Source organism: Herpailurus yagouaroundi, unplaced genomic scaffold (assembly GCF_014898765.1).
Source record: "Herpailurus yagouaroundi ecotype Mexico unplaced genomic scaffold, PumYag 29, whole genome shotgun sequence".
NCBI classification, from domain to species: Eukaryota; Metazoa; Chordata; class Mammalia; order Carnivora; family Felidae; genus Herpailurus; species Herpailurus yagouaroundi.
Genome location: NW_024412377.1, coordinates 118,266,305 through 118,392,073, shown reverse-complemented (window position 1 = coordinate 118,392,073; position 125,769 = coordinate 118,266,305). Strand labels below are relative to the sequence as shown.

The window sequence follows — 125,769 nt, the reverse complement described above, 5'->3', positions numbered from 1 at the left end:
CCCTCCAGTAACCCTCAGTTTGTTCTCCATATTTATGAATCTGTTCTGTTTTGTCCCCCTCCCTGTTTTTATATTATTTTTGTTTCCCTTCCCTTATGTTCATCTGTTTTGTCTCTTAAAGTCCTCATATGAGTGAAGTCATATGATTTTTGTCTTTCTCTGACTGACTAATTTCACTTAGCATAATACCCTCCAGTTCCATCCATGCAGTTGCAAATGGCAAGATTTCATTCTTTTTGATTGCCAAGTAATACTCCAGTTTGTGTGTGTGTGTGTGTGTGTGTGTGTGTGTGTGTGTGTATACATACCACATCTTCTTTATCCATACATCCATCGATGGACATTTGGGCTCTTTCCATTCTTTGGCTATTGCTGATAGTGCTGCTATAAACATGGGGGTGCATGTGTCCCTTCAAAACAGCACACCTGTATCCCTTGGATAAATGCCTAGTAGTGCAATTGCAGAGTCATAGGGTGACTTCTATTTTTAGTTTTTTGAGGAACCTCCATACTGTTTTCCAGAGTGGCTGCACCAGCTTGCATTCCCATACACTTGTTTATTTTGAAGTTAATCCCAGTCATTACGTTATTTAATCTGAAAGTCTTCAGTTGGTATTATAACTTTTTTTGTGAGTCAATTAGAAATGATCATCAATTAATCAGTTTGCTCATTGACTGAGTTATTGACTGGCACTGAGCTACATTCAAGAGAAATGAACTGAAAAAACATGAATTCATTCCCTGGTGTCTTGGAATCTAGATTCAATTGGACATTGAAGTTACTCTCTGAGCCAGCTTAGTTACTTCCTTTCTTAGTTACTTAACTTCCCTTTGTCCCAGTTTCTTGATATGTACAAGGGGATAGTAATGATACCTTACTTAGACGATTGTTGGGGCGCGTGGGTGGCTCAGTCATTTGTGTCTCCAACTCCTGATTGCAGCTCAGGTCATGATCTCAGTGTTCATGGGATTGAGGCCCTACTGTCAGTGCAGAGCCTACTTGGGATTCTCTCCTTCCCTCTCCCTCTGCTGCTCCCCGCTCACACACACACTCTCTCTCTGTCTCTCTCTCTCTCTCTTTCACTCTCTCTCAACGTAAATAAATAAATAAACTTAAAAAAAAGAAGATTGTTGTGAAGAACAAATGGATAATCTATGGAAATTTGAGCATCAAAAATTATTATTGATTTTACTTAATTGAAAGGGAATGAATCTATTGACAACCCATGAGTCTATGTTAAACTTAAAGAAAGGAATTCGAAAAACACCCAAATTGTCTCTAGTTGAGTCGGCTATCAAAACACCTTTTTATTTTGAAAGTTCACAAATAAAGGGAAAGAATCACACATTTATCTACTTTTAAAAATACACACTGAATTTTTGGGTAAGTAAATAGCTCCTCTTGTTCAGGGAAATCTCCAATTTGCAGAATTGTTAGGTAGTAAACATAGACGGTAACATATAATTAGAAACTCGTTATTTTGCCACCCCGAGGAAATATTGATTCAGGGAAAGATAAAACCATTAAACCGTTTAAATTAATGGTTGAGGGGCGCCTGGGTGGCGCAGTCGGTTAAGCGTCCGACTTCAGCCAGGTCACGATCTCGCAGTCCGTGAGTTCGAGCCCCGCGTCGGGCTCTGGGCTGATGGCTCAGAGCCTGGAGCCTGTTTCCGATTCTGTGTCTCCCTCTCTCTCTGCCCCTCGCCCGTTCATGCTCTGTCTCTCTCTGTCCCAAAAGTAAATAAACGTTGAAAAAAAAAATAAAAAAAAAATAAATTAATGGTTGATAGGTAGGATTACCGTTCATCCAATTTTGCCCAAAACAGTCCTGGTTTCTGACCAGAGTCCAGATGTAACTATTAATAGTGCAGATAGTACACTGGTTATGGTGGAAGGATAGAGCTGTCACTGCTGTAACCCACTGTCACTCTCAGCATCATTAAGGGTGGGATAATCAGATATGCCTGTATTTCTGGGTGTGTTATAACTGAAATAAACAGCACTACTTATGAAGTTCTTTTCATAAAAATGTTCAACTTATATCTAACCAAGTCTTCGGATCTAAGTTCCAGCTTCCAGAAATACAAGGGTTAGAGGAAACAATCAGAGAGATCCAGAGGGTGGAACTGGCCTGGTATCTTCAGCAAGTCAGTGTCCTGATAAAAGGAACTCTTGTAGGTTAAAAGTGACCTAAGCAACATAGCAACCAGATGCATTGCATGATTCTGAATTGGATCTTGCTTTGGCCAAACCAGCTAAAAATGACATCTTAGAGACAGCTGGGGAAATGTGAATATAGACTTGGCATTACCCTTAATTTTGTTAGGCGTGAAAATGTTATATTTGATACATAGAAAACTATGTATTTTTTTAAGAGATACATACTGATGTATTTAGTGGTAGAATGTTACGATGTTTATAATTTAAAGTACTTCAGTGTTAAAAACAAAAAAAGTTGACAGGAAAAGAAATAAGACAATATATGTAAAACATATCATATACACACTGCTCATTGTTACAATATGTAGTAACAAGTGATTGGAATGTTACAGAGACATGAGGGGTGTTACAGGAAAAGAATCTAAGAGGGGAAATAGCAGGAAGTCAGGTTTTCTCTCTGAACACTGCTTTCTGGAGAAGTAAGGTGGAAGTTGAGAGCTAAAAGATGACCCCTGGCGATGCATTCAACTCTTGGGTAATCTCCTCCCCTTGAGCGTGAGCTGGACTTACCAATTTGCTTCTAGTGAACAGAATATGGGCAGCAGTGATGGAATTTCACTGCCAACATTAAGTTACAAAAAATCTGTCGCTTCTGTCTTGGGCATTCTGTCTCTTTCTCTTTTAGATTGCTTATGGTAGGAGAGGCAAATTGCCATGTTGTCATCAGCCCCATGGAGACATCCATGGGGGTGTCCTCAGTTTTTAAGAACCTGCAAGGAAGTGACACATGCCAACAACCAGATGAGAGCACTTAGAAGCAGATCCTTGAACTTCAGGTGAATCTTCCCCCTTGGCTGACAACCTGATTGCCGCCTCACAAGAGACCTCCAGCTAGAGGCTGAGCTTGGATTCCTGACCCATGGAAACTGTGAAATAATAAATTTTGTTGCTCTAAGCTGTTAAATTCGGGGGCAACTTGTTGCCCAGATATAGACAACTAGACACAGATAAGAAAGAAAGCAGGGGTAAGCTACTATTCTTATTTGCTGCTCTGACCCACATGTTGATTTAGTATGATGTTTACTCTTCATAGAGTAATATTGTTCTAGTTTCTTGGCTGATAGCTCAATGTCTTCGTGTAGACATGTGCAAGAAGCTGAAAATTATCTTGATTTTAACCATTTAGGTAAAGCATCACCTAGCAAAATGCCCCAAAGCAACTCAGTTAACAAATATTACTTATTGAGGCCTGTTCGTTGCTGCCTAGGCCATGGTAAATGGTCACTTATGAAACTTCATGGCAGCTCTTTTATTTTCCAAATAGAGAAGCTGAAGCTATGGAAAGTCAAGTAATTTGCCTAGGATTATGCTGCCAGTAATTCACAGAGCCAGGACTAGAATCCTGATCTCATTTCATCAATCAGCTATCCATATTGCCTCTTAGGTAGCCAGCAGGTGTATCTCCATTACTGAGTCTCTTCCAATGTTTCAAAGACCATTATTTCCCCCAACGAGGAATAATATAGCTGCACAGCCCAGTAGACAACACTGGCCTCTCGGGTGAATGAACATTCTGCTAGATGTTGGGGATTCAGTGAAGAAAAGAGTCCTTTCAAAGTATTTCAGTCTAGAGGGAAGAGGCAGAAATGGTCTGTTAACTATGCTATCTTTCTGGTTTGGGTGGGATTTAGCAGTCCCCAGTTGGCTTTGGTGTGAGATACATCTGTGCTTGAAACCCTAGCTTCACTTTTTATTGGCTGTGTGAATGTCACTTTGCACAAGCTATGAAATCTCCGTGAGCCTTCGTTTCTCCACATATAAACTGGTGACAATACGTCTGCCTGCAGGGCTGCTGAGGGGATTAACCATAGTGCATGCAAAGTACCTACGATAGGTTTAAGATAGGTGTTCAGAAATGCCTGATTCTGCATTGGAACCACGTTTCAAGAGTCACTTCTGCAGGATGACTTCATAGCCAAAACTTAAAGCCCTGATGATATTAACTAGTCTTAAACAAACACTGTCTCTTTACCTCACTTTGACAGACTAAGTTTCAGGCTCTGTAATTCAATTGTTGCCAATTTGGCAACGTAGTATTTGTTGTTCTGTTCTGTGCAGCTATGCACGTTTTCAGTAACCTGAGTTATCATGCTTTGGCCACAGGGAACTGCATTTGGTCTCTTGCAAGATGCACTGAGCCCCTTTATATTTTCACATTGATTCAATAAAATGGCTCACTGTAGATGCAGCTCAGATGAGATATTTGCTGTATATTTTGTGTAACTGTTGAGTGCAAAATATGCAAATTTCAAGCTCATGTTTATGTGAATAAGCTATGGCAATGAAACAATGAAATACTTAAACATAAAATCATATACATATGATACATATATATATAGGTATGCCTGCTCTACATATCTAAAAAAAAAAGATGATAAAATTAGATATAAATATCTTAATGTCTCTCTCTCTATAGATAGATATAAGTAATAAAACTATCAAATGATAAAACTTGCATTACAACTGCAGAGTGTTTCTTCCATTCATTCAAACTGACAGTTTGTTTTCATCTTTTATACATGCCACTGATTGGCTTTCTATAAGGTATCTATTTTGGGATGCTTTATTTCCCCTCAGCACTGGGGAATAGTTTGTCATGAGCCATCTATATCAGTATTATTCTCAGAATAGTTTGGCATGATTTGGGGATGTATGCTGCTACTGAAAAAGGGATCTGACTCCCACTCTTAGGCTCCAGTTTGTTTGAATGTCATATAGTTAGTGAAATTTTAAGCATTCTTTTCTTTAAAAAAATTTTTCTTTTAATGTTTATTTATTTCTGAGAGAGAGAGAGAGAGAGAGAGAGAGAGAGAACAAGTGGGGGAGGGGCAAAGATAGGAGGAGACAGAATCAGCAGGCTCCAGGCTCCAAGCTGTCAGCACAGGGCCCAATGCGGGCCTCAAACTCACAAACGGAGAGATCATGACCTGAGCTGAAGTTAGACGCTCAACCGACTGAGCCGCCCAGGCGCTCTGCGTTCTTTTCCTTCACCAGTTGAAGCTGTGTTTAGCTCTTACTACATTAAAAAACATTTTTAATGTTTATTTTTGAGAGAGAGACACACAGAGAGAGAGACAGAGAGAGAGAGAGAGAGAGAGAGAGAGAGAGAGAGAGAGAAAGAGGAGAGAGAGAGCCCTTATTACGCTCTGCCATTTGCGAGTTTGTGAAGTTACCTAAGTTCTCTGTATCTCAGTTTCATGTATAAACTGTAGCTATTCACAGTACCCACCTCTCGGTGTTTATGAGACTTAAAAGAGCTAGTACATGGAGAGTACTCAGGACAGTGCCTCGTACATGTGGTTAGGTCTGACTAAAAATTATGTATTATTATTTTAATATTTTGAATTCCTTCATGATAGATAGGGCTCATCATCTTTATGCCTTTAATACCCTAGAGCCTACAGCTTTATTTAAAAATTTTCCATTTATTTATTTATTTACATTTTCCCTTTAATAAAAAGAGCAATAAACAGACTTCCTTCTGGGTACCAGGGTGTGCTGAATTCAGAGAGGCATGAAGGGCAGATGCTTTCTACTGTAAATTGCGCAGAGGTTTGCCATCTCCCATTTGTCTTTTTTTTTTTTTTAATTTTTTTTCAACGTTTTTTATTTATTTTTTGGGACAGAGAGAGACAGAGCATGAACAGGGGAGGGGCAGAGAGAGAGAGGGAGACACAGAATCGGAAACAGGCTCCAGGCTCTGAGCCATCAGCCCAGAGCCTGACGCGGGGCTCGAACTCACGTACTGAGAGATCGTGACCTGGCTGAAGTCGGACGCTTAACCGACTGCGCCACCCAGGCGCCCCTCCCACTTGTCTTAATACGGCAACTTATAACACTCATCAGATGACGATACACTTTAGGAGACACTTTGGTAGTTAGTAATCTTTTATTAACAACGTGGCTATCAACGGGTGGTCGCTTAACATACGATTCTGAAAAGCTGGGAAATAGCTGATTTCCACAGCAACTCTGTGATTGGCTTAGGTCCAATTCAGGTCGATTTTTGATTGGCTCTCGCAATGGAAAGGGTCTCTGCCTGAGCCACTATTACCCATAAGCGGCCAACATGGCTCCACAATTGGCTTTCCTGGAAGCCGGCAGACACGTGGCTACCGCAGGCCCGGCAGTACGTGGGAGGACCTAATTTTGCTTACCGCGAGAGGGCGCCGGCGGCTTCTCGTTGCTCTAGTCTCATTTCCCATAAAGCCTCCGAGTAACCAATCACCTGGCTGTCTGGATACCGCTTTCAAAGTCGGCGGGCCATTTCGCCAATCGCAAGGCAGATACCTCCCTCAGCCTGAAGATTGATGGAAAGCTTCACCAATCATTTCATTGATCTCTGCGATCTCCCCCGCCCTCGCACGGGATTGACGATCCGACCGGCCAATCGGGGACGCTCAGTCGGCGGGTGGATGAACGCGGCCCTCTGTAATGGCGGAGCGTGGCGGGGACGGGGGGGACGGTGAGCGATTCAACCCGGGGGAGCTCAGGTAAGGGGCGCTGTCCTCCCTTACATTTCAGCACAGTGGGGCCCCAGGGGCTAGGCCTGCCGCGCGGAGATCCGCGGTCGGGGGGTGGGCGGAGGAGCCGCAGCGGCTCGGGGCCAGGACCGCATGGGGTTGGCGAAGGGGGAAGGGGAAGGTGGCTTGAATGAGAGAGCCGAGCCGGGGCTGGGCCGCGGCCTCCTGTGCCCTCTCCGGGCGCGCCCTGCGGTTTTCCCTGGGCCCCAGCGCCCCTCGCGGCCTGCGGCCTGCGGGCCGGGTCCGGCGTTCCCGCCTTGGGGCCCCGCCTCAGCCTCGTGCCGCCTCCGCCTCGGCCCACCTCAACCTTCCTGCCGGCTCAGCTCCGCCGAGGGCCAGGCTTTCCCCCATCGACCCCTTCCACTCGCACTTAACTCCTCGGGATCCCTCGCCACTTCTGGCTCAGCCTTCCCCACGCCCTTCGCGGCCCTCGGGGGTCCCCACGTCTGTCCTGTTCCTTCTTCGCCTCATCGCTTCTTTTTCTGAACTTCCTGTATGTTTTTTTCCTTTCTCTCTCATCCGTTTATGCCTCATGCCGCATTTGTGAATAACAGCAATAGCGACAGCCGTTTGGTACGTGTTTTTGTGTGCCTTTGGGGTAGTTGGCTATTGTCATTTTTGCAGGCCACAGACCAGAGCCCTCTTCAGTTAAGTTACTGGCCCATCGTACAGGTGAGGAAACTGAACCTCGTAGAGGTGGAGGAAGTAGGACAAGGTCGCATTGATGGAATTGTGGCTCCAGGAAGTGGCTTGAACCTAGGCAGTCAGGCTCCAGAGCCAGCGGTCTGGATCGCTGTTCCATTCTCGTGCTTACGCCATTGCCCTAAAGAGTGCAGTGACCTTTCTTCCTTTGGCATCTTAGTGCCTATGGGATTTGTAATTAAGATCTGGTACAGTAAAAGTGTCTTGATAAAGTAAAATTCTTTAGTTTTAGTGGTTTTTGAGGAAAAGAGATACTGAGCTTTATGTATGTTTGGTACTTTTTTTTTTCTGGATAAGGGAAAATGTCATTTCAGATGTTCAGCTCTCATTCTGAATTGTGCCATTGTCAGCATTTGAAAATGAAAAAGAGCAGTGTAGGTTATGAGGACTCTTTAGTATTGTCTGGAGCTCAAGATGAAATTGTAGAAAGAACTGGGTATTGTTACTCAAGTGTTCAGGAAAAAATTGTCTTCTCAATTCTGAATTGTCACACAGAGAAATCCTTACTTGACAGGAGTAAAATCTTGTTTTCTTTCAGGGGCGAATTTCATATCATTTAAACCCCATATGTACGTTAGTAATGAGTGATCAAAGTGCATTGTCAGGGTGGTTCAGTATTAGTGATGGAAAGTTTATTACTGATTGTGATCCCAAGGGAATAGTTACTTACCTCGTTATTGGGAACATTACTTTGCATTTTAGTACTTTACAGAGTAGCCTTTTAGACTTTGTTACTAGTAGCCTAGACATTGTTGTAAAAGTGATTTGAATAGGGTGCTAAATTAGGTGTTCTCTTGCAAATATTTTAGATCTTAGCCTCCTGGGTTGGAAATTGCTTCCAGAGCATATTGTAAAAACTTTTACTTATATAAAATAACTGATTATAGCATTTCTCATGGTGTAAGAGAAATTACCTGTTTATGTGGCTTCTTTAATGGTACAAATTGAGGCTTATTTTTGTATTTGTATTCTTAATGTGTGTCATGTTGTGTCTGCCATAGTGCCTGGCAAGGGAGGTGTTGGATGGATATATGGTAAATAAAAGAATATAGGAGATTACAGATGGTTTACTTATGGACCTACATTTAGTGTGTGCTTTGTGACAGTCACTGACCTAGGTACCTGCTGGCAGGGGAGCCTTGAACCAGACCAAACACTTTTGTCCTCAAGGAGCTTCCATGCTAATTAAGATTGATCTAAATTCTAAACTGAACTAACCTCATATCAAATGAGATCAACCTCCCAAGTGTGAAGAGACTTATTCAAGGTCACTGAGTAATTGGTAGGGTCTAGGTCTCCTCACAGTCTTACCACATAATTTGACTCCCATATATCATGATGTAGCATCTCTCTATTTTTGTCCTTCCTATTAAAGTATTTGCAGCATTGTCTTCACCACTGGGGAGATTGTATATCCTAGGGAGATACATTTGTTCTTGTAAAAAAAAAAAAAAAAGAGTATTCTATTCTTGTAAGGAGCCTTCTGTTTTCCAAAAAGGTTAGAAGTGGTAGGGATGCAAATAACCTACAGTAGACAAAATTTATTTAGAGGTCCAAATGCCACCCGTCCCTTAATGGTTGAAGACCATTAAGAACGCTTTTGTAGAGTCGTATTTGTCTAGATCTTTTATCCAAGGCCTTTGTTTACCTGTTAATACTTTGTCTGATGACAAGGTACTTGGGAGTCTCAATTTCCTCAACTGTAAAATGGGAATAAGAATACACTGGTGCTACCACTAGCCAGCTGCCTTAAACAAGGTATTTTTCTGTGCCATAGTTTCCTTTGTAAAAACGGTGCCAAACTTACCTAACTGGTAAGTTTATGAGGATTGTGAGGACTACAAGAATTAGTACAAACACCATCCATGTAACCGTGCTTGGTATATAGGAAGTACCCAGTTTACATGACCATTGCAAGAGTAATGCTTGAACAGTTACCATCCTGGGCCCTGGGATGCAGCGGTATGCCAAAGAGGATCTTATATACTAGCGGGTGGAGAGAACACAGAAGTAAACAAGTGAAAGATTTCTTTGTAACATGTATCATAATTGAAAACGCAAATTGGGTTCCGAGCCAGAGAGGGACTGGGTTTGGGGTGAGAAAAGAGTTTGAGGTAACATCTGAAGTGAGGCCAAATGAGGAGCCAGTTATGTAGACATCTGGGGTAAAGCATGCCAGGCCGAGGGAACAAGTGCACAGGCTTCAAGGTAATGAACTTTTATTTAAAGTATTTGATCAAAAAATAGGTCGGTAGAGGTCAGGTTATATAGATTCTAATAATAGTAATTATAGTAATGTAGCTAACACTACAGTATAGCTAGCTTTCTCACATTAATACCATTTAACACTTACTGCTGTTACACTAATGTTACGGCCACAGTAATAATAGCTCCTGCTTACAGGGGGCTTAAGTGTTAGGTGCTCTTCCAAGTACTTTATTAGTTCATTTACTCCAACTTGAAGTTTCTGGTGAGGTTGTTGGGATGCAACTGCGTGTACAGAGAGCTCAACACGTGTGCTATACATATCTGACATCAGAAGGTGGCACCTTTAGCCTGTTGATGGAGGAAATTCTGTGAATTTTGTCACCATTTTTAGTGGCAGACTTGAAAGTTAAGCTGTCTAGTCAAATTCACATTGCTTTTTGAAGTTGAGCACTGTGCTAGGTAATGATAATTTACTGGGTAGCATATGCTATCCTAAATGCTTCACAGGGATTATCTCACTGAACAGTGAGATAGGAGATAGGTCTTATTTCTCTGTCCCTGCTAATTTACATTAGTATACTAATACTGAGTATACCCAGGCTCAAAAATTATGTAACTAGCCTAACAACAAAAGGCAGAGTCCTGATTTGACTTTTTTGTGATTCAAAAGCCTCACCGCTTAACTTCAGCCTGTAACTAGGAAGTGAAAATCTAAAGAAAGAATTACTGTAAATTTTTCTGAAAAGGGAGAGGCAGATGCAAAGGAAATCAGAAGATTAAGGTACATTATTAACTTCACACTGAAACACAGTATCTTTCCTTGGTGGTTCACTTTTTTTCCTGCCCAGGGGTTAAGACTTTCCTGTCTGTCTTTAGGGAGTGTGTATAATATGAAGACTGATTATTTTGATCCCATCCTTACTTCTTTTTGCCGTCACCATTATTACCTCATACTTTGCAATCCCGAGTGCAGGATAATTTGCAAATTTGGTTAAATACTCTTGGAATAGTAGCTCTTGGATGTGTTTACAATCCTAGTGTTCTCATGGAAGTCATACTGGTTCTTAGGATTTTTTTGTGACAGAATTGAACTACAGTGGAAAATTTAGAGAAAGTTCAAAGGATAATCTTAAGCAGAGGGTTGAAGGATGTAGGAAAGTTGGAAGAGCCTGGTGAGAAGAGAGTATGAAAATGATTATTTTCAGATATACATAAGGAATGTAACTATTAATCTCATGGGCACAAAAATGTAAATTTCATATATAAAGAGAGTTATAGTAGCTTTTGAGAAGAATAAGGAAATTATATTAAAAATAATTTTTATAACGTGTATACCCTACTTGTAAGGTAACTTAGGTACAATAGTGCCTAAATATTGGCTTATTCAATGAATATTGAGACCTACTATGTGCTGGGAATATACAGGAGAGCAAGACAGAATTCCTGCTCTAGAGAGGCTTACATAAACAGCATGGTGTAGTGTTTAAGAACTGTTTGCCTGTGTTCAAATCCTGGTTTTACTGCTGAACCAGCTGTGAGGTCTTGGGCAAGTGATACTTCTCTGTGCCTTAGTGTCCTCATCTTTAAAATGAAGTTGATAATGCAGTTGACCCTTGAACAATGTGGAGGTTAGGGATGCTGTCCCACCCCCCACAATTTGAGAATTGAAATATAGCTTTTGACTTCCCAAGACTTAACTATTAATAGCTTACTCTTGTCTGGGACCCCTTACCCATAACATAAGCAATTGATTAACATGTATTTTGTATGTTAAATGTATTATATACTGTATTCTTACAATAAAATAAGCTAGAGAAAAAATGTTAAATCACAAGGAAGAGAACATAATTTAGTACTGTACTGAATTTATTGAAAAAAATTCGCCTGTAAGTGGGCCCGTGCAGCTCAAACCTGTTTTGTTCAAGGGTCACCTGTAGCATCCATCTCATGGCGTTAAGATGGTTAAATGAGGGGCACCTGGGTGGCTCAGTCGGTTAAGCGTACGACTTTGGCTCAGGTCATGATCTCGCGGTCCGTGAGTTCGAGCCCTGCGTCGGGCTCTGTGCTGACAGCTCAGAGCCTGGAGCCTGTTTCAGATTCTGTGTCTCCCTCTCTCTGACCCTCCCCCGTTCATACTCTGTGTCTCTCTCTGTCTCAAAAATCAATAAACGTTAAAAAAAAAAAATTTAAAAAAAAAGATGGTTAAATGACTTAAAAAGAGCTTAGAGCACTGCCTGATACATGGTAGCATAAAATATTTTTAAAAATTTTGCTTTTTAAAAAAAGCACTTGTGAGAGGAGATAGGCAATACCATTTATGTGATACTTCCTATCTGTTTAAATGCCATGGGAAAAATAAACCAGGGTGATGACCTAGAGGTTGAAGGATGGGATGGGGTTCAGCGTAGCGAAGGGCTTTTCCTTTAGTTAAAGAATAATCATGATCTCTTAAGCTGCTACCCCCCAGCCCCTGTAAAAACTTTGTACTTGGAAGTAATTTCCAAAAGTTGCAAAAATGAAGTTAATACACTTAGGGTTAATATTTTACCTCTCTGCCTTATTATTTGCACGTATGCATGTTCTCTTTTACTCTGAACCATTTGAGGGTAAGATATAGTTAAGTGTCTGTTTTCTAAGAATGGACATACTCTCCTCTCTAATGATAAGTTATCAACTTCATAAATTTACACATATAACAGTACTTACTCTCCATATCCCAGCGTTGCCCATTACTTCACTATATCCTATTAGCATGTCTTCTCTCTAGTACCGAATCCAGTCTAGAGTTAGTATTGTGTTGTCATCTCTTTAGCGTCATTTAAAATCTACGACATTTCCACAGCCTTCCTTTGTCTTTTATGTATAACATTGACATTTGTGAAGAATACAGCCCTCATTCTCCCTTTTTAATGGAACATTCCTCATTTTGCATTTGTCTAATATTTCCTCATTATTAGATTGAGGTGCTCGGAATAGGTGATTGTGTATCCCTCTCAGTCACTTGGTGTCCATTTGTCCATTTACCTATCTATTTATTTATGAGAGAGAGATAGTGAGAGAGCGAGAGTGTGCTCGCATGAGCCAGGAGGGCAGAGGGAGAGGAAGAGAGAACCTGCAGGCTCCACATCCTGCGAGGAGGTGGACGTGGGGCTCCATCTCACTACCTTGAGATCATGACCTGAGCCAAAATCCAGAGTCCAAAGCTCAACTGACTGAGCCAGCTAGGTGCGCCCCCATTTATTCTTTTTAGGTGATAAAAATTTTGATCACTTGGTCAGGGTGTTGCCCAGTTTCCCTAATATGTAGTTGATGTTTCTTCATCCTGCCCTGCAACTGAAAATAGCATGTGGGGAGACATTTTAAGACCATCAGCTATCATCCTTACCCAGATTTCCTCCTGGATTTGGTGACCACTGATCATTCTTACTGATGCACTTTTTACCACGATGTTTGTGAAATGATGACTTTCCAGCTCCACTTGATCTTAAGGGCCTCTTTAGTTTGATTTTAATTAGAGATGAATAGCTATATTTTATATGCTTGAGAAGGAAAAATTTATACATTGCTTTCCCCCACAGGATGGCTCAACAGCAGGCCTTGAGGTTCCGAGGCCCGGCTCCCCCACCAAATGCAGTGATGCGAGGCCCACCACCTCTCATGCGACCTCCTCCCCCTTTTGGTATGATGCGAGGCCCTCCACCACCACCTCGGCCCCCCTTTGGACGTCCTCCTTTTGATCCCAATATGCCGCCAATGCCTCCTCCAGGAGGGATTCCTCCACCAATGGGCCCTCCACACCTCCAGGTAAAGAATGTAGAAGTTGTCATTTGTTTGTCAGTGTCAGTATTGATATTGTGTATGAGTTTTGCTTAAAAACTTGTTCTTAGTTTCATTTATAGGAAAATGGGAACTAAAGAGAACATCCATATGTAAATGTGTTGCTCCAAAAGCAGTAGTAACAACATAATTAGTATAGAAATTCTGAACGGGAATTTATTAGATGGTGAAAAACCATAGAAAAACATACATATAAAACTAGGAATCAGTAGGGTAGTTCTTACCTGTCTTATATCTTGAGAATTGTCTCTAGTAATCTGTCTTTATGGGAAACGAAGTTTGAAATATTAATACATAGAGTAGGGGATAATAATGTTTTCAATGATAAATGTTGCCAGTAAGTATTTAAATATTATGAAGTATTTGTATTTCTGAGCAGTTCTCCCAGGAAAATGATGCCTAGGATAGAATTTAGATTTTGTCTCCCTGGGGGAAAAGTAGGGTTATCTTACAATTTTAGAAATAGAATTATTGTGGGATTTCCTTAAATAAAAACTTTTCTGGTATTTTAACCTGAAGCATAATATTCTACTCTAGTTTATGTAGACTCAGTTATCTGTCTGAAATGATGTCATGAAGGTATCAAGTCTCAAATGTCTACTTTTGAGAATGTATTCTTTTTGTTTGAGTATATATCTTTGTTTTCTTACTTTATCCAGTCTGCACACCCCTGAAACCAAATAAATACAGTGCTGTCATCTGCCCTCCATTTGCTTGGATAATCAAGAATGAACTTACTAAAAATAGAAAAGGGTAATGATGTAGCATTTAAACGATGTTAACTCAGTGTAGATAGGGTTATATTTATGGAAGAGACACAAAATTTTAATATTTTGCTTAATAATTGTATTGCCTTCCAAGTAATGAATAGTTCCTACCCCCACCCTTAAACAAAATGTTAAATGCTTTTATATTTCCTTGAAGATTAGAAGAAATCACTTTTTGACCTACTGACTGTGGTATAACTTATTATAGGTGGATTTTTTCTTATTTGTGCTTTCAAGAGTTAAATCTACTTGTAGAATATTGTAAAATGTAATGGACTGATGTAACCCTCTAATGGAAATAAATCAGAAGTTGTAATGCGATACTTTCTAATGTTGTGAAGCTTTTCTTGTTCTCCGTGGATAATTGTGTGGTTTTACTTTAAATCCAAATGATTTCCAGCTCACGGTGCATGAGACCTATTTGGGGTGGTTATTTCAGAGAACATGGGTCTGTGTGCTGATGCTGGAAAGACATGAAACTGAATCCAGAAAAACCTGGAGTATGGAAACGAAGACATTTTTAGGAAAAGGAAATGCATTTTCACATTATTATAGTGTCCATTGCATGGCACAGAATAAGATGCTTTGAATAATTGAATTTTAATGTTACTCATAAATTATAGAGGAAATCTTTTTAGTTCCTTTTCAGAATCTGTTTTTAAATGTCAGGCCACTTTTCTGCTAAGATATAGCAGTTTCAGTTAAATTGTTTGGTTGAGGGTCTTGTGTCTGCAGTCATTGAAGAATGACAGTGAAGGAATTATCAGAGATAGGATTGGATCAGTAATGGCTCCAGGATTTTTTTTAATTATAATGTTATGTCATTTAAATTCTTATTTTCCACTAAAAGTAAAATGGGTAACTATTTGATTGTGTCTTTTAAAGTTACTGATGTTTATGTGTTTGAGCTACATTATTAGTATTGCTTCAAAAAATAGAAAATGACGAATATTTTCCTAGCTTATAGTTGCTTCTTACGGGAAAAGAGAATAAAAGGGTTAGGTAGAGCCGATTTTTCTTTTCTTAGAAAATTATTTATAAAATAATGTTTCTGTTATGGTTGGTTCCTGCGATAGGTGACCTATGGAGGCATTGGTGTGCCTAGTGTTAAACAAGATCTGTGACTCATTTTTTTCCTTTTGAAAAGTAGCCAGTGCCCACTGTATGAAATATGCAGTTAAAGTGTAAAGAATAAAGCAAGATTCACCCATAATGCTATTCACCCTGTTAGTATTTTCATATATTTCCTTCTAGTGTGTTTAGTAGTCATCTTTGTTAAAGAGTAACTTCTATAACCTTGATGAATATATTTGCATGGACTAGTTTTTACTACTAGAGTGAAACTAGTTTCTCTTATAGTACTTGATGTTTGGGTAGAATTTACTAATTTGAAGGTAAAAAAGAGAAGTACAAATGACCATTATTATTGTTGTTAATTAACAGAGACCACCTTTTATGCCTCCACCCATGGGAACCATGCCTCCTCCTCCGGGTATGATGTTTCCACCAGGAATGCCTCCTGTGACTGCTCCTGGTACTCCAGCACTGCCTCCTACTGAGGAGATATGGGTTGAAAATAAAACTCCAGATGGGAAGGTAAATTATAAAGTATATTTAGGTTGTGATCTTGGTGACAAGAGTAAAAGTTAAGAGTTCTGGCAGGTGGAGATCAACGACAGTATCCTTGCCAATTAAAATGAGTCTCAGATAAGCACTGGATAGGGTAGAACTCAAGAAAGGCTCACTGGATTAGACTTCTGCACAGACATAAGGTTGTCTGGAGTGCTTGTGTATGTTCATCTGTGATTCTGAGTCCCCAAAGTAACTCTGAGGTTTAGTGTTTGCCAGGAGGACTTCTGGAACTCAGCATATAAGAGTACTCACAGCTAAGACTAATTACAGTGAAAGGATCCAAAGCAAAACCAGCAAAGGAAAAAAGGTACATGGGGCAAAGACTGGAGGAGACCAAGCATAAGCTTCTAAGAATCCTGTCAGTGGAATTACATAGGACATGTTTAATTCCTCCAGCATGGAATGGTTACAACATGTGTGAAGTGTTGTCTACCAAGGAAGCTCACCTGAGCCAAGGTGGTTGTGGGTTTTCAGGGAATGATGGGAACCCTCTTAAAATTCAGGTTTCCAAATGCCAGTCACATGCCAGCTTTGCAAGCAGGGCTTTCTGAAGAGAGCATTCTAAGGCCTGCTTTTAACTTTCCGCATAAAATAGAACCTCAATTTTCCTTTTTGTGTTAAAAATATAGTGTGCTCATTATAGAAAATTAGGGGAAGGGGGAGAAGGGGGAAATTACTTAATAGTTTCATACCTATCATTACCTATGGTTTCAACAGCCAGTTTCTCTTCTCTAAGCTTTTTTTCCCTCTTTTCTAAGTTTTTTTTTTTTTTTCTTTTAATGCTTCTTAAGAGAAGGTATAGTTGCATTAGTGTTTTTTAATGATAGTTGACAGATTCTGGGATACCAATGATTTTGCTTCCTCTGCAGGTTTATTATTATAATGCTCGGACACGTGAATCTGCATGGACCAAACCAGATGGAGTTAAGGTTATTCAGCAGTCAGAACTGACACCTATGCTTGCAGCCCAGGCTCAGGTTCAGGCCCAAGCCCAGGCGCAGGCCCAGGCGCAGGCCCAGGCTCAAGCGCAGGCTCAGGCGCAGGCACAAGCACAAGCTCAAGCGCAGGCGCAGGCCCAGGCCCAGGCCCAGGCTCAGGCCCAGGCCCAGGCCCAGGCTCAGGCGCAGGCACAAGCACAGGCTCAGGCGCAGGCGCAGGCACAGGTGCAGGCGCAAGTACAAGCACAAGCAGTAGGAGCTTCCACCCCTACAACCAGTAGCCCAGCACCTGCAGTGTCCACTTCAACATCATCATCCACCCCATCCTCTACCACTTCTACCACAACAACTGCCTCTTCGGTTTCGCAGACAGTATCAAGTGAGTACCAGCCAGCATGTATTTTCATTTAGGGGTTAGAGAAATGGACAGGTAGGGACTGCATTGCAAAATGATCCTAGTGTTTCAGGTATTATCCTTCATGTTACTTAAAATACATTTTTGACATTAAGCCTTTTGGGTTAAAAAAGAACAGAAATTTCCATTAGTAGAAGAAATTATTTGTCCTGTTGGAATTCACAGAGCTAAACTAGGAAGTGCAGAGTAGCTATCCATCTTGACCAAGTAATAACGCTGGGTGCTGTGGGGTTTGTAACATAAGTAGAAGTCTTGGTTCCTGTCTCACAGGGCTTCCAGTTTTTCTAATTGAGGCAAGAATAATGCATGTGAAACAATTAGAGAGTAGTGTGCACAGCTATACGGTGAAAATAGAAGATGCAGGAATTTAAGAAAAGGGAGAGACAAGTAAGTGGGTGGACTGTGGGTATTGAGGTTGATCGTGAAGGATGTGCAGTAGGATTTGAGTGGATTTGAAAGTAAAGACCAGTCTTTCAGGTAAGGGGAACATCATAAACAAAGGTCAGGAGATGAGGATAAATGCAGTTTATTGGATTGTTAAGAAGCTCTTCTGAGGTGGGGAGGGGGAGTTATATTGGTTAACAGATTAAGAGTGAGACCAGGTTACAGAGAGTTTTAAGAACCAGGCAAATGGGTGAGGTGAGCAGGTTCCAGGGTCTAGCATAAGTGTTCTGGAAGATTTTTCTGGTGTTCTTTTTTTTGGGTGAGGGGTAGTATTGAAATAAGGGGAAGTTAGTAGGAACTTTTCAGTAATCTCATTTAGAGGTAGGTAGGTTTTAGAATGGGATACGGGCAGATGAATGAGGAGTGGAGATAGAAGCAGTCAGAAAGGTAAGAGAATTTTCAGGTATAATGTCACAGAGGCCTCAAGGTTAGACTTTTTCTAAAAAGATGAGAGGGATTAATAGATTTTAGGAATGGGGAGAGAAGATTTTATTTGTTTGAAACCATTGTCATTAATATGTATACTATTAGCTTTGGGAGATTTGTTTATATATATGTTTTATATATTTTTATGTATCTTTTTAATTTATAGGGTGAGATTGAAGTCCAAAATATTTAAATAATGATTTTATTGATATGATTATTTGTTATGATACTGGTATGAAGATGCATAGTTATTCCTATAGGTGATTAGAAGTTGGATTATCTTGCTACCTCGATAATAGATGAGAATAAGAAAAGTGCCCTAGCTTCAGGGACTTGGGAACTATTAGTGTATTTTATCCTGAAAGAAATTTGTAAATGAGAGAGATTCATAGTAGATTCAAATTTTATCGCATTTGATTGATAGAAAAAGTAACTGAGGAAGTAAGGTATACCTAATATGGAGACAATTAAAAAAAATTTTTTTTTTTGATCTTTATTTATTCTTGAGAGAGAGACAGGATGTGAGCAGGAGAGGAGCATAGAGAGAGGGAGACACAGAATCTGAAGCAGGCTCCAGGCTCTGAGCTGTCAGCACAGAGCCTGACACGGGGTTCGAACTCACAAACCGCGAGATCATGACCTGAGCCGAAGTTGGATGCTCAACTGATTGAGCCACCCAGGCGCCCCTGGAGACAGTTTTTTAATGGCTGCACTTGATATTTTTTTAACAGCTTGGGGGAAAATGCACTTAGTAGGGAGATATAAATAATGCTTTATAAGTCTTTTCTTTCTTAGCTAAGGTGAATTCTGATAGAGAAGTGTAACGGTGACCATAGCCAGCTGACTGAGGGGCTTTGCCATTTTAGAGGCTAGTGCTTCTAAAAACCTGTGTGGTAAGGCAGGAAACTGCCAGTTTTTATGGAGTACCTGTTGTGGTAATGGCAGAAAGGGATTAATAAAAGCGTTGCAGTTCTATGTGGAGGCTCTGTGTTGTTTATGCTTTGTTCCCTTTCTTCTTAGGAAGGAGAAATAGTAGTACTTTTTTTTTTTTTTTTAACGTTTATTTATTTTTGAGACAGAGACAGAGCATGAACGGGGGAGGGTCAGAGAGAGAGGGAGACACAGAATCGGAAGCAGGCTCCAGGTTCTGAGCCATCAGCCCAGAGCCCGACGCGGGGCTCGAACTCACGGACCGTGAGATCGTGACCTGAGCCGAAGTCGGACGCTCAACCGACTGAGCCACCCAGGCGCCCCAGTAGTACTTTGTTTTAAGGAAGGTTGGAGGTGAAATAATTTAACTGTCCTATATTCCATTTCTGTGTTGGAATGGTCTGTCCATATAGGCCCATAGCTGTCTTGCTGTTATGAGCTGTTCTATTCAGAACTCCTTTTTGTCCTTTTTTGCACTGCACTTCAGTGATTGGGAGGCCTTTATTCTAAGAACAGAATAGCAAAAGGGTGTTCTTTTTACTGCCTTTAAACATTAATTTTGATGTTCTGAGTATTCCTGACGTCTGTTTTTATTTCACTTGGTTCAGTATCCTGAAGTGTTGTCCTACTACAATCTTAGTATTTCTCCATCTGTTGCACTCGCTTGTCTTTTTTCATTAAGATCTGAGGCTGGATAAGTAGTATATTTTGAGGCCTAGCATTTTACTAGTTATTTTAGCAAAAGGAGTTGGTAGGAATTTTTCTGAGCATTAAGTCCTAGCTACCATTCTCCTAGTTTCCCATTGAATTCTTTCATTGCCTTTATCTCTGTCCTTTCATGACTCATGGCCACTAATCAAATTTAGAAAATCCTGTGTCAGCAGGAGGAATGGGTTGAGTGAATAAATTTTTGCCATCTCCATTGGTGTTCTTTTCTGCTTGAAATTTGATGCTTTTGTAACTCCTGTTCTTTCCTGACTACAGTATTTTTTTATCTTACCTCTGGTAAGATTACCTCTAGTAATTATATCTAAATATTATTACCATAACATAAAAAAAAAAATGTAACTGTATGAACTGCAGTATAGACCTGTGGGTAAATGAAAATAAAAATGAAGAAATTTATATTTTAGCCCCAGTTGAGCATAAACTCATTTTATCCGGTGCAAGTTTGTGAAAAATGCTGATGAAATCCTGCTTCTCAGGGAAGTTGGGAAGAATAACTAGATATATTTTCAGCCATTACAGTAGATTACAAATGCTAAGTGGTATATTTATGGGACTGGGCAAATGTTGCATGTAATTTGTATTTTTCACACTGTTATAAAATTATATTAATATGATACTGTACCCTAAGGCTAGGTCTATGCTAGACCAACAATTCATTCCTGGGCCCCTGAAGATACTTGTTTGGCCCTGCTGTCTATTTAGCCAAGGTGAGTCCCTCATTAACAAGTATGAAATTGCTCACATCTTCCCAGCCTAAGTGAGTTTTTCATTATTAGGAGCTGAAAAAAGATACAAATTTTGTCAGTTGGAGTATTGGGTGGCTTGTATTAAACAGTGCGCTTTCCCTTAGGATAAAATTGGCATACAGATTGGGAATGCACTGTTTTATTTTATTTGATTTGATAAATTCATTCTTAGTCCAGTACAGGTAGTTTGAAATTTTTCTCTACATCAAAAACAAAACAAAACAAAACAAAAACCCATGACATATTTGTTACCAATGAATTACCAAAAATGAGTTTTGTGTTAGAACTAAATGGGTTATAAAATTACAAAACTGTTTTATAATATTTGAGTACTGTAACTTCTGAAGTATAAAATACATATTTTTTGGTCACAGTTTGATTTTAAATGTGATAACTAAAGATGAAATGTTTTATTTTTGATACTTAAAAAGAACATATTGGAAATAAATTATCCCAAATTTCACATTCTCCTGGTCTCTCACACTGGAAACCTGAGTTGTTATTATTATTATTATTTTTTTTTTTTTTTACCTTCTTATTTTGAAATAACTGTAGAGAAACCCAACTTGTTTTTTACTCCATTTGTTCATAGTCAGCCATTAGTCACTGCATATCTTTTTCTCTCTGTTCTTCCTTGTTTGGACAATTCCAGATAGGTTGAAATTGATTTTCCCACCTCTGTTCTTGCTTTCCTTCCTGTTCATCTGCCAGGTTAATTCATCAAATGAACACTGATTAATTCTCTTCCATACAGAAACCTTCATTTTGCCTCCCCTGCACCCCTTTTACATTCATGAAGTCGCACAAATAACACATGAATGCATTCTTATAAAAAAATTAAACTCTAATGAAGGATATGTAGCAAAATGTGAAAGGCATGCACAGATGTAATGAGTACATACATGTTGGTGTGCATTCTTCTAGGTCATTTCTTTACATTTACATAATTTCTTCCTTTCCTTACCCAGTAAAGTGCAGACTCCTTAGCCTTCTGTCAAAGCCTTCTCCTTTATGCCTCTGGTCTGCTTTCCAGCCATAACTCACTGGTTCTTTTGGTATGCCTATTGTTTTACTAGTTGACTGCTTGCCTTGTATTTTCTAAACAGTTCCCTTTTGCTACCTCCTCTTGGCTTTTTACGCACTTTTCCCACCACTTACTTATTTTCTCCTTCCACTCTGTCATTGTCCTTGTTGAAATCCTAATCTTTCAAGGCCTATCATCACACTATATAATTTTTTCTGTACCCTCTCACAGTTAGAAATGGTCTTTGCGTCTTGATTTATACTCCTATACATTTATCGCATTTCACTTTGTATTTTAGTTAATTTTTATATTTCATTTAACTTCAAGCTTCTTGAAGACAGAGACCTTTTTACAAATTTCTTGCAGTGCATGGAATGGGCTCTTAAATACTTAACTGAATGAGTGAATGATGAATGAATATAGTGAAATGGTTTATGAAGGAATGATACATATTTTTGTTTTATCTTTTATCAGCACCCACAACACAAGATCAGACCCCAAGTTCTGCTGTTTCAGTTGCCACGCCTACAGTTAGTGTTTCAACTCCTGCTCCTACAGCCACACCTGTGCAAACTGTTCCCCAGCCGCACCCCCAGACGTTACCTCCTGCTGTTCCTCACTCAGTACCTCAGCCAGCAGCAGCAATACCTGCTTTTCCACCAGTCATGGTACCTCCGTTTCGTGTTCCCCTTCCTGGCATGCCAATTCCGCTTCCAGGTAAATGAATGGGTGAGAATAGTCCTTCTAGCTATGTTTTCATATTGTCAGTTAGTTTGTTCTCATGTGTCTGTTGCATTTGAAATTTGCCTTGAATCTCACCTGTTTGAAATGTTTTTAAAAGATTCATGGCTAACGGCAATATTTTCTCTTCAGTTTTGGTAAATGTCCTTTTTTTGTTGTTGTTTACATGTCTTAAAATTAGAGCCACATTTGAAGCTACACTCATTTTTGGATAATGGCCTCAATGAATTTAAAATGATCATCTTTTCCTGTAACTCTGTTCAAATGCAATTTTTTTTAAAGGACTGAGTCTGTAAAATTGAGAAATTACAAGTTATTAATAGCTGATACTAAGTGATTTTCTATACTGTGCCCTGTTCTAAGCACTTTACATGTGATAACTCAGTTTAATTTTTGCAATTATCCTAGGAGGTAGGTACATAGACAGGCTAAATTACTTGCCCTTGATGCATAGCTAATGAGTGATGGTCTTGGGATTTGAGCTGGGTGCTCCAGACCCAAATACCATGCTCTTAATAACTGTTTTACTGGGAGGAAAGTGTTAGTCACCTAACTATAAGAAATTGATCTAAAGCAAAGCCAGAACTTAACCCTTGTAACAGTTGTGAAGGGAAGTATAACCTGCACCGTGTAAACATTTAAGCAATTCTAGTGAGATTGTGGAGTAGAATTTTCCCTGTAGGGATTAAACAGTGACAGTGTTGGGCATCCTAATTTGAATGCATTTGTTGTTGACAATCACGTTTATCCCTTAATCCATGTCTGTTCTCCTAGTATTACAACTGGAAGCTTTTGACGTATAGACCTCGTGTTCACAGTTTTTGCTGTGAAGTTTGTGGCAGAGATGAATAGAATGTAGGCCTCTTGTCTCCCGTTTTCACATTCCTCCCACTATTATTGCCACTTTATTGTACTAGTTTTTATGTAAGAAGAGAGTTGTACTACATCCGTTTCTTAGATTTGCACATATTTTAATTATAACTGCTTTTCTAATTGTCTTTTTCCTTGTGCCTGCTTGGAAAAGAGGCAGTCACTTAGATTTTATACCTTAGCAAGAAAGAAAAACCAAAATTCTAAGAATTAGTGGTGTTTTTTTTTCCCTATAGGAAAACCTTTTGCACATTGTTAATGTAGTGTCAGGTAATGCCCAATATGTGATGTTTTAAGAAACTCATATCACTTGAAAGAAAGTAAGAGGGAACCCAGAAAGTTTCCTCATACTAGGGATTACCCTTTTTCTAAATTAAATTTAAGACAAGCTTTTGGGTACCCTTTGGATATACTTTTTGTAGAAAACTAAGTGATACATGGAGAATAGCTTGACATTGGTCACAGCCTCTCACAGTCTTGGTCAGGGATAGTATTCAGACCAGATACTGGATTCTGAATGATCTCAAGGAGCATGGGGTTGTTAATTCTGTAGAGAGGAGATTGAGAGGTAGCATAGTAATGTTGCTGAAGTAATTGAGAGGCTTACTAAAAGGACTTTGTTTTGCTTTGAAGTTTCTCAACAGGACCAGTGGGTGAAAGGTCAGAGTAGCAAAAATTCATTTCTATAGAATGTTGAATTTTGTTACAATAAAATCCCTTCACTTATATCTCTGTTTTGATGTCATGGTCTTCTCTGACCCTTACCCCCACTTTAAAGTTTAGAACAGATGGTGGTGACCATTTGAGCAGATGAGGTGGTACCTATGAAGTTTGGCAGTAACAGGCATTTAGTTAATGGCAGCCACTAATGTCATTTTGTAGGTCATTTGGAAGAGACCTTGAGTTAGATAATCTGTAAAATTTTGTCCAGGTTGCCAAAGATTCTTTAAAGAGAGTTAATGTCTTCTAGAAAGTAATCATAATATTTGTTTATATAGTAAGTCATCTTTGATACTAATGTTCATTTTCTCATTCTCCCTTTTTTTTTTTAAGATTTTATTTTTATTTTTAAGTAATCTCTACACCCAATGTGAGGTTTGAACTCACACCCCAAGATCAAGAGTCGTACGCTGTACTGACAGAGCCAGCCAGGTGCCTCTCCTATTCCCTTTTAATTCGGTTCTCCAAGGTGCTTTAGTGAAAAAGAAAGAAAGAGAATACTTGTTTTTTTTTTCCTTCCCAAATCTTTCATATATGATGGGATTGATCTCTTTTTCTATCATTTTTTTTTTCTTTTTATCAATTTGGCAGTAAGGTGACAGGAAAGATTTAGATATAATTTATCTTGGAGTTTTAAGTTCTACCTGTAATAGCAATGTATGGCTCTACTGAGAATGATTAAGGAAGGGATCGTCAAACAAGATAAAGGAAAGGAGTGGAAGAATTGTAGGTGAAGTACAGGAATAAGATTTGGAATTGGGGATAGTAAATTGGATTAGAATTCTAGCACGTCTTCTAAGACTATAAAATCTTAATTTGGAATTTAAGAAACTTACTGTCAGTGACATCAGAACTATTCAAAATGCTAAATGGAATATTCTAATTTCCTAGTAGAACACAGTTTGAGGATAAAGTTACAGGAAAATTGAACAGATGTTCCCTTGAAATAGAAGGTTAAACATTTAGATATGTGGTAATTTTGTGACTCTTTTGTATGTAATCACCCTCAAAGAAAACGTGAAGTTTATCTTATGTTTTTAGCATGAGAAGAAACATAATATGACCTTTCAGTATGGTTTATGTGTTGTTAGTCAAATACAGGAGTTTTGTGTTGGCCCAATTTATGTTTAACAATGGCGGTTAGGCCTAAATATGAATAGATTTGGTGTTCTTCTGTTTAAGTTGAATAGTTAAAATTACTTTTGGGGGGATGGTTTTGGAGAACATTTTTTGAGAATAAAGTTCATATAGTCTAAGAATTAAATTTCCAGTGCTTGCTTAATAGTTTCAGTGGTCCTGCAGATGGCAGTATTTATACTAATTTAAACTTAATATGTGCTGTAACTTCCTTAACCAAATGAATTTTTCCATTGCTTTCTTACAACATCAGGGAAAACAAAATTATACATATAACTTAACTTAGCATGCTTTTATGATCCAGTGCTTTTGTTTTCATTTCAGAGTTAATAGAAAGTTTAGCTTTAATATTCTTTATTTAAAATAGTAATTAAGAAATTAAAGACATTTTTCGAAAACTGGCAGTATTTTTGTGTGTGTGTGCGTGAACTTAGGTGCATTATTTACAAACCCAGGGGTTTAATTTCAATTTTCACCTCTAAGTTAAGAGAAATTTCTTTTCCTGTACTTTAGTGGGGCAAATAGTATATTATTTTGAATTTTTATTGGTACCAAACTAGGTTTAGTTTTTTCAGCCAAAACAAATAGAAATTATAATTCAATCCCTGAACCCCCTTTCCTCCTGCCTTTGGCCTTTTCTTTTAAAAAATTTTTTAAATTCACACTTCATTTTGGATTTCTTCAATTAATCAGTCTTAGTTTTCCAGCTTTCCCTTTCATTCCCTTTTTATCACCATTGTAATGCATCATGATGAGTCTTCATTCTTCTAAGAACTGTACGTAATTTCCATTCTTTAATACAAGTGCTACTCCTTTAGTTGGCTTAAATAATAGAGGTTTCTGAAGCAATCAGCCCATGTAGTCATTAATGATACTAAAGGGGCTCTCTTTATGTTTACATTTAGCCTGCTTCAACATTGTTTCAAGCCTGTGACGTTCCCCAGAGCAGGCAGTAAACATGGATATTTTGTCATTAGCTGAATGCTACCCTTCTCTTCATCTATGCCCATTTATTTAAAATGTTATTTGCAGTGGAATATTTGAATCCATCTCATACCTTACTGTCTTCCTTTCTCTCGCACCCCTCTTTGTCCTATCTTACTCTTGTTCTACTTCTGCATGGTTACGCTCCGTGCCTCAGCTTCTGCATGTAGTTCCCACTTAGCAGCACAGAGAAAGTGTCTTGTCAGTGTCATGCTGCATCTGCCTTTCACTGGTATCTAAGCAACAGCAGCATGGGTTTGATGTCCTGTGGGGGAATGTCCCACGTGAGAACTTGTTACGTCTGTATAATGAAGGGGCTTCCTTCATTGAATTTAAACTCTTGAGACTCCTTCAAATATTGTCAGAGCTGGTTTGATAAAAAGGTAATTGATGCTATAATTTAGAATTAGTTATCCTTAGATTTGGCACTACTTCCCATAAAATGTCACACACAAAGAAATTTTACTCCATTCTTGGTCTTTTTCATTGGAAATAGCATCCTAAATTGTAGTGGTCAATTATTTCCCTGAATCCCAGTGGTAGCCGACATACCATGGCAGCTTTCCAACGTATGCTTGCTTATCCATTTTACAGGTGTAGCAATGATGCAAATAGTCAGCTGCCCGTATGTAAAGACAGTCGCTACCACCAAGACCGGTAATTTTTAAAACCATCTTAGTTTGTTTTGTCTGTAAGTTGGCATGGTAGTGAATGTTGTTGTTTATCCTTTTTATTTATTTACTTTTGCCCAAGTGAGTGGATTTTTTTATATTTTTCTTTTTAATGAGCAGTATAAATGCAGTTGTCATATTTGGCCAACACTTAATTTTCCCGATTGCCTGTAGTATTAGCTTCTTTGGTTCACAAAAGCAAATAAGGTCAGATCACTTTATATCTTAATTTTTGTAATAAGTGTAAACAACTTCATTCTCATACTCATAACATTTAATTTTGTTATTTTGATCTGTGTTTTTAAGTTAAATATAAAAAAATCATTTCCATGTGTAAAGTGATGTGATTATGCTTGCATGCTAGTGAGTATATGTGTGTGAATATTTGTGTGTGTAGTATAAATTTACATTGTAAAGTTATTGAAGATAGCTGCCTGGAACTTAAATCCTAGAAGAGGCTTTGAGGGTTTTTGTTCATTTTGGATTCATATATCCTTAATTATTTGTGTACTATCAGCTTGTTTAGCTGTATTGTAAAAGAATATTAACCTTGGCTTATCTTTTAACTTTTTTTTTTTTTTTTTTTTTTTTATTTTTATTTTTGGGACAGAGAGAGACAGAGCATGAGCGGGGGAGGGGCAGAGAGAGAGGGAGACACAGAATTGGAAACAGGCTCCAGGCTCTGAGCCATCAGCCCAGAGCCCGACGCGGGGCTCGAACTCACGGACCGCGAGATCGTGACCTGGCTGAAGTCGGACGCTTAACCGACTGCGCCACCCAGGCGCCCCATTGGCTTATCTTTTAAAAAAAATAGAAGAAATGACCTTTTTTAAGGAAAAGACTAAACTGACAAAACACTTAAAAAGGACATTGGACTTAATCACTTATCTGTTGAAGTAGATTTGATAATGAACTCAGTCTTTTACTTTAAAACTGAGAATTTTATTCGTACCCTTCTAGGTACCTTAGAACTAGGAAATAATTTTGCTTCAGGAAATATGCTCAGGAGATATGCTTGTTACCTTGATTTCATTACAATTTGAGAAATCCTTTATAAAAATACATTTCTAGTCACATGTAGAGAATGTGTCATGATTTTTATAGTTTATGGTTAAGACTTCATCTTAAATGTGACCCGAATTTTTGACTGTTCTTAAGTTACTTCTTGAGTTGATTTTCTGAATCTAACTGAATTTAGACTTTAGAACTGAACAGGGAAATAGCATTAAGTGATTCACGTTTTATATGATTTGTTTTTGTTCCAGCTTGCTCATTCATTTATTAATATTTAATAGAAAGATTTAGCTCGTATCTTAGAGTTTTATTTTGTATTGCAGTTTGATGCTTGGACCTAACTGCTGCTGCTTCTTCTTTTAGGTGTATTGCCAGGAATGGCCCCTCCTATCGTACCTATGATCCATCCCCAGGTTGCTATTGCGGCTTCACCTGCTACCTTAGCTGGAGCAACAGCAGTTTCTGAGTGGACTGAATATAAAACAGCCGATGGAAAGACATACTATTATAATAATAGAACATTAGAATCAACCTGGGAAAAACCCCAAGAACTAAAGGAAAAAGGTATAGTTTTCATGACTTGTTGAGACGTAGTAAAAACTGGGATGCTATTAATAGAGTGCTGTTTGAAATTCTGAGTTACTTCCTTTTTAGCACATTTGCAGGATTTGCTAATTCTGTAGTTGTTGGATTCTTTATTTTTACCGAATTCATAAGCATGTATTTATTTAAAAAGCCAGTTCCACTTCCATGTTTGTGATTTTTCCATCCATCTTAAATTACACATACATACACACACATAGATTTTTTTTTTCTGTTGTCAGGAATTACATAATTATTCCGTTGTGTAATTACTGACATTGGTAGTATATTGAAATATGTATATTGTATGTGTCCTGAAGAAAACAGGAGGCCCTTGAAGTCTTGGATGAAGAAGACTCAAAATTTTCTTACCACCAGTTCCTGTTTCTAAGTATCTTAGTATCTCATCCCTTTCAACAGAGTGACTCATTGCTACAAATGATACGTGAATGACTTGAAAGACTTCATATCTCTCTGAAATGAGTGGTTCTTTTTGAGTGACAGTTTTCTCATGGTATAGTGAGGAGTTTGAAGTTTACCAGTGCTTTAGGTTGAAATTGATGATGATACAGAGAAGAACATTTCATCTTTGTGGTTAATAACTTCTAGTTCTGAATATCCTTTTTTTTTTTAAATTTTTTTAACATTTTATATTTATTTTTGAGAGAGAGAGAGAGAGAGAGACAAGAACACAAGTGGGGGAGGGGCAGAGAGAGGGAGACACAGAATCCGAAGCAGGCTCCAGGCTCTGAGCTGTCAGCACAGAGCCCGATGTGGGGCTCGAACCCACAAATCGTGAGATCATGACCTGAGATGAAGTCAGTTGCTTAACCGACTGAGCCACCCAGGTGCCCCTAGTTCTGAATATCTTACCTGCTTAGTCTCTGAAAGTTCTTGGAAAGTTACACCAAAAACCAACAAGTGACATTGTCTTAACTTTGTAATAGAAAAATTAGAGGAGAAGATTAAAGAGCCAATTAAAGAACCTTCTGAAGAACCTCTGCCAATGGAGACGGAGGAGGAAGACCCTAAGGAAGAGCCAATAAAGGAGATAAAGGAGGTAAAGGGCCACGACCCGTTAACCTGGGAGCCAGAATTAATTGTTGGGTGCAATTTACTTGTAATTTGAAAACGTATCTGATACAGTTTCACTTAATTGTTATAATCTTATTTCTGAAATTTTAGGGTTCTTTGAAGTTTGTCATATAGTTTTTCCTTTGAAAATTGTGTTAAATTACTTCTTATAATAAACCATGGCCCCTAGAAAGAAAGGGCCTTGGACCAGAGCATGGACCCAGTCTCTAGCCTCCTGATTATTTATAGACTGGTACATGGTAAAATTATAAGTACAGTTTTACATTTGGGGAATGTTCTATTTTATCTGTCTTCTGGCATGGAATGATCTCTATACAGTACTGAAAGAGCTCTGCTTTTTCAAAGCTTCCTATATTCGGTCAGGGACCAGAGGTAGTCATGTTTATTAGTAAGGAAGTTAGGAGAAGAAAGACATAACCTTAAATGAAGAGGTCTTCTCTAATTTTCTATACTATGTTCTCCATTTCTGCTCCTAAGCAGATGGTCAGTGAGTTTGTAAGATAGAACCATCTGCTGTTGCTGGCATCTGCTGTTGTAGAATGCGCTCTGTCTAGGGAGCAAGGAGTTAGAACTTTCTTAGAAATTCTTACTCAGAGTCTGTACTCCATGTGCTACTAACCAATTTTATGTTGGTTGCACTTTGAGGTGTTTGCAGTGTTACTTGTATTGTGTAGTAATTCAGTATAGTTTCGTGATACTAAATAAATGGGAGTAACATCATTTCCTATAGGAGCCCAAAGAAGAGGAGATGACCGAAGAAGAAAAGGCTGCCCAGAAGGCAAAGCCAGTAGCTACTACCCCTATTCCTGGTACTCCGTGGTATGTACTTGGCTTACTTTAGTAAGTTACTTTATTTAATTATTTTTTCTTTCTTTCTTTTTTTTTTATTAATTAAAAAAAAATTTTTTTTAACGTTTATTTATTATTGAGAGAGAGAGAGACAGACAGACAGACAGACAGCATGAGCAGGGGAGCGGCAGAGAGAGGGGGAGACACAGAATCCAAAGCAGGCTCCAGGCTCCGAGCTGTCAGCACAGAGTCTGACGCGGGCTCAGACTCACAAACTGTGAGATCATGACCTGAGCAGAAGTCAGTCGCTTAACCAACTAAGTCACCCAGGCACCCCATTTAATTATTTTTTTCTTAATTACCATATTTGATTGTTACATACTTTATCATCTAGAAAGAAAAGATGCTTTAAAAAACAAACATGTCAAGTAGATGTTTTTATCTAATGAATATTTTGGTGTTCAAACCTAAAACTCATTTGCTACATTGTCTTCCTCCTTTCATGGTACTGTTCATTAATGTTTATCATACATAGTTACAGACTTGAGCCACTGTGAGATTCTGAATCTACTTCTTATTGTTTAAAATACTTGTAAATTGATTTTGTGTGTATACCCACATACATGATTACATTTATAGAACTGTATAAAGTTGACTTCTAATTGAAGAGTTGAATGGTAGACTTTTTCTTTCCTTCTTTTGTTTGGTTTGCCCTTCTTCTACCTGCATCAATGCTCTCTCTCCTGTTCCTGCTCCAGCCTATGTAATCCATATACAGTCCACATGTTGTAGTGAATTGTTTCTTAAGTCTTGTAATCTATAGGTTCCCCTCCATTGTATCTTCATTGCTTTTTCTTTCTCATTTTTGTCATTTAAAAGATAAATATATTTGTTATATGGAGACTCACAGTCTGGATTTTATTGTTGCATCCCGATGGTACTCTTTGAGTCTTCTGTTCCTGATTTTCCTGCAAACTATCAAGTAGATACAGAAGAAACGATCAGATTCAGATTTGATCTTTTTGGCAAGAATAGTTCATAAGGGGATGTTTGGCAGTGTCTGGGGATGTTTTTTGGTTGTCATGACTTGGGAGGTGTTAATAGTGTATAGCATCTAGTCGTTAGAGGGCAGGGATGTGATACTCCTAAATGTCCTACCATGTGCAGGACAGCTCCCTACAAGAGTTAATTATTTGGCCCCAAATGTCAATAGTGCTGAAGTTTTCAGAATAATGAGTTGGTTTGAGTATTGTAAATTCATACATTTAAATATATATATATTTTTAAAGGTTATTTTGAGAGAGAGGCGTGTGCTTGGGAGGGGCAGAGAGAGGGAGAGAGAGAGAGAATCACAAACAGGCTCTGCATTGTCAGTGCAGAGCCTGATGTGGGGCTTGATCTCACAAGCTGTGAGATCATGACCCAAGCTGAAACCAAGAGTCAGATACTTAACTGACTGAGACACCCAGGTGCCCCTCAATATATTTTATATGCTTCTATCCATTACAGTTAATATCCTTATTGAAGTTCAGTTGTTTCATCTTTGGCTGGGTGAAACCTCTTAAGGTTGACCCCAGGGTTTTTTGTTACAACCCTGTTTTTGATACCTTCCTTACTTTGTGTTTGGCAAATATGTTCCTGGCTTTCCTCATGTATTTCCTGTCTCAGACCTAGATTCGGCCATTTTGCGGTGGAGCCTGGTTTCCTTTTGTGGGAAGTGGCATTTATAGGATCTAGGGATAGGTGTTATTACTGAATAAGTCATTATTAAGTCTCTTTGGGAGACACAGACTGAACATGCACACATTTAAAGATACATCATTAGTTCATATCATTACTTGCAGTTCAGGTTTAGTACAAGATTTTTACTGAATGTCATCATCTGTTTTAATTCAGTATCCCTTTTTCTGTTGAAGATCCTGTTTCTGAGTAATAGTGACATAATTTACTTCTTTTCTTTTTGTTGTTTTGTTTGTTTTGAATATTTATGTATTTTGAAAGAGAAAGAGAGGGAGCTTGTGGGCCTCAGTGAGCGGGGAAGGGGCAGGGAAAGGAGGAGACAAAGAATCCCAAGCAGGCTCCGTGCTGTCCAGCCAGAGCCCAGCATGGGGCTTGATCTCAGGATCCCTAAGATCATGACCTGAGCTGAAATCAAGAGTCAGATGCTTAACTGACTCAGCCACCCAGGTGCCCCTCATTTGCTTTGCTCACACAACAGGTCACACAATAACAGTACCTACACTGTCATTAACAGTGCGATACTGAAGATCGTTCAGGCTTTTTTTTCTCCCCGTTATTTTTATGTTCAGGATATGTCCCTCCAGGGATGTGTAGTCAAATCACTGTGTTTTAAAGGCATTTGGAATAATTGTTTTCTGTATATTTCACTTTACCAATGTGATACACACCCTCATTTTTAAAAATAATTATGCAAAATATCTGCCATGGATCCATAATCAAAGTTATGGAAAGAGTATTCAACGAATATATTCCTAGGTTGTGGTTTCTGAGTTTGAGTATTGTACATGAAAAGCTAACCAACTTCAAACCGCACCAGGCTGAAGCTTTGTGGGCCTCATCAGTTTTCAAGTTTGGGTTTCTCTCCAGATGAGTAAAATTGTCTTTTGGAGTTTGTTTCATTATTGCTTCTTTTTTTTTTTTTTTTCAACGTTTTTATTTATTTTTGGGACAGAGAGAGACAGAGCATGAATGGGGGAGGGGCAGAGAGAGAGGGAGACACAGAATCGGAAACAGGCTCCAGGCTCCGAGCCATCAGCCCAGAGCCTGACGCGGGGCTCGAACTCACGGACCGCGAGATCGTGACCTGGCTGAAGTCGGACGCTTAACCGACTGCGCCACCCAGGCGCCCCCATTATTGCTTCTTTTTACCTGTTTTTTTCCTTTTCTGGAACATGTTATCTGCATGTCAGGTCTCTTGTATTTATTATCCTCTAAACCTCTTTTTCTCTGTTTTATATCTATAATTTTTGTGTCCTGCTTTGAGTAATTTTCTCGTCAGTCTCATATATTAGAAAAGAATATGTGAATCTGTAAAAACATACAATATGAACGAATTACAGGAAGTAAAAAATTACAGAATTCCACCTTCACCAAGCCTTCTCATTAATAAAAATTTGATTTCATACAATTTCTGGACCCTTTGCTATGTTGTTTGTATACATGTGTATAGAGATTTATGTGTGGTGTGCATGCATATTATAGTGTCTTAAAAACAATATATTTTCCATGTTTTTTTTTTACTAAATATGTCCCAGAAATTTTGCTGTTTTTGTACAAATATATTTGTGATAGCATAATTTTCCATAAATGTATAATTTTTTTTATAAATGGGTGATTAGTTTGTCTTCCCTCCCCCACCCCTCCAGCATTACAAAAATTGACATTCAGGATATCCTTACACATATCTCTTTGTGAACACCTGCAAGTATTTCTGTTGGGATTGATTTCTAGAAGTGAAGTTGCTGAATCAAGTGATACTCCTCTTTAATAGTTTGGTAGATACTGCTAAGTTGACCTCAGAAAGGCTTTTTGGGGGGACAGGCTGGACTGTGCCAGTTAATATTCCCTGCAATAGCCTACCAGTGTTCTCTCCCTCACACCAGTGTAGGGATAGTCTATTTAATCTTTGGTAACCTTTTAAGAAAAGGAGTCCTATTGGATGTTTCCAGAATACATGGTGTAATTGAGTTTATTTCATGTTCATTGGTTGTCGATAGCTTCTTCACAGTTTTCCTCCTCTTTTTTGTGGATTTGTCTTTTTCTTAATGATAGGAGAGAGCTTCTTATGTATGCTCTTAACGCCTTTGACTTTTACATACATTACAGCTTCTCCCTATTCATTTTTGTTTTGCTGTCTTCTCATACATAAATTTTATATTTTGATGAAATGAAATTTATTGATCTTCTGTTTACAGCTTCTAGGTCTTTCTTAGGAAGTCCACCTCCCCATATGCAGCTATGTGTTCCTAGTGCTTTTATAGTCTCTATCTGAATACATGAAGGATACCTGCTTGTCCAGATGATTTTCCAAGTTTTGTCAGTGAAAGAATGTATTGTCAGTAGAACTTTAATTCCTTAATTAATTATTTTCTATTTCTTATCAAATGGGTAAGTGCTAACTTTAAGCAAAACAAATTACTCACGGGGTGCCTGGCTGGCTCAGTTGGTCTGTGATCTTAGGTTGTAAGTTCAAGCCCCAGGCTGGGTCTAGAGAACACTTAAAAATTTAAAAATCTTAAAAAAAGAAAAAACAAATTACTCAGCTGAGCAGAGTATGCCACTTCATTTGGATAATCAAATTTACCTATCTCTTGGTATCTTCAGATGTTGCTCTTCGAAGAACTGTTTTTTAGAGTTAAGCTAAATGTAAAACATGAAGTTTCATATTTCCCTTACTTATGTTGGGATTTTTTTCCCCTGGTATTTCTCAGCATTAGTTTATTTCTTTTAAAGTAAGAGAGGTCAAATTTAGTATTTTGTATTCCTTAGGATCAGTAAATTTTAGTTTCTGGTTCTAAGAGAATTTTTAATGTTTCAACAAAAGTTTTTAAAGGTCATGGACTAACTGTAATTTTTTCCATTGCTTACTAAGATTGCATCATACAGATTTAACTTGCAGTTATTTTTACAGTGTCCCACAAAGTACAGAGTGAGGGCTGCCTGTATTTGCCATGCTTTATCTGTGTTGTAGTGCATGTTGCGTTTTAACTTAGGAAAATTTATCTTTTAATTTTTACTCTCTTCTGCATATACTGAGAGTGGCACAGGTCTACTAATTAATTAGCTTGCTGTTGTGTTTCTGTAAGTTTTTTGTTGTTGCTGTTTCCAGAGCTTTTTTTACGGTGGGATTTTATTATGAAAAAGTTGAAACAGAGAGAAACATTGAATGTTTCTAGAACAGCGAGCACCAAATATTGACCACCTGACTTTTACAGCTAACATTTTATCGTATCTGCTTCATCGCTCAATGCATCTCCAACCATTCTTATTTTTTTCATGGGTTAAAAGTTGCAGATAGTAGTATACTTCACCCTTAAACATTTTATCTTTCATATTGTTAGCACAGGGCAGTTTTTTGACACAATTCTTTGTCCATTATTTCCCCTGTTAATTCTGAAACGTCACTGCACATTTACCGCTAGTACTGTTGGAGCTATATTGGAGCTATATTGGCACACTTTGGTATTTTGAAACCAACATCAATTAGTAAAATAGAATCTCTGTCTTAAAGTAGTTACTACTGTTTATATTAGTTAAATAGTGTTTTAGAAACTGGCATAGAAAATTTAGGATAGGTTTTTTTCCCCAGTAAAGTTAAACATCTAACAAGATGGCTTAAGTATCTCAGGATTATTCTTTAAAAAAAATTATTTTTTAAAGATTTTATTTTTAAATAATGTCTACACCCATCACAGGACCTGAACTCACAACCCTGAGAATCAGGAGTCACAAACTCCCCCTACAGAGCCAGCCAGGTGCCCCTTTCAGGGTTAGTCTAATGGAACATAATAACACTTATCTTCCCCTATGCTTTTAAAATTAATTGTAGGGGCGCCTGGGTGGCTCAGTCGGTTGAACGGCCGACTTCGGCTCAGGTCATGAGCTCACGGTCTGTGAGTTCAAGCCCCGCGTCGGGCTCTGTGCTGACAGCTCGGAGCCTGAAGGCTGTTTCAGATTCTGTGTCTCCCTCTCTCTGACCCTCCCCCGTTCATGCTCTGTCTCTCTCTGTCTCAAAAATAAATAAACATTAAAAAAAAATAAAATAAAAATAAAATTAATTGTAAGGAGAGATCAGAAGTGGAAGCATTTTGTATTCCCTAGGATCAGTGAGCCTTACTTTTTTTGTTGGATTCCATGACAAAACGTATCTAGTCCATTTCCACAAAAGATTTTGGTTTGGTAGTACATTACACATTTTGTCAGTTTTTTAAAAAAGATTTTATTTTTAAGTAATCTCTTTACACAACATGGGACTCAAACCCCAAAATCAAAAGTTACATTTCTCATTTTTATGTGTGTTAAGTACAATCGTCGAAGTACGATGAGCTGAAATAGTTCAAGTTCATTCCCACAATCAAAATAAACATTTCTAGTAATCCCGAAAGTTTCCTTGTATCCCTTTGTAGTCCATCCCTCCCTCTAATCCCATCCTTAAGTGTCCCTCTGCTTTCTGTTATTTTAGATTACTTTGTATTTTATAGAATATCGTGTCGAGAATCCTGTAGCATATACTTTTTTTGTCTAGCTATTTCTTAAAAATATAACTATATTGAGATAAATCACATCCCTCATTTAAAGTGCACAACTCATTGATTTTAAATATATTCACAGAATTGTGCATCCATCACCATATTCAATTTAGAACATTTTCATTATCCCCCCCCCCCAAAAAAAAGCCCCCGGGGGGGTGGGGGGGGGGGGGGGGGGGGAGTCTCTTATTTTTTATTCATCTGGGAATATCTTATCTTGCCCTTGTTCCCAAAGGATGTTTATGTTGTATAGGGAATTCTGGGTTGGCAGTGTTTTTTCCCTCCACCCCAGCACTTTAAGGATGTTGTTTTACTGTATTCTTGTCTCTAGGATATCTGGTAAGAAATCCATGGTCATTGGACTTGTTCCCCTGTTTGTAGTGTGCCATAGTTTTTCTTAGCTACTAGCAACTAGCAAGGATTTTTCTTTATTTTTGATTTTCACCAGGTTGATTATGTTGTTTCTAAGTATGGTTTTCATGAAGTTTATCCTGCTTGGGGTTCGCTGAGCTTCTTTAATATTTGTATCTTTTACCAAATTTGGACTTTTTGGGGGGGGGCATTGTGTCTTCAAAATTTTTTTCTACCCCAATATCCTTTCCTCCTGGGATCCCAGTGACGTTTACGTAAGGCATTTTGACATAGTCACTTTAGTTCCTGAATCTCTGTTGATTCTTTTTACTGCCTTTGTTCTTCTGGTGGGATAATTACTGATCTACTTTCTAGTTCACTGATTATTTCCTCTCATCTCTATGCTAGAGAAATTGAATTTCAATTGTGTATTTTTCTTTTTTTCATTTTCGTTTTATTTTAATTCCAGTATAGTTAGCCTGCAGTGTTCTATTAGTTTTAGGTGTACAAAGTAGTGGCTTCAGCACTCGTATACCACACCAGTGCTCATCACAGGTGCACTCCTTTATCTCTATCTCCTGTTTCATCTTTCTCCCCACCCACCGTGTCCCTGGTAACCAGCAGTTTGTTCTCTGTGGTATAAGACTAAGTTTCTTGGCTTGTCTTTTTCCTTTGCTTCATTTCTGTATTTTCTGTCTCTATAATTTTTGGGTTTTTTTTTTTTTTTTTTTTTTTTACAGTTTCTGTTTCAGTAATGAGAACCATGTTTTCATTCAGGTTTTTTCTTCATCTCATGAACTCCAGTTATAATTGCTTCTTGAAAGTCTTTCATTATTTCAGCAATAGAGGTTTTGTCTGATAATTTCAACATCTGGATTAACTTGGCTTGGCAGCTGTTGATGAACTTTTAATTATCTGACCATAGAGACCTGGTTTCTACTGGAAGTTTTGCTGTCTTTGCCGCTCTGACCACGCTACTGTGTGACTCGGGGCTCTCGGGGCAGAGATTTCAGGGAGGAAAAGTGGGAAATTTACACCCTTGCAGTTGCTGCTGTAAACATTGACTCTCTTCCAAACTTAAATATTTATTTTTTAAAAACTGTACAGAGCCCTTATGTTCTTATTTTTTCTATTTTGTCTGAATTTCTTGTTATAATAGGAACAGTGAACTGTAGTGGGCTATGGTGTCATAGTGCAGTCAGTACTTATTTTTTGTGTTAGATATAATGAGATATTAAAGATTTCATAGCAGGTTGCATTTGAGTATGTAAAATTCTGATTTGGTAAGAAATATATAGAAGAACTATGTAATAGATACTGTGCTGTGGTCTGTTCTTTAGCTTTAGAACTGCTTGATAGCATTCTTGTTTGTTGCCATTGAACTCATCTTTTGTGGTAGGTAAAAATGCAGCACTCTCAGATTGAGTGAGCCAGACCAAGTTACTAATTATATGAATTACTTTGCTTTTCCTGGTTTTATCCACTTGTGTGTTGAGCTGCTGTTCTTAACCTTTGCCAATCAGCTCTCTCCTTTAAAAGTCATGTTTGGCTAAGTCCTGCTGTCTGGAGGTGTCCCCACCACCACCACCACCTCTCCTTTAGCAGGATGACAGTAAGAGACCTATCTGTCAAATATGTTCCATAACCTGAGAAACTGATATTTGAATCAATTCGTAGGTGTGTTGTTTGGACTGGTGATGAGCGGGTCTTCTTTTATAATCCTACCACCCGTCTCTCTATGTGGGACCGACCTGATGATCTGATTGGAAGGGCGGATGTTGACAAAATTATTCAGGAGCCACCTCATAAAAAAGGAATGGAAGAAGTAAAGAAACTAAGTAAGTTTTCAATTAGGAATTTGTCTTCTAATTTTAACATTCTTTTAATATTTTTATAGAAAATATGAGGCCATTTAGGAAAGCTTGCTGTTTTCAAGGAATATAACAAATTTGAGAAATGGGAAATAGTCCACGATCCTAGTTTGAGTTCAATAACAGAGTTATTTAAAAAAAAATAGAGAATTTGGACAGTTTTTTTTGTAAGATAATTTATATGTGTGTTTTTTTAATTGCCTCATCATGATTTTTAGTCCAAGATAATGTTGGCTTTGCTAAGGTTTGCTATTTGCTTATTAATAATACTAAAACATTTCTCAGTGTTCTTTTAGCACCTTTTGTAACTAGTAATATTTTTTGAAATAAAATTGTACAGCGTATTTTTAAAATACTGGTTATTAAACATTTGTAAAGTACAAGATTTGGTAAACTATGAAAGCTTAGTCTTTTGTTTATTTGTTTACTTATTTGGAGAGAGAGCAAGCGAACAGGGTCAGGGTAGAGGTAGAGGGAGAGAAAATCTTAAGCAGGTCGACGTGGTGCTCCATATTGGCCAAGAGATCAGGACTGAGCTGAGATCAAGAGTCAGACGCTTAACGGACTTAAACCACCCAGGCACCCCAAAGTTTAGTCTTTTAAAGTAATTGAAACTTAGGGGAGGCAAGCCTTATTTCTGACAATATAAAGACAAACCTTTTTAAGAGATTATCTTTTAAGGTACCTCATGTCAGGCAGCATTTCAATGTATATAATGAACACCAATATTTATACATAATTTTGATTGCATATTTTTTATTGGTAATTTGCCTTCATTTTGATAGGATTGTTTTTATAGAGCCCCCCCTTCATCACATATAGAAGCATAAATGAATCACTAATAACTTCCAATGAAATAAATTCTCATCCATGTCATTTACAATAATTGAGAAGTCTTCATGGATTGTGTATATTTGGTGCTACATTTTTTGCTTAGGAGTCACTTTCAAATCAGTGAAACTTTCCCTGTCTGTTGCTAGAGACACTAGGCATTAGTTTTTCCCATGTGTCATGAATAAACATTTCAAAGTGAATTAGAAATTTAATATAAAGGGAAGATTAATTTAAGAAGTATAGAATTGTGTTTTGTTTAATGTTTTATAGAGGAGAGAATATTATGGGATGGATACGTTATGGAAACGGTGACTTTTTAAAAGAAAAGATTATGTAATATGTGCATGTAACTTCATAATAATAACTGATACGTTTTTGCCAGGGCACCCGACCCCGACAATGCTGTCCATCCAAAAATGGCAATTCTCTATGAGTGCAAGTGAGTGAACTATAAATTGTACCTACTTTTTCATACTATTAAAGCAAGTGTTCTGGTAGTGGGTAGCAGAAGGATGAGTACTTAAGTATTTCAATTGTTGCTTGCTTATTTTTATATTCTGACAAGGTTTAATTAAATTTGATCTTACAGTTAAAGAAGAACAGGAATTAATGGAAGAACTTAATGAAGATGAACCTGTTAAAGCCAAAAAACGGAAGTAAGTAATACTTAGAGTTTATGTAATTCAGGCAGATTATAGCTATTAATTAAGTCACAGTCAGTTTGTGGATGTGACAACTAATATGTATGTTGTTAGGAGACCGAAGTCATGATTGCTCTCTAAGGCCTGATATTAGAAAGCTTTGCTTTAGAGTGTAGAAATGGTGTCCTTACTGTTGCTAGATTTGCAGAATATTTGATTATTTAAGTGTATATTATGAAGCCAAGTGACGTTTTAGGAATTAGTTGATAAATTATTTTCAGATATTCATTAAGCTGGAATTTTATAAAAAATGAACTTCCTCCTTTAGTGTAGACCCTAACAGACACCATTTCAGAAAGTTCATAGTTCTAGATACACAGACTTACCTCTTTTTTTTATATACTTGTCACCTAGCTCTTCCTTGAGTCTGTGGTTATTAATACCTGGTGTAGAGGGAACCTGTGAGCTTAGAACGAGCTTTGAGAGAAAGAGACTGCCATAAGTGGGAGCATTAGATTGGCCAGTGCTCTGTAGTTGGGTGAAATAGGAATGTTACTAATTAAGGGGGATCATAGGTGGGGGGTAGATGGTATTTGGCTGTGGCGGGAGGAGGGGGAGGAATGGGACCATTATTTAGCAGCAAAACGGAAAGTTTGAAGACATTATTAGGAACTGGATGATCCATAGTCCTTATCTGAAAAGGACAGATTGAATGCAGCCAAATTATGGCAAGGAAATCAGTGAGACAAACCCTCGGAAGGGTGGTTCTTTTTAAAAAATCATTAGTGACAATATTAAAGACATTAAGATGTTAAAGAGAGTCACTCATAATCAACCAAAGTAACACAGCTATTTTCATTTTTGCAGTTGACTTTTTAGTTCTTGACCAAATATGTAAATACTTTTATTAGTTGTAATCAACTGACTTTGTGTGCTTTAAAAAAAAAAAATTAGAATAAGACATTTGTTTTCTTAATTATTATAAATGACTGTATTCATTCTGTTTATGTAACCATAATTTTGGATGTTCCTACAATGTTAAACTTTTAGGTTGTTTTTAATTGTTTGTTCTTATAGACAACTCTGTAAGGTTTTTAACTGCTTTTATCAGGAGAATGTCAAAGAAGTCCTTTATGTGGATTGCCCGAGCTTCTCTATTTAGGTACAAAGTTAAAAGCCTATTTTTCCTGGCTTAGTTTTTCTTTCTTTCTTTTATTGAGATAGATAGTGATAGTTTGTATTGTGACATTTTTATTTAGTATAATTCTGTAAAGGTTATTTGTTTTCATTAGTTATATTTCTTGGATGTCTTTTAATTCTTTATTTAAATAGTTCTTAAATAAATTATTATAAGAGGGTATATTGTTTGGCAAATTACTTTTACCTGTTTGTTTTGTGCATATCTTAGGTCACAGACTATCTCGCTAAGTTCCTGCAGGTCACGGACTATGTCTTCTATTTCTTTTGATTCATTCCCTAAATTGCTAATTACCTCTCACTTAACCATATTTGCGGGTTAGCCATTTAAGTCTCTTGGGCTACCTTCACTTCCCTATATAGCATGCTTTTGAAATTTGTGATGTTTTGTTTTTCCCAATTCCCTTAAGTTTGTGTAGGGAGTATGAACCAATTTTATTTTGATACTTAGCAGATCATATTTAAGGAGGAAGATCTGCTCAGACACACCCAAATATTATTGAATTACTTTCTCTTTTGGATTATTCATATGAATGGGCCTTCTTCATAGTGCAGATGTTTGAGAGGTGACTCAATTTCATGTTTACAATCTCACTTGAGTACCATACAGCAACAGGGTTGTCCTTAGCCCTGAGGTGCATTTTTGGAGGAAAAAGAAGTAGTTTAGTCATTGATGAACAGTTCTAATTCCATCTAACTACTCCTGGGCCTATGTTGCTCTCTGGGACCTGTCCTTCAACTTAAATCTCAAGTTACCACCCAGAAAGTGAGTAAAAAAGATGTCAGGTAGGTAAGGTATATATCTCACATAACCACTTGGCCAAGTTTGCAGATATTTGCATTTTATTTTCAAAATAAATATTTGAGATTACTAAGACTTATACCAGTTTTTATTAGATAAAAATATTTTACGGATCTATAATGTAAAACATTCTGGAAAATACTATTTTTCCTATATCATTTCAAGAACTAAAAATTATGTTTTGTGCTGCTTGTTTCTAACACATAGAGTTTTATTGCAATGTTAGTTTTTCTTTTGTTTGTTTTTGAAAGTAAGGTAGTTCATTTTGTGTATCAGACAGAGAGACAGCACAATATAGCCATTGTAACATCATTAGAAGCTCATGTAACTTTATTATAATGAAAGTTGCCTATCCCTTAGAGTTCATTTGAAACCCTCAATATAATTTTTTTTTGCCAAAAATATGCTGCTCAGTAGTGAGTCTTGAATATTCCATTGATTTAAAGATTTTAGTAAGATTCCTTGTTAATATTTTGTCAGTTGATGCCTTATATTTTATTTTTTATAGGAGAGACGATAATAAAGACATTGATTCAGAGAAAGAAGCTGCCATGGAAGCTGAAATTAAAGCTGCCCGAGAAAGGGCCATTGTCCCTCTGGAGGCCCGAATGAAGCAGTTCAAGGACATGCTGCTAGAGAGAGGGGTCAGAAAACAATCTTTGGGGGAGATATTTCTGTTTTGTATAAGTAATATAAATATGTCTTGCTAAAAGGTCAAATCTAAGGTTAGTGCTCATGTTTGGGGGGGGAGGTAAGGGAAGCCTATCAAATTACTGTACTCTCTCAAGCAGCCTTTTTCTTGGCTCATCATATCTTGTTTGACTAAATGCCTTTTTACTGTCCTTTTAAATACAAATAACATTTAATGTTATTTGTTGGGTCAAATGTTGACCCAACATTTGTTGGGTCATTAAATTTTGGTGAGTAATATAAGATGAGTATTAACAGAGTATTAACATTACAGAGTGGTGGACGACATGGGATAGGTAAGGTATATGTAATTTTTCTTTTAATACTTCCAGAATGGCTTTTGGTTAAAGGAGAACTGGTACTTTATGATATTATTAATAGAGCTTAATTGAGGGGGTTTTGACGTTTTGGTTATGTTCACAGATTCATTTGAATAAGTTTAACTGTTCAATTTAAAATTGCAACATTGTTCACAAGATTGGAGCAAGCATGGGAAATCAAAATGCAAATCTTCAAGGCTTTTTCTGATGTACTGATTTTTAAAATGTCACACAGTAGTGGTTATTTTAATGAGTAATTAGGTGTGTGTTATTTCTATATAATACAGAAATGTTCAGAGCCAATTAGTGTGGAAATTTGCCGTTGCTAGCCTCCCACTGCTTGTCATTTATTAGTGATGGAAACTTCAGTATGGTTTTTATTATGCCTCCTTTTTAAGCAGATGTCCTGTAGATTTCAAGGAAAATTATATGACCTTTATGTTTTTAGAGCCAACTTAATTATGAGGCAATACATTTTTATTTTAAAGGTGTCTGCTTTTTCAACGTGGGAGAAGGAGTTGCACAAGATAGTTTTTGATCCTCGGTACTTACTTCTCAATCCTAAAGAGAGAAAACAGGTAAAAGGAAAATAACATTATTTTAAAAATGTATATCCCTTAACAGCATAATTTAAAAACGAAAGGAATAAAATGCCATCCTTTCCCCCCCCCCCCCCCACACAGTACTCAAAACGCATAGTCTCATATCTTAGAACACATTTACCCTCTCTGTGGGCATTTCTGCCTCAGAAATACTTGAATATTTTTGCCTTTATTATGGACGTGGGTATTGCTTCATGAGTATCCTGTCCTTGTGCCTCATAATATGCTGATGTGTATCAGGGAGTTTTCAAAATCATTTTAAATGCGTTTATTAATTTACTTTTTACTGGGCAAATGTTGCAGATTTATAGTAGAAAAATAGCAATATACAGATGAGTAGAAAGGCAGAAGAAACACCTACAATCCTACCCGACTGATTGGACCATGACTGGACCCTGGTCTTGTAGCCTTCCTGTTTGTGCCAGTATATATGCATGAGTGTGTGTGGTAGGTAGACAACACTCAGAGACCCGTTTACGTGTAAGCACACAAGTCTACATCTAAGCACCATCTATTAGAATGTCTTTTTTTTTTTTTTTAATTTTTTTTTTTTTCAACGTTTATTTATTTTTGGGACAGAGAGAGACAGAGCATGAACGGGGGAGGGGCAGAGAGAGAGGGAGACACAGAATCGGAAACAGGCTCCAGGCTCTGAGCCATCCGCCCAGAGCCTGACGCGGGGCTCGAACTCACGGACCGCGAGATCGTGACCTGGCTGAAGTCGGACGCTTAACCGACTGCGACACCCAGGCGCCCCTAGAATGTCTTTTCATCATAAGCTTAAAGAATTGATGGACACTTGAGGGTCTCTGCTCATTTAGTGTCAACATGATTTAGACTTGCCATGTTATTGAGTGCCATTATTCCTGTGATGATTCAGCAATACATATCCTCTCACAGTGATCGCTTTGTCCTCTAAATCCTTGCACACTTCCAACTTACATAGTTTCTGAATTACCTGGACCACCCTGACACTGAGCTGTAGAATGGTGAGTATGTTGAACTACTTGCTAGAGGGCTATTGAGCTACAACAAGATTTCATTTGGTAGTCTATTCTTGATTTGTAATTTAATAGTTGGCGTAATTCTCTGCACTGTTTGTGCCATTATGCATGTAGGTCTCATCACAAACTTTTTATAAAGAGAGGAAATTTACACTGTGCCAGACATGTATTTTAGTCTGTGTAATAGAAAAGCATGACTTTCCAAAGATACTTGCATCTGCATTTCAAACACAGTAGGGGTGTGTGTGGGTGTGTGTGTGTGTGTTTTAAACTGTGTGTAATGGTCTCTATCAAAAAGTATAAATCATTCCTTGATTCCTTACTTCTCCCCTCTGTGCATTTCAAGTCTGTCAGCAAAATCTACCTCCAAAAGCTTGTAAATGCAACTTACTCACCATTTCCCCCACTAACACTGTAGTTCAGGGCACCGTTACCATTTCTCAGCATCTGTGTAGCCCCTGACTGACCTCTTTGCTTCCTTCCGTTCTTGCTTTTTGGAGTCACGTTCTTTTTCCACATAGCAGCCAGACTAATTTTACATTTAAGAGGCAAATTAAGGCACTGTTACTGTTCCCTTGCTCAAAAAATGTACATTGCTTACCATTTCATTTAGGATAAAACTGGAATTCTTTATCATGGCTTGTAAGATTATACTTACACTCTTAACTGCATAGTTCTTGAAGGTCTTGTCTTAGATTCATTCATTCTGGCCACAGTTCCTTTGTTGTGCTTTGAACAAGCTGGGTACATTCCGATACTTGGCTCTTCCTCTGTGTGGAGTGTTCTTCCCCTAGGTGTTTGCATATGCCCCATGATTTTATTCAGGTGCTTGTCCAAGTGTCTTCTGAGCCATGTGTCTCTGCTTTCTTTCCTTTATAGCACTCACAGCTCTAATTATCTAAAATTATCTACTGTTTTCTCCGGCTGCAGAATATAAATTCTGAGGGCTGGAACTTTGTTCATTGCTATATGTGTAACGCCTGCAGCAGTGCTTAACCTAAATATCCCTGAAGGGTTACTTTAAAACCTTAGTGACGTGACTCTTCATGCTGCTGAGTGTTATAGTTTCTGAGTTAAATTACAAGTGCATATTGAGAGCTAAAATTCTTTCCCAATTTTACAGGCATTTTGTAAGCTGATGGTGTTACCTCTTATTAAGAGTAATACTTAAAAAGATGAAAAATATCAAGCATTTTTCCATTTAAATAAAGACTACTTAAAGGTTCTCATCCTTTTTGAGTAAAATTCTTAAAACTGGAGTGTAAGAAATGAAAGGAAAAGCAAACATTTGGAATTAATATGTGTACTTTTTTAGTACTTCGTTTTATTTGCATGAGAGTGTAAAATCAGGGAGAAACCAGTTAAGTTACATATTTAAGTTAAATTTAAGTTTAAGTTACATATTAAGTATCTAGATCGTGTATTTGCACTTTGTAACTCCATTTCTGAAATTTGTATTTTGATTTAAAACAACAATTTTATTGAAAATGTCTCAGTCTGCAAGTGCATCTCTTTTACTTTTCTAGCTATCTGTAGATTTACGTATATCTGTACATTTATGTATATTTTACATCGTTCTAGAAGTATTTTATATAATTGTAACTATAAGTTTTAACTTAAGATTTTCTTTATTTAATCTTGTTTTTGATAAAAGATCACTTGAGTCAGAAATAGTTTTGTTTTGTTTTTTGTTTTGACAGTTTTTTTTTTTAACGTTTATTTTTGAGAGAGATAGAGTGGGGTAGGGGCAGAGAGAGAGGGAGACAGAGAATCTGAAGTGGGCTGTGCTGACAGCAGGGAGTCCACTTCGGGGCTTGAATTCACGAACTGTGAGATCATAACCTGAGTTGAAGTTGGATGCCTAACCAACGAAGCTACTGAGGTGCCCCTGTTTTGACAAAGTTTTAAACTGAATAACATTTTTAAACAGAAGCAGACCATTTCCATGCAGGATATTAGACTCTGAGGTAGAGACTAGTTATGCTAACACTTAAAATTGGGGGCACCTGGGTGGCTCCATCGGTTAAACATCCGACTTTTGATCTCAGGGTTGTGAGTTCAATCCCTGTGTTGGGCTCAGTGGTGGGCATGAAGCCTCCTTAAAAAAAAAAAAAAAAGGTAGCTTATTTCAAAAATAAGCATTTTAATGTAGTATGTGTTATTGAGAGCTTTTTAAGGTTGATGTATTACAAATAGTAATACATTACCAATATAGTTACTCATTGTCAACTGGCCGTCTTGGCCACTCTTTACTGGATCAGTATCAAAGTATAAATTGAATTAAATTGAAATGAGAATGAAATGAAATAATAGAGGCGTCTTGAAAAACTCTGTTCCTCTATACATTGAATACTTGGACGTCAAATGTGTAGGGATTTTTCTCTATCAGTCAGTTCTCTGATACCAGCTGGTGTCCTACCATTGAATTGAATTCTGACACTACACGGAATTAGAATCATATCCCATAGATTAAAGGCTTAGACCCACAAGACCTTCCCTCTCTTCAAATGCTTATCACAAGTAGTACCTTCTACACACTTCAGTTTAGCTACAACTCAGGGATTCCCCTGTTCTCCTCCTCAGCTTTAATAATTTGCTATAATGGCTCACAGAACTCTGGGAAGCACTTATGTTTATTGGTTTATAATATAATAAAGGATATGGTAAGGGGTACAGTTGAATGGCAGATGATGAGACATGTGGGACGAGGTCTGGAAGTGTCCTGAGTCCCTGAACTTCTGTCCCTGTGAAGTTGGAGTGTGCCATTCTCCTGGTACATGGATATGTTCACCAAGCTCGCAGTTCTCTGAACGCTTTTGGCTGTGATTTTTATGGGGACAGCTTACATAGGCATGGTTGATTAAATCATTTACCATTGGTGATTGGACTCAGTCACCAGCCATTGAAAGTTCCAGTGTTCTAATCACATGGTTGATTCCACTGGCAACTATCTGCCATCCTGTGGTTTTCTAGAGAGACTTTCCAGAAATCACCTCCTGGCACTAACTTTGATGTAGTTGAAAGGGGCTTGGTATGAATAATATAAACTTGCTCTTTTCTTCTTTATCTGATTCAGCGACAGGACAAAAGCCAGGTACAACAGTAGAGGCTCCTGTCTCTCCTATCACTTAGGAAATTAAAAGGGTTTTAGGAGCTCTTGCCAGGAGCCAGGACAGAGACACTATATATATATATATATTTTTTTTTTTTTCTTCTTCTTCTTTTCTTTTTAATTTAAATTCCACTTCACATATATTGTAATATTAGTTCCAGGTATACCCGGTGCTCATCACAAGTGCACTCCTTAATCCCTGTCACGTATTTAATCCACCTCCCCACCCACCTACCCTCTGGTAACCATCCATTTGTTCTTTGTACTTAAGAGTCTGTTTCTTGGTTTGCTTCTCTCTTTTCCCTTTGCCATTGCGTTTTCCCTTTGCCATTTGTTGTGTTTCTTAAATTCCACACATGAGTGAAATCATACGATATTTGTCTTTTTCTGATTTATTTTGCTTAGCATAATACTCTAGCTCCATCCATGTTGGAAATGGCAAATATATATATATTTTCTTAAAACACAGTATCACACCCATACTTTTCACAAACTTCTGTGTTGAAGAAAAATATACATACATTAAAATCTAAACATCATAAATTTCACAAAGTGAGCATACTGTGTAATTATGTAGATTAAGAAATGGAAATGGTTATGCAGGATGGCTAAGTCCTGAAGGTCTGTACAGCATAGTGCCTATAGCTAGCAGTACTATATCGTATACTGAAATTTTTGCTAGGATGATAGATCTTATGTTAAGGGTTTTTAATATCACTTAAAAATAAGAATAAATTAAAAGGGCTCGAGGAACCTTTTGGAGGTGGATATGTTTACGTCATAGACTGTGGTGGTTTCCTAGATGTATATTTATCTCCAAACTCACAAGTTGTATACATTAAATATGAACACCTTTTTGTACATCAATTATACCTCAATAAAGTTGTTTAAAACCGAAAAGAAGGGGCTCCTGGGTGGCTCAGTTGGTTGAGCATCCGACTTTGGCTCAGGTCATGATCTCGCAGTACATGGTTTCAAGCCCTGCATCAGACTCTGTGCTGACAGCTCAGAGCCTGGAGCCTGCTTTGGATTCTGTGTCTCCTTCTCTCTCTGCCCCTCTCCTGCTCGCCCTCTGTCCCCCTCTGTCTCTGTCAAACATACATAAACATCAAAAAAATTTGTTTGAAAAAATAATAAAAACGAAAAGAAATGGAATATAGCACCCTAGAAGCTACATTGGCTTAGACAATGTAGCTCTTTAATATGGATGTTTTGATTACATCTGTAGAAGTCTACTAGAAATTTTTTATAAAAACAACTTTTGTGGTGTTTATTGTAACATTCACAAGTTGATGTTTTAAGAAAATAACCGCTTAAAATAGGGGACCTAAAAAGCTCAAGTGTATTGGGAAGCATGACACAAATAATTAGGAGAAGCTTGGAAGCATACCAGAACTCCTAATTTTCTTTGAGAAGGTGATCTCAGCTAGCGATTCCTAACTTTGGTGTGGGATATCCCAGAGGAAGGGTTGTGAAGTTTTCTCCAGCCTCTGAAAAGAAAGTTAATATAAATTCATTGGGTTTATTTGTAGTTCACTACTTTTACAAATAAGAAAGTATATACCAAAAAGGGAGAGAGGGCTTGAGAAGAACCCTCTTTCCCACATGGGTCAGCCTGCACATGCTTTCAGGATTTATTGCAGTGCTGTATTGGGATGGTGCTGAAAATGGCCAACGTGCCTGGCGGGAGATGGTGAGATAGTTGTAGGTATCTCTATATAGCTATTAAAGATTGGTAGACAGACATGGCCTGACCTGGAATAAAGTTTTCAGTTTTGTAAAGAACATTTTTTGTTTGACTTTTGTAAAGATGTACATGCACACCTTTAAAGAGACAAATATTTCTGTAAAATATGCTAGGAAGAGTAATAGAGTGCTGCCCAGTTTTATCTTTCTCAAGACATTTCTTCCAGAGCATGTGACTTGCTTCATTTTGGACTGGTTACCCTCTACACCTGACATACAGCTGTTATTTTTGAACGTGACCAGTCTTTACCATCATCCTGAGATTTCCCTCATCTCTCTTGTTTTTGGGGGTAGAGACTTCACCTGTTTCCTTCATCATAAGTCTTTTTCTTTCTTGGTTTACTCCCTTTGACCCATTCCATCCCTGTAATAGCTTCTTGAGAGAACATGCATGGGAGATAAACTTTGGAGCCTTGCGTGTTTGCAAACATTCATTGTACCCTTAATTTGAAATTGTTTGGTTGTTTAAGATATTTGAAATTGGAAATCTTTCTCTTTCAGGATTTTGAAGACGTTGCTCTTTTTCTAGTTTTCAGTGTTGTGTTTGAAGCCATCAGTTTATGGGCCTTTGTTTATGGGCCTGTTTATTTTTCCTTTGTGGATGTGTAGGATCTCCTCTTAGTGTATATAGCGTTCTGAAATCTCACCGTGATTGTGTACCTTGGTGGAAGGGGCCCATTATGCTGGGTGCTTCGTGGTCCTTTTAGTATGTAAACTCCTGTCTTTCAGTTCTGGGAGATTTTCTTACGTTGCTTTTTTGAATTTGTTTCTAACCTGTTTATTTTTTCATTCTGGGACAGAGAATTTGCCCTTTTGGTCTAGTCCTTAAATTTTCTTTTCACCTGTTTAATTTTTCTTTTTTTAATGTTTATTTTTGAGAGAGAGAGAGAGAGAGACAGCATGCGAGAGGGGAAGGGCCAGAGAGAGAGGGAGACATAGAATCTGAAGCAGGCTCCAGGCTCTGAGCTATCAGCCCAGATCCTGATGCGGGGCTCGAACTCACGGACTGCAAGATCATGACCTGAGCCGAAGTCAGACAGTTAACCTACTGAGCCACCCAGGCACCCTCTTTTCACCTATTTTCTACCTCTGCCCTTTTCTTTTGGATGACTTTCTCAACTTTATTGTCAAATCCTTTAATTTGAGTTTTTCTTTTTTCTGTCCTTTAATTTGTAGGATTTCTTTTTGTTCTTTAAGTTTTTCTTGTTTTATGATTACAGTATATTTTCTTAGTTTTATTAGAAAATAAAACTTACTTTAGTATGTTAAATTAGGTATGCCCCCCCCCCTTTACCTTGAGAGATACTGCTTTACCTTTTAGAGCAAGAATTAGCAAGATTTTAAAATAAAGGGTCAGACAATAAATATTTTAGCTTTGGGGGCCATTTGGTCTCTGTCATAGTAGTGTAGTTCTGCTACTGTAACGAAGGAGCACCCACAGGTAGATAGATGTGAAGGAATGAGCCTGACTATTCCAATAAAGTTTTACTTGTGGACACTAAAATTTGGATTCATTTAATTGTCACATGTCATGAAATGTTACAAAATTCTCTATTCCCTAACTATTTAAAAAATGTTAAAACTCTTTCTGGGCTGTACAAAAATAGGCAGCAGGCCAAGTTTGGCCAGCAGGTTGTGAATTGCCCACCCTGGTTCTAGAGAATAATCACTTGCCTTTTACTGAGGCTCAGGAGTGGCAGAGCCCCCAGGTACATGCTGTTGGCAAGGGAGATTTTCTGATGGACTCCTTCTTAAACAGCCTTATTGTAGCTGTACTCTGCCCTCACTTCCATGGATATCTGGTGCTGTCACTTCTGGAACTGTTTGAGGATTCTCTAATAAAAAAAGAATTGGTTTCTTTTCTTGACCGCTGAATTTGGGTCAGCTCTCTCATTTTTGCCAGTCCTTTACTGCTTATCCTTGTGCTTTTCATCTTCAAGACTTGCTCTTTCTTTTTCCCATTTGCCTGGTCTTGTTGGTTTGTGACTTAAAAAGGGAAATCCTCTCGTCATTGTATTGGCATTGGAAGAAAGGAAATAGACGTGCATGTTCAGTTTATTATCTTGTCTGTACATGATTAGGTGGGGGAAAATATTATGGGATAGATGTAAAGCATTACATTTTGGTAGAGATAATTATGTCTTAAAAAGAAGCACAGAGGGGCGCCTGGGTGGCGCAGTCGGTTAAGCGTCCGACTTCAGCCAGGTCACGATCTCGCGGTCCGTGAGTTCGAGCCCCGCGTCAGGCTCTGGGCTGATGGCTCAGAGCCTGGAGCCTGTTTCCGATTCTGTGTCTCCCTCTCTCTCTGCCCCTCCCCCGTTCATGCTCTGTTTCTCTCTCTGTCCCAAAAATAAATAAACGTTGAAAAAAAAAATTAAAAAAAAAAAAAAGCACAGAAATAAATGTAAATTATCTGTTCCATACTCTTAACGTTTTTTTTCTAGAAGAGATTTGGAAGGATTGTAATTTACATATTTTATATCCCCTGAAAATTTTTTAATATGCGTGTATTCAATTTGTAATCAGGGACAATGAAAATTAAAGGGGCTTTTAACTTTGTTCTGGAAGTCTCAGCAGAGGGCTTGTGTGCTTCTGTAACACTGTCAACTGAAGTTTTAAAGTGAGACTTGCTACAGATAATCTGCATACAATTGAGATATCTAATTCATTTTTTTCTATTATAGTTTGGACAAAGACATTGACTCAGTATTTTCTTACAGATTCCATAGTTTGGTAATTAAATTATTCCTATGGAAGACTAACTTGCCCAATTGGTTTATTTTTGTGATAGGTATTTGATCAATATGTAAAGACGAGGGCAGAGGAAGAACGCAGGGAAAAGAAAAACAAAATAATGCAAGCCAAGGAAGATTTCAAAAAAATGATGGAAGAAGCAAAATTTAATCCAAGGTACATGGTTCATTACTGTAACATTTCAAAATATGTATGTGCTTTCTTCTAAGATCAGCTAAGAGAATATGTATCTTTTGGATAATTGGACATGAAAAGTTTATTTCATTATTGGTTATGCATTTCTAATCTTTATTCTTAATATATTTCCTTTAAAGGAACCTCTTGTGCTCTGTGAGAGGCAGTGTCTAGATATGTTTTTGTCTGATATTTTCAGTTGATTGTTGATTCAGTTGATTGTTAATGAGTATGTGTAATGGGGTGTAGAAGAGGAGACATTTAAAACTTACGTGACTAGCATCATAAAAACAATAATATTTGGCATCATTTAGCGGATATCTTATGTGCACTTAAAAAGTTGTATGTACAAACTTATACATACATACATACATGCACTTGAAGCACATACACGTATACACACGTTATCTCATTATCTTACTCAGTCTTCTAAAACAGCCAGTATAGATTTATATGCTTGTCTCATACCTTACCCAAGTGAATGTAGGATTTCAACTGGATTCCAGTGTTAATACAGAATAGTCTAGGCAAGAGAAAATTACTTTTTATTTATGGTTTAGTTTTGGCAACAGTGTTGGTTACTTGGTTGCTGTGAATACCTCATAATGTGGATAATTTTTAAAACTGTAGGGTAGAATTATGGAGTGTCTTGTTTAAATGGCACTTTTTATAAAGTTCATCTTGTTGAAACGGTTACTTTTGTCATTGGAAGTAGACGAGAGAATGTTGTTTGAGAAAGTATATTTAATATTATAATTTTATATTTGAAACATGAAGAGAAACCTAGGGCATTAATATACATCTCAGATAATAAAGTTAATAGAGTATTTGGAGCTCTGAAGAACGTAACATTTGTCAGGGGAGAGTAGAGTTTCAGACTCTCCGAGGGGTCTTGGTCCTTTCTTTTTGGTTAATCAAAACATTGAGTTCATGGGTCAGTACTTGTGACTCAGTTATAAAAGACATTTGGGGAGGCAGTTGAGAAGATTTGAGCATGGATGCATTGGTATTACATGGTATTAGAGAATTCACAATTTTCTTGGGTACGGTGGTTATAGAGGAAAAAGGATTTGCTCTGAGGAAATGCATGCTAAAATAGTTATAGATGAAGTCTCATGATGTCTGCAGCTTATTTTCAAATGATTCAGCAAAATACATTTATTTATTAAAACCCTTATGGATCTGACAATAACTGAGACTCTGAAGAGATTTCCATTTTGTGGATTTGACAAATTTAAGTTACTGCTCTGTCCCAGTACCCAGGCAGGTGCTCTTTTGGGACTGACAAAATTGGTGGAACAAGCTGTACCTTGCAGGTTACTTCAGAAAATAAAGCCTTGAGACACATAACTAGAAGTCTTAGCACTTGGGACATTGTGCTGTATTGCTACATTGATGCATTTAACGTGACCCTAGAGATTAGGACCAAATTTAGTAAGTAGCAGAAAATGAGGAGGAAAAACTTAAAATTGAGAAAATATGTCCGCTAACTTAAATTCTCTTTGAAATGGGAAGAGACTATATATTATAACTAGATTTTGTAGATAAGAAACATTGGAGTTTATTCTGAAGGAAAAAATGACCGGGGAGAATTTAGTGCCTATTTCTATGTCTTTTTTCTTTTTGGATTGAAAGAAATTTCAAGGCATATCTCCTTGGGTCAGTTCCTGGTCACTTCCCAGTCTCCTACCACTATTATCCACCCTCACCTCTCCCTGAGAGAAAAGAGTGACTGTCTGTTTACCAAGCAGCACTTTCTGGAGTTGAGAGATGAGTCCTATAAAAATCTCTATCACAGTCTAATGCTAAAATTTCATTTTAGTCTTTTCTAGTGAAAAATAATTATTTTACCCATTTTATTACAAATGATATAAATATGTGTAAAATAATTCTCACTTTTAGAAATTTATTTTATATTTTATTTGTAGTTTTTTAATGTTTTTATTAAAGAAATTATTTTTTAGTGTTTATTTTTGAGAGAGAGAGTGAGAGACAGTGCGAGCAGGGAGGGGGAGAAAGAGAGGGAGACACAGAATCCAAAGCAGGCTGTAGTCTCTGAGCTGTCAGCACAGAGCTGACATGGGGCTCCAACCCACAAACCGTGAGATCACAACCTGAGCCGAAGCCAAGATGCTTAACTGACTGAGCCACCTAGGCACCCCTTTAATGTATATTTTTGAGAGAAAGAGATTGAGAATGAGCACAAGCAGGCAAGGGGCAGAGAGAGAGGAGACACAGATTCCGAAGCAGGCTCCAGGCTCTGAGCTGTCAGTGCAGATCCCAACGTGGGGCTCCAACCCATGAACTGTGAGATCATGACCTGAGCCGAAGTTGGATGCTTAACTGACTGAGCCACCCAGGTGCCCCGATTTTACATTTAAAAACAGGTTTATTCCTTAATCATAGTAGTAATTCTCTCTTAAAATTATAATGCAAGGTGCTTAGTTTATCATGAAAACAAAACAGATTTAGTGGACTTACGTGTATGTCATCCTGTTCCTGGGATACACGTTTTTATTTTATTTAAACTTTTATTGAGTTTACCTATCCATTATTCAAACCAGGTTTGCACTGTATCCTGTTGTTAAAAAGTGTTGAATTAATGAAATTAGGTATTGTGAGTAATGATAGTTATATGTAAAAGATTATTAGAATCCGGGTTTGGTTAGCAAAGCTTCAAAATAGCAAATGTTAGCTGTGCATGGTACTCGTAATCTTCAGTTGATGTTTTAAATACTAAATTCTGAAGTTAACCAGTTTATTTACAATTAAAGTTGTAATATAATCTTTGCTTTAACACCTAAGAAGATGTGTTCTATATTTGTATTGAAATAAACAGTTTTTAAAGGGAGAGAGTAAGATTTAGCTTTCCCTTCTAAAAAAAACTTGCTAAATATGGGAGTATTTATTATAAGACAAATTATTATGTGAGGTGAAAGCTTCAAATATTGAAATACATCCAAATGTATGAATTATAAATGCTTTTTATTTGTGGAGAAAGTTTTTTTTTATACTGAGCCTCATTATCCCTCGTAGGCCTCATTTTTTTATGTAGCCTTCTTGGCAGCTTGCTTTTCTTTTTGGATCTATGCATTGATGTTTTCATCAAATTTGGAAAATTTTTGATCAGCATTTTTTCTGTTCTGATTGATTCTTTTCTCTTTTAGAATTCTAATTATCTGACAAATCCCTGAGACTATTCCCCTCCTCCCCCAATTTTTTTTTTTGTGTGTATTCTTTTGATTAGATAACTGTTACTGATCTAATTTGGAGTCAGTAGCTCTTTATTTTAGGTCTTACTCTTTTGTTAAGCCCACCCAATGAATTTTTCCTTTCAGTTTTAGGTTCTTTTTTCCTATTTTCTGTGTCTTTACTAAAACTCCCTTTTATTCATTCATTAAGGCCATGTTTTTAGTTCTTTGAATCTATTTTTCTTAAATTCTTTCAATATAATTACAATATTTTTAAAGGATTTGTCTCTTCCAGAACAGCGTCTGAGCATTTTCAGTTCAGTTTCTGTGGATTGAAAAATTTTTTTGATTTGGGTTATACATTCTTTGTATGTTTAATGTTGTCTGATTGAATATTGAAAGTAGTGGATTATAGAGACTCTGAAAGTCTGTTCCCTTACTCTGAAGAGTGGATTTTTGTTTTCACAGGCAGTTTAGTTACAGGCTGATCACCTGAATATAGCTTTGATTTAAGGCTTTGTTAGTGTGGGTCTCAGAAGTTGGAAGTTTCTCAACAGTCCAGCTTTGTCTCCATTGTGCAGCTTTTGTGGACTTTAGTGTCCTAATGCTGTTCTTTTTCTGCACTACTCAGTTTCTAACATTTGTTTTTTGCTCTTAACCAGGTAGCACTTTGGCAGGGGATGCGTTTTTTCCCTGCTATTGTACCCTTCAGCCTTGGCCATCTATTCATGGGGAATCGCCTTGTGGTATATTTACTGGGTACTATCTTTCTAGAGCTTCTTCCCTTGCCATTTTAACACCCAGACTCTGATCTTTACTACTTGTAGCTATTGGGACTGCTGTACTCTGCTTGGACTGTAGCTCTCTGTACCTTGGGAAATTGTCCTGCGGCATAGGGCAGTGGGCCTTTCCTCACTCTTACTACTACCCTACCTATTATGCACTGTTTTGGAATCATTTGCCTCATACATTTGTCTTCTTTCACAGTTGTTTCTGGAAGGAGATCTAATTCGGTAGTTAACTCCACCATGGCTAGAAGCGAGACTCAGCCTCTTCCTAGTGTGGAAATAGATGAGCTCTTAAGTCTCTTGAAGCACATACATTTTTTGTTCTCTGATGTGTTATCCCCCAGTGTCATGCTTGACAGCGTACAAATCACCAACCACATTTTCACTCTTTAGCCCTCTTGTACTCCTTTCTGTAGCTCATTGTTTACTCTTTAGGCAAATGTTGGGACTTAGTGAGTCTTTGGCACATATTCTGGCTGGAAAAATGGTATCTTCTTCTATACCTTTCTATAAGCAGAAATAGCTCTACCAAAGTTAGCACACTTGCCATTTTGTTACAGAGCTACTTTTAGTGAATTTGCAGCCAAGCATGCTAAAGATTCAAGATTCAAAGCAATTGAAAAGATGAAAGATCGAGAAGCCTTGTTTAATGAATTTGTGGCAGCTGCAAGGAAGAAAGAGAAAGAAGATTCGAAGACCAGAGGTGAGAAGGTAAGATGAGGTGATTGACAGGAGCGTGAATGGGAAGAGACTAAGCTGGGGCCATGTTTTTCTGATCTCATTCATGGGCATAGATCACAGGACCCCCAGACTGGTTAGCTTTGTAAGTTCACTTTTACAGTTGTTTACGTGTGTGTATTCAGTCACTTTACTTCCATAATGCTCATTTTAATAAATTTACTAAAGTACATAGATTTGCTTTAAATTTTATTAATACTGAGTTTGCCCAGTACACCCGGAACTGACTGTTAGATCTTTCTACTCACTGGTGCCTGCTAAAATTCAAGATTCCTAATAAGCGGTAACCTTTAAATTTTAAAAAGCTTTTTTATCTTTTTTGCCTTCTAACAGATAGCATTTTAGTGACTTTCTAATCTTTTAGTAAACATATCTTACATATAAATTATTGCTTATCAGAAATAAAGGTCAGCTATGAAAGATTAATGAATTCCAAATGTCACTTGGTAGTGGTGTCAGGAGCGGAGAGGAGCTCACCACTGGGGAGGCAGGCGGGTGGAGACTGCACCGGAGGTGCACGGGCCATCAGAACACGCAGCCACTCTCCTTAGTCCCCCTGTGTGCTTTGTGGATGGAGATGAAGAACCTCTGAAGCCTAATCATTTTTGACATTTAAAATGGGCTCTCATTCCAGAAAGTTAAAACATCACAAATTCTATTAAGGAATGTCATGAGGGAAGTAATACCATTCTTAATGGGCTCAAGCCTCCTGCACTGTAAATAGCAACAGTATTGGGTGAAATAACTTTTGTCAGAAATATCTGAAATTTCCTGATTATCTGGTTTCTTGGGCTTCAGTGGAGATTCTTCCAGAATTATTATTTCACCATTAACTTTTTTTTTTCCGCAAATGATTATGCTTCTCAGGAAATGTGCAGAATTGAGTTCTGTGTAAACATTGTGTATGCTGAATTAGAATCATGTTAATGTATTGTTTGCTACTTTTGACTTTTGGTAATACCTTATGATTAAAGAATACCAAGTAAAATAAATAGTTGATACTGTGTGATTGCTTTTATACAAATTGAATGTTTTTCTCTTTGCATTTATAACCAATGTTCTTTTTCTAAACACTCTTTTTGTAACTATTTTGTGTATTCTGTTTTATAACAAGTGGATAGACTTTACAGTTTTGTGCTGTGCGGCCTGTCAATCAGTTCAGTCTGACAGCTGTCAATCACTGATACGCAAAGTATTATGGGATTCCCTAGTGAGGAAAGAATTGGTATCTCTGTGTGGTGACTTTAGCCTCCCGCAGTTCCGGTACTTTACATTTTTTTAGTCTTTTTTCCTTATGAAGTGATGAGAGTTGTGCCCAAAATGTGTTAAAGTAAATTAAATAGATACTGCATCTAAATAAACCTACTGTATTCAGCTTAACTTTCTTTTGATTGTAAAATAATTCTCTAAGTTATAGGTTTGGCTTTGTACCTTTACTAAATTTTTAAAAAAGAGGCAGGAAATAAGTGAAACTTTCTCAGCCAATTTAAAGAATGCAAAATTACTTACTAACTAGGCCCTGGGAACAAATCTTTAAGAGTTTAAATACAGTGTATTTTATATTCATGGTCTGAGAAGTAGCTGGTTAATGAAGTTTTATTACTTTCTTCATGACTTTTAATGATTATCCCTATGAAGTATATTGTCTATACTGTTTTTTTTAAAACCCCATTTTAGCTGTATGTAATTGAATAGTAAGATTAGTGCTTATAGCATGGTGCTAGTTTATTGGAGTTTGCTTTCTTTATTCTTATGATTCTCTAATTGCTGTTTGTAGTATTGAGGTAATGCAGTTAACAGCCAGATAATAAAAGTTTTTTGCTAAGTCAGAAACCTGTAAAGGACACTGACTTTTGGTGAAGTAGCCCCCACCTTTGGTAGACATTTTCAAGCTAAAGAGAAAAATCATTTGCAGGTAGCTTTCACTGGTAATTTTCCATTTTATAAAAAATGCCCCTAAAATTCTGCTTACTTCTGCTAGACTGTTTTGTCTGCCAAAGTAGCTACCTTCAAGGTTTTTTAAATTTTATTATACTGTATAACCCATTTTTATAAAACTGTGGTTCAAATAAGATACCTTTTGGAACAACACATTTGAAGTTGCACACAATAGAGTTAATCCTCTCATGAAGTGCATTTTTCTCTCTTTCCTCACTTAAATTTTCTTCTGAACAAGTTAAGTATGTTACAGTACATTAGGCTTAGGAGACTGTTTTTCCCTGTTAAAGTGAACAGCCTAGATGGTAAGGTACTTTGATTTGGGGAGAGAAGAAAATTGGGAATGTGGAGTCTTGGATTGCTGCTAATGGGTAACTTAAATTTTTTGACATTTATGCAGTTGTTGATAGTTCTCATACAAATGGCAGCTTTGGTAAGCCATGTATAGCCTGTAATGGTAATATCCACAGTGAGAGGAAGTTAAAATTTAATTTTTTTTAAAAATTCACTGTTTATACATCACACATTTTTAAAACTGTAAGATAATCATTTGTAGGCTTTGTGTCTAATATTTGAAAATTGTCTTAAGTCAATATAAATTGACTTGGAAATTGGCTTGGAAAGATTCCTGTTTAAAGTAGCTTGCATGTTTTATTTAGCATAAATTTTGTAAATTTTGCTTTCTAGTTTTCACAGGTATCTAGGAATTTGGTGTTCATCATGTCAGATACAAAGTAGACAAGATGAACAGAAAAATTGTTACATCACTATATCAAGTAGTTGCTTTTTCATTGTGTGAAAATACTGGATTTATGAGTATTTCTTATTACTACAAAGTCAAGAGCCAAGTTCAGTAGTAAAAGAAATCCACAGCTGATTAGCTCTTGGTTTTTAAAAAATTCTCTAATAAGAAAGAAACTCTTTTCTTATAATCTTACTAGTGTTTTCCAGAAACGACATTATCCTCTCTTAATTCTCTGTTAGGGGAAATGAGACTTTGGAATAGGCAGAAAGAATGTGATTCCATTTCTAATTTCTGATTCCTTTGGTCACGTGGGAAGCCAGCATGTTTAATTCCTACAGGGAAGAGAGATTCTTGACATGGTCTGACTTCTCTATTGAATTGACTGGCTGCCTCTGGTGTCTCCCCTCATAGGAGTACAAGATAACTTGAATGATACTGAACTTTAAAACAGGTCCTCAAAGTTATGTAAAAGTAAACGCTTTCTTTATTTCTTTATCCCCTATTTAAAAAAATAATAATTACAGTTTGGGAGAAGGATTCTAAGTATTGTACATGTTGCTACCAAAGGATTAGTATCTTTTAATAACCTTGGTGTAATTTTACTGAGTTGGTACTTGATTGGCTCAGAATGTTAATTTATTAACAGATTTGAGTTCTAAAGGTATACATGTTTAATGCTAAAAAATACCAAAAATCTGAATATAGTTTTTAAAGTAATGATTAATTATGATCATAGAAATCCTATAATTTATATATAAGGGTACAGGCATTGATTTTTTATTAATTAAAATACAAAAATTTACTCTGCTTTTTACTTGCTTTTAGACATTTGGCAGTACCGTTCCAAGTTTCTAATGAATGAGACTTATTATTTGTGCTCATCTATTTCTAAATTCCCCTATTGTAACAAACAAAAATTATATTAATCTACTTTTTAAAATAAGTCATTATTATTAACTTGATATTAAAATGTAGTTTACTGTCAGTTCATAAGCCTGATTATTATCTAAAAATAAATATAAATTCTTCTCTCTTATAAAAACGTGGCATTGCTGAAATGAAAAAGTTAACAACCTAAAAAAATTTTTTTTCTGTATTTGAATAATTTGGAGAAAATGATTTATCTTGAGTTTGGTAGATTTTAAATGAGAGTTTATGTCTGTTGGTTTTTATATTTATCATGAAAGAGCAATTCTAATACTCTTTTTGACTAAAATTTATTCCACTATAAATAAATGAATTTAAAAAGTTATTATTCTCATCTTTAAGGTAAGTGAACAATTTTTTCTGGTTGTAAACATTTGCATATGAGGAATTTCTCATGGTGGATTCCCCCCACCCCCCATTCCCTGATATGTTTTGAAATACAGATTAAATCGGATTTCTTTGAACTGTTATCTAATCATCACTTGGACAGTCAGTCCCGATGGAGCAAAGTAAAAGACAAAGTAGAAAGTGATCCACGTTACAAGGCAGTGGATAGTTCTTCAATGAGAGAAGACCTTTTCAAACAGTACATTGAAAAAATAGCCAAGGTAACTATTGTGTTTATTTATACTATAAATATGGAATAAGAAAATTCTTAATTGCATCATAAAGGTATTAGCTGCTGTTTGGGATTTGGAATTTTTCCTGTCAGTATAATTAATATAAGGATCTCTAGCACATGTAGGTGATTTGGAAACGAGGTACAGTGTTAATGTATATTCTTGGTAAAACCCAGGTTTGAAATTCTGTATTTGGCAAGCCACTTACTCTGGAAACATATCTTGATAATGTAATTTTACTTTATAGAATTTGGACTCAGAAAAAGAAAAGGAGCTTGAAAGGCAAGCCCGCATTGAGGCAAGCCTTCGAGAACGAGAAAGAGAGGTTCAAAAGGCACGTTCAGAACAAACAAAAGAAATAGATCGAGAGAGAGAGCAACACAAACGAGAAGAAGCTATCCAGAATTTCAAGGCTCTTTTATCTGACATGGTATATATTCCTCTCACTCCCTGCTCCTCCCCCCCAGCCCTGTCCCTTAAGTACTGGATATTAGAGATCTATTAGGTTGTCTTGTTAGTGCAAATTTTAATATTCTTTAAATGGAATCTGAGAGATATAATTTGGTAAGTTTCATAAAGTGTTTTAAAATAGTATTAGCACCCACTAGAATAAGAAAACCATTGTTATTTAACATTTTCAGAAGTTTCTTTGTACATATAAAGATGTATAATCTTTTAGTGTCAAAGATAACTTTTTATTCTTGATGGAAGTCATCTTAAATTATCACACACTTACATGCCATAATAATAAACAAAATGTGCTGAATAGAATTAAACCTTTTGCTTGGTGATTTAGGGTCACCACTGTGGTGATGAATGATTGTACGTGTAAATGGTATGAGATCTAGACTGGAGGTGTACTGACCCCAGGAGATAGATACTCTGGAATTTTCTTGCCAGCGCTTCTGCACATCACCCAGGGTTGCTGAGGTGTATAGGGTTTTGTCTGTAGAGCCAGTGCACCGAGGCCACTCTGCTGTTCCACATGTTTTGTCCCCTCTGTGTCACCATCTCTCCTACTATTTCTTTTCTCTCTTTCATAAGGACTCTTGTTGTTACTACTACTGTCAGTTCTTTGGATTTCTTCCCTTGCTTCTGCTGGTATGTTTTGAGTTTCCTCTTTCTGTTCTCTGGCTAGTTACAGTCATTCACTGATTTCTTTCCCTGCGTTTACTTTTCCCCACATTCATTCTCTTTATCGCAGTCACAGAAATCATCCTAAAAACCAAATCTGATTTTGTCACTCTCCCTGTTGCTTTCACAGAGAGAAGCTTCTCTACTCTTAGTGGTTGCAAACATTTAAAATTCAGTTGTCTTAGCATAATATATGACTTCATTCCTTAACTCCCCCACCACCTTCATGTTATGTTACCCTCTTTGGTTTTCTCTCTTGCCCCTTTAAGCTCTAGCCTTTCTGCACTTAGTTCTAATGAACCATATTTACACCTAATGAATTCTGGCATTAGTCATGCTAATCCCTCCACCTAGAATACTTCGAGTGCGCTTGAAAACTCATTTTTCAAGAGCACACCCAAATATCTCTTCTGTAAGACTGATCTTGACCCATCTAAGGCAGATTTGTTTTCACTGTTCCCTTTGCCTGCCCTGTGGGCAGCATATACCTCACAGCACTTATTATGTGCTTTTGCCGTTACTTGCTTACTTGCCTCTCTTCTCTTAAAAAAGTTGAGTCCTTTGAAGGAAGGGGTAGTGTCTTACTTTGTTTTTCCAGTACCAAGCTCCGTGTTTAGCTGACTCATTTTTCGGTGCTTGATAAATGTTGATTAAATAAATGTTTTTATATTTTTCTTCTTTCTCACCTTTCTGTCTTTTTAGCCTCCCATATTTCTTAGCATTGGCAGTGGTGTAACTAGCAGTAACTTGTATTGCCATTACCAGCAGTGAAGCATAGCCTTGTGCTGGTTGTTGAACCAGCCTGATCTGTCACGTCTTCTCTTACCATGTTAATTCTTGCTTATGCTTTGAAATGTCACTTCCAGTATGTAGTTGATAAGTACAAATTTGAGCTCAAGATCTGTTGGTGGGTTTTTTTTCCTGTCACCTCTTTAGTCCTGTAGCAAGATATTTCCTGTTTTATTTCTATCCATTTCTCCTACTGAAGGTTGGTAAGATGTTAAATAGAGTGCCTAAGTACGATTAAAGTAATTCTCTTCATCTTTCTACACCTCTGAATCCATACTTGATAGCTTGCTTGGGTGAGCTCTGAGAGGTGGGATTTCTGGTTTAAAGAAGCAGATTTTTAGTGACTGTTTAAGGTGGAGTCACCAGAAGCTTCCGTTATTAATTGTATCATTCCTAAACTAGATAAATAAGCCTTTTATTGTTGAAATGTGAAAAAAGAGATCTTTGATAGAATTTGTTGGTACGTTTTTAGGTACGTTCTTCAGATGTGTCATGGTCTGATACTCGGAGGACTCTCCGAAAAGATCACCGTTGGGAATCTGGATCCTTGTTGGAAAGAGAGGAGAAAGAGAAACTTTTTAATGAACACATTGAAGCACTTACCAAAAAGAAGAGGGAGCACTTTAGGCAACTTCTGGATGAAACTTCTGCAGTAAGTCTCTTATTTTCCTTGTTTTGATCTAGATGGGTCTTTAAGAATAATTCCAGGGGCGCCTGGGTGGCGCCGTCGGTTAAGCGTCCGACTTCAGCCAGGTCACGATCTCGCGGTCCATGAGTTCGAGCCCCGCGTCGGGCTCTGGGCTGATGGCTCAGAGCCTGGAGCCTGTTTCCAATTCTGTGTCTACCTCTCTCTCTGCCCCTCCCCCGTTCATGCTCTGTCTCTCTCTGTCCCAAAAATAAATAAACGTTGAAAAAAAAAAATTAAAAAAAAAAAAAAAAGAATAATTCCAAAAACATCGTAGTGTCGTGGTCTTTAGATCTCTTACTGGAATGCATGGGTTTTATACACTTTCTTTTCTGTTTTTTTTTTTTCTTTTCTTTTTTAAGTAAAATGTTAATGGCATTCTTAACTATTTAGAAATTACTTCCTGCCGCAGTTTTCACATTCCTGGTGATTGATATTGGGCTTTGTTGTGTGATCATTGATCCCTCCTAATGATAGAATGATAGACTGAGTGGATTGCATCTTTTGCTCCATTTTCAGTTTGGTCCCATGGTCCCTTTCTTCCCTCCGTCGTTCACGTTTTCTTTTGATACCTGATCTCCTTTTGGTGGTGGTTTCTTCAGAAGTTACAGTGTTGCCTATGGGGATTCAGGGTTTGCAGGTGATTGTCTTAGGCCACCTTGAAATAGGACTATGAATATAACTCTTGTGGCCAACAACAAAAAGAAATTGTATTAAAGCTGCTTCCTGTCTCTAGCTAGTCCAATTACATTTGGGCATTATTACAGGAGATTGTAGGCCAGCGTGCAATACTGTGTACCGTATGTGCTGCCGCCATTTGATCTTTGCGATGAAAGTGAGTTGTATTTGTGTTTTTTATTCCTTGCCTTTCAAAGATTACCTTAACATCCACATGGAAAGAAGTAAAAAAAATCATTAAGGAAGATCCTCGGTGCATTAAGTTCTCCTCCAGTGACAGGGTAAGAGGATTTTGTCTGAGATTTACTGTCAGTTGATAAATATTAAATGTGGGCTTAATCAGCACCACCAGTATGTATTTTGATTAAACTGACATTGATGGTTTTAAGTGAATAAGTTAAGAGTATGAGAAGTAAATCTGAATTTTAAGGTCATATTTTTTTATCTTGCACTATACATTAATAAGACAGCAAAGTAGAAACTGTAAAAATGTCATCCTTGGGGTTAAGCCTGTGTTCTGGAATGTTAGAGCTTTACTGAAGCTGTAGTTTTTGTTTCTGGTATAGTCAGGTCCCACTACATAGACATTTTCAACCTGGCCATGGATACCAGGCTGTCAGAGCACCAGAGCCATGTTAGCAGAATGCCATAATGTGATCTTTTGTTGTTACATGCCCGGAGACTGGAGTAAAGGAACTGCAGATGGGGGAAGTTTATAGAAGCTGAGCCCTGTTCTGGGACGCTCTCACTCCTGTGTGGAAAATGAGCTCCCCTGGGTTCTGAAATAGTGAATGATGCCAAGGATAGGGTAGCTGACCGCAGTCTTATTTTATCCCTTGGCCTTTCATTTGTTCCTTCTCCCCATCATTCTCCTTTCCCAGCTGGTTTCTCTAGGTCTAGGGTGCACAACCCCATAGAGCTATTATTCTTCCCCCTGTTTCCTTAAGATGGATTGTAGATGTGTGGACCACAAAGTACACATGGTTGGGAAAGAGTGGTGGACCGATAGCTGACAGGTCTAGTCTTAGTTTCTAACTTTTCTGATTGTTTAAATTGACAATAATACTTTTTAATATTATTATTATTGTCATTATTAATATTAGCCCAAAGAGTTTATACCCATTATGCCTGTTCCTTACTAGAAAAGCTAAATGCTCAGGATCAGTTAGTACTAAGTTATGAATGTTATTTGGGGTTCTCCATAAGTTATACCACATTATTGTCTTGGTGTTAGAAGATAGAAGTACAGTCTACAGGAAATACCCCCTTAATTTCTTTATTTTCAAGAGTGTCTACCACTTGAGGTTGTTAGGAACACAAAAGGAGATATCCTGATAAAACCCTCAGCACAGTGTAGCACATTGCAAGCCCTCAGGCTTTAGCTACTGCTAATATATTGAGTGGTTCCTTGTTCTTGGCTTCTTTTTGCCTTAAAAATGTACATTGCATATTTTGCAGTTTAATGAATGCTGCGTGAACAAAAATGTACTTTCTAGCCTTTTTCTTTGGAATTATTTATGATGTGACTTATAAATTACCAGTTTAATAAATAATTGATAGTAATTTTGGAATTTGTGACTTTTTTTTTTTTTTAAATCTTACTGTCCTTTTGCAGAAAAAACAAAGAGAGTTTGAAGAATACATCAGAGACAAGTACATCACAGCCAAAGCTGACTTCAGGACGCTTTTGAAAGAGACCAAATTTATAACATATAGGTGTGTGCAATGAAATGTTTCATATCCGCAGTCATTGTCTTTACTAGTCCTTACTCTAATGGCCAGAGCATTCTATGCATTCACACACATGTTGACATTATTAATTTTTAGGAATAAGAAGAAGCCAATTTTATTAAAGGCCAAATACAGCCCATGTCTACCTTACTTTTTTTTTTTTTTTTTTTTTTAAAGAAAGGGCCCAGATGTCAATTCTTATTTTGTGTTACCCACCCATCCAGTTTTTTAAACACACTTTTGTTTTTACTTCACTGCTTTTTTAGGAGTACCCCCCGCTTGATAAGAGTTGTATTTGTGAAGAGATTTCTTAAACAGTCCTTCACTGTCCATTGTCTCTGCCTCCTGTGAAGACTATTCAGTGTTGTGGAACATTTCTTAAGCTTGAAATCCTCTTAAGCTCAGCAAAACCTTTTTTTTTCCAGATGATAGCAGTTTGCTGGATACTTTTAAATACAAATTTTAAACGATAAAAATCAGTTTCTAGACAAGATTTCTCTGTAACGTGCCCAGTAGTTCCACATTCCCAACCGTTTTACCATCAGGAAAACAAGTTTACAATGCTCAATGCTTAGCAGTCAGTGCACAGGAAAGCAGTTTTGTTTCATGCTCCAGCTTTTCTTCCTTTAAGAGAAAAATTGGAAACATCTTAATGAAGGGTATGTGCACGGGAGGATAGATAGTGCTGAGGGTGTGGTTTTTAGGTATTTTGTCATTGGATTTTTTGGTCAGGATCCTTAATGTTTTGCATCAGCTTGGGCTTTTAAATTAGATGTGAAGTAAGACTTCTTTCTACATTTTTATAGTTAATTTAGTGAAAGATGTGAAAGTGAAAGCTTGTGAAAGATGCTGGGATTGGCAGCCCCGCAGACTGAAGTCCTCTGTTCATCCACAGAACAGGTACAGCACGGGCAAGATTTACCCACCCACCCTCAGCCCTGATCTGGAGGGACCACCAGTAGGGGTGGGAGGGTAATTCAGCTTCTGAGGCCCTTTCACTCCTTGGAGTCTTTGCTGAGGCGATTTACAAAGGTGACCACTGCAGTGAAATTTTTCTTAAAAAAAAAAAAAAAAAAAAAATGGAAACACAATTAGGAACTAGATGGACATTTCCAGCTCATTTCTGAAAGACCTGTGAACAGCAGTCAGTAATTCTTGGACTTGTTTTCTTATTTCAGATCCAAAAAGCTAATCCAGGAATCTGATCAGCACCTGAAAGATGTAGAAAAAATTTTGCAGAACGACAAACGGTATCTAGTACTAGACTGTGTGCCAGAAGAGAGGCGTAAACTGATTGTGGCCTATGTGGATGACCTGGATCGCCGGGGTCCACCCCCACCTCCCACAGCGTCAGAGCCCACGAGACGATCAACAAAATAATTCTCAGTACTCTTCCACAGGGGTATCTTAATTCAAAAACGCTTGCATGAGCCAATTTCCAGGTTTTTACATGTATGTGCATTAGTCAGACTATTGGAGAACCATCTGACGAACAGAAGGAGAAGCATTCGTGAACAGTTTCTGAACAGAGAACACTTTGGAAATAATTTATGCTTTTCTTTGTGTGGCATGACTGACATACATACTCAAATATAGGCTGTCTCTAGTAAATCTAAAATCTTGAAGCTAAAAATCATCCTTTTATGAGGTGTGGAAGTCAGTGACTTTTGGTGACGTTCTTTCTAGCAGTGTTAAACATGCAAGACGTAAGAGCATTTGTGGTTTGAACTTGCAAGATGCAAATACCACAGACTCCAAGAAAACCTAAGTTAGGGTTTGTTTTGTTTTGATTTTGTTTTTTAAAGCGGGTAAAAGAGAAAACACTGAAAATTGAATTCTTATCTTCCAGAGGCTAAGATTATTATAATGGACATACTTTTACCTTTGTCTCTAAAGAACACTTTAGTTTTGTTTGTTCACTTATGTGCTTTGATTACCCCCTCTGAATTCTAGGCCAAGTCTTGTTTAGCCTAAGAGAAGATTTATTTAGTAATTTCTTCTCAGGTATGGAACCACGGTCATAACTAACATGTTGGCCAGAATAGGACTGATGGTTAAACACGTTTTATTTACCATTAAGTGATCTTTATCAAATATTCTGGATTAGACAACAAATTATCTTTCTTGGGTGTTCCCTGTAAACTATACTCCAGTTTGAATGTTAAACTTTTGTTTCTAAAGTTTAATTTTAAGATGTTTGAATGTTCAGTTTATGTATTTGAACTACAATAAACCAACCCTTTTTATATGTGTGGATTGTATATGATTATTGTTGTGGAACCTATAACAAAGACATCTTTTAAACCTGTTCATTAAAGCAGTAGCAACTGTAATTTGGCACAGAGAAAGTTGACTTCCAATCCTATATATCACATAGTTTTTAAAGGCTTGAATATAATAAATTATTTGCAGTATAAAAGGGAAGGAATTTGTAAAGAACCATTTTGGTGCTCAGTCTCTTAGCAATATCCTACTGCCTCATAGCAAGAAGATGCTGGTTTTTGTTTGTGTGTTTTCTTGTTTTTGTCTCTATGTTAACACAATTGATGGTGAAGCCTTCTTGGCACCCTTTCAGTGTGCCCTGCACATCATACCGTGGAACGTACCTTTGACCTCCACTCGCTCTTTCTAGCTGTACCTCCCCACTTTAAAGATTCCTGTCTCATTCCTTCATAGATTTCTCATTTCAGAGTACCACATCCATGTTTAAGAAAAATGGGTTAATTGGATAACTTATCTTCCCTTTTCTCTCCCATCTCCTGTGATTGCAGCAAAACCTAAAATGAGGAAATACCAGTAGATTGTATGTTCTGTGCACACAGACAGATCACATGCATACAGACTCATTCACACTTAACATTACTTAGTACTTAGCTTAAATATATTAATTGTTACAGAAATCATGTATGTGAGAAACTGGAATTAACTGACTAAGGTCCTAACCTGTACAATTTGATAATGAACAAGATAGTTTTTCCCCTTCCCCCCCCCCCCTTTCTTGAAGGTAATTTGTATAAACCCATTGAGTGATTTTTAAGTTCTGTGAGGCATGAAACTGAAGTGTTTGCCAAAAGGAGCACAGCTGTTGTAGGAATATCACTGGCCAGCAGAAGTGAAAGCTCTTAGAATGCTTTATTTTGTTCTGAATTCCACGTAGTGGTGTTTGCCCACTCACTGTTTTGTTTCTCACAGTTGAAAAGTGTGAAGAAAAAAAAAAAAACAACAAAAAAAACCAACGGTTTGGTGATACCTATCCGAATTTCCTACTTCTGTTGTAAAGTATTTGGGATTGACTGTTCATTTAAGGTGCAAATCAAGCTTTACTATGCAGATTTCTTTAAAAGACCAAGTCAGGACTCTGTATATTAGGTTTTTAATGAAAAGGTCATCATAATTACACTGTTTCAGTATCTGCATCTTGACTTGGCGCTTACTGTCAAACTCCTTAAAGATATGTGATACAGTTTACCCTGAGACCTATGTCAATACTAAGGTCTGACCTCCCCATAAAGCCCCATTGTGCCAAGTGATGATTTTGAAAGGCGCATTCAAGACAAAGACAGCTCTAAGTCTCCAAAACTATCTGAAGTAAAGCAATTGTTTTTATTTGTTTACAAGTTAAAATGTCAAAACAGTGGAAGCTCACATCCAGCATTTACTATATTATATAGTGAACAATCGAATTCAACTAGTTCACCACAGTTTTCAAGGTAATCCCTTTGTATAACTGTCTCACAAAACAGTATTTGGGTATTTGGGTTAAATTGTACTTTGTGATCTTGTGAGCCTTAAAATAAAAATTTGTAATGAACCAGATAAAATGAAATCAGCCCTATCTTCTGTGTTGAAAGCAAACCACGACCATTTGTAAAGACAAAAAAACATACCCTAAAACCCATAGACTGGACATTTTTTAAAAAATACAAATTCCATCCACAGCATATTTTTGTATTTTAACTTCCCCATGGCTTGGCAAAATGGCAGTTTTTTTTCTGAGGGAACCCCACAATGAAAATACCCCAGAGTTCCATTATAAAGTAATCAAGAATCATGGATAAATGTCCTTATGTTTAATAGGGAAAGAAATGTATCATAATGATTGTTTTATTGGGTATGATTTACCTTGTTGTAAAATGAAGTTGTTGCCTTTTACTTGAATTATATTGGTAAAGTGTTTGGGAACACAAAATTTAGTAGTATTGCTTTTCTTTCTCCCTCGCCTTTGTGCTGTTTGTTTTCTATTCTTAGCCAAATTCTGTCCTGTATCCATGGAATTTTTTCTTTTCCTATTATTTTTTTTTTTCCTTGTTACTCTTGATCATCTTTGTAACAAAGACCCTGAGGTATTTTAAAACTTGGGCAGGGTTCAGTGAGTTCAGTGTTCAGGGGACATTTAGTACCATTTAACAAAAGGAAGATCACCATCTCCGTTCCTTCTTTATACTTGAGGATTGCCTTCAGAAATTAATACTTTTGTCATTAACTACAGTTTATATTTATCTCGACAGAAAGGAGGTATCGGGAGGAACAGATTGATAGCAGCTTGTAGAAGAGTACTTTGCTCCTGCATCTTGGAAGCGTAGGTAATTGGGAAGAGAAAGGGCAGTTTTTAAAGTTCTTTCTCCATATCAGAATTTAGAATGTCATGCTAATTAAGCTGCAAAAATCCTCTGATTTAGCAAAGGAAGACTCACGGAGACCTCTTTACAAAGACTAGCGAAGCAGGTTTTAGTGTAAGGCGAAGCTTAGCCAAAATAAGCCACGGTTTGAAATCAGCCCACAATGAAGTGGTGATCCTTATTCTGGCAACCTTCAGGCGTGGAAAATCTACGTGGATTTTCATAAAGTAAATTTTGAGCTTAAGTGAAATAAAGTTTGCTAAGTGAAGTTAAGGCTAGCAGGTTCAGGAAGAAAGTAGAAGTAAAGGAGTCCAGCCTTTGACAAAGATAAGCTCTGCTCCAGCCAGTACAGGGTAGTCCTAAGGAGTACCCAGTAAGAGAGCAGTTGTGAACAAGGGACAGAGAGTGTCTGGGATTTCTATTCACGTGTGACCGAAGCATCTTCACGCAACACTGAAGTTAATTCTTTGGATAGCCAGGATATAATTCTGAAACATCACCATGACTCCTAACACGGTGTTCTACTTACCAGGTGGCACATTTTGAGAATGCATACTGTGAAGCATTTTTGTAATTCCTAGAGTTAGTAATTGGACCACGGTTTATGTCATAAAGTGCAGTATCGACAAGCAGCAGTGCAAGTAAATACATTAATCACAATTTGTTTTGCTTGGAAAATTAATCTATTTATCACAGTCTCCCGTCTCTTGATCGTCATGTTCCCAGGGGGTAGGGTCATTGTCTTGTACACAAGGGACTGTGTCCCTCTCATGCCAAAACTGCTCTACATCAGGAAGGATGGGGATCTGTGCCTTCTCCGTTCTGTCTACACTGGAGGAGGGAGAGCCAGGCTTCTCTCTCTCTGGTATGGGTGCTGGGGACTCTGGAGATGGGACATTGTCGGGAGGGACATTTGAGTTACCAGCTGGTGTTTTCTGAGACTCTGAGGCAGTTGGTGGTGTTTTGGTTATCATCCATTTCCACAAGCCTTTCAGGCCTTCCTTGAACTCTTCTGACATCACTAGGAAAATGAGAGGATTTGCCGAAGAGATGGAAAACATAAGGACTTGAGACAGGGCTATGAAACCTTGTGGTGGGGCTGGGCCTCCAGCCTTCAGATGCCAGATCCACAGCCACGCTATGCAGTCAGGGAGCCACAGCACAGCAGAGGTGACAGCGATACTCAGCAACATCACTGTGAGCTGTCTGGAGCGCATCTGGTTTCTCAGATTTTGAGTCTTAGTGCCTCGTTTCTTACACTGACCATAAGCTCTCCAGAAATAAAAACTGGCAGAGAGTAATGGAAGACAAAAGGCCAGGAGAGGGTAGAGCTTACCAAACATTGCCATGAACCTTTCGGCCACTGGGGGGACGTCCATGAGGCACATTTGCACACCTGCATGAAGCCTGGTGGTGCTAAAGAAACATTCTGGCAGGGGGAGCAGGCTAGCTACAGCCCAGATGGCCACCAGCACTGCCCAGATGGTGCAGTTGTGGATACTTACTTGCTTGGCTGGGTCCCTCGCATGCATGAAGCATGCTTTGGCCACGGCAACGATCGTCAGGCTCTTGGCTGCCATGCACATGTGGATGAACCAGTCAGAGGACTTGCAGACAAACCAGCCTAGGTCCCAAACCCCTTTGAAGTATGCTGTCGCTCGGACGGGTGCAGAAAACAGCAGGAGAGAGAGATCAGCCAGGCTTAGATTCAGAATCAGGGAGTGGATCATGGATGGCTTCCCTTTCCAAGCGCTACGAAGGAGGACGCCAATCACGCAAAGGTTCCCCATGAAGCCCACCAGGCAGACGGCCACCAAGAGAGCTGGGACGATGGTCCTCCAGTCCTTGGAGTCAGAGGGCAGGTACCCTCCGGCAAAGTGGAGGTGAGCAGACGACACGTTCATGGTGCTGGAGTTGGAGTCTGTGGAGGCAGCTGCCAGCATCCCCTCTTCCACGCGGCTCGTCCTCACAGAAGTCAGCTTCTTTCTGTCTTCCTGCCCCGGCTCTTTTGCCTAGGAAATAAATAGGCTGTCATCCGTGTCAGATGACACCTCTGGACCCTCCCCTTGCTTGTTTCCTGAGAGCAGAGTGTGGAAGAACGTGGACCCGACGCTGCCTTATGTGACGCGTCTCCGCTGCACCGAATGGTGAGCAGCAGGGCTGCTCGGGTGCCTCTCATTAGCAAGCCTCATGTCAGATCGGCAGCCCTGTGGGGTCAAAGCCCCAGAGACTCATAAATGATAAATGAGGACAACATACATGTAAGTGGGCTCTGTTCCTGGGGTGGGGGGGGGAGGGGTGTCACGCGCCAGTCAGGCCATCGTTTTCAGCCAGCTGTTTCTAAAATCTTGACTGCCGTCTGTAACTAGTGAAGCCCGCATCTGAGCACGTCGGTCTTTTGCACAGAAACCTGGACCAGAATCACCCGCTTACTTGATGCAGCAGGTCTGGAGCAGGGCCCAAGAATGTGCATTTCTAACAAGTCCCCAGGGGATGTGGATGTCAGGGGTTGATCTGAAGCAAGGACCGATGCTGCTTTTCCCCCTGCGGAGATGGGCTGCTGCCTTCACCCATCCTACCCCACTGGCAGCCGGCTGAGAGCAAACACGCAGAGGAGGAAGGAAAACAAAAACTGCAAAGAAGTCCTACGGAAAAATCAAATTACAAATGACTCCAAATTTAGTCGCACGGTTGCAAGTTTCTTTAGAAGTGATGATAGTTAGACTCTGAGCTAGGACGCATTGAATACCATTTCAGCAACTGATGACGATGATGAAGGCAACCAAATGATGAATCAGGCTGCTCTGCAGACAGAACTCCCAGAGGAGTTACCTAGACGGGAGGAATAAAGGAAAAATAAACAATTTCTGTGGGGAAGGCGCCTTAGGCATTTTAAAGGAAGTTACGTGTTAAAGTAGAAAAAAAAAAATTCACAGAAAAAAAATGATTCTACAACCAGTCTTGACATTCTATGGTGGCCAGTGGAAAGGTGCTCTGGAGGAATCTGAGGAGCTAGGGTCATTCGGGCAAAGGGGTTTGTGGAATGGCCACGAAGACGCGCCCTCCTCTAAGCCTGGCGGAACCAGGAGTGCTCTGTGTCCACACAAAAAGTGCTGGGCTGGCAGTCTGACCTTTGGGTTCTGGTACTAGCTCTGTTTTCTATCAATTTGTCTCTGGAAACTAAGGGAATGACGTTGAAAAATTCCTCGAAGCCTGAGCCATCTCGGCTCTAAACTGCCTGAATGAGCAGCCCCTGAATATTGGGAAAGCTGCCTGTGCTGGTTTTCCTGGTCTGTCTGCCTTCCCCTTCTGTCTGGGAAGTCGCGGTGCTTAAGCAAACAGTAGTGGGGGGCAGTGCCTTGTCCCAGCAGTGCGCCGTAACCCCCAGTTAGCGCTTTGGACGGCAGCAGCAGCACTTGTGGGGGGCGAAGAGGCCCCCTCCGTCTCATGGGGAGGAACGTGGCGGGCGGTGCACAGAAACTCACTGAGCACTGCCGGAAGCAAATGGACATCGTGGGAATTACACACTAGCTGGAGTATGTGGAGGACAGCGGTTTGGGACCACAAACAGATACTCCTTCGTATCACGGCTTCAAGCTTATGATGGTCTTCAGGAGAGGACCGGTAAGACAAACAGCTACCTACATGAGTTCAAGAAGGCTTTAACATCTCCAAAGTCTGATCTTTAAAAGATGACTAAGGAAACTAAGCCCCGTTATGTGGCTCTTCCCCAGCCTGTTAAAATGGACTTGGAGACGAATTTGGTGGTCCAGCTAGAGACCAAATGTATGGCCTGAAGAACTGCAAGCCTGAGTTTTTCACATTTTCTGGAGGTAATTTACTTTAACTTTTTATTTTGAAATAATTGCAGTCCGACTCGACTTCGGCTCAGGTCACGATCTCAAAGTTGTGGAGATGTGAGATGGAGACCCACATCAGGCTCTGTGCTGATGGCGTGGAGCCTGCTTGGCATTCTCTCTCCCTGTCTCTCTCTTTCTCTCTGCCCCTCTCCACCTCAAAATAAATAAACTTTAAAAAAACAAATTAGGGGCGCCTGGGTGGCGCAGTCGGTTAAGCGTCCGACTTCAGCCAGGTCACGATCTCGCAGTCCGTGAGTTCGAGCCCCGCGTCGGGCTCTGGGCGGATGGCTCAGAGCCTGGAGCCTGTTTCTGATTCTGTGTCTCCCTCTCTCTCTGCCCCTCCCCCGTTCATGCTCTGTCTCTCTCTGTCCCCAAAATAAATAAACGTTGAAAAAAAAATTTAAAAAAAAATTAAAAAAAGAGACTATATGCTTGCAGCAAAAAGGAATTTTCTCCATTGGCAGGCTGCATTACCTAGTCCAAGGTTTTGCTTTTCTTTTGATACATCAGCATTTGTGCATCTAGGTATTGACAAGTGTTATATGTAGCTTGTATCCACTTTTTCTTCATGTTAACATCATTTCCATTTAAAGGCTAGATATAACTTAGCAAACCTAAAGGAAGAAAACCCACCATATGCATTTCTTCTTATTTGTAAGTTGATCTTTGTTGATAACATATTCACTGAAATATAGGACTAAGTGGTATGCATAGCGAACATTTGTCAGGTTTCCCTATTTTTATTTATTTTGGAAAGTTGCCTCATGTTTGAGCCCCTTTCCTGATTGATAGAAGGGATCGTGGGGAGAAATTATGAGAGGGAGGTGGATTGAGCAAGTACAATACAGAAATGAAATGGGTAGTTATTTGGGATGAAAAGGGGAAGTAGCCTCCGCATCCCAAAATGCTGGAAACAAACCAAATGCCCACACTGGTGAATGACTAAGTAAATTACATTCATGCAGCGGAATACTATTCAGCCACATGAAGGAATGACTCATGCTACAGCATACATAGGTGAACCTCAGAAATACTCTGCTAAGTGAAAAGAGGCCAGACACAGAGACCGCATGCTGTAAATTTCCTTTTAGATGAAATGTCCAGAAAAGACAAAAATACGGAGACAGAAAGTAGATTAGTGGTTTCCTGGGGCTGGGGCTGGGGTGGGAAAAGCGGTGAGTGCAGATAAGCACAAAGGATCTTTTTGAGGTCATGGAAGTGTGTTAAAATTGGCTTGTGGGGATGGCTACACAACTCTAAATGTATGGAAACTCTTGTATACTCAACATGGGTGGATTTTATGGTATGCAAATTACACCTCAATAAAGCTTTTTTCTTTTCTTTTTTTTTTAAGAGTCATTTGGGAGGGAGAAATAAAAGGTAAAGAGCAGATCTGTCCCTGCTCTTAGAATGCTCAGTTGGCTCCAGGAGAAGGGATATTCTATTCTGAGATTGTGATTTACAGACACAAATTATGCAGCCAGGGAGAGATTGCGGTTTAGAAGGACCCAAAGGAAAGTGCTGGCCGGGGAAGGAGGACATCTGAGGTCAGCAGAGAGAAAGGGAGAGTTTTAGAATTTGTTGTCTCTGGTGCTGGTTCCCCAGCTTGGAAATGGACTCCCAACACAGGCTTCTGCCTCCACTCCATACTCATGCTAAGCCCCCAGCAGCAATGCCACCGCCGCTCCCGCCCCCAAATGCCTAGATGGGTCCTAGGCTGCTCTTCCATGGGGACACCCCCATGGTGGTGACGTTAAGAGGAAGCCCCCTGGAAATTGAGTGGTAGTAATAAAACAGATAATATAAGCCATAGTTTTTTTTTTTTTTTTTTTTTTTTTTTTTAAATTTTAAGTTGCAAACGACCTCAGCCAGTTTATAAACTTCAAAGGAACCCAGACAGCTTCAAGCCTCCATTGAGCTGACAGCCCAGAGCCTGGAGCCTGCTTCGGATTCTGTGTCTCTCTGGCTCTCTGCCCCTCCCCTGCTCATGCTCTATCTCTCAAAAATGAATCAATGCTAAAAAAAAAAAAAGAAAGAGAGAGAGAGAGAGAGACAGAGAGACAGAGAGACAGAGAGACAGAGAGACAGAGAGAGAGAGAGAGCCCAGACAAAGCAAAGTGGTGGGCAAGATTTTAAGTGGCTTAAAAAAAAAAAAAAAAGAAAGAAAAGAAAGAAATCCAGGGTAGTTAACCTACAGTGTTATATTAGTTTTAGGTGTGCGTAAGTGGCTTTTGATAAGAGCAGAGCTAAGTAGGATCTCTTAGCAGGGCTGGGCAAAGTTTACCCTATAGCTCAGGTCCAGGGCATAGTGATAATAACATCACTGATTGGAGGAGTCCTAAGTGCCAACCCGAGTGCTAAGCGTCCTGTGCACTGAACTTCGGGACAGCTTCTGGGGACGGTGCTACTGCTAAGACCCTCCTCTTACAGATGCTGATGCTGAGGCATGGAGACCTGAAAGGACTTTCCCATGGGTCTGTAGATCACACAGCTAATAGATGGCAGAATTGGGATCGCGAGCCCGGTGGGTCTGGCCCCAGAGCTGGGGTTCCAGAACTGCTGTTCATAAGTACTGTGCTATCCTGCACCCCTAAAGAAGCTGTGGGGTAGTGTTCTTCAAGATCACAATTGTGAAACTCGTATAGTTCAGTCCAACAACAGGTATTGAGCCCTTTGGCTCTGGGGATACAAAGCTTGTGGACTTTTCTTTCAGTTAAATATTCACTGAGCCACTTCACCTCTGTGCCAAACACCAAACATCTGTGCTCAACCTTGGGGCCGCAGGCGGTGCAAGAGCTCCTTTTCTTAAGGAGCTGCAATCTAGTTGGAGAGATGAATGGACAGGAAAGTTCAGTGACAGTGCTGCAAGGGGGGTGGCCATCGTGGGCACCTGACGCAAACTAAGAGCCGGTGGGGGAGGGTCTGACCATCAGAGGCCTCCTGCAGATGGGAAGTCTCAGCCCTGCCCCGACCTGCTCATCTCTGCCACAGCCTTTTTTGAGTTCATCAGTGCTGTGAATTCAGTCTCCCTGTATGAAACACACCGGAAAACAGCTATCTCTTATCAGAGGAGTTAGCAGGGTTTGCTTTGGGTGTCCAAGAGTTAATCTTTCCTTCTGCCTGTAAGTTTGCAGGCTCTGAACATTGCCCAGGAAGCTCTGGGAGGAGCAGAGTGGATCGGGCTGGGCTTTGCCGACCAGCAGTTGGTGAGCTCGTTGAGTGTGCCCAGCTCTGGCTGTGCGGGCATTCTCTAGGTTAGCCCTCAGGGACCCCGACTCCTTACTCTCCCCTCTCTCCCACTCCACTGTTGAGGAAGAGCCACGACACATGGTTGGTGTTTCCTTCTTTGCTGATGGCTTTGGTTCATTGAGGCTCCCTTTTCCCAGGGCCACGGGTCGTGCTATCTTTTGGACTACTGTTACCTTGTTTCTGTGGAGTATATCTGGCTGTGGGGTCTTCCTGCCTGGCACATCCCATTACTTCGGGTCTAGCGTCTTGGAGTGTGGTTCCAGGCTGCAGGTGCATGCTGAGTGACAGTCTGTCTATGAGTGGTGAATGGGTCTGGCTGGGTCTGGGTGGCCACTCCTACAAGACAGCACCCCCTCCTGTTTCTGCTATTGGTTAGGTACCTCTGAAGTCCACTGTAGGGATGGCTAGCCTGTAGATTTCAAATTCCGCAGACTGGGAGCTGGGAGATCTGAACCCTGCCCCTAAAAAGTGAGACTGTTATACCTGAAAGCAGCCCTTTTGCGCTGTGTGGGTCAAAACTTTTCCAGGTAGGGAGACTGATGCTCTAACTGTGGACATGACTTGTTGAGGCCGCTGGATCCTGGGTAGCAGGGCACAGGCTGGGATCCACGAATCTCAGCTGACGCTTCTTGTTTTTCACATTGTCTTGCCCTTTTTCCTGCTAAGGATTTTTTTTTTTTTTTTTTTTTTTTTGGTTAATGGTTCATGATTTGATTTTATGGAGGATAACATTTGACATAGATGTGAAGGACAGTAAGAGTATAAGGAGGTTGGTGCATCTTGGCTGCTTAGGCAGAACTTGAAACTTTCTTTTGAAAAAAATCACTCCAAGTCCCATTGAAACACAGCTGTGGTTGATATTATTTAATTTGACCTTTTTTTTCCCTTCCTGACAGTTTGTTTGCTTCTTACGTTGTTACAATGTGAATGATAATTGTAGCTATGGTTTTTGTTATAATGTAACCAGAGGCCCTGATCAAAGACATCCTGGAGAGCACTATGTCAGGGATTGATTTCATCCCAGTGAAGATGACACAGGTCTCTCTCTCTCTCTCTCTCTCTCTTTTATAAGGGCACAAAAGGAATAACCTTTCAGCAAGAAAAAGACTAAAATATTTATTTGGGCCCAGAATGGTTAAAATCCTGCTTTGGACACAGTCAGCCCATCCCTGGCTACAGCTACTTTGTTCTTGTAGGGTATCATTTGTTGTGGGTCCTTAAAGAATGACAGGTCTCATCATTCAGAGGAAAATCTAGTTTAAAAAAAAAAATCAAAATTCCATTGCCATGTCCATTTCTTTTACCTTCTTTTTAAAAAAGAACTCTGTTGAGCTATAATTCACATACCATACGGCCTACTCCATCTGTACAGTTCAGTGGTTTCTTCTATTTTACTCTTTGCACCTTCTTGCCGGTCCTGATGGGATGGTTTCTTCGGCACGGACTAGAGAGCTGTGTCCACAGAATCCAGCAGGTGGCGCCTGGCATCGTCTGTCACCTGTGCACCAGCCAAACAGGGGAAGAAATGTGCGGTATTCAGAGATGCGGCGCTGAGCTCCCTTCCCCGAGGTGTGTTAAGAAAGGAAGAGTACATTGCCACCCCTGAGTCTGGGATTCTTTTTTCTTTTTAAAATGGGAGAGGAAGCTCTTGTGTTCTATAAGTTTTGTCCTTGCATTTTTATCCTTGGGAGGGATAAAAAGTTAAAAAAATTTTTAAATTAAATGTCCTTCATGACTGAATATCATAACTCCACATCTTTGAAAGAAAAGACGTTTGGACAGAGAGGGAAAGAGGCAAGAACTTGATTCCAAATATTTCAACCTGGGTACACAAAGTTGGTTCAGGTAGCTTTGCTGCTGAGCGCATTAACATATGCTTGTTCAGCCCCTCGTTCTAAATCCCTGATGAAAGTTCAGGACATTCTTGTAAAACTTTTCTACTTTCTGCATTATTTTATCCCACCCCGCCCCCCCCCCCCATACTTGGAATGGACAAAAGTTGAAATAAGTAAGTTGGAGTTACTTTCATGAAGTAGGTTTATCATTTTTACTGTCATAAAAAAATTTAAATTAGGTAAAGGAGTTGATAGTGTCATCATTTGGTAGAAGAAACTTAAAAGGCCCAGAGATTTTGACCTGATAATAGTTAGAAAACTGTTAGTTGCTGAACTGAGCTAGACCCCGGATTCCTGATTCTGGATCCAGCTCTTCCCACCAGATAAGACTTGCAACGGAACATCAGTCGCTTGAGAGATGTTTTCAGGTATTCTGTATTAGTTTCCTATTCCTGCTGTAATAAGTTACCATGAACTTAGTGCCTTAAAACAATACAAGCCATCTTACAGTCCTGGAGATGAAAAGTCCTAAAGTCAAGTGTCAGCAGGGCCGCATTCCTTCTAGGAGCTCTAGGGGAGACTCCATTTCCTCCTCTTGGCCAGGTTCTAGAAGGTGCCTGTACTCCTTGGCTCATGGGCTGTCCTCCATCTGAAGGCCAGCAGAACAGCATCTGCTCCCAGGTGCCCCCTCTGACTTCTGCTTTGTTATCACATCTCCTTCTCTGACTCTGGGCCTACTGTCTCCCTCATATAAAGGACCCCTGTGATTACATTGGGCCCACCGGATAATCCAGGGTCATCCTATCTCAAAATCCTTTCCTCAATCACATCTGACAAGTCTTTTTTTTTCCATGTGAGGTAAATATTCACAGGTTGCTAGGGCACAGGCCTCTTTATTGGGGGGGGGGGGCGGGGTGGTATTATTCTCTCTTCCATGTATTCTTAAAGAAGTTTGGTGGTAGTGAATTTGGGAAATGCAGGACTAAACAAAGTTAAATCGGGCTTCTCTGCACTTCAAAAAGCAACTATTAGAGCTGTATTTGTTAAAGCTTTTGTATTTGTGAAGCACCTTGCTAAATTTTACATGTAGTATCTCATTTTATTATCATGACAATAGTAAGGAGTTCAAATGAATTCAAAGGAGTTCATTTATCAAAGGAAGAAACTGAAGTTCAATGGTAAGTAACTCTGTCAAGGTCCCACTGCTAATAAGTGGCAGAGCTAGAATTCAAACTCAGATCTGACGCTAGAGCTTAAGTCTTGAGGTTTCAGGATGTTAATACTCTGATACGTTGTAAGGCAGGGGGTGTGGAGGCAGAATTTTCCAGATTAATTTAGACAGGATTATAGCATTTTACCAGGCTAGTGTCCTTCAGAACACTTTATGAAATGATAGACTTGGTCGCCTTGATATCAATGTTATGCAACAGTACTCTCTGTGATGAAGGGAATATTCTATATTTATACTTTCCTATATGGTAGCCACTAGCTCCATATAGTGATTGAGCACTTGAAATGCTATGAAGATAGCTGAGGGACTGAATTTGAAAATTTATTTGAATTGAAGTATTTAAATAGACATAGTCACATATGGCTATTGACTTCTACACTGGACAGCACAAGTCTGCTTTTTCATATCTATTGTCCAAGTTGACCCAAGTCCAGATTCATGTAATTACTTTACTTATTCTTTATTGTTTTAATTTTTTAATATTTATTTTTGAGGGAGAAAGAGAGAGAGAGAGAGCATGAGTGGGGGAGAGGCAGAGGGAGAGAGAGGGAGACATAGAATCCGAAGCAGGCTCCAGGCTCTGAGCTGTCAGCACAGAGCCTGACGTTGAACCACAAGATCATGACCTGAGCTGAAGTCGGAGGCTCATCCAACTGAGCCACCCAGGTATCCCTCCATGTAATTACTTTACTTTTGAGCATAATACTGTATTTGGTTTAAAATTCTATTTGAGGAATTGTTGACAGCTTTCGAAAATGCCACTGGGAAGGACATGCTTTTGGGTGTGAGATGACAGTAAAACAGGATTTCAGGTGTCATGAGAAAAGCCAGGGGAGATTTGTAGCCATTGAGTCCCAGTCTTTGATGGAACTATCTTGGTTGTTGTTAGCTGACCGCCTCTGTCAAGATGGATGTTCTAGTGGAACTACTCTCAGTTGTTCAACAGGAATCTATGAAGCCATTGTAATAATTGTGGATACATGAAGGGAGGAGGACTAATGTCTTGTAAAGTCTTTGAGGCCCGCTGTTTGAGGAGACAGTATGTACTTCGGTGAAAGATCATCCATAGTGTCACATAAGATGATACCACTGGGAATGTAAAGCATGTACCAAGCTAAGACTGTGGTCAGTACGGCTGATTCTTAATTTAGCTGTGGAAAACCTTTGATCAGGAGCCCAATATCTGCAACAGGTAAGATGAAAGCAGCTCTTATTGAAGCAGGAGGGGAGTGAATCATAGTTCTATTATCTGAGCACCCCTCACTTACTCTTGAGGCCTGTGAGGTACGTCTCTGAAACTCCAGAGTATATCATTCACTCAGAGAATCTAGAAAAGGGGTTAAAAGTTGAAAGGCAGGAGAGTTTCTGGGTTTCTTACGGAAGGCTGCACAGGAAGGGTGAGATGTGACACATCCCAGATAACTTGATATGTATATTTTCAAAGATATATCACAGGTAATATGTCACTTTGACAAAATGCTACCAGATGACTTTGTAAATTGGCTTTTTCATATTATGTCATAATTAACCTTGGACAGTTGATCTACATCTTTGAAATGGCTGCTGAGTGTTCTGTTCTATGTTTGTATGGGACAGCGCATGTCTGGGAGGAAAGGACTTACGTAGGGTCTCATGACACTGACCAAAGTCAGTCCATTCCCATCAACCTTGGGTATATTTCTTACTCGGAGCCAGCATTAGCAGTTATTTAGAAAGAGCCATCCTTGCCCATAAATGCCAAATGACAATGGAGACCATTGAACTGGCTTAAATCTTGCTAAGGTCATTTGCATTTCCTGTGTTATGTGGGTACTGGGATTACCTGGACAATTGAATATTGAATCCTTGAATTCTTCACATCCTCCACTACCAGGACTTTGCCCACTCAATCCTGAGCACTGCATTTTAGGAAGCAACTAATTCAAAGTCATGTGGTCAGTAAGTGGTAGGCCTGGGATTTGATCCCAGGTTGTCTGTCTTTGGCTCCAAAGCCTTAATATGTCCCCAAAGTTAACTTTCTTTCTAATAAATGGAACCCTAGGTAATGAATTATCAAAGGAAGGTACGGGATCAGCTCCTGGGGAATGGTAGAAATGTGTGTAATAGACAGTGTCTATGTGCTTGATATGAATTAGCTATTTCTCCTGTGATGACGACCAGAATCTAAACATTTTCTCTTGGAGTTTCCCCTTCAACAACAGCCCTGCTTATTTGCTGAAGACCCTTCAACATATTTCTTTATGCATATTTACAAATAAGTAATATATACGTATACAGTTGCGAATGGGATTTTACTAGATTCCATCACCAGTGAATCTTTCTTACTATGTAATATGTGTAACATAGTGGCGTAAGGGGCTTTTATACCTGAAGTGTGTATGGAGGTGATCTATGGAAAATGAGGCAGAGCTCTGTTCAAAGTGTAGTTAATAGGGGCGCCTGGGTGGCACAGTTGGTTAAGCGTCCGACTTCAGCCAGGTCACGATCTCGCGGTCCGTGAGTTCGAGCCCCACGTCGGGCTCTGGGCTGATGGCTCGGAGCCTGGAGCCTGTTTCCGATTCTGTGTCTCCCTCTGTCTCTGCCCCTCCCCCGTTCATGCTCTGTCTCTCTCTGTCCCAAAAATAAATAAACGTTGAAAAAAAAAATTTAAAAATAAAAAAAAAACAGTGTAGTTAATAAATATTATAAAATACCCAGTAACTTGTCTTTAGAATTAATATTTGACATATTTCCTGGAATCAGACAAGTTTTTTTTTTTTTTTTCTTCAATTAAGAGCTACACACAACATGGGGCTTGAACTCACAACCCTGAGATCAAGAGTTACCTGCTTTCCCAGATGAGCCAGACAGGCGCCCTGGACTCAGGCAAGTTCTTCATCTTGTTTTTTTTTTTTTTTTATCTTACACAGACAAACACAGTGGACTGTCATAAAGCCTGCACTAAGGCCAGATAGTTCTTATTGCCTTTTGGCACCCTTCATAATGTCTATTGCTATTTCATCTGTGCTGTGTTTGAGACCTATACTTCTGGTCAACACCTGCAATTTGATTTTCCCAGTTCCCGTCCATTTTTAATAATAAGTTCGCGAAATCACACAATTCCGTAGATCATCCAGACCAAGACTGTGATGCTGAGCCTGAACTACTGAAGAGCAGACGGTGCCCCCTTGTGACAGCTCGAAATACTGGCTCAGCTGATGGAGAAAAGAGTGAAAGTGGTAGTTTGAGTGCCCGTGAACGACTGACAAAAACAGGGGTTGAAGGAAGGTTAGGGACTCTTGTTGAATGGGGCAAAGATGAAAAACACTTTTAGTTGGGCTAAAGACATCTCAGTAAAGACAGAGGGAAATGAACGCAGAGGGAAAAAAAAGGTTAAAGATGCTTATGAGAGGGCAGTGGCACAGTCTTCTAAGCTGTACGTCGGGGACCAGCAGCTTTGGCCTTCTTGGGAGCTTGTTAGAAATGCAGACTTCCAGGGGCGCCTGGGTGGCTCAGTTGGTTGGGCGTCTGACTTCACCTCAGGTCACGATCTCGCAGTCCGTGAGTTCGAGCCCCGTGTCGGGCTCTGGGCTGATGGCTCAGAGCCGGGAGCCTGCTTCCGATTCTGTGTCTCCCTCTCTCTCTGCCCCTCCCCCGTTCATGCTCTGTCTCTCTCTGTCTCAAAAATAAAAAAAAATAAAAAAAAAAAATTAAAAAAAAAAAAAAAAAAAAAAAAAAGAAATGCAGACTTCCAGGTACCCTAGACTCCATGAGTCAGAATCTGCATTTACCAAGAACCCTAGAGGGTTTATCTATACCACGAAGGGTGAGAAAGACTGGCATGAGCAGCAGTGTTTGGTCCTTGGACTTGAGACTGAGATGGAGCCGGGTTGAAATCCTGGCTCTGCTGCTTGGTAGCTGTGTGTGCGTGAGCAAGTAACAGGTGTCTAACTGCAAATGAGGGAGACTAGCATACATTCCTCCTCAGACGATTGTAAGGCAGCCATCGCTGCCAACACTGAATGAGGGCTTATCGCATTCCAGGCCCTGTTCGAAGCTCCTCTTAATGAGATATTGAAGGCTACATGCCTGACAAGTGGTAAAAGCTCACCCATGGAAAAAATGATGGGTTGTGATGACTGTAATCATCATACGGCACAGTCCTTGAGCCACTGGACAGAATGGAAATGCCTCCATGGGAGACGTGAAGACTGTAGGGTTGGCAAGTAGGGGCAGTGTGCTGAGGTCTGCAGGGAGATTTATTTGAGGGTTGAATTCTGAACCTGACCCCTGTTTTCATTAGTGATGCAAAAAAGATTATTTAAGATGAAACCAGCTTGCAGAGAGCTTGCTTAATCTAATAAACAACAGGAAATCTGTTTAACACAGTGGTTCTGAAACTTATTGATCTGAGGATCCCTTTACACTCTTTTTTTTTTTTTAATTTATTTATTTTTGAGAGACAGAGAGACAGAGCGTGAGTGGGGGAGGAGCAGAGAGAGAGGGAGACACCGAATCCAAAGCAGGCTCCAGTCTCTGAGCTGTCAGCACAGAGCCTGATGCGGAGATTGAACTCACCGACTATAAGATCATGACCTTAGCTGAAGTCAGACACTCAACCGACTGAGCCACCCAGGTGTCCCGATCCCTTCACACTCTTAAAAGTTATTGAGGCCCCCTCAGAGTTTTTGTTGGTGTGGATTATACCTGTCTTATATTGACCTTATTAGAAACTAAAGCTGAGAAAAAATTTTAAATGTTAATTCATTTAAAGGTAATGGCCCATTAACATATTAACATAAATTACAGTTTTTATAAGAAATAACTACATTAAATTTTTTTTTTTTTTTTGGAGAGAGCACATGTGTGCACATGAGCACACGTGCTCGCAGGGGAAGAGTAGAGGGAGAGAGAGAGATTTTTTTTTTAAATTTTTTAATGTTTATTTATTTTTGACAGAGACGGAGAGAGACAGAGCACAAGCAGGGAAGGGGCAGAGAGAGAGGAAACACAGAATCGGAAGCAGGGCTCCAGGCTCTGAGCTCTTAGCACAGAACCTGATGCAGAGCTCAAACTCAGGAGCCATGAAATCATGACCTGAGCTGAAGTCAGATGCTTAACCAACTGAGCCACCCAGGCGCCCTGAGAGAGATTCTTAAGCAGGCCCCACACTCAGCACAGAGTCTGGTGAGCGGCTCAATCCCACGACCCTGGAATCATGACCTGAGCCAAAATCAAGAGTCGGGCGCTTAACCGCCTCAGCCGCCCAGGCGCCTAAGAAATAACCACACTTCCTAAGACAAAATTCTAGTGAGCACTGTGGGATGTTCTATGTTTTTGAAAATCTCTTTCAATACCTGGTTCAATAGAAGAGAGCTGGATTCTCCTATCTGCTTCTCATTCAGTCTGTTGAAGTATCATTCATCATGTAGACTCTAGAAAACTCCACTGCGCACTCATGAACGTGTGAGAGTAAGAAAGGCAAATAAAATTTTAGTCTTAATAGAAAAGAGTTTCGATCTCATGGGCCTCTGGAGAGGGTCTCCGGGACTCCCAGGAAGCTGGTAGTTTAAAAGACTAAAGTACATTCATTGTAAGCAAATAGATGTAGTTGAAGGCAAACAATTTTTTAAGATTAATTAATTGCTTAATGGGACAGAGCTCTGCTGGGATCCCAGGTTGTACTTGAAAGGCTTGAAACAATTCTGTAAGAATTACAATTCTCAGCGTTGCTAATTTGGATTGGTTGTACACACCTGTGGGGTTTATCGTATTTCCACCAGAGTCTTGGATTAGGTACATTTGGCAATTACCTTTCGATTTCCAGTTCAGCTGCAAAATACTTGGCATTTTACATTCTCGGGCAGTTCTGCTGCTAGTTAGGAATGTGGTGATTAACTTGCAGGGTGGGATCAAAGCAGGGCTTGGCTTTCCTGTCATATTTTATCTTCTAGAGTGAGGAGAATGGTGGTAAAAATAGAGCAGAAATCTCTAATTAAATAAATGTCTTTCAAAATAGAACGGTCAGGGGCGCCTGGCTGGCTCAGTCGGTGGAGCGTGAGACTCTTGCTCTTGGGATCATGAGTTCAAGCACCACAATGCACAGAGAAGTTCAAAAACATAATAAATAAATACAAATTAAAAAAAAAAAAAGCAAAATAGAGCTGTCAAAGTGTGTTAGGTTGCAGTGGGCTATAAAATGTTTGCATGCAGACTGGGCAGGCCTGGTGACTTCCCCTGCTTGGACGGTGGTTGCATTGGCATCAGCTCAGTGACAAAGAGCCTCTTGCGTTTTGAGCCCTTTTCCGTGATGGCTACTTTGAGTATCATGTTGTGACCAGAAGTTGAGCATCACAGTGACTAAATGCAGTGTTGCTCTCAAAACTTCAGGACCAAACTGATAGGCTTTAATCGTATGGAGGCAGGTGGGGGGTAGCTATTTTGTTCTGACTATTTGGGGGGGCGGAAATCAAGGATTTGTTATGCAAATGAAATAATTCTGCATTTTCTTCACAAATCTTTTTTTTAAATTTTTTTTTTTTTAACGTTTATTTACTTTTGAGACAGAGAGAGACAGAGCATGAACGGGGGAGGGTCAGAGAGAGAGAGGGAGACACAGAATCTGAAACAGGCTCCAGGCTCTGAGCTGTCAGCACAGAGCCCGACGTGGGGCTCGAACTCACAAGCCATGAGATCATGACCTGAGCCGAAGTCGGACGCTTAACCCAGGTGCCCCATACAAATCTTAACTGTAATAAGAGAATGGTTTAAATGGATTTGCTGTTTGTCATTACTGTTCACTTTTTAAAAAATGTTTGTTTATTTATTTTGAGAGAGAAAGAAAAAGTAGGAGTGGGGGAGGGACACAGAGAGAGGGAAAGAGAGAATCCTAAGCAGGCGCTGGGCTGTCACGATAGAGCGGTGGAGGGGCTTGATCCCATGAAGTGCTTGTTCACTTCCTAAATAGTTGTCTGTTAAAGTCAAATTCAGTTTGTGTTTCTTGAACGCATATCTTTGGATGGTAGAAGAAGTTCAGGAATATGATGGAGGAGAATTTTGTTTTTGAGAGGCTGACCTGATAATTGCAGATGGTAATCAGCCGACTGGACTTATGTGGTAGTTTTGTGCAGTTGCATTGATTTGCCAGCAGAGGGCGAGGGAATAAAGTACCTTGCTGCTGACCGCTCAAATGGGGGTGTGAATTCAAATACCTAGGTTGTGTGTGGGTAGTGGAGATCTTCCTGACCTGGAGCGGTTTTCTGGGTCTGAAAGGACCAGCTTGCATTTGTTGCTAGCTGATGGTTGCCTCATTGAAGATCTTGAGATTTTTTCAAGAGAAGAAAGTATTGCAATTTTCTCTGTGAAATTCGCTGGTTGGAAAATAGTTCTTAATTTCTTCTAAAGCATCATTCAGATAAAAAAGACACATAAGTAGACTGAATTTGCCCTGTGGTCTGCCAAGAATCCTAGGATTATAAATGGCCCACACTTATTTGTCTCTTCTTAGAAAAGGAAATTACCATCATATGTCTTTATAAGGGAGGAGTGTGGAATATAGGGGAAAAAAAGGTAGAATTGCTTTACTATTTCAGGGGAAAGTCATGCAGTCGTTAATCCTGCTTGGGTTAAAATTTCAAGGTTATCATAAATTTTTGTTTTGGAATCCTGAGATAGGAGTTGGGCTGCCTATAAGTAAAAAATTCTCCTTCAACAAATTCTTTTTTTTTGAGTCTCAATCAGTATTTATAATAAGTAGTAAGTATTTATAATAAGCCTAATCTTGTGGGAATGACCACACACTCAGGTTTGTGAGGTTGTTTTTCAAATATTCTATCTTGTTTCCCTGTGACTTCTTGACTTAGGACTGGGGAAATGTCGTGACCCTCTGGCTGATGACCCGGCCGGCGCCTGCCCTCAAGTACTGATGTACAGCCTCCCAAGAGGTCTGTGTGCATTTACTTCGGCCTGTTCCAGACTCTTATTTGTTCTTTTTCTCCACACAGCAACCAGAATCCTCTTTGGAAAACTCGAATTTGATCAAGTTTTTCCTTCTTCCTTGTTCCTTCTTACTCTTGAAACACTCGAGTGGCTTCTTCCTGCCCATTAGGCTCAAGTTAAACTCTCCAGAGTCCTGCCCATGCCTGCTTCTCTGGATTGATCTTAACCATGGCCTCTGCTTTGCCCTCCAGCCACCTGGCCATGTATTTGCCACATTTTCTTGACCTCACAGCTTTGGAACAAAACTATTTTAAACCCCCCAAGACAGCTTTAGTTAAAGTTGAAACCACAGGCAATGAGCTCTATGGCACATGATGAGAAATATTGAGTAAAGAGGATATTGACACAAGTATTTTTGAATTCAAGTTATTCTTTTTTATTGTTTAAATTTTTTTTTCAACGTTTATTTATTTTTGGGACAGAGAGAGACAGAGCATGAACGGGGGAGGGGCAGAGAGAGAAGGAGACACAGAATCGGAAGCAGGCTCCAGGCCCTGAGCCATCAGCCCAGAGCCCGAGGCGGGGCTCGAACTCACGGACCGCGAGATCGTGACCTGGCTGAAGTCGGACGCTTAACCGACTGCACCACCCAGGCGCCCCAGGTTATTCTTTATCCTTTAGAGACATAAGAGGAAGGACAGAATAATAACATTGGGAAATATAAAATTTGACTGAAATCTCTACCTATCATCTTTTCAGCGTAAAGGTGAGTTTCCAAGTGTTCACTCAAAATGGGCAAAGAACTTGTAATACTGAGTTGGTCAGCTTAAATAGTTATCTTCTGAGGATTGTGGATTTGTAACTTGGAAAGTGTTTGAGGGAAACTACTTGTAGGGAAAACTGCGTCTGCTAACAAGTTTATAGAAGAATATGGATCACTAAATTTGTGACATTAACCAAAGACCGTTAGTTTACTAATCTTCCTATAATTAACCCAAACAATACAGTTAAAAATAAAATCAAATACACGTTGTTATGAATCTTATATCCACTCTTTTGTTCCCAGTGGTCTAGACAAGCAAGGTCTGATTGTACTTTCTGGGATGATGGAAATGTTCTACATTTGTATTGCCCAGTATAAATGGGCTAGTGCAATTAAGGAGTTGGATACTTAGTTTTAATTTATAATTAAAGTTTTAATTTTAATTGTTAAATAGTTTAAATTTAGTTACACTAATTTTAATTAAAATAGCCACATGTATTTATTGGCTACTGCTATGATATCAATGTTTGTGTCCCCCCGAACTCATGGTGAAATCCTAACTCCCAAGGTGAGGGTATTAGGAGGCACGGCCTTGGGGAGGTGATTAGGTCCTGAGAGTGAAACCCTCCTGAATGTGATTATTGCCATGACCATGAGAAGCCATGAGAAGTTTATGGTCAGGAAGAGCGCCCTCATCTGACCATGCGGGTGCCCTGATAAGGGATTACCAGCCTCCAGAACTGTGAGAAATAAATTTCTGTTTACAAGCCACCCAGTCTGTGGCATTTTGTTACAACAGCCTGAGCAGACTAAAATAGCTCCCAGATGAAGATTACTTGGTTGTTAAGAGTGTGTCAGGAAGACTGCTTCTTCAGGATTTATTTTTGCCAGTAAAAACACATGAGTGATTCTAACAGGTTAATTTGAAAGCACCGTGTGCTCTCTTTATTCTATCATAGGGCCTGTGAACATGCAAGGTCCCACTGCATGGAATATTCTTGCCCCCCTGTCCCCCGAGCTAACTGCTCCTCATCCTTCAGATCTTTCAAGCATTGCTTCTTCTGGGAAGCTTTCCCTGGTATTTCTTAGGAGACCCTATCTCCTATTAACAACATCAGACCTTCTACTTCACTAGAGTAAACGTGGGTTGGGAGAAGCCAAGGAAAGATGGATCACACCAGAGACGGAGCAATTGCTTTGCAAAGCGAGGCATGTAGGGAATCCAGATCCTGTGTGGCAGACTGGCCTCAAACAAGAGGCGGGCCGTCCTCTGCTCTTGTAAGAGGACAGAAGGAACAGATGGGTGCAGACACATGGAGGTTTTCCATTTGAGGTGGCAGGTGTGGGAGTTCCTGTCTAGCACTATTGTCCTGATATAGACTGTCAAGCAACAGGGGGACCGAAGGTGGAAGATGGGAGAATTAGGACGAGTGAAGATGTGGTCATTCTGGAACAGCAGAATTGGGTCTGGTCTAATGCCTGTTGGAGATAGGGGGTGGGTGCTGATTTGTTAGGATACTGGTCTGTGCAAGCAAGGCTTTACAGGTGTGTGCATAGAGGGAGTTGATGGTTGGGCTGTTCAGGGTTGGGGTTTTGCCAAATCTGGAACAAAAGAGGTCAGACATGTTGAAATCAGGAAAAACTGCTCTTCATTTCTGCCCCATTGTTGAGACATCTGGGGCTTCTTGCTGATTTTGCTAATACGTAAACCAAAGTTGGTGAATGTGAGTTGAATGTGGATGTGAAATCTTAGTGACATAACTCGTTAGCTTCTCTTATCTTTGTTGGTTGGCGAGATACCATAAGACCAGCAGAATATGTAAGTCAAGCTTTCTTCCTCAGCCCTTGGCTGACTCAGGATGGCATTGGAAGGCATTGCTCTGACTATACAGGAGAAGTCTGACATGACATCATCTTTGTTACATCCATACGCCTCCCTCCTGACTTAGAAATAGTGGTGGTGAAAGACAAAACCCTTCTGACAGGGAAAGCAAATGAATCTAACTCTCACCTTCTGGGATCTAATGATTCAGTGACTACAAAGCCCTGCAAATATCTCAGCTGGGATTCATTTTTATCTGGAAGGAACCAGGCTTGCTGCCTGCTGGGTGGTTTCTGGCGGTCAGTCCGCAGGTGCAGTGTGTCCGAAGGGGGTCCTCAGCTGACAGTGTGGGTAAGCGTCCCCTGGGGAGGTGGTTGCTGAAATGGCCAGGCCCTTCTGTGGCTTCCATACAGCAACTCAGTGAGAAGCGGCTCCAGAGCACCTGAGGCCCTGAGCCCTGCCAGCTGCTGCTTCCTCAGACTCTGCCTCATTCTCTCGTTTTCATTTAACATGCATGGTACCCTTTTATTTTAACCTCCATTCTTAGATGTACAGAGACATGAATGGATTCTAAGAACTGAAATAGGAGAAAGAGCTGTATTTTCCTTGGACTTCTTTCTGGAATTGCAGGCGTGCCCTCCTTTCAGATGATAACTGAAATGAGTCGAGTGTATCTTTGCAGACTGTTGGATTTGGCTTCTGTATAGCTTAGGATTTAGATTTGGCTGCCTGTGATAGGGAAACTCAAATAAAAATAGCTTAAGTAAGATAGAAGTTTCTTTGTCACAGAAGGAAAGTCTGGGTGCAGGCAGTCCGGGGCTGGCATCGTGTCATCAGGGATCCAGGCACCAGTCTGCCATCCCCGGTTCATTTTCTCCATCCTCAGGGTCCCCTCCTGGTTCAATATTGGGGCAAAAGCATTCATTATGTCCACATCTGGGGCCAGACGTGGAAGGAATGTAGGAAGGTCTCACTTGGACTTACTTCGGATTGTCTCTCACTGACCAGAATTGAGTCATTAGGGTATAATTGCAAGGGATGCTGGGAATTGTAGTCTTTCAGCCACGCTCATTGCTACAATAAATAAAATCATGGTTCTGTTAGGAAAAGACAGGGGAAAAGGCAACTGGCAGATTCTTTCATGCAAATGTGTGTATAAAAGTACAAACCATTATTTTTATTTATTATACCACGTATACAACTTTTCATCTTGTTTTTCTCTAGTACAATATGTTTTAGGGATTGTAGTGTTTCACTATACATAAGTCGACTTTCACAGTTGGGTAGTACTGTGCAGAGCCCCCTCAGCTCCGCCTACCCAGAAGAGAGCCTTCACCAGAACCAGACCATGCTGGCACCTGACCTTCCAGAGCACTAAACACCTTCATGAGGGTTGTACCTTCATGACCCAACCATTGATGACCTCCCAAAGGCCCCATCACCTAACACCATCAGATTGGGTGGTAGGATTCCAACTTGTGGCTTTGGGGAGGACTTAAACATCCATACCATAGCAGGTATCCTCCAAAAGAGAGATTGGGAAGTGAAATGGTGAGTTGAAAATGATGCACATTCAGAACATATCAGTTAAGGCCAAATTTGCCTCTGAGCTGGCAATCCTATTGTATACCTCCCCCATCTGTGTATGCGGGTTCTGGCTCACCTAACTTTGCCTGCACTTGATGTTAGATTACTGTAAAGTTTTGGGCCCCTTGTACTGGCTTCAAAGAAATGCCTGCTGAGACTAAAGAGTTTGCCAGTAGATCTATAAATTAGTTGTTATCTAAAACTCCAAACCTCCTGTCGATTAAGTAATGTTACCACTAACTTTGCTTCTAGTTTTGAAGGCCACTGTCTCTCTTTTTTTTTTTTTTTAATATTAGAGAGAGAGTGAGGGAGAGGGGCAGAGGGAGAGGGAGAGAATCTTTTAAAAATATTTTTAAGTTTATTTATTTACTTTGAGAGAGGTGGGAGAGCACAATTGGGGAAGGGGCAGAGAAAGAGGAAGAGAGAGAATCCCAAGCATGTTCCACACTGCCAGTGCAGAGCTTGACATGGGGTTTGACTCCATGAACCCATGAGATCATGACCTGAGCCAAAATCAAGAGTTGGACACTCAACTGAGTAAGCCACCCTGGTGTCCAGAGAGAGAGAGAGGGAGGGAGAGAGAGAGAGAGAGAGAGAGAGAGAGAGAGAGAATCTTAAGCAGGCTTCATGCTCAGTGTGGAGCCTGGTGTAGGGCTCAGTCTCATGACCCTGGGATCATGACCTGAGCTGAAATCAAGAGTAGGATGCTCAACCGACTGAACCACCCGTGGCACCCCTCAACTGTCTCTTACATAGCCACACCTGGATCACTGGTGGAACAAATTTGTGTTAATCAGGGAAGAACTCCATGTACTGAAAGCCTGTTAGTACCAACTGACACTTACTGAGCATTTTCTATATGCTTGACATGCTTATGTCCAATTGACCTTCTCATGTGTTACAATTGACCTTCTCAGGGGTAGGGACCTTCCTCCCCACTTCCAAAGATGGAGAAACCAACACAAGAAGGAGGTGGCCAGGGTTTCCCAGGTAGAAATTGCGGTGTTGGGATTCAAGCCAAGCTGGCTAGCATTTCTAAGCCAATCTGAAACACTGCATATGCCTGTGATTATTTAATATTTTAAGCACAACCATTTTGAATCTCCCCATCTGCACAGCACTCTGATAACAAGCGTGTGGATGTTGTGAGTAGGAAGAGGGACAAAGGAGTGAACAGGGGTGGTGGTTAAGAGTTGTGCAGACAGCCCGGTCATTCCACTCAAGGTCAGTTCCTAGTGAGGAAGAGAGTGTAGTCCTCACCATAACACCTTCTGTCAATATTGACCTTGGTTTTTGTTTTTTAATTTTTAAATGTTTTATTTATTTGAGAGAGAGAGAGAGAGAGAGAGAGAGAGAGAGGAAGAGTACGAGTCGGGGAGAGGCAGAGAGAGAGGAAGACAGAATCTACGAAGCAGGCTCCAGGCTCTGAGCTGTCAGCACAGAGCCCGATGCGGGGCTTGAACCCTTGAACCACGAGATCATGACCTGAGCCGAAGTCGGATGCTTAACTGACTGAGCCACCCAGGCGCCCCTTCAATATTGACCTTATATCGTGTAACAAACAAAGTGTGCTGGGGGAATTCCTGGGGCAGTGCGGAGCCTTTTGCAAAAGGGAGCCAGGAGGTAGGTCACGGCAGTATATGGAGAACTCCAGTTGAAGCCACTGTGCAAGAGCCTCCTACTTCTCTCATTCCTGCTGCCTTTGTCTCACATCACCTGGAATGGCCTTTTAAAAATGAAACTCAAAGAGTGTCACTATACCCTACACTGATCTTCTAACTGGAATATGCCAGATGTTCCCATTTTAAGATCCTCACATTTGTTCTTTACCTGGAGGTCTTTCCAAGGCTGGCTTCGGGGTCCTCTCAGGGAGGTCTCTCCTCACATCTGTTATTCTAGTTATAGCCTTGTAGCCACTTCACAAGTCCCCTGAGGTTACTCACCTGGAAATCCTTGCGCATCACCAGTGTGTCTGCCCTTTTGAGGACAATTGTGTGTGAACCCCACCCAGCAGAGCCCTTGTTCACGTTGGCATCTCTGCCTGCAACAGAGTCTGACACACTAAATGAGGGTTGTGTGAATGATGAATGCAGAGGCTCTGGCAAATCAAGGCTTACCTGACTGGCACATTGGCCTCTTGGAATCTGCTTTTTCCTTTGGGGTGTAGAGGGAAATGACTTCGTAATAAGCAGTTTATGTGGCAAATAAATATGTTGTTTGACCTGTATGACCTCAGGCGAAGCTCGCCACAGTCCTGTGAGGATACTGATGTTTGCATTGCGCATATGGGGAAACTGAGGTAATTGGCATCGTCAGGACTACCCACGTCCCTCCCGAGCTCATGATTTCTCACTGCTTGAGAACTCAAGATTTCTAGTGGTTCTCTACTTCTTTGGCAATACCCGGTTGGGTTCCTTAACGAGTCATGGGCAAGTAGCAGCTTCAATAAAAAATAAGGGATAGGATAGGGTGAGGGTGTCAGGACCAAAGCCCTTTGGGAAACACGTGGCACAACTTTATCCTACTTTTAGCAAAAAGCAATTACTCCCTTCTCCCTGGTGTTTGGATCACAGTCAATCAGCTATTTTTACCTTTTAAAGTAGATGGAAGCAAAGCGGTCCTCTGTTTTCTTGGTACCTTTAGAGCGGGTGGCACAGTATCTGCCCTGCTCAGTTCCCAGTTTGCCCTATTTTGCCACTAAATAAATTTCGTTAGACTGGCCTGGCTTGGCAGGAGATTACACGTTATGTCGGTGTGTTTAAAAAGTGGGTAATTCATTAGTTAAATGAATACGGCAATTATTAATTTCAATTTATCGTGTTTATTGGGAACAGCTGTTCATTAACATTTATTTAACTGCTAATTTTAGAGCCAAACTAATTACCTCAAACACAGCGCTGTGGTGTTCTGTACGGAGAAGCACGCCTAACTGCTCTGCGTGCCAGAATAGAAAAATAGTGAGCTCTCCAGGGTGCTGTTCTGCAGGTGACCAGGCGGGGGCTCTCCTCAGTTGGAGTTCAGACCGTATGCCACATGCTTACTTGTCCTCAGGACGGAAATGCTACCGGATACTAAGGCCACAGTGGCAGATTGTCCCCAATGGCCAGGCAGGCAATAAAAATTGATGAAATGGGAAGATCCGAGAACTCATGCAGCCTCACTGTCTATATTTGTTACTGTACTTTTGGTTCACAGAGAGTTACAAGAAATCTTTCTGAACAGCGAAAATGGCAAGCCTGGTGATAAATGGACATGACATTGACCCTCAGTCTGAAATTCCAGGAGAGAGTAAGGACTGGTGGGGATTATAGTAAACTGGAGAGTGTACCACTGGAGGTTGGATGGCCATTTGGCAGCTGCTTCACAGAAGAGCCAGTTGGGAATGTGGGCCCCAAATGGTCAGCTCTTTTAATTTTTCAAAAGCAATTGAATATATGCATTTTTATGTGAAATCTCCCAAATTTTAGATGTTAGCTCAAATGTTAAAGAGATACCTAGTATATAACAAAAGATTATCTCTGTGGCTTGAGCTATCCATTTGTAGCTTCTGGATAAAGGGTTTCCCAAGATCTGTTTTCTCTGCAGGTAATACTCAGGTGGCTGGTAACTTGTCTTCTGAGATGAAATCTAATTTATTTGGTTGTCAATCACTTCTTGGATCCACAAAATTTTCTCACTAAAAATATTTTGTCGTAAGGAACATAGTCAACCTGTCTGTGCTTTATTATCCTCATTTGTGAGACAAAAGAGTTGGGTTTTATTTATTTTTTTGAGGACTAAATCGAACTTACAAAATCTGCAATTTTAAGATGACTTAAAACGATGTAGGAAATATGCAACTTATAGGAGTCACTAAAATAGAAAAATAATTTTCATGTAGGAGCCATTTTGCTTTGGATTTTTTTTTTTTTTGGCCTCTTTTATAGGCAATTCTTTTTTGCTGTAATTGAGAGGACCTGAGCTTCAGTGTGTATGAGGATTATTTGAGGTTCTTGTAAAAATGCAGATGCCCAGGGGTGCCTGGGTGGCTCAGTTGGTTAAATGTGTAGCTTTTGATTTCGGCTCACGTCATGATCTCACAGTGTGTGAGATTGGGTTCCGCTGACAGTGCAGAGCCTACTTGGGATTCTCTCTCCCCCCGCCCCCCCCCGCCCGCTCTGCCCCTCCCCCACTCACATGTGCTCTCTCTCTCAAAATAAATAAATAAACTTAAAAAAAATACAGATGCCTAGCTCCCTGGGATTCTGCCCATGTATTTTTAGCACCTGGTTGTAGGCACCCCCAGTGGTTCTGATGCAGAGGGTCCCTGGAGCAAGCTTCCAGAATTTGTGCTGGATCCTGTGCTTTGGCACTTAGTGTCTATCACCTTCTGTGTCCCTGTACTCCACCACGTGGATAAGAAGACTAAAAACCACATACTCCTGACTCTTTGGCTTTTAGGATTCTTGGTACAATTTAGGTCCTGGCATGGAGGTGACCTTGAGATTTTGAAGGTAGTAGGGAGGTAAAAACCATTCTTTTTGTTTGTTCTGAGATTTTGTGCTGCCAATATATGTGAATATTGGTAGCAGCCAGACTCCATGTTTACTATTTGTTCTTTACTTTTGTAGTCTGGGGAAGCTCTGGCTTCAACAGTGGTGGTAGCCATGGAAACAGCTAGAGCTTGATAGCTCACTGACAATCATTGTTCTTGCTCTCCAGATCGTGGCTGTGATAGTTGATAATCTTTAAGTCGGAACCTGTTTGAGTCAGTGTAGGTGAGGTTCTGCTGGGTAACAAACAATCTCAAAATCTTAAGTGGTTTATCACAACAAAAGTTTATTTTTTGTTTATGCTACATGCCCCCTATGGATGGGCGAGGAGCTGTGCTTTGCATCTCCTCACTCTAAGCTTGAGACACATGAAGTAGCCATCCACTCAGTCTTTGCTGGGTACCATGGAAGAGGGATGGAGAACTGGAGGCACATTGTCCTGGGTAATTCATTAATTAATTCTCATTTGTCCTGAGAGTCAAATGCTCTGACCTGGAAACAATGCATGCCCCTTACTCTCAGAAATCAGTGATCAGAACTAGTCATAAGTTTCACCTACTCACCAAGGGGTTAGGAAGTGGTCCCAGAAGTGGAGAGCTGAACTCCCTGATGAGCAGGACTTAAGACTCCCACAGAAGCCTAGAGGCAGCCTTTTAAATTACATTCAGCTAACTCTTGGAGTGATTTTTGCAAGCATCTAATCCCTGAATTAAATCCCAATCTTCCCAAGATACCTAGAGTAGTTTTTGTTTTCTGCACTAAACTCTGACCAGTAAATAAATACCATCTTACACTTATTTCCTCTCTCTTCTATATACTCATGTACACACGTATACTATCTTGAATTTGTATTAGTTTAGAGACTATATTAAATTATCTTCTTTGAAAATACTTAATCCCGTGATGTTCTCACCTGTGGAGGTCTCATCTTAATGGTCTTATTAGTTAAATGCTATTCCTTATATTCGTGTAACTATGGAGTACATACCACCCATCAAAGCTCTGGATTTCCAGAGACCCTTCCCTCTGTCCATGAACCTTTAGCAACCTCTCAACTCAAGCTCCCATGACCTCACTCTACAGAAGAGTGCTCCACTGGCTGGCCAGCCAGCACAGTCGGATAGTGAGGGTGGCGCCTGGAGTGAGGCTGGTGGGGTTTCAATCCCAGTTCTACCATTTCCAGTAGTGTGACCCATGGAAATTTCTTAATCTGTCCATGTGTCTTTTTTTTCTCGTATATAAATTGGAGATATGTTTTTTAATATTATTTTTAATTTTTTAAAATTTACAAATTAGTTAGCATATAGTGCAACAATGATTTCAGGAGTAGATTCCTTAGTGCCCTTTACCCATTTAGCCCATCCCCCCTCCCACAATCCCTCCAGTAACCCTCAGTTTGTTCTCCATATTTATGAGTCTCTTCTGTTTTGTCCCCCTCCCTATTTGTATATTATTTTTGTTTCCTTTCCCTTATGTTCATGTTTTGTCTCTTAAAGTTCTCATTTGAGTGAAGTCATACGATATTTGTCTTTCTCTGACTGACTAATTTCACTTAGAGTAATACCCTCCAGTTCCATCCACATAGTTGCAAATGGCAAGATTTCATTCTTTTTGATTGCCGAGTAATACTCCATTGTGTGTATATATATATATATACAACATCTTCTTTATCCATTCATCCATCGATGGACATTTGGGCTCTTTCCATACTTTGGCTATTGTCGATAGTGCTGCTATAAACATGGGGGTGCATGTGTCCCTTCGAAACAGCACGCCTGTATCCCGTGGATAAATGCCTAGTAGTGTAATTGCTGGGTCGTAGGGTAGTTCTATTTTTAGTTTTTTGAGGAACCTCCACACTGTTTTCCAGAGTGGCTGCACTAGCTTGCATTCCCACCAACAATGCAAAAGAGGTCCTCTTTCTCTGCATCCTCGCCAACATCTGTTGTTGCCTGAGTTGTTGTTAATGTTAGCCATTCTGACAGGTGTGAGGTAGTATCTCATGGTGGTTTTGATTTGTATTTCTCTGACGATGAGTGATGTGGAGCATTTTTTCATGTGTCAGTTGGCCATCTGGATGTCTTCTTTGGAGAAGTGTCTATTCATGTCTTTTGCCCATTTCTTCACTGGATAATTTGTTTTTTGGGTATTGAGTTTGATAAGTTCTTTATAGATTTTGGATACTAACCCTTTATCTGATATGTCATTTGCAAATATTTTCTCCCATTATGTCAGTTGCCTTTTAGTTTTGCTGATTGTTTCCTTTGCTGTGCAGAAGCTTTTTATTTTTATGAGGTCCCAGTAGTTCATTTTTGCTTTTTTCCCCCTTGCTTCTGGAGACGTGTTGAGTAAGAAGTTGCTGCGGGCAAGATCAAAGAGGTTTTTGCCTGCTTTCTCCTAGAGGATTTTGATGGCTTCCTGTCCTACATTGAGGTCTTTCATCCATTTTGAGTTCATTTTTGTGTATGGTGTAAGAAGGTGGTCCAGGTTCATTCTTCTGCATGTCACTGTCCAGTTTTCCCAGCACCACTTGCTGAAGAGACTGTCTTTATTCCATTGGATATTCTTTCCTGCTTTGTCAAAGATTAGTTGGCCATATGTTTGTGGGTCCATTTCTGGGTTCTTTATTCTGTTCCATTGATCTGAGTGTCTGTTCTTGTGCCATGGAGATATTTTTTTGTATAAGAGAGTCATTCTGAGCATAAATCTTTTACAATGGTGGCTGATACATGATCAGTAAATTTTACTCAATTACATGTTGTCCAATGTTTAGACAATGTGAGACATACATAATCCGATGGATAGCCTTTAACTTACATAGGTATATTCTTGCAGTTATCTTTGCGTTTCAAGGACAAAATCTTGGCTAGTTGCTAGTATATCTATCACTACCTTTTTTACACTAACAGTTACATGAATGAAGGAAGTTTGAAAAACCCTGATCTGGTCCACTAGCATATTTCTACAGTCACTCAGTTTGCAACCTTGTCTCCACAACTCTGGTGCCTCTGCAGTGGAGAGCTTATTTATCCCCATCCAAAGTAGCCTGGGTTTGTGTTTTTTCTACAGCAAAGAGGCCTCAAGAGAGTGAATGTTAATCTGGAAGCACCTTTCTGAGGCTGATTCCCAGATGAATATGTCTTGCTGAATTTCACTAGTTTTCTCCTAGACACACCCTTACTGACAAATTAAGTTGATCTTTACTGTTTCCCTCAAATCTCAGCTCTCTTTCCTCTCTCCCTTTCTTCTGTTAGTCATGCCACCATTTTTCTGGGTAAGTTTTATATTTCAACTTCTCAGGATTGGTTGCCTGGAAAGAAAAATTTTTAGGAATAGGAATAGAATGGGGATCAATCAGTCATAATTGATCTTCCTTGTCTTGATCAACCTGTCTTCCTTGGGTACAGATTAGGCAGAAGTTGGCCAACTTGATCAATTTTTCAGCCAGAACCAAACTGGACATTCAATCTCTTATCTATGAATTTATTTCCTCCATTAAATCTTCCTGGGCTGTATTTCTTCACTTTCTCACCAATCAATTTCTACTCCCCGTAAAGACCCGATGAAAACCTTATGTTTCTTCTTTTTAAAAAGACTTCTTTTTTTTTTTTTAGACCAGTTTTAGGTTTACAACAAAATTGAGAGGAAGGTACAGATATTTGCTAAGTACACACTGCACCCATGCTTGTATAGCTTCCTGCATTAATACCCCCCACCAGAATGTGCATTGTTTCACCACAGATGGACCTCTGTTAATTATAATCACTTGAAGTGCATAGTTTACCTTAGAGGTTATTCTTGGTGTTGAACATTTTATGGGTTTGGATAAATGTGTAATGCCATGTACTCATCATTATATTACTCAGAACATTTTCAGGGCCCTAAAAATGCCTTTGTGTTCTACCTGTTCACCTGCCCTGCCTCTCCCCCAACCAGTGAGCTTTTTATTGTTTCCATAGTTTTGTCTTTCCCCCCAGAATGTTAGATAGTTGGAATTATCTATAGTAAGATTTTTTTTTTTTAAGTAGCCTTTTGAACTTGGCTTGTTTCACTTAGTAACATGCTTTTCAGGTTTTCCCATGTCTTTTCATGGCTTGATAGCTAAAAATTTCTTTTTAGTGCCAAATAATATTTCATTATCTTGATATATCAGTGCATTTTTCCACTCACCTACAAGGATGCCTTGCTTGTTTCCAAGTGTTTGCAATTATGAATAAAACTGCTATAAATATCTGGGTGCAGATTTTGTGTGTATTTAAGTTTGCAATACCTTTGGGTAAATACCAAGGTATGTGATTGCTGGATCATATGGTCAGAATAATTTTAGTTTTTAAAGAAACTGCCTGTTTTGCAACTTTGGGAACTGTCTTCCAAAGTAACTTGTACCTTTTTGCATTCTCTCCAGCAATGCATGAGAGTTAGATTTTTAATGACTAGGTTTTTAACATAGTTAAATTTTTATTTATAGATTTGTCTTCAAAATGAGATTGGATATTATGGAGGGCAAGGCTGAGCCACACCTTATTGTTGTATGTATAATCTTCATTGTCTTACTCATAGTGGCTTAAGCAATAGCACGGGATTTGAGAATTTTTGTCTTTCATTTGGTTGGCATGCTAAGGATGGGTCTAGGGACGTATATACTTTTCAGGTAACAAGGATGTTCAGAGACCTTTGAAATTCCTTGGAAGGAATGATGAGGCAAGTTGGATGATTGTCTGACAAAACATTTTCCTCTCTACCTGCCCCATCCACTCTTGACCTGGGTACCAACTCATAATCTTTACTTCTCAGCTTGTTTGCTGCACTTGGTTAGAGAAGCCTTATTTGTCTTACCCTTCTGTTAGAACTAATAGCTTTTACCACTTGGAATTTTTCTATAATCACTGTCTTTTTCTTACAAAAGTCAGGAAACTTGCAGCACTCCCTGACTGCCTTTGCTCTTCAATGCATCCCCGGAACTCAGTACTGCTTTCACCAAATGGGAGGCATTGAATAGCTACTGTTCAGATGAAGGAATGACTACCCAGTACATTAACTTTTAACTAAAATTTGATTAATGATAATGCTAAATTATTAGCATTATCACTATCCTAACTTGAATTATATTTTAAACATATTGGGATGGGTGAAAGATCTGGTATGGTGGGAAATGGAGTAATAATTACATATTTTAGATGGTGGTGACCCAATACTAATTTTCCACTAATTTCACTAAATCTTACCCAACACTGAGTATGTGGACTTTTTTTTTAAGATTTTATTTTATTAAAGTAATCTCCATACTCACTGTGAGGCTTGAACTCACAATGCCACTCCACTGACTGAGCCAGCCAAGCACTGCTGTGTTTTTTTTTTTTTTTCAACTGCCGTGTCCCTTCTGAGCCCTCTAAGTCCTCAGGTACATCTTTAATACACCATCATGTACCCTGTCTATGTAGAAGAACCAAGCAGTACGAAGTTTCCTTAGCATTCCCAGAAGCAACTCAAATCATACATTTCAGAAAATAATTCCCTTTCTTATAATAACAGAATGACTTGTAGACCATTTGCAAGGTATTACTTCAGTTGTAATTTTAGTTCAAAGCCACTGACAAATAGGACTTGAGCCCCTGGTGAGAATTCTCTCCTTAAAAAATAAAAATCCCCAATGTACACTGCAGAGAGATGCAAAGAATTAATTGCCATGTCAACCTTGCATTTTCTTCCTAGTTCCACAGGGCTCATAATTAGACTTCAACTGTATTTTGGATGCAAACAATGTGCAAGCATACCCATGTTCTTTTTAAATTACAAAATTTGAGCCCACATGTTAACCGTAGGAGGACCTCAGGTTTATCTTGCCTACATGTGGGACGTGAGGCAGGTCATTAAAATGGAAGAAACTTGACGAGCAGAGCTGAGGACTCTGCCCATAGTGTGCTGGAATCTGCAAAATGGAAGGGGGGCCCTGGCATAACAACACCAGTTTTCCTGTGGAGGTGGAGATGATAACCCAGTGTCCAGGTGGATTGTGATACCAACAAGGATCATTTGGACTCCTGCGTGGCGTGCCTCCTTATGTTAAGTGTTCAACTCCTGATCTCGGCTCAGGTCATGATCTCACAGTTCATGATATCAAGCCCGACGTTGGGCTCTGTGCTGACAGTGCAGAGCCTGCTTGGGATTCTCTCTCGCTCTCTCTCTCTGCCTCCCCTGCTTGCGCTTGTGTGCACATTCTCTCTCTCTTTCTCAAAATAAATAAATAAACTTAAAAAAAAAAGAATAGTTCTTGAGTGGCCTTGATATTCTTAGGTATTATTTCTCAGAAGCATTGGCCTGTATGTTTTATGTCTATAGTTCTGCCTTCTCCCCATGATCCCTCATCATGAATTCATCAAAAATGAGTCTATTTTTATCACCTGCCTGTATCACCCCTGGTGGCCAGAGTGGGAGTAGCTAAAAATAATGCTAATTACAGCAATAATAATAGCTGCCATTTATTGGCCATCTGTTATATTCTAGGAGATTGCTAAGAGCTTTCTGTGTGTTAGGTTGTTTATTCTTTTTTTTTTTTTTTTTTTTTTAAATTTTTTTTTTTCAACGTTTATTTATTTTTGGGACAGAGAGAGACAGAGCATGAATGGGGGAGGGGTAGAGAGAGAGGGAGACACAGAATCGGAAACAGGCTCCAGGCTCTGAGCCATCAGCCCAGAGCCCGACGCGGGGCTCGAACTCCTGGACCGCGAGATCGTGACCTGGCTGAAGTCGGACGCTTAACCGACTGCGCCACCCAGGCGCCCCCTAGGTTGTTTATTCTTAAACCATCCCATTGTCATAGACATGTCTCATCTGGGGGAGAGCTACCTTGGTGGGTATCTTCACGGGACTCTCCCTGGTGTGGGGCAGTGCCTCCCTCCAGGGTTGCCACACTTTCAATCTCTCTGCCTCCAGCAAGCAAGTTAGGTAAGCAGACCCTCAGGCCGGATTATCTGGATGTTAGCATGAGCTAAGAGAGAAGGGGGCAGCGATGGGGCTGATGAAATCTGTTTGAGCTGCTGGCAGTAGCATTTTGGACAGACTTCCTGCCCTGTCTGTGGAGCACTGGGGGCTCCTGCTGATCTTCCATGTGTGCCCATCTGTACTTGTGTAGATTCTCATACAGTCTCCTTGACTGCGACCACATTTCTGGTCATATCTGTGAATTGAGAACTTTTATGCTTGCTTTATAGAACAGGAAGCTGAAACTTACACAAATCACTAACCAAGGTCCTGTACAAACAAGTATGGTGAAGGGCTGGGTGTCAGAGTCGCTGCTTCCGTTGACACCCATTGTGTAGGTTAAAGGGACTCGTACCTCTGCTTGCCTGGTCCACTAGAGATGGTCACAGCAGCTGGGAAAGACAACAGAATGGCCTAGTTTTCACAAAAGACATGTGACTAGGTGTTTCCTTCATTTAACAAGATAAGCTGCCTTGATTTTCTTTACTTGGGTTGATCAATTAGACGTCCCCCTCATTCTTTCCCCCTTCATTTTCCCCTTTAAATGCTCCAAAGGATTGTAAACCTGTGAGGGATTTCAGATCAAACACGAATTTTTTGTTTCTTGAAATCTAAAGTTCCAATTAAAAGGAAAAAAAGCTACAACTGCATAAAACTTCATCACTTGAGCCCCAAGACAGGAAGGAGCCATAAAACAGTGACACGCTAGAAACAAATTACTTGCATTTATCAGTAAATGGGGCTGTGTATGCTAATGGGCTTCAGCTTGGGAACGTGAGGTCTGGCTGCATCCGGCTGGTTAAAAGCACAATTCATTACCAGGAGCCCGTGAAGGGTACACTCACAGCGTTTAGTGCCTGCTTCTGGGTCCCACAAGAGCAGCTGAGCATGTGCATGTTCCTTTGGAATGAATTCTCCTGGACTGTGGTTGTGAAGAGACTTCTGCTCTACAGGGCCACCCTGACCTAGCCCAGGCATGGAAACTGAAGGTGAGCTCTTTTGAGGCTCCTAGTATGTGTCAATTGATGTGCCAGGAGCTTTATGGTTTGTTTTGGTCAACGAATCCTCAAGGCAACTTTTTCTTTTAAGTTTTGTTTTAATACTTCATTTATTTTTGAGAGAAGGAGAGAGAGAGAGAGAGCACAAGCAGGGGAGGGGCAGAGAGAGAGGGAGACAACAGAATTCGAAGCAGGCTCCAGCTGTCAGCACAGAGCCCAGTGTGGGGCTTGAAGCACAGAAAGTGAGATCATGACCTGAGTCAAAGTAGGACACTTAACTGACTGAGTCACCCAAGTGCCCCAAGGCAGATACAGGCAGATAATAACACCATTTTATTATTTTTTTTAATTTTCGTTTTTATTTTATTTTATTTTTGAGAGACAGAGAGAGAGAGAGAGAGAGGGAGAGAGAAAGCACATGGGGGCAGACACACAGGGAGACAGAAGATCCTAAATCAGCTCTGTGCTGACATCAGAGAGTCCGATGTAGGGCTTACACTCTTGAATCTTTGAGATCATGACCTGAGTTGAAGTCAGACACTTAACCAACTGAGTCATCCAGGTGCCCCAATAACCCCATTTTATAAGTGAGGAAATGGGGATTCAGAAAGGTCACTTGCAGGAGGTCACATAGGGAGGGATCAGTACAACTTGAACCCGATTTTTAAGTTGACCTTGGCAGGCCACCTTACCTCACAGGACCTGTGTCTGAGGAAGAAGAGCTCTAATTGGCAAAGGATTTGTGAGTGTGCGCTTTCAAATCAGGCAGACCTGGTTGCAGTCTCCTCTAACTAACTGTGTAACATCTGATAAAGACTTCCTAGCGTCTGTGTCTTTGTTACATGGGGTTTTAATACATTGTCGTAAGACATGTTAAGATTGAACCAATGTGGGGCACGTGTTGACAATCAGTGGGCATTGATATTGCTGCTGTTATTTTTAACTTATCTTGCCTTTGAGGGTTCTATATTCTTTGTGTTTATTTACCTCTGTATATCTAAAGAACTGCAGGGATTCCTTTTCTTAGCTCTAAATTGTTCAAACTGTCATTCCAACTCATGGGCATTTACAGAGCCTTCCGGTATTAATGTTGTGGACCTCGATGCTGTCAGGAATCAAATGGAAATGGAATTATTGGCTAAGACTACTACTTCTTTTTTTTTGTTTCTTATTGCATGTGACAGGAAATCAAGTTCAAACAAACATGAGCAAAACTGTCTTGGAACTGAAGAGTGGATTTGGCTTCAGAATTTGCACGATCCAGGTTCAGATCATATTGCAGGCACCTGGCATGTCTATCTGTTTCTATGCCTGTTGTTTCTTTCACTCTGTGTTAACTCAATTTGTACATGAAAGCAGTGATGCCGATTCTACCTCTCAGGTTGATGTCCTTGGGAAAAGGGAGGGAACTCTTTAAAGTCCTAGGATTCACTCTGGACCATCTGAGTCAAGTGCCTCCAACCCTACTGTTGAGCCTGAGGGGACTGGCATTACAGATTGGTCTCACAGAGGTGAGCCCCACCCAAAGGACTGTGCTGGGAGTGAGGAAAGGCTCCCCGCCCCCTGGCTCTGAAAGGAACCAGACTGGGCCTTCCAAAGGAAGTAGATGGAGGCCGAGCAGCCAAATAACAAATGTTGATAACACGTACATAGTCTCTGTCCTTCTGATACTTAGAGTCTGGTGTAGGGATCAGCATACTCTGGAAAGGTCCAGGTAGTAAATGTTTTTTAGGCCATGTGGTCACTACTCCACTCTGCTGTTAGAGCATAAAACAGTCCTAGGCAATTGGTAAATGAATGAGCATGGCTGCTTTCCAATAAAACTTTATTTGCGGACATGGATTTGAATTGTATATTTTTCACGTGTCATGGAATATTCTTTTGCTTTTCTTGAACTGATGAAAAATGTAAAAACCATTTCCTAGCTCACGGATCATATAAGAACAGGCAGCAGGCTACATTTGGTTAACTCCTGATCTACAGGTTAAAAACAAAAATTTTCCAGGTCCTCCTATTTCCCCCCATTGCCAGATTTATTTATCTCTTGTATCACTTGTAGCAGGGGGAAGTAGGGCAGTCCAGGTGAAGAGCATTTGCTCCAGTAGTGGGTGGCGGTACTCACTTCCAAGTATCAGTGAGCAGTTTTGTATTTAATGGGCTTTTGTGGCCAGTCCAGAATATTATTTTGGACACACTTATTAATTTTCTCTGCTCTGTAAGTCCTGGAGGGCTCTTTAATCAATCACCAAGTATTTTCTTGCTTTCGGATCAGTCTTCTAAATCACCACAGGAGTCAGAAAGAAGGCAAGAATGCTTTGATCTACTCCTTCTCCAACTCTTAACTATAGTCAAAGTAAAGTTCTTGGTACTCTGCAAGAAAAAAAATTAATATTTTACATTGACAACTTTGAGCTCTTTCTCTTCCACGTGTGTGAGATTGTTGCAGGCAAATGAAAAGTGCTGAGATTTCCCGAAGATCAGCACTTAAGACTATGCACTAGAGCTGCTTTGCAATTTTTTTCTTTCTCTAGTCAAGTCCGGAGAAGAACCTTGAAAATACCTTTGTAAAAAAATTCAAGTATAGTTAATGTATAGTATAATAGTGTTTCAGGTGTACAATATAGTGATTCGACAGTTCTATGTGTTTTTCAGTGCTCATCAAGGTAAGTGTGCTCTTAATCTCCTTCACATATATCACCCATCCCCCCACCCGCTTCCCCTCTGGTGACCATCTGTTTGTTCTTCACACTTAAGAGTCTGTTTTTTGGGGGGCGCCTGGGTGGCGCAGTCGGTTAAGCGTCCGACTTCAGCCAGGTCACGATCTCGTGGTCCGTTAGTTTGAGCCCCGCGTCGGGCTCTGGGCTGATGGCTCAGAGCCTGGAGCCTGTTTCCGATTCTGTGTCTCCCTCTCTCTCTGCCCCTCCCCCGTTCATGCTCTGTCTCTCTCTGTCCCAAAAATAAATAAACGTTGAAAAAAAAAAAAGAGTCTGTTTTTTTGGTTTGTTCCTTTCTTCCCCCTTTGTTTGTTTGTTTTGTTTCTTAAATTCCACATATGAGTGAAATCATATGGTATTTGTCTTTTTCTTACTGACTTATTTCACTTAGCATAATATAATACTCTCCAGCTCCATCCATGTCATTGCAAATGGCAAGATTTCATTCTTTTTTATGGCTGAATAATATTCCAGTGTCAGTATATGTGTGTGTGTGTGTGTGTTTGTGTGTGTGTGTGTCTCTGTGTGTGTAACCATATTTTCTTTATCCAGTCATCAATCAGTGGACTTTATCTTTGGGTAAATATCCAGGAGTGCAATTGCTGGATAATAGAGTAGTTCTACTTGTAACTTTGTGAGGAATTTCCATACTGTTTTCCGCAGTGGCTGCCCCAGTTTGCATTCTGACCAACAGTGCAAGAGGATCCCCCTTTCTCCACATCCTTGCCAACACCTTTTGTTTCTTGTGCTGTTGATTTTAGCCATTCTGACAGGTGTTAGGTGATATCTCATTGTGGTTTTGATTTGCATTTCCCTGATGATGAGTGGTGTTGAGTGACTTTTCATGTGTCTGTTTGCCATCTGGATGTCTTCTTTGGAACAATGTCTGTTCATGTCTTCTGCCCTTTTTTAAGTTGGATTATCCATTTTGTGAGGTGTTGAGTTTTAGAAGTTCTTTATATATTTTGGGTACTAAGCCTTTATTGGATATGTCATTTGCAAATATCTTGTCCCCTTCCTTAGGTTTCCTTTTGGGTTTGTTGACTGTTTCCTTCACTCTGCAGAAGCTTTTTATTCTGATGTGGTCTCAGTGGATTTTTTTTTTTTTTTTTTTGCTTTTATTTCTCTTACTTTAGGAGACCTATCTAGACAGAAGTTGCTTTGGCCATTGTCAAAGAAGTTACTGCCTGTGTTCTCTAGGATCTTTATCTTTCAGGTTTCACATTTCGGTCTTTCATCCATTTTGAATTTATTTTTGTGTATCGTGTGAGAAAGTGGTTCAGTTTAAATCTTCTGGATGTTGCTGTCCAGTTTTCCCAACACCATTTGTGGAAGAGACTGTCTTTTTTCTATTGGATATTATTTCCTGTTTTGCTGAAGATTAATTGACCATCTAGTTGTGGGTTCACTTCTGGGTTTTCTATTCTGTTCTGTTGATCTATGTGTCTATTTTTGTGCCAGTACCATACTGTTATGTTAACTACAGCTTTGTAATGTAACTTGAAGTCCAGAATTATGATGTCTCCTGCCTTTTTTTGTCCTCAAGGTTACTTTGGTTTTTTGGGATCTTTTGTGGTTCCATACAAATTTTGGGATTGTTTGCTCTAGCTCTGTGAAAAATGCTGTTGGTATTTTGATAGGGATTGCAGGGAATTAAATTTTTAATTTTTTGAGGAAACTGTTTTCTACAGGGGCTGCATCAGTTTACATTCCCACCAACAGTCCATGAGGGTTCCTTTTTCTCCACATCCTTGCCAACACTTGTTATTTCTTGTGTTTTTGATTTTAGCCATTGTGATAGGTGTGAGGTGATAACTCACAGTATTTTGATTTGCATTTCCCTGATAACGAGTGATGTTGAGCATCTTTTCATGTGTCTGTTGGCCATCTGTATATCTTCTTTGGAGAAATAACTATTCATGTCCTCTGCCTGTTTTTTAATAGGATTATTTTTGTGTTGAGGTGTATAAAGACTTTATATATTTTGGGTATTAACCCCTAATCAGGTCTATCATCTGCACATATTTTCTCTCACTCACTGCGTCGCCTTTGCATTTTTTGATGGTTTGTTACAGCTGGTTTCTTATGCAAAAGCTTTTTCTTTTAGTACAGCCACAATAGTTTGATTTTGCTTTTATTTCTCTTGCCAGAGGAAACATATCCAAAAAACATTTCTACAGTTGATGTCAAAGAAATTTCTGTCTTTGTTTTCTTCTAGGAATTTGATGGTTTTGGGTCTCACATTTAGGACTTTAATCTATTTTGAGTTTATTTTTGTGTATGGTGTAATAAAGCAGTCCAGTTTCCTTCTTTGTCATGTACCTGTCCAGTTTTCCTGGCACCATTTGTTGAAGAAACTTTCTCCCACTGCATATTCTTGCCTCTTTTGTTGAGGTTAATTGACCATATAATTGTGGGTGTATTGGTGTATTTTTGGACTCTATATTCTGTTCTCTTTACCTCTGTGTCTATTTTTCTGCCAGTACATACTGTTTTGATTACTATGGCTTTGTAGTATATCTTGAAATCTGAGATTGTGATAACTCCAGCTTTGTTGTTCTTTGTCAAGATTGCTTTGGCTGTCAGGGTCTTTTGTGGTTCCACACAAATTTTAAGATTATTTGCTCTTGTTCTATGAAAAATGCTTATGGCATTTTAACAGACATTGTATTGAATCTATAGATTGCTTTGGGGAGTTTAACGATATTTTTTCCCGTAATTCATGACCATGGAAATTCTTTCCATTTGTTTGTGTCATCTTCAATTTCCTTCATCAGTGTTGTATAGTTTTTTGAGTACTGGTCTTTTACCACCTTGGTTAAGTTTATCCCTAGGTATTTTATTATTTTTGGTGTGATTACAATTGGGATTGTTTTCTTAATTTCTCTTTCTGCTGCTTCATTATTAGTGTATAGAAATGGAATGAATTTCTGTATATTGATTTTGTATCCTGTGACTTTTCTAAATTCATTTATCAGTTCTAGTAGTTTTCGATAGAGTATTTAGGGTTTTTAAATATAGTGTTATGTCATCTGCAAATAGGAAAAGTTTTCCTTTTTCCTTACCAATTTGGATGATTTTTATTTCTTGTCTGATTGCTGTGGCTAGGACTTCTAGTACTAGGCTAAATAAAAGTGGTGCAAGAGGATATCCTTGTCTTGTTCCTGATCTTAGGGGATAAGCTCTCAGTGTTTCACCTTTCAATATGATGTTAGTTGTGGGTTTTCCTATATGGCTTTTATTATGTTTAGATATGTTCCCTCTAAACCTACTTTGTTGAGTTTTTTTTTTTTTCAAATCTGAATGGATGTTGTACTTTGTCAAATGCATTTTCTGCATCTAATGAGGTCATCATGTTTTTATCATTGGTTTTGTTAACGTCATGTATCACATTGATTTGTGAGGGTTTTTTTTTAAATTAATTTGTTTGGGGCGCCTGGGTGGCGCAGTCGGTTAAGCGTCCGGCTTCAGCCAGGTCACGATCTCACGGTCTGTGAGTTCGAGCCCCGCATCAGGCTCTGGGCTGATGGCTCAGAGCCTGGAGTATGTTTCCGATTCTGTGTCTCCCTCTCTCTCTGCCCCTCCCCCGTTCATGCTCTGTCTCTCTCTGTCCCAAAAATAAATAAACGTTGGAAAAAAAAATTTAAATTAATTTGTTTAATTTATTTTTTTAAGTAATCTCTGCATCCAATGTGGATGGGGCTTGAACTCACGACGCTCTACAGACTGACCAAGTCAGAAGACCCTGATTTGTGAATTTTGAATCATTCTTGCATCCTTGGAATAAACCTCATTTTATCATGGTTTGTAATTTTTTAAAATGTATTCTTGAATTCAGTTTGTTACAGTCTTTGATTTAAAGTCTATTTTGTCTTACATAAGTATGGCTACCCTATCTTTAGTTTAGCCTCACTTTGCATGATAAATGTTTTTCCATCCCTTCAATTTCAATCTTCATTTGTCTATGTCTCAAGTGAATCTCTTGTAGGCAGCATATGGATGAGTCTGGTTTTTTTTTTAAACCTATGTAGTCACCCTATGTTGTTTTATTGGAGCATTTAGTTCAGTTACGTTTAATGTAATTATTGATAGTTATGTACTTAATGCCATTTTGTTACTTATTTTATAGTTGCTTTTGTAGTTCTGTTATTTTTTTCTCTTGCTCTCTTGCCTTGTGGTTTGATGGCTTTCTTTAGTGATAGGCTTTTTTTCTTTATTTTTTTCCCATATATGTTACAGATTTTTGATTTGTGGTTACCATTAAGTTTATATATAACATCCTTTGCATATAGCCGTCCATATTAAGTTGATGATTGCTCAAGTTTGAACCCATTGTAAAAGCATTAAATTTTCACTCCCTCCCCCAACCCCAGGTTTTATGTACATGATGTCATACTTTGCATCTTTTGTTTTCCTTTCTTTTTTTTTAAAGTAAGCTCTATACCCAACGTGGGCCCTAAAGTCAGGATCCTGAGATCAAGAGTTGCATGCTCTAGTGAGTGAGCCAGCCAGGCACCCCATACTTTACATCCTTTCATTTTGTGAATTCTTTGACTGATTTTTGTAGGCATAATTGATTTTATGCCTTTTGTCCTTTAATCTCTGTACTGGTTTTATAAGTGGTTAATCTACTACTTTGATTATATTAGTATTTACCTGTGAAATTTTCCCTTTCCTTATTTTCTTCTTCCTAATTCTGTTTTTTTTTTCCCTACTCAAAGAATTCCCTTTAATGTTTCATGTAAGGATGGTTTGGTGGTAATGTACTCCTTCAGCTCCTATTTGAGGAACTCTATTTCTCCTTCTATTCTGAATGATTGCCTTGCTGACTAGAGTATTTTTGATTGCAGGTTTTTTTTGTTTTGACACTTTGAATATATCATGACGCTTCCTTCTGGCCTGCAAAGTTTCTGTTGAAAACTAGCAGGTAGCCTTATAGGAGTTCTCTTGTATTTAACTATTCTTTCTCTTGCTGCTTTAAAAATTCCCTCTTTTTTACAACTTCTTGCCATTTTAGTTATTACGTGTCTTCATGTGGTCCTCCTTGGGTTGATTTTTTGGGGGGCTCTCTGTGACTCCTTGATCTGGATGTCTTTTTCCTTCTCCAGATTAGGGACATTTTCAGCTATTATTTCTTCAAATCATTTTTGTGCCCCCTTTTCTCTCTCTCCTTCTAGGATCCCCATAATGTGAATGTTATTCCACTTGATGATGTCACTGAATTCCCTCAACCTATTCTCATTTTTTATTATTCTTTTTTCTTTTTGCTGTTCAGCTTGGTTGCTTTTCATTACTCTGTCTTCCAAACACTAATATGACTTTCTCCTTCCTTTAATCTACTATTGATTCCCTCTGGTTAGAGTTCTTAATCTTGGATTCTTTTTTATATTTTTTATCTTTTGGTTGAAGATCTCACTGACACCACTCTTTTTTCAAGACTGTATGTATCCTTATGACTATTATTTGTATTCTCTATCAGAGAATGTTACTTATCTTCATTTTGTTTAGCTCCTTTGCTGTGATTTTGTCCTGTTCCTTTCATTTGAGACATAATCCTCTGTCTCCTCATTTTGTCTAACTCTGTTTTTGTTTCTATGTGTTAGAAATGTCAGCTATGTCTCCTCATCTTGAAAGTAGTGGCCTTATTAAGAAGAGGTCTGGTAGTGCTCTGTAAGACAATGCCCCCTGTTGACCAAAACCAGCTACTTCAGTGGTGTCTCCTATGTGTGTTTCATGCACTCTATTGTTGTGGCTGAGCCACATTGGCCTTTGGTCTGGTCATCTGCAATGGCTCTTTGCCTCTTGAGGGTTGTAATTTGATCCCTATGCTGTCAAGGTGGCAGTCTGGGTCTCCTTGGGCTTATAGTTGGGTCAGACCAGGTGATTGCCCTTAACCCATTTGTGGGGGCTGTGGTCACACCCACTGTATGACTCTCCCCTGCATTATCCCCTGAAAGGCTTTTGTTGGTGGGTGGGGCCTGCAGTCAGACCAGATGTCTGCCTCCACCCTGCTGCTGTGGTTGCAGTAGGAACTGGTGTGTATGGTTACCTTCCTTTCTCCCCAGGGTAGGAGTCACTTTGGGGCACTGGTTGTTGTAATGGTTGTTTGTAGAATGAGTTATGTCGGGCATTGATTTGGAGGGGTTGGAGGGTGTTGGTTGCAGGAGAATATGGGGGTGTGATATGGCAGTAGCAAGCTAGGTAGAATGTTTCAGCTGGCTCTTGTAGGTATCTCCTTATCGAGGTTGTGGGGGTGGGGAGAATGGCACCTGACAACTCTTTTGTTCTTGGAGAAGGCTCCTAAAGATCCTTGACCTTCCAGCACATGTTCCAAGATTAATAAATAAATATTTTTCCTGAATTCTCCAGGTGCTTTTAATACTACTGTTTCTATGCTCTATCTCAGTGGAGTTGTTTGTTATGCTGTCTTTTTCAGGGTAGAAACTCCATTTCCTATCTCCCTATAGCTCTTCCAGAGCCAAGCTGGCTGATTTTTAAAGTACCTGGAATTAAGTAAGCTCCATTGGTTGTATTAACTCAAGAAGTTAAGACCCACTGGTTTTCAAAGCCGAATACTATGGGGACTTGTCTTCCCAGTGCAGATTCCCTGTGTCTGGGGTGCCTGGTTTGAGGTCTGTTCCTCTTCCTTCTCCATGCTTGTGGTGTCCTTCCCATTTGTGGTTAGTCTTGCTGGGAGTTTGGTTTCCAATAGAATCTCCACCTCTCGTACCATTTTCAATCTGGCCTTCTCTCCACAGTTAACTGTGGAGACTCTGTTCTGCCAGTCTTGCAGTTTTCTGGGTTAGTTGCCCTGATGTGGCTTTTATCTAGATATATCCATGGGAGGAGGTAAGCTTGGACACCTGCGGCACCTTGGACAGCTGGGAGCCTGGCGCCTGCTTTGGATTCTGTGTCTCCTTCTCTCTTTGCCCCTTCCCACTCGCACTCTGTCTCTCTCTCCCTCAAAAATAAATAAACTCGCTTAGTATCCTCCTACTTGGCCATCTTCCCAGGCTCCTCTATATCATGCAAATATCTTTATTACAGAGACTATGTCCTTCCTACCTTATTTTATATTTTATTTTATTTTATTATTATTTTTAAGTAAGCCCAATGTGGGGCTTAAACTCATGATCCATGAGATCAAGCATTCTCTATCAACTGAGCCAGCCAGGTGCCCCTTATTACCGTTTTAATAAAATTGTAGTAAAGGTAAGGGATTATGCAGAAAAGAAAAAAAAAAACCCACAACAATAACAGCAAAAATCCCTCCATACATGTGGATCTCCATTTTGGAGTTAGATTGGTACATTTCATGAAATTCAAAGGTCTGAAAAATTCAAAGATCTAAAAGTTCCATACTTTAAGACATATATTTTTATACGAAAAGTTTGAGCAGGAAACTGTAGCTTATATGTATTTATTTATAAACTGTGTGTCTTGTACTGATTCCATATAGGTCAAATATTAGTAAGGCACAAATGTCTGTTTTTTTTTTAACTAAAATAATATGTATTTCCATACTTCAATGGACCATTTTGGATTTTACAGGGCATTGGTTCGGTTTAGAAGATAAGAGCTTCGGGGCGCCTGGGTGACTCAATTGGTTAAGTGACTGACTTCAGCTCAGGTCATGATCTCACGGTCTGTGAGTTTGAGCCCTGTGTCGGGCTCTGTGCTGACAGCTCTGAACCTGGAGCCTGCTTTGGATTCTATGTCTCCCTCTCTCTCTGCCCCTCCCCTGCTCATGTTCTGTCTCTCTTTCAAAAATAAATAAACATTAAGGGGTGCCTGGGTGGCTCAGTTAGTTGGGCAACTGACTTCAGCTCAGGTCACAATCTCGTGGTTCACGAGTTTGAGCTCCGCACTGGGCTTTGTGCTGACAGCTGGGAGCCTGGCGCCTGCTTTGGATTCTGTGTCTCCCTCTCTCTCTGCCCCTTCCCGCTCGCACTCTGTCTTTCTCTCCCTCAAAAATAAATAAACATTAAAAAAAATTAAAAAACATAAACATTACAAATATTGAAAAAAAAGAAGATAAGAGCTTTAACAAAGAACCTCTGAATTTTGAAGAGTCTGAAAAACATCTCTCTAGCCTACCTTGGCATCTGTAAATGGCCTTCAGATCATTTATGACCCTCCTTTGCAAAGTAGTGTATGTATAGTTATTTTTCTAGACTTTGGGTCATCACTTGAATCAGATTCTCAAAGATTAGGATCTCCAGACAAACTTACTAATGTAGTCCAGCTGTTCCAAAAGACAGAAAAGAAGGAAATTTGCCAGAGTCAAGTAAATTCATAACTGAGGTGATAATTGCATTTACTGATTCATATTTCATTGCTTTTAAGATTGCTCAGATCTCTCTTTTTCAGTCTCACTTTTGGGGGATTAGGTATTCATAAACTATATAACTACATAACACATTCTCTCAATTGTAAAGTGAGATTTCTTTGGATTTTTCAATGCTAGTAATACTTTATTGAGGAATAATTTTCATAGAGTAAAATGCACAAATTTTAAATGTACTACTTGATGAATTTTGACAAATGAGTACATCTCAGTAATCATCACCCAGATTTAGATGCAGAATTTTTCCATCACTTCAGAATCTTCACTTATTTGCCTTTGCAGGCACCCCCTCCTTTCCACTAGAGGCAATTGCTACTACGATACCTATCACTGGAAATGATTTTGGCCTAGATTTGAATTGCATATAAATAGAAACATATGCTTCACACTTCTTTTTTGGTGACTGATTTCTTTAACTCAAAATAACGTTTTTGATCCTCAAATAGTTGCCTATAGAAGTCCTTTTTTATTGTTGAGAAGTGTTCTATTGTACAGATATTCCATAATTCTTTTATTCTCTTGCTGGTGGATATTTGAATCATTTTGTCTTTGGTTATTATGCATAATTATGCTATGGACATTCACGTACATGTGTTTTTGTGAACATATATACTCATTTCTTTAAGGCATGTACTCTGGAGTGAAATTTGCGAGTCAGTGGGTAGGTGTTATTTAACTTGATTGGAAGCTGCCAAACTGTTTTTACAGTGATTGTACTGTTTTCCTTTCCCACTGGAAATATGTGTGAGTTCCAATTACTCTGTATCCTTGACCACACTTGATTCTGTCTATGTTCAAAAAAATTCTTTTTTATTCTGGTGGGTATGTTGTCTTCTTCTCTTTACCTCCCTTTTAACACTTCTGAATTTGAGATGCTTTTTAGAATTAATATCAAAAGAAAGACATTTACCTGGCAGATGAATGCGTCGTGACAGATCAGAATTGTCTCTGACTCCTCAAATTCAAACCTAGAGTGTACAGAAGGAATCTGTTCAATTGTAAGCTTGCTTGAGAGATTTGTTTGGTAGCACTATTTTAGGTAAATCTAAATTAAATGTGGCTATTTCTTTATTGGTGAAAATGTCTTAAAAAGATCACACTATCCTATAACATTGAAACAAAAGGTGTTTAAATACAGATTGCTGCCCATTGCAACTAACAGCAGAACTTTCTAAATGCTTTGGAGTCCTTTATTAGAGTTTTCTCAGCTCAAAGAAGCAGTTCATGTGCCTGAACTTCCTCTGACTGGGTTTTGGTTAGACTTCCGGTGGCATGTATTTCAGTTAAGAAAACCATAAATAGGAGTTTAACTGAATAGGAAATGAAGATAAACTTTACTGTTCTTTGATTTGCCTTGAAAGTATTTTTTAAGCTACACATGTACATGGTGTAAAATTCAAGTTTTGAAAGTAAACAATAAAATACGTCCTTTATTTCTCTTCCTTGGGAGAGGCCACTGTTAGCAGTTTCTTGTGTGAACTTCAGGAGATGTTCTATACAAAAATAGGGAAATATGTCTATCTTCCCTTGCTCCTAGCTGGTCCCCCTCCTTTTCTTCTTTTTTTAAAGCAGACAAATGGAAACACAGGAGGCATGCTGTTCCGTACTATGCTTTTCCTACTTCACAGTATACTTTGATTTACTTTGAAATTTTACTCCTATTCCTGAAGTAGTAACAAAGGGGTCAAGAATATAAATGTCGGTTAGCGCAAGCTAAGTGATGCTACAAGATTGCCCAAGGCCAAAAGTGTTAACAGAAGAATCTTTATGAACAAGGCTAAGTCTCAAGCATTGCTTGAAGGGAATCAAGAAGGAAGAGCTATCTTGTTTAATGAGTAAAAGTGTGCAGTTATTACTAAATTAGAAATCATGCAGGTTTCATATAATTTCTTTTTTAATTCCCTAAAATGTTACTTTGTTGGTGGGTTATCTCCTTCATTCTGAGGAAGATGGAATTCTAGGTATCTTTTCTTGGTTCTGGATCTAATACTGCCTGTCTCTAGTGTCTAGGCCCTTTGGAAATTGGTCGAAGCTGTGGCCTTTTATCCCAGAAAATTCCATGTAGGTACAGATAAATTTGACTTTAACTTGATAGGGCTCATAGAATCCCCAAAGCTAATTGGTCAAAATCTCTTGAAGCAGTCAGTTCTGATATAGCTGGGGAATAAAGGAAGATTGTGTTCATCGATTGTCCATCCCTCGGGATTGTTAGCAATGAGCCTATCATTTTTATTATGTTAGGAACTGTAGTAAATAAAAAAGCTGATGGAAACTTTTTGGGGGCAGAAGTTAGAATGTATAAACTTACAGATGATTTCCTTCCATCATTTCCTTTAAAATAATGGGTTTAAAGGGGCGCCTGGGTGGCTCAGTCGGTTGAGCGTCCGACTTCCGCTCAGGTCACGATCTCAGGGTCCGTGAGTTTGAGCCCCGCGTCGGGCTCTGGGCTGATGGCTCAGAGCCTGGAGCCTGCTTCCGATTCTGTGTCTCCCTCTCTCTCTGACCCTCCCCCGTTCATGCTCTGTCTCTGTCTCAGTCTCAAAAATAAATAAACGTTAAAAAAAATTAAAAAAAAAATAAAATAATGGGTTTATGTTAGGCTACTTAGAAATTATATGCAAAAATATGGTTGTCAAGGGCATGAGCTTTATGTCACAATGACAGAGGACAAGGGAGTAAGATCCAAACTGTGTTCTGCCACTTACTTAGTATAGGACAATTGATACTTGTTAGCCTTTTAAATCTATAAAGTAAGGTTAACAGTGTACCTTTTGGCTTTGTTTGGGGGTTCCATGAGATAATGCATGAAGCACAGTGTCTGGTGTGAATAAGAGATCACGTATTTTCTGTCAATTCTGCCCCAATGACTGAGATTCTTAATATTTCAGAATTGTATCAGGTGAATCTCTATCTTATTCCTGATTATTTTGAAAGATAAGTGATCTAATCACCTTGAGACTAGCTGAGGAGTTCAAGATCATGATTGCCAAATGGCACAATTATAGTTAGAAACGTGCTTGGAGTTCCACTGGCCACTGGGGGGAAATGGGTTTCATAGGGTTACTAGAAATGTTAACGTTTATGGATCAGAATAATTACTGTAATAGTAACCTCAGCATCTTGTATTTATACATGTTGGTCTTCTCAAGCCTAAGAAGCTTTTTATTATTACTGTTAAACCAGTTAATGGGATCCCATTCATAAAAGCAAGCTGATAAACTGCCTAACATTATAAAATACGCTTGTCCTTGGGTTGGTCTTATGATTCCTGAGAATTAAAAGAAAGCTTACAAGTATTCATATTCACTCAAGATTTTTGAAAATAACCATGTTTCCCAAATTTGACACATTCTCCCTATCTTTCTTACTCCAAAGACAAAAGTCATCCTACAGTCATTTATTGTTTTTTAACCTAAACAGTGAATAGTTTAGCAGGGCTTCTGAACCTAAGTAGGATTTTGCCAAGCCTCTAAGTGTGTGTGCGTGTGTGTGTGTGTGCATGCATGCTTGTGCGAATGCATTTTGTGTATGTTTCTGCATTTGTATTCTTTTCCAGTCATCTTGTGGCTCAGAAGAGAAAAGACACTAAGAATAAGGGCATGAGAAGTCCATTCATCACTGGGGTCTGCCTCTCTGCCTGACTAGTGGCTCCCCAGGGAGTCTTAACAAGGTGCTGCTGAGTCCAAGTTCTTCTCCCCTCCCCCAAACAATCCTGGGAACACAATAATTTGAGGCCGTTCTGTCACCTTCACCCCCAGGCTTTGCAGGATCTCCCCTCCCCCATTCATCTCTGGGCCCATCAGGGATGTGGGCAAAAGAAGCATTAAAATGGATAGATTGATAGCCTTAAGATCACATCGATCTTCAAATGTGTTGAATATTATGTCAATTATTCATCACTCAGAGATATCATTGCAGGGAAAAATCATATTAAGAGGAGCCAGGAAAACTAAAGGTTATAAATTCCTACCCGGCATAGTTTCCGGCAGCTCTGGAATTCAGTGCCAGCTCTTCTGTGGGGGGGTCTTGTTGGCCTGCAGGAGAGTTAGGCTTCTTTTTAGAGAGGTTTCTTTTCCAGCTTTACTTCCCACCAGCAAAGAGGCAACTTCCCATAACTGGAGAAGGGCTGGATAACTCTATAAATATAATCCTCCTAAGCTTCTTGTGAGTTCTGACTCCACCAGGACTCTGATATGTTAGAAAAATGAGATTTTTCTCTCTGTTGACTCCTCAGTAAAGCATTTGCTCTACTCTTAGATGCTATCAATAATGGGTGTCTGAGAAGGTGGCAAATGCCACAGGTAAATAGGAATCCACATAACATAGAGAGCAGGGGACAGAGAGAATGTGAGGGTTCAAGGACTCTGCCACTAGGCTATGATATGATTCAACATTTCCAAAGACTCATTTTGTGAGTTTAGGGATCACACCAACTTCAGATTAAATTAGATAAGCTAACTCCCATAACTACAAATCCCCCAACCTCATGAAGCTGCCATTCCTTGATGCCATGTTTTGTGAAAGGTCCACTAAGTCATTCTACAGAGTCTCTGAAGATTCCTGGGGTGACGCATTTATGCCTGTGTAGGGATCTATGCTGTGCACAGCTTCTCCTGGAGGCACTGCTCCCCATTGCCAACCTCATTCCCACCACTAGATACAAATCCCTCATTTCACTCTCTCAGAGAAATACCAACACAGCGACCATCCTTCCCGTCTATTTCCACTCAGTAGATACTCCTTGAGTTCCTAGAAGGTGCTATGGAGCAGCAGTTGTGAGCAAGATGAGTGGCTTTGCTTGCTGGAGCCTACATCCCAGGGGGAATGATGTGCCAAAAGTGAGTCACCAGAAAGTGCACAGGGAATTCAGGTAGTAACAGGTGCTGAGAAGGTGATGGAGAGTGTAGTGGGGTATGAGCTCAAGGAAGGCCCCTTTGAGGAGATGGGAGGAAAGCTACAACCTGAGGGATAGGAGGGAGCTGGTTTAGTGGGCACCTCAGGGAACATTGTTCAGGCAGAGGGGGCTGCAGGTTTGAGCCTGACATGGGCAAAACAGGTGGACATTTTAGAAACAGAAAGGAAGACTGTGTGACGGGAAAGTGCGGTCTGAGATGATAAGAGCGGTAGGCAGGTCTAGAACTTGGAGGCCATATTAAGGAATTTGAATTGCATTTAGTACATCTGGAGGATTTTAAGGAGAGCATGGCATATTTTTATTTGTGGTTGTGGTGGGGAGGTCACTCCAGTAGCTATGTGTGGAATAGATTGTGAGGCAGGGATGTGTTACGAAAGAGTAGTTATAGGCTCTGTGGTAGGTGAGGCAGGAGATGATTGTGGCTTGGATAAGGGTAGTATCAGTGGGGAGGTGTCAGTAAATAAATGGGCTCAGGAGCTACTCTGGTGACTCTGGAATTTGGTACCAGTTCCTGTGAATATCGAGAGACTCTACCGATGGACTGAGTGTGAGCAAGGGTCCAGTGAGGGAGAGAGAGGATGACTCTGAAGTGTTTTGTAGGGTTTAGGTTTTGGCTGTTCCCAAGCCTACAAAAAAAAAAAAAAAAAGCAATTTTGGCTCACAAAATGGATCAGTCTTTCCCTGCCTGGGGGAGTTTTTCACTGGTTATGTGTATGTATAGACCCTGGCCTCCTGTCCCTGGTCCCTGGTTTTCTCCTTCTCTCTCTGTGTGTGCTCTGTTCTGAGGGCTGAAATATTTTTGAGCAGAAGGTGGCATTATTTAGAGCTTTTTATAGATAGTCTACTGAGCGCCCAAACCTGTACTAATCCCTATAGAAATGTGGAAAGGCTTCTGAAGGCCGTTATTATGCTTATATCCATTATGCTAATGCCCCTTGGAAGAACAACTCCTCCTCTTTGCCACCAGGACTTTCTCTGAGGGACTTGTGTTTCCTTGGACACAGTGCTGGTTTTGCATAACACATGCTGATTAGGAGCTCTAGGCTCAGTTTCTTGGCTCTGCCACCACTTGGTTTTGTGAGCTGGAGCAAGCTGCTTCACATCTTGAAAGTTTACTTTCATATCTGTAAAACAGGAAACCCCCTTCCTAGGGCACTGAGGAAGATTTTAGAAGACACTATATAGGACCTGGCAGATTCATGCTCAGTATAAAGGAAATTAGCTGGTTACTGCTGCCGTTATTCCTACTATTTTTATTGACTTGAATAAAGAAGTCCTGGACCCATTATAATGAAACACCAAATGCTGGATTCTAATCTTTTGCCGTGTTCAGCTGGCCATAGAATCAGAGATGACAAGGACTTGAGACAACATTTTCCTCAGTCCCTTGATGTAACTACACAGACACATTTGAAATATCCTTTGATTTCTTGAGGCTGCATACTTCTCAGAGGGTGTTTTGAGTCATACGAGCCATGCAAGGATCTGCTCAGAGACTTCATGGCCCAATAGGCAAGACATATTGCGTATGACATTTGCTTCTTGTAGATTCATAAACTGCATAATAAAGGCTCTGAGCCTGTAATCAAGAAATCTGCCAGTCCTTGTTTATTACAGCACTTCCCACTTTAGGCTTTGACTACAAAAATCTTTCTTCCATAAGCCAGTTCATCCTGTAGACTGTGTTCCTTCTTGGTGCACCCTTGGAGACATTAGTTCAGCGAAAGGAAGCCACATTTCAAACAGGTTTGGTTTGCTGAGACATTTCGAAGAAGCAGAAATGTCAGCAACCTCTCCTGCCTAGAGCCTGGTGCCGAGAGACAATTAGTGTTTGAGGATCACTCCTCCCCTTCCTCAGCAGCACCTGGGTCCCCTCAGACTTCAAGCCTCTACTTACCTGGGACATGGTCATTCTCATCAAGCTCTGAACAGCAGGGATTTTAGGAAAAAGAACCCCTTGGGACTCGAGAAATTTTGCAAATGAGGAGGCACCATCTGCCCATGAAGGTTGTGAAAATACCAGAAACCTCATTTAAAATGAAGCTGGGGAGCCCTGGAGGGAGCTCTGAAGCACATACCACTCTTTGCAGCCTGCACAACTAGCAGGAGGAGAGAAGGTCACTCTTACATTGACAAGGAAGGATATTTTTCACATGTGAACTTCGTCTCCTGCTCTTAGGAAAAAGAAGGAAGATCCCTCCCTGCCTGGTAACTACACACTAACCACTGCTTGCAGCCAAATGAGAAACCACCACAACCTCCAAGTCTTGTTCTTCTCCAGTAAACTTTGGCTTAAACTCTCTAGTTTCCTCCTGAAACCTCAAAAAAAATCTGACCTTCATTTGTCTCTTCGGACTTGGCTATTGTTCACCATAGCGTGCATGCCCCAAACTGCAATTCCTTTGCTGCCAAGTAAACTCATTTTGCTAATAAAATAACTGGCTGTTTTATTTATGTTATTTTATTTTTTAATGCTTATTTTGTTATTTTTGAGAGAGACAGTGCGAGTGGGGGAGGGGCAGAGAGAGAGAGAGAGAGAGAGAGAGAGAGAGAGGGAGACACAGAAACTGAAGGCAGGCTCCATTCTGAGCTGTCAGCACAGAGCCTGATGTGGGGCTTGACTTCACAAACTGTGAGATGGTGACCCGAGCCGAAGTTAGATGCTTAACTGACTGAGCCACCCAGGCGCTCTTCGGCTATTTTATTTTTAAGGTAGACAGGGTTGATTGGTGAACTTCAGATCTAAATGAATTGCACTTCATCCTGCACCCTTCCTGTATTCTCCCACCCTCGTCCTGGAGAAATTTGTCCTCTGAATCAGCATGTGGTTGGGAGGTGGGGGCTGGGGGGAAGTTTGGATGGAGCTGAAAAATAAGACCAAAAACTGTGGAAATAGAATAAAAAATGGAATTTCCTTTTTTTTTTAGTTGATTTATTTTGAGAGAGAGAGAGAGAGAGAGCGAGTTGGGGAGGGGCAGAGAGAGAGAGGGAGAGAGAGGATCCCAAGCAGGCTCTGCACTGCCAGTGCAGAGCCTGACGTGGGACTCAATCTCAGGAAGTGTGAGATGATGACCTGAGCTGAAATCAAGAGTCAGACGCCTAACTGAACTGAGCCACCAGGTGTTCTGGAATTTCCTTTTTAAAAAACAAAACTCAAAGAATAGTTTGAGAGAGAAACAAAAAAAACTGTCTTGATAATAATGATCTGGCAGATTGGGTGTCACTTTCTTGTTTTCTTAGAGAACTTCCCTTGGAGTTTTTGTTTCATAGCACGGCAGCAGGAAAGAGGCTAATGCCCCAGGAAAGGATCCTTGTTCATTCTCATTAGTTTACCAACAAGAGAGGTCTTGCAATGCAGGAAATTCTTTCTTTTTCTCTTCTCACTGCATGGATATATTGTGAGTCAGTAATGTAGAACAGGCAAGAGAGGGTCATCCCAGTGACCCTTGAAGCCCTTGAAGCTAATGTCCCATTAAGGAAGGTAGAGGGACCTGATACCTCCAGAAGCATCATTTACTTTTGCTTCATGAGGTCTTAAAGTGAATGTCAAATATTTGAGCTTGAGGGCACAAGAATTTAAATCATGGGTGATTAATCCAAAGGCTTTTCAGCTTTTCAGCTTTCTAGAAAGCACACTTAAAAATTCATGAGCTTATTTTGTAGTATTTTCCATATGACATTGTAATTTTGTGTTAGGATTTTACAAGCAGTAATCAAGTTGGCTTGATTGGTTGGTACCTTGTGGTTGGTCAGGGCATTGGGAGAGCGTGTTAGGGAGCCTACAAGGCTCTGGAAGCTTAGAGAAGGAGAGACAACCAGGTTCTGGAGTAGACTGGGACTGCTTCATTGAGAAGAATATGCTTGAACTAAAGAATTATTTCTGATTACCTTAAACAATTTTGAAAAATAAATATATATACATG

General features: G+C 39.5%; 2 protein-coding genes across 7 annotated transcripts; one reads left to right on the top strand and one right to left on the bottom strand.

Moving 5' to 3' along the window:
• Window positions 1-6,594: 6,594 nt before the first annotated feature.
• TCERG1 (transcription elongation regulator 1) lies at window positions 6,595-68,809 on the top strand. 6 transcript variants are annotated; one of them, XR_005784172.1, is made up of 24 exons: window positions 6,595-6,714; window positions 13,233-13,458; window positions 15,702-15,854; window positions 16,760-17,207; window positions 22,017-22,259; window positions 26,589-26,651; window positions 28,043-28,243; window positions 29,209-29,321; window positions 30,087-30,175; window positions 38,443-38,603; window positions 39,853-39,909; window positions 40,060-40,126; window positions 41,223-41,273; window positions 42,619-42,754; window positions 43,609-43,698; window positions 52,376-52,494; window positions 57,052-57,202; window positions 61,283-61,447; window positions 61,707-61,889; window positions 63,855-64,034; window positions 64,943-65,026; window positions 66,361-66,461; window positions 67,283-67,376; window positions 67,655-67,770. XR_005784172.1 is itself a non-coding variant. In XM_040453621.1 (23 exons), the coding sequence occupies exons 1-23, from the start codon at window positions 6,656-6,658 to the stop codon at window positions 67,854-67,856; spliced, it is 3,258 nt and encodes a 1,085-aa protein (XP_040309555.1). In that variant the 5' UTR covers window positions 6,595-6,655; the 3' UTR covers window positions 67,857-68,809. The 6 variants fall into 6 exon arrangements, 5 of the variants coding, with proteins under 5 accessions (XP_040309555.1, XP_040309550.1, XP_040309552.1 ...); XM_040453621.1 differs by lacking the exon at window positions 67,283-67,376 and having other exon boundaries at window positions 22,101-22,259; window positions 67,655-68,809; XM_040453616.1 differs by lacking the exon at window positions 67,283-67,376 and having other exon boundaries at window positions 67,655-68,809.
• Window positions 68,810-71,696: 2,887 nt separating this feature from the next.
• On the bottom strand, window positions 71,697-73,038 carry GPR151 (G protein-coupled receptor 151). Its single transcript, XM_040453630.1, has one exon. The coding sequence runs from the start codon at window positions 73,036-73,038 to the stop codon at window positions 71,779-71,781; it is 1,260 nt and encodes a 419-aa protein (XP_040309564.1). The 3' UTR covers window positions 71,697-71,778.
• Between the last annotated feature and the right edge of the window lie 52,731 nt (window positions 73,039-125,769).

Excerpts from the sequence above, each read along its gene's own strand:
- TCERG1 (XM_040453616.1), top strand. The coding sequence starts at position 6,656 with ATGGCGGAGCGTGGCGGGGACGGGGGGGACGGTGAGCGATTCAACCCG. Across the intron at positions 22,260-26,588 it reads CATGCCAATTCCGCTTCCAG|GTGTAGCAATGATGCAAATA; the intron begins GTAAATGAATGG and ends TCCATTTTACAG. Across the intron at positions 29,322-30,086 it reads CAATAAAGGAGATAAAGGAG|GAGCCCAAAGAAGAGGAGAT; the intron begins GTAAAGGGCCAC and ends CATTTCCTATAG.
- GPR151 (XM_040453630.1), bottom strand. The coding sequence starts at position 73,038 with ATGCTGGCAGCTGCCTCCACAGACTCCAACTCCAGCACCATGAACGTG.